A 144,179-nucleotide genomic window follows, 5' to 3' on the forward strand; every position below is an offset into this window, starting at 1 on the left:
CCCCATTTTGTTCAATGGGGCTTACTCACAGGAATGTAGGTTGGCTGGCATGGAAGCTGGTATCGTTGGGCCCCTGCTGAGGCCCCAGGCCTGGGCAGGGCCCTCCACTACTGGCCCCTGCTCTAGAGTAGAAGGAGCAACAGGCACCAGCTCGGCTTGCCCTATAGCAACAGAGAGCAAGGACTGAGCTGCAAATAAAACATTTTAAGCGTGTTGTTGTAAAGTGCATTATACAAAGGTGACACCAGATGGTGATGGTGAGCTATGACAAATTCAATATATTTTTCAAAACATTAAAAAAAGCACTTTCACTTTTTTTAAAATAAGTGTCTAGATTCTGCCCAAGTGGTGGGGAAGGCAGCGAGGAGAAGGAGGAGTTAGGACATATTGCCCAAGGATTCTCAAAACACCACACAACTTAGACTGAGTTTCAGCACACATGAAAAACCTAAAACAAATCCTCATTTGCTGATGAATAGCCTTTGGACTATCATGGAACTTAAACAGAAAACTATCTTCAGAAAGATTTTTTCCTCCAAAAGCGTTTTATTTTAAAAATCCAATTTAAATAAAAAAGTTGATTCAAATTTTAAAAATCTGATTTAAAGAAATACAAATCCAAATCCATTTTTTAAATTTTTTATTAAAAAAACCATTGATTTTTATCCACCCTGAAAGCAACCCTGTTGCCTCCTTCTGCTAAGTGGGGTTGTGTGTCCTGGAGTCCTGCTGAGATGGGTACCCTCTATTCTCCCTCTCGCCCTCCCTTGACTTGCCCTTTAACTCTAAATTGCAAACTTCTGCCCTGTCTTCCTTCTTCAGCTCCAAACCCGTTTCATGTTTGATTATATATCGACCAGACGCTGATGCGGTGATCTTTGGAGCCAGCTGCCATCAGTATCTCCTGGGGCTGGCTGTGGTCCGAAAAGGCTACGCAGTGGACTGCTGCCGTGTGGTAGTCCAGGACGGCCAAAGGCTTCATCTTCTTCCAGCCGAAGAGGCGGATGCGGTGATCCCAGCCGGCAGTTGCCAGGATTTTATTGTCTTGGCGGAGGGTCACCTCGGCGATTCCAGGATTGGTGAGTTCATACGTTTGTCGGAGCTGAGAAAAGAAGGGGGAAATAATAATAATAATAATAATAATAATAATAATAATAATAATAATAATAATAATAATTTTTATTTATACCCTCCCCAGCCAAGACCCGGCTCAGGGCGGCTAACACCAAATATAAAAACAATTGATTGAAATACAGCTTCAAAAACAAGATTAAAATACAACGTTAAAACATTAAAAAGCAACCTCATTTCAGTGGAAACTCAATCAAAAACTTTTTTGGGATAAAAACGTCAAGTCTTCACCAAGGCTAACTACCCAGTCTGGCCCTACATGGGCCAGAAAAAAGCCAGGGAAGTCCCCAAATAGGAGTTCCAACACAGAAGGAGAAAGGAAAAAAGAAAGAGGGGGGAGGGAATCAAACTGATTCGAAGCCAAAGCTGAGGATCCTGGAGAATGATTTGTTACTGCACTCAAAGTACCATAGAACTGTAGGGTTGAATGGGACCCTAAGGGTCTTCTCCTCCAACCCCCTACTATGCAGAAATGCCAGATGAAGAATCCCAGACAAATGGCCACCCAGCCTATTTAAAAGCCTCCAAGGAAGGAGAGTCTACCACCTTCCAGGGGGGTCTATTCCACTGTCAAACAGCTCTTACTGCCAGGAAATTCTTCCTACTTCCTCGTAACTCGAAGCCATTGGTTCAGGTCCTACCCTCCGGCGCAGCAGAAAACCAGCTTGCTCCCTCTTCCAAGGGACAGCCCTTGAGATATTTGAAGATCGTATCACCTTGCCGACAAAGGTCCATATAGTTAAAGCTATGGTTTTCCCAGTAGTGATGTATGGAAGTGAGAGCTGGACCATAAAGAAGGCTGATCGCCAAAGAATTGATGCTTTTGAATTATGGTGCTGGAGGAGACTCTTGAGAGTCCCATGGACTGCAAGAAGATCAAACGCATCCATTCTTAAGGAAATTAGCCCTGAGTGCTCACTGGAAGGACAGATCCTGAAGCTGAGGCTCCAATACTTTGGCCACCTCATGAGAAGAGAAGACTCCCTGGAAAAGACCCTGATGTTGGGAAAGATGGAGGGCACAAGGAGAAGGGGATGACAGAGGAAGAGATGGTTGGACAGTGTTGTCGAAGCTACCAGCATGAGTTTGACCAAACTGGGGAGGCAGTGGAAGACAGGAGTGCCTGGTGTGCTCTGGTCCAGGGGGTCACAAAGAGTTGGACATGACTAAACAACAACAAATTGTATCTCCTCCCAGTCTCCTGTTTACCAAGCGAAACATATCCAACTCCTTTGACCGTTCCTGATATGGCTCGGTTTCCCAGACCCTTGATCATCTGGGCAGCCCTTCTCTGCAACAAATATAGAAGCAGCCCTGGAAAATCTGACACCATTTGGCTCCAGCGAAGGAAACCAAATGTGAGAAAGCTGCACAAGAGGTGTCTCCCACGACCATTCTCGTAAGAATATAAGAAGAGCCTGCAGGATCAGGCCAATGGTCCATCTAGTTGGTAGTCATCTGCCTCTTGTGGGTAGTTTAACTATATGATTCTTGGCTTCAATACTTTCGTTTATCTGTCCTTAACTGTCCAGCGTTCAGCTTCCTTGGATGCCTACGAATTCTAGTGTTATGAGAGGAGAAGAACTTTCCCCCCATCCACTTTCTGCATGCTTCTATACCGTCACCTTTCTCCTCCCAGTCTGCCCATGCTTTTCCTCCTTTCACAGAGCATCCCTTTCCTGATGTGGAGTAAAGAGGGTCTTCGTATCATGGGAAGAAAACGAATTCGAGCTAGGCAAGGGGTAGGAGAGAGGAGTTGCTTTGAAACTGGTTGGAGAAGGTTTTAAAATTGGATTGTTAGGTATATAAGGTTTTATGGACATGCATAAACTAGTATATTATAATGGAACCAAGAGGGGGAGGGGAGGGAAGTCAACCAAAAATTTAGGTTTAATTTGGTTATGAAATTTTTCTCTTTTTTCTGTTTTGTTTTGTTATTCTTGGAAAATCAATAAATTGCTATCAAAAAGAAAAGAAAGAAATTGGTTGTCTTCTTGTGCAAAGCTGAAATAAAAACAAATGGGGTCTGAAACAAGACATTGCAGTATGCCATGCTCTTGTTTAGGGTGCAGCCAGCCAGCCAGCCATGCCCTCCTCTGGAAAACTCCATTTCCCATCACCCTTCTGTGACCACTGAGAACGCTCAGTCTTCACTGGGCTATTTTTTTAAGGTTGTGTGGCCTCTTAAGGATCCACCCCCCTTAAAGATTTTTTGAATTTCTACAAACCTTGGGGGGTAGGCCCCGCAAGCTTACACACAAGGTTTTTCCCCCAGCTCATGCTTTCCATAAACTGGAATTTGGAGAATTTAGTTCTGCTGCCTGTAACTTTCAATTTTTTCCCGCTCCATTTTGTTGTGTCCTGCTGTTTACTGACTGACTATTTTTTTAGTGTGGCTTGACAATCGTCTTACTGCTGTAACTTAATACTTCATCATAAATTCTTTGCGAATTTAAAAAGGTGGGGTGAAAACGCTTACATAAATAAAAAACGGAACATAATTGCTATTTTGGAGGCTATTCCCCAGCTACCCGAAATCGGGAGCCAGTGAGGGTTGAGAACTTAGTGTGGCGTTCTTCTTTTAAAATACATAAAACAGTATCATTAAAACACCGTAAGGAAAACTAAATGAAATCAGTACACCAGGCTTCAGAAATTCTGGACATATAAATGGCAAGAGGATTCCACGTTATCTACCCTTTCCTCTGCCTTTGCCTCTGGGCTTCCGATAAGCTGATAACTTTGTCATAGTTAAACTAAGGTTACCAGATATTTTTCAATGAATCCCGGGACACACTTCAACTTCAATTGATTTTGTATGCGGACTTATTTGTAAATCTAGGGACTGTCCCTGGAAAACGGGGATGTCTGGTAACCTTAAATTATGCAGCTCCCAAATGTTACTCATCAGCTTCCAGGCACCACGGGCGATTAACAATTCTCTGTATGTACCAGGTGTAGGAGACCTTTGGCACCTCCAGGTGTTGCTGAACTACAACTCCCATCAGCCCCGGCAAGCATGGCCAATGACCAAGGAGAGCCAAAGGTTCGCCACACCTGTATGGCTAACATTGGATTTATCCTGTTAGGTGTATTTTTGTTGTTGTTTAGTTGTTTAGTCATTTAGTCGTGTCCGACTCTTCGTGACCCCATGGACCAGAGCACGCCAGGCGCTTCTGTCTTCCACTGCCTCCCGCAGTTTGGTCAAACTCATGCTGGTAGCTTTGAGAACACTATCCAACCATCTTGTCCTCTGTCTTCCCCTTCTCCTTGTGCCCTCCATCTTTCCCAGCATCAGGGTCTTTTCCAGGGAGTCTTCTCTTCTCATGAGGTGGCCAAAGTATTGGAGTCTCAGCTTCAGGATCTGTCCTTCCAGTGAGCACTCAGGGCTAATTTCCTTAAGAATGGAGAGGTTTGATCTTCTTGCAGTCCATGGGACTCTCAAGAGTTTCCTCCAGCACCATAATTCAAAAGCATCAATTCTTCGGTGATCAGCCTTCTTTATGGTCCACCTCTCACTTTCATACATCACTACCTGGAAAACCATAGCTTTAACTATACGGACCTTTGTTGGCAAGGTGATGTCTCTACTTTTTAAGATGCTATCTAGGTTTGTCATTGCTTTTCTCCCAAGGTGTATTTTTAGCATAGTTGAAAAGGCTAAGGAGTAAACCCTCCACAAATCCATAATGGAGTCCCTAAGACGGTTGGATGGCAGCTTGTACGCCTCCTTCCGGCAACTCCTGCTGGTGCCAAATGTATTGCTCTGCTTTCCTTTGGACCACATCAGCGAGCTGAGCAGTGGAGTCTTGTTGTCTGGGCAGCCCAGGACCTCCACACCCACTGGCTAGGTTTGCGTCCCAGGGAAGTCACTTCAGTGCCGCTAACGCAAACCTGTTGATGGCATTTTACCATTGTACTGTTGAGAGTGTATTAACTTATGGTCTGTGTGTGTGGTTTGGGAGCTGCAGGGTGAGGGAAAAAACAATGCTGTCCAAGGTTGTAAAGAGTGTGGAGAGAATAATTGGGTGCACTCTTCCCACCTTGGATCAAATCTACGCTTCCAGGTGCCATAAGAAAGCTGCAGAGATCGTGCAGGATAGTGCGCACCGTGGAAATGATCTCTTTCAGCTTCTGCCTTCTGGAAGAAGGTACAGGGTTATAAAGACTAGGACTAGCCACCTGAGAAACAGTTTCTATCCAAATGCGATTTTGGTTTTAAACGCAGTGTAAGGTAGTCTCTGGGGACGCGGTTGGCGCTGTGGGTTAAACCACAGAGCCTAGGACTTGCCGATCAGAAGATCGGCGGTTCAAATCCCCGCGACGGGGTGAGCTCCCGTTCCTCGGTCGCTGCTCCTGCCAACCTAGCAGTTTGAAAGCACGTCAAAGTGCAAGTAGATAAATAGGTACCGCTCTGGCGAGAAGGTAAACGGCGTTTCCGTGCGCTGCTCTAGTTCGCCAGAAGCGGATTAGTCATGCTGGCCACATGACCCAGAAGCTGTATGCCGGCTCCCTCGGCCAATAAAGCGAGATGAGCGCCCAACCCCAGAGTCGGTCACAACTGGACCTAATGATCAGGGGTCCCTTTACATTTACCTTTAAGGTAGTCTCTATGTGAGCATACTGTATTCAATTATGGGGTATCAGAGTTTTTAGGGGCTAAACAGGTTGGGATAGTTGGGATAGCAGGCTTGTTGGTTTTTTAATGTCTGATGTAGATTTTTCAATTTCGTTGTTCTGTATGGGACAATGACAATAAAGATTATCGTATTGTTATCGTTTGACTTCACCCCCCAAGAGGGGCACTCCATTGCCTCTCGAGACAGACAGATACCGAGAAAAAGCTGAAAAGGAGCAGGGCGATAGTGTTGCTGCCACGGTCCAGATGTGAGTCCTGACCAGCCAGTTGAAGACCACTGACCTATTGGACCCCCCCTAGAGAAGGAAGAGAGAAACACCCTTTTCGCTTCCATTTCTGCACAGATGGGAAAGTAATTCGAACTCCCCAAACCACGGCAGTCACGTCCGGCCTGACAGGTTGAAGTGTCACAAAAACAATGGGAGATGATTTGGCCTACGAGGGGATGAGCTGGAAGGCTTAACATGTGCAGAGATTATTTGAAAAAAGAAAGTCGCAGCAGCTCAGCTCTACCTGCTCCTCAGAGAGCATTCGCCCTGATTTACTTGTGCAAAGCTTATGCAGAGGTTGGACCAGGCGTAAGGTTGGGCCAAACATTTGGATTTGTTTGCAGGGTGGTTATGTGACAATGTGCGGTCATCTTGATTTGCTTGCAGGGTGCCTTCTATGTCTTCCCGTTAATCATTTGATCCTGCCATACTTTTCAGTGCGTTTCCTCATCAGTCTCCTAACCACAAAGCCCCCATTTTGCAAAGTGAGTTTGTGGTGCTTTAATCTGCTTCGGTTGCACAAATCTACTTTTTTTTTTTTTGAAAGGCACTTGAATCCCTTGTGCAAAACTGTTAGGAGCCTGTAGGTACCCTTGAGGTGTTTGTTTGTTTGTTCGTTCAATCAATCTTTGTTACGGTCCAAAGACCCAACAAATTGTTACAAAGCAATGCAATGCAATACAATGTTTGTTTGTTTATACAGTGGTGCCCCGCAAGACGAATGCCTCGCAAGACAGAAAACCCGCTAGACGAAAGGGTTTTCCGTTTTGGAGGTGCTTCGCAAAACGAATTTCCTATGGGCTTGCTTCGCAAGACGAAAATGTCTTGCGAGTTCCTGCAGGGTTTTTTTCCTTTTCCTCCCCTTTTTCCCAAGCCACTAAGCCGCTTATCAGCTGATCCGCTAAGCCGCTAAGCCGCTTATCAGCTGATCCGCTAAGCCCGCTAAGCCGCTAATAGCGCTAATCCGCTAAGCCGCTAATGGGCTTGCTTCGCAAGACGAAAAAACCGCAAGACGAAGAGACTCGCGGAACGGACTCTTTTCGTCTTGCGAGGCACCACTGTAGTAGCTACTTGCCCCGAACCTTTTCACGACACTTTAACAAATAAAAAGAACAGGATGATTTTGGTCAATGACTGGCTACTCCAAAATATCACCATGAACTGGAATTCTAATTAAGATCCTATACAGGTACTTTATTACCAGCAGATATGTTAAATCAGAATTAAGTCTCACTACATTCATAGAAGTTACAGATAGGTAGCCGTGTTGGTCTGCCATAGTCAAAACAAAAAAATTTTTTTCCTTCCAGTAGCACCTTAAAGACCAACTAAGTTAGTTCTTGGTATGAGCTTTCATGTGCATGCACACGTCTTCAGATACCTGAAGAAGTGTGCATGCACACGAAAGCTCATACCAAGAACTAACTTAGTTGGTCTTTAAGGTGCTACTGGAAGGAAAAAATTTTTTTTGTTTTGACTACATTCATAGAAGGTACGGCTAGCTGGCGGGAACCTTGAAGAGGAACATGCTGCAATGTTTTGTTACAGGTTCCACACACTTATAGGGACGCGGGTGGCGCTGTGGGTTAAACCACAGAGCCTAGGGCTTGCCGATCAGAAGGTCGGTGGTTTGAATCCCCGTGATGGGGTGAACTCCCGTTGCTCGGTCCCTGCTCCTGCCAACCTAGCAGTTCGAAAGCACAAAGTGCAAGTAGATAAATAGGTACTGCTCTGGCGGGAAGGTAAACGGCGTTTCCCTGCACGGCTCTGGTTCACCAGAAGCGGCTTAGTCATGCTGGCCACATGACCCGGAAGCTGTACGCCGGCTCCCTTGGCCAATAAAGCAAGATGAGTGCCGCAACCCCAGAGTTGTCCGTGACTGGACCTAATGGCCAGGGGTCCCTTTACCTTTACCACACACTTATTTCTTGATACAACATCCACTCCATTTTCTTGGGGTGGGAGGCAGGATATGTCTCTCCTCCTCCCTCAGAAAATTTGGGATAATTTCATTCAATCAAAAGTTAATGATTATAAGCTGAGGAAGGACATAAGGTAAGTTCATAGGTCCACGTGGTGCTATTGTTAATGCATTTTTGGTGCCAGGCAAAAACCTCTCTCTTTCCCTCCCCAGGCATTGGACAGATTATGATGATATGTTTTGCTGCTAAGGTTTTTTCTTTGTTTTTGGCTGATGTTTTACTGGAGCTGTTTGGTATAGATTTTTGTATAGTTTTTATTGCAATGCACTGTTCCCTCAATTTTATGTTATGTCTTAAAGTTTTTAAAAATGCTGTAAGTTGCTTAGAGACTCTTTACATAGCAAGAGACTAATGAATTGAATATGAAAAAGTTAGATATTTAAAGCATTATTTAAATGCCCTATTATTAGGGGTGTTGGTTTTACTTGGCATTTAATTTAATGTCTATTATTTATCTGGTGGATAAGGCAATTCTGATCTTTCATAGGTTTGGTTATGTAAATAGAGTTTTAGTACTTTTAAAAAGAGGTCTAAATATGTTTATATACATACAGCATATGTATAGTGTCAATGCATAATAATATAAAGTCTAAAATAACCAGACATACATGCAGTAAAAAAGCAAATAAATAACAGAAACAGATGTACTGTTTTAAAATGCGAAATTTCAGGGTATTAGGTCATATGCACTACCTTCCGTGCCCCTAGTTTATTATGAGCTATGATGTTTGCCTAGGGATAGATGGACCTTTCAGTTTTTCGATTTTTCCACTCTTAAATTCAGCTCTCCACATTTCCACATCAGTTTGCAATTTTTCTACAAGTAACAATGCCATCGTGAAAACTTGTCAGCGTATCAGAGCGAATCTGTCCTAGCAGACACATGTTTGCAAAGCGATTTTCTCTAATATAATGTGCTTTCATGCACGTTTTAACTGAGCATATGCAAAGTTTCCTACACGTAACTTGGCTGGAGATCTGCTTTGCACAATTTGGAGAAGCGCAAATTTCAAAGGAGGGCTGAGGTTTGGGATTGCGCATTATTTCGGAAGCTGCAGATCGGAGGCGAGGTTCGCCTTCAAATGTGAAATGAATCGGTTTTCTTCTCCAGGTCTATGCCTGGCCTTTTGAGGAAGCCTCTGAGATTCCTCCCCGCAAGAAAAGAACAGCCTCAAACCCATTATCCCTTCATTACACTATCCTGGCCTAACCACTTTCCTTTGTGGCCTCCCCACCATGGTGCCCGGCACAGATTTTGGACAGCCTCCTGGAGACAAGAGAACCTCGTTTCACCAACTCTTCACCGGCACACTGGACCGGTGCCATCCCAAACGGGGCCGCTCTTGCGTCACGTCTTTGGACAGCCGGTTACCGAGCGAGGAGTCGCCAAAATGCGTCGGGAGTAAAAATAGCGTGCCACTGAGTGGCTTTCCAATCACCACCATTACCTCAGGGATGTGGAATGTCGAGGGGGAAAAAACCCATCTGGTTTGTATTATTAATCCAATAGGAAAGAGAGAGAGAGAGGGGAGGGGATAGGTGGAAATAACCTGATGTGAGGCTCTTAATGCTTTCGTTGGAGAGACAGCAAGTAAAGATGGGGGGACGGCCTTGAATCAATGAATTGTAGAATTGTAGAGGTGGAAGGGACATCGAGGGTCATCCAGCCCAACCCCCTGCCATGGCAGGAATCTTTTGCCCAACGTGGCACTTGAACCCACAACCCTAGGATTAAGAGTCAGATGCTCTACTGACTCAGCTGTCCCTCAGTCTAAGTGGGGAATGTTTCAGAACCAGCCTTGGCAAAAATGCCCAGAGTTCGCTCCAAGTAACAATAACTAATTCTATTATAATACTGATGACAACAAGCCCATTCTATAGTTGCTGATGCCATGTGACTGTCTACGCTGACTGCGTCTTCAGCTGTTGTTGGACTACAACTCCCATCATCCCTAGCTAGCAGGACCAGTGGTTGGGGTGATGGGAGTTGTAGTCCAACAACAGCTGGAGGCCCAATCTTGAGAAACAATGGACTGCCCCATCAGAGAATGGCTGTGTATGTGTACATGCATGGGAGGAGAACCGCATACCCAAATGTTAACTCTGCATCGAAAAAGCTTTGCATGTGCGAAGCGAGCACATTATTATTATTATTATTATTATTATTATTATTATTATTTATATACCGCCCTATACCCAGAGGTCCAGGGTGGTTCACAGAACAAAACCAAAATATAAAACCACAAAATATATAATCAAAATACCCAACAGTTTAATTTCACTGTAAACAAGTTGTACAGTGACATTAAAGTATTTCTATTCTATTCTATTTCAATAACCCCCCCCCAAAATGCACATTTTAAATGGGCAAAGGATCAGGCTTTCTGTATGCTATCTTTCCACTTGCAGGGAGGTATCACATGGCAGGCACAATCCCCTCCCCCATCTGCATTTTTTTTAAGGGTTAAATGAGGTCTGAGGCCACTGAACATCAGTGGAAATTGATCCCTTAATGTGCAGGATTAGAACTTAATTTGGATTAAAACCAACAACAGAGATAACTCCGAGGACTCTGCCTACTATGCAAATGACTCATCCCAGCTTTTCACACGTTCTACTTCTAAGCATCTGGGCGCCTCGTCTTTGGCCAACAGGAGGCTTGAAAGTCCTGCCCCTAATTAAGTACGACTTAACCTCTTGGCATTGACCGGCTCTTTTGTCAATGTACAGATTACTCTGTGGCCATTACCATTTGCTGTCATTAGGCGACCTTGGCTACTCCGGGAGATGTCTTTAATGAAGGCAGCTGCTTCGTTGGAGTGGAACACTGTACACCCTGCCCTTCTGTAATAATAAACTCCCTTTCCCATTATAGACTGGAATGTCCAAAGAACAGAGACTTAATTTAAGAATGCTACAATCAAAATCCTATTAGACCTTCATAGCAAATCTTCAATCATCCACTTGCTAGGGGCTGCACTATCAGTCATAGCACAAGGGCAGAAGGACCCCTGCAAGCTCTGTTTATTGCAACTTCCGACAAACCCATCAAATTTGCAGATGGCACCAAACTGGGAGGGTCAGCCAATGCCGCAGAAGACAGAATTAGGATTCAAGATGACCTTAACAGGTTGGAGAACTGGGCCAAAACTAACAAGATGAGTTTTCATGGGGACAAAAGTAAGGTTCTGCACTTAGACAGAAAGAACCAGCTGCACAAATATAAGATGGGGAAAACATCTGGATTGCCAGCAATGCATGTGAGAAGGATCTAGGAGTCTTAGTAGACCACAAGCCTAACACGACTCAACTGGGCGATGCAGCAACAAAAAAGGCTCATGCTATTCTAGGCTGCATCGACAGAAGTACAGTGGTACCTCGGGTTACATACACTTCAGGTTACGTACGCTTCAGGTTACAGACTCTGCTAACCCAGAAATAGTACCTCGGGTTAAGAACTTTGCTTCAGGATGAGAACAGAAATCGTGCTCCGGTGGCGTGGCGGCAGCAGGAGGCCCCATTAGCTAAAGTGGTGCTTCAGGTTAAGAACAATTTCAGGTTAAGAACGGACCTCTGGAATGAATTAAGTACTTAACCCGAGGTACCACTGTATAGTGTCCAAATCAAGGGAAGTAATAGTATGACTCCATTCTGCCTTGGCCAGATCACACCTGGAATACTGTGTCCGATTCTGGGCACCACAATTTAAGAAGGATGTTGACCAGCTGCAGGGTGACCCAGATGATCAAGGGTCTGGAAAGCAAGTCTTATGAGACATGGTTGAGGGAACTGGGTATGTTTTACTTTCTTGGGCTCCACGATCACTACAGATGGTGACAGCAGTCACGAAATTAAAAGATCCCTGCTTCTTGGGAGAAAAGCAATGACAAACTAGACAGCATCTTAAAAAGCAGAGACATCACCTTGCCGACAAAGGTCCGTATAGTTAAAGCTATGGTTTTCCCAGTAGTGATGTATGGAAGTGAGAGCTGGACCATAAAGAAGGCTGATCGCCGAAGAATTGATGCTTTTGAATTATGGTGCTGGAGGAGACTCTTGAGAGTCCCATGGACTGCAAGAAGATCAAACCTTTCCATTCTGAAGGAAATCAGCCCTGAGTGCTCACTGGAAGGACAGATCGTGAAGCTGAGGCTCCAATACTTTGGCCACCTCATGAGAAGAGAAGACTTCCTGGAAAAGACCCTGATGTTGGAAAAGATTGCAGGCACAAGGAGAAGGGGACGACAGAGGTTGAGATGGTTTGACAGTGTTCTCGAAGCTACTAACATGAGCTTGACCAAACTGCGGGAGGCAGTGGAAGACAGGAGTGCCTGGCGTGCTCTGGTCCATGGGGTCACGAAGAGTCGGACACGACTAAATGACTAAAAACAACAACAGCCTGGTAAACAGGAGACTAAAAGGAGATATGATAGCCATCTTCAAATATCTAAAGGGAGAACAAGGTGGGTTAGGATGAATGCTCAATTGCTGTCAGTAAGTTTACGATGCAATGTAATATCACAGTTGTGGACCTTTTTCTTTCTTTCTTTCTTTCTTTCTTTCTTTCTTTCTTTCTTTCTTTCTTTCTTTGTTAAGGTGATTGCAGGTATATTGTCCAAAGTGGAACACTAATGTTCCGTCAATGAGAGACCAGTGGCCTCTTGATACCTGTGGCAGATTTCTGGGATGTGGGACCCAGGGACAGAGAGAAACAGAGAACGAGAGAGCTTGGGGAAGATATTCAATGCCCATTCCATCCTATAAAGCGCAGAAGGAAATTCTACCTTGAAAAACAAACAGATTACTCATGTGCATAAATGTAGCATTGCGCATATGTTCTGTATTTTATTTATAACTCTTTTTAGTTGCCATTCTAGCCAGAGGCAACTCACAAGTAATAAAAACCCAAGAAAAGTAATAATGAATACTTTAAAAAAAATGCAATCAACCTTATACTTTAAAGAATAGAAAGCTATAAATGAGCAACACATCAGCACCTTGAGCAACATCTCGCTCACCCCAAGTACCATATTTTTTGCTCTATAAGACGCACTTTTCCCCTCCTAAAAAGTAAGGGGAAATGTGTGTGCGTCTTATGGAGCAAATGCAGGCTATGCGGCTAAGCCTCTGCAGGGCAGCGGGGAGCCTTCATCCCACTGCCCTGTGGAGGCTTTGTGCGGCTACCCCTGGCTTTTCTGGGAGGTGGGGGAAGGGACAGAGCATGTGGCTCTGTCTCTTCCCCCACCTCCCAGAAAAGCCCCCAAGAGCCGCGCTCCCTTTAAAGAGTGTGCAGCTCTTGGCTGGCTTTTGTGGGAGGTGGGGGAAGGGACAGAGGGCAGCTTAGCCGCGCGCAGCCTCTTTCGGGCAGGGGGAGCCTTCATCCCGATGCCCGGGAGAGGCTGCGCACAGCTATCCCAGAAGCCAGGACAGCAAGTGGGATCGATGCACAGCGATCCCTCTTGCTGTTCTGCCTTCTGAGATTCAGAATATTTTTTTTCTTGTTTTCCTCCTCCAAAAACTAGGTGCGTCTTATGGTCTGGTGCGTCTTATAGAGCGAAAAATACGGTAAATGCTCCCCGGCCCAAATCAGCCTCAGCTGGTGGCAGAAAGCATATAAGGTCCTGTCTGGACTGCACCTTGGAAGTATTATACCACTCTAAAAAGTCATGGCTTCTCCCCAAGAACCCTGGGAAGTGGAGTCTGTTAAGGGTGCTGAGATTTGTTTGGAGGCCTCTCTTCCCTGATTCCCAGAACTACAATCCCCAGAATTCCCTGCGAGGTTGTGAAATCAGCCTGAGAAGACCAAGGGTGAGGAACTTCAGTTCTGTGGGCAGAATGTGGCCTTCAGAACCCCTTTCAGGCCACACCCACTTTCCCATGGCCACTCCCCTCACTACCTACCTGCTTCACATCTAGAGTGTTTTATGCTGTAATGCGTCCTCTGACAATGCCTCTTCCTTGGTCCAGGCCAGCGTTTCCCAAACTCAGCCCTCCAGCTGTTTGCGGACCACAACTCCCACCATCCCTAGCTAACAGGACCAGTGGTCAAGGATTATGGGAATGACCTGCTGTCCAAAAACAGCTGGAGACACAAGTTTGGGAAGCGCTGGTCTAGGTGGTGGATAGAGAAGGGGACGTGTGCAATGAAGCCATCTTACTTCACCAGAGTAAATATGATTATTATTAATTTATTATTATTTCTACCCCGCCCATCTGGCTGGGTTTCCCCAGCCACTCTGGGCGGCTTCCAACAGAAGGTTAAAAATACATTAAAACATCAGTCATTAAAAACTTCCCTAAACAGGGCTGCCGTCAGATGTCTTCTAAATGTCATACAGTTGTTTATTTATTTGACATCTGATGGGAAGGCGTTCCACAGGGCGGGCGCCACCACCGAGAAGGCCCTCTGCCTGGTTCCCTGTAACTTCGCTTCTCGCAATGAGGGAACCGCCAGAAGGCCCTTGGAGGAGGACCTCAGTGTCCGGGTTGAACGATGGGGGTGGAGACGCTCCTTCTGGTATACAGGACTGAGGCTGTTTAGGGCTTTAAAGATCCGCACCAACACTTGGAATTGTGCTATTACATTAATAGCTTCAACTGCTTTGCCCCTGGCTCCGCCCACCATCGACACGTGGCCCCCAAAATGCTGTCCAGAAAGGAATGTGGCCCCTGAGCTAAAACAGCTCCCCCATACTTTTGTTAAGACCTTAGTGGGGCCTGCATAAAAATGAAAAGGACAGAGAAGAACCAACGAATTAGCGGAAGTTGAAGAAGCGTCTCCATCTTCACCCAGCTTTCCCCCCTGGATCATAACCAGCCTGTGATTAATTAGCTAGGGATTGGCAACAGCCCCACTTCATGACTAAATATTTTTTCAGTCTATCAAGCCGTTAGCGAAAAAACAGAACAAATGGCGCAGAGGGGGCAAAGGCACTGACCTCTAGGCTCTGCTGCTCATTGCAGCTCCAGCAGCAAAGCATCTTCTCAGACGAGGCCGAGACCCCCTTGGCCTTCTCAGAGTCAAAGTCAAGGCCCATGATTGGCTCCTGATGACATGCGAGTCGGCTCTGCATTCTCCCCATTGACAAATTCCACAGAACCACTGATCCATCCTCATAGCCGACCAGAAGGGAAGGATGCGAACTGACCTTGGGCTGATAGGAAACACAGAACAGATGAGTGAAGTGGCCTGGCCAACTCCCCACCAGTTATTAGACCCAAACCCGACGAGTACCGTATTTTTTGCTCTATAAGACTCACTTTGTCCCTCCTAAAAAGTAAGGGGAAATGTGTGTGTGTGTGTTATGGAGCGAATGCAGGCTGCGCAGCTATCCCAGAAGCCAGAACAGCAAGAGGGATTGCTGCTTTCGCTGCTCAGCGATCCCTCTTGTTGTTCTGGCTTCTGAGATTCAGAATATTTTTTTTTCTTGTTTTCCTCCTCCAAAAACTAGGTACGTCTTATGGTCTGGTGCGTCTTATAGAGCGAAAAATACGGTAAATGCAAGCAGGGCAGAGAACTCCAAAAGGCACTGCTAAAACAAGCTACAATACCCTAAACCTTGAATACCCACTGAGACTATCATAACTTGGCATGTGTAGGCAACTGATTTTTTTAAATAGGGGAAGGGCAATTGGAACACAGTTATCCCTACCCTTAATTAAAATCTCATAACGCCGATTATTTCAAAAGCTTAATATGATGATTTAGTTTAATCTTGGGTTGGGCCCTAATAAAAAAAGCCTGGTTGGAATGCAAATTGGCAGAGCCAAATTCCTCTCTCCTCTTGCCCGAAGTGTGATGTCAAACATCCTCTCAACACTTCATCGTCCCAAAATGCTTCTAGCGACACCTGCGTTCCGTACGGACCCCAATTATTTCCCACTCAATTCACAGCAAGTTCTGTTGGTGGTCCATCCCTCCATCAAAAATCTCCTTATAATTTGAATTTTATTGGTCGTATATGGAAAGAATTGGATCTGACTCAGATAAAGCATTTATGACATTATTCATCGATGGCAACCGCGGCGTTAGTACAAAACAACAGAAAAGCAGGCAAAGTAGCAGGAATGATGGGCAGGGAACTCAAACGCTGGGCCTTTAATTTAAAGCTGTTAAAACTATAATGTTGGAAGAAGAATAAGAGAGAGAGAAGAGAACGGCATTAAAATGTCAAAACATATTTTCCCTTGGAATCCTAGGAAGGATTCTGTTTTAGGGTTGGGTTAATTTAAGGAACAATTAAAGAATGTGTTTTGAGCTAATCCGAGGTTCTTTAAAGGTAAAGGTACCCCTGACCGTTAAGTCCAGTAGCAGACGACTCTGGGGTTGCGGCGCTCATCTCGCTCTATAGGCCGAGGAAGCTGGTGTTTGTCTGCAGACAGTTTTCCCGGGTCATGTGGCCAGCATGACTAAGCCGCTTCTGGCGAACCAGAGCAGTGCATAGAAACGCCGTTTACCTTCTCGCCGGAGCGGTACCTATTTATCTACTTGCACTTTGACGTGCTTTCGAACTGCTAGGTGGGCAGGAGCTGGGACTGAGCAACGGGAGCTCACCCTGTTGCGGGGATTCGAACCACTGACCTTCTTATCAGCAAGCCCTAGGCTCAGTGGTTTAGACCACAGCGCCACCTGCATTCTTTAGTTACCATGTTTTTCAATGTATAAGACGCCCCCTATTTTTGAAGACCCCAAATTAAGAAAATGGGGGGAGATTGCCTAGAGTCGCTGAGCTTTTTTGGGGGGGGGGAAGAGTTGTTGAGCATTTTTAAGGGGGATTGCCAAAAATCGCTCACCTGCCTGGCCTACGCTGCCACCTATTGTCTGTCCCCTTGCCGGCAGAAACAGCCAATCGCCCACCCACTTGCCGCAGCGACAGCCAATCAACACCAGCTCTTGCCACAACCACCAATAGCACACCCAATAGCCCAGGACAATCTCCGGCTTGCAGCAGCAACCAATTCCATGTCCCCCCTATGCACTATCAGTGTATAAGACGACCCCCAATTTTTAAGATAATTTCTTAAGGAAAAAATACCTCGTCTTATACACAGAAAAGTACGGTATGTATTCATGATGATAGCCAACCCAGCTTGCTGTCCTCTTCTTCTACCTGCAGCCCTCACCCCATGTACCTCAAAAGTTTTATCTGGAAGGCCCTGAGCAGATTTTGAGGGTGTGTTAGGGAGAAGGAGAGGGGGGAGTCCGATTGCCCAAGTGGAAGTCTGTTTCGCTCTTGCAACAAAACATTTAAACTATAGTGTTTGCATTGTGATGTAACCCAATTTACACACCGCCTGATATATTTCTGAAAAATCATTCTAAGGTGTTTACACAAAATAACGTGAAATATTCACACTGGTAACACCAACAGACTTTAAAAACAAGTAGACATTTCAGACCACTGTGTAATGGATGGCGGGTGTTTATATCCTTCCAACCTTGAACCTATAAGTCTCTTGGCCCCCCACAAGGGCTCTTCAAGATCCACTGCCCTTTCAACCTTTGAACATATAGATTATATAGGTAGGACAATCTCATTTGGATATCTATTTGGACATATGAATGGTTTCATAATAATAGATACGTTTGAGGATTGACGGATTGTTCAGACTGCTGATATGAGCTGGCATCCTTTTTTCCCCTGTTATATTTTAAACATATTAAAACAAGCAAGCAAGCAGATGTAATAAAATCTTCAATATATATGAAATCAACAGTTTTGTAAAAAATAAATAAACACCAGAGTTTTGAGCAGGCCTTGGAAAAAGAGCAAAGAACGTGGCTGCTTAATATTAAATTTGTTCATATTTTCATATATGAGTTTGTATAAGTGAGGAATAAAGAATATATATGTGTGTGGTTTTTTAAAAGCTCAAGTAAAGTGCTGTCCATGGATATTATCTCCAATATCAAGGGAAACTATTTTCTTTCACTCCCCCTCCCCCAAAGGGAAAAAACAAAAAAATCTCCTGAACCCAAAGAGTTAACAGGTCTGAATCCCGCTGTAACCAATTGAGAGATATTTTGATTAATGATGTCACAGGCCAAAGGGCATGGCACCCTGGCCAGCCACCCAATTTATTTAAGTCTCTGAAATAACTCAAAGAAAGGAACGTTACTGGATTACATGTCACACTTAAGGAAAATATTCATCATTGCACTGGCCGGTTGACGGATGGCCCCTGCAAATCGGAAGACTCACCATGTGAGCAAAAGGTTCAAAAGTCGTAATCAAAGCAAATTTTAAAAAAACAATTGCCTGTTAACGCCAGCTATAGATTTTAAAGGAGAAAACACACACGCACAAAGGCCAAAATACTTTTCAACAGAACGCAAAGATGCCCCACTTTCAGATCTGACCTCTTGCCAGATCTTTATGTTAATTAATTAATTAATTAGAAGTAGCTTTTGAAGAATTAAATGCTCAAGACAAGCGTGCATTGACCCTCCCCCTCCCCCATTACTCCTTCAGACCAGTATCAAGACCCATGTTATAATACTAAAATTGTTTTAAGAATCCGTAGGCTAGCTAGGAAGTGAAAGCTGGACCATGAAGAAGGCTGATCGCCAAAGAATTGATGCTTATGAATTATGGTGTTGGAGGAGAGTCTTGAGAGTCCCATGGACTGCAAGAAGATCAAACCTCTCCATTCTGAAGGAAATCAGCCCTGAGTGCTCACTGGAAGGACAGATCCTGAAGGTGAGGCTCCAATACTTTGGCCACCTCATGAGAAGAGAAGACTCCCTGGAAAAGACCCTGATGTTGGGAAAGATGGAGGGCACAAGGAGAAGGGGATGACAGAGGACGATATGGTTGGATAGTATTCTCAAAGCTACCAGCTTGAGTCTGACCAAACTGCGGGAAGCAGTGGAAGACAGGAGTGCCTGGCGTGCTCTGGTCCATGGGGTCACGAAGAGTTGGACACGACTAAACGACTAAACAACAACAGGCTAGCTACAATGGATGACCCTGCTGGTGAAAATAGCCTCGCAGCAGTCCTTCCTGTTAAAGTCTGCTTTGTGATCTATCCCTCTCCACTCTTCATCAGAAGGGGAAGATTTTTAAGAATCCGGGTTGGATGATAACGGCGAAGGTTATAAGGTACATTTGTCCGTCGCTTTGTACAGAGGAAAAAAGTTCCGCAGCGACTTGACAAGGTTAAAATGCAATGAACGAAAGCAATTCAGAGCCAGAAAAAAAATTAAAGGAAGGGGCAAAACAAAATAGATAAAAGGTATGGCTAAGGACAGGTCCTAACCTGCCCCAAGAAATGATGAGCTCCACTGATGGAGGCAACTTCCTTATCAAAGGCCTGAGTAAAGGAAAAGGTCTTAGCCTGGTGTGTAAAGACTGAGCGGGCCAGTGAGCCATGCGATGGTCACCTCCAGGCTTGACTACTGTAATTCGCTCTATGCGGGGCTGCCCTTGAAATTCTCCCACAAACTCCAGCGGGTACAGAATGCTGCAGCGAGGCTCCTCACAGGGTCCCTGCCATGGGACCATATTCACCCAGTGCTTTACCAGTTGCATGGGCTCCCGGTGGAGTATAGGGTCAGGTTCAAGGTGCTGGTTTTGACCTTTAAAGCCCTTTGTGGCTTACGGCCCTTGTATCTATGGGACCACCTCTCCTGGTATGCCCCACAGAGGACCTTAAAGTCCATGAATAACCATAGTTTAGAGGTCCCAGGCCCTAAGGAAGTCAGACTATCCTCCACCAGGGCCAGGGCCTTTTCAGTGATGGCTCCGACCTGGTGGAATGCTCTGTCCCACGAGACTAGGGCCCTGCAGGATTTAACCTCCTTTCATCGCTCCTGTAAGACAGAGCTATTCCACCTGGCCTTTAATTTGAATTCAGCCTGATCTTTTATTTCCCTTCTCTTCCCTCCCCCTCCCCTTTTATGAAGATCACCCGCTCTGAGACCCCACAGCTAATTCTCCTCTGGCCTCCTCGCTGGCCCAAGTAGGACCAATTCAGCCAGCTAGCCCTGGGGATTATTTAATTGATTTTTTATTTTTATTGTTATTCATGTTTTTATACTGTGTTTTATGCTGCTTTTATAATTAAGTGTTTTAAAGTGTTTTAAATTTGTTGTTAGCCGCCCTGAGCCCAGTTTTTGAACCAGGAAGGGCAGGGTATAAATAAAATATTATTATTATTATTATTATTATTATTATTATTATTATTATTATCCCTGGAGAGAGCATTCCATAGATGGGGAGCCACCACTGAAAAGGCCTGTTCTTATGTGGCCACCCTCTGCATCTCCCTTGGCTGGGCCTCTGTATTCCAACCAGATACCTGTGGGAATATCACATGACGGCAACAGTTCTCTCCTGCTGTTCCCCAGTGATGGGTATTCATAAGTATACTGGTTAGCTTGTTTCGGAAGGCATTCCTTGGCCTATTTTAATTTATGTGCCATTATCGGATTGTTGGTTTTTTGACTGCTATTTAGCAGTCTGTTTTGCTGTCTTTTCATGATGGTTGATGAACTGTACAGCAACTTGGGTGCCATATTTTTTTTTAAACAGAGAATGTAAGCCGTATGTTTTATAAATTAAAAGCGCTGCTATCTTTGGAAGAGTAGAAAGGAAGGTCCAAACAGCAGCTTGAGGTCGGATGGAACATTCCTCCCTCCTTTGAAGGAATATGTCTTATAATCCAATGCATATCCACTGGGCTCCTGCAAATCATAGCCAACTGGAAAGGGTTGAATCTGCAAACACAAGGATTGTCTTCCCTTAATTTTCCCAGCAGGAAAGGTGCTATGTTGTGCAATGGTGAGCATTTAAAAAAAAAAAAAAACTAACAAGAATGCATGTAGAAACTGGAAATGCAGTAAGTACTTTATTATATAAACTCCATTAATGCATATTCCTGACACGTTGACAGTGATTCTCCTTTGCTTGCTTACTTCCTTCCTTCCTGGACAGGCTTCCAAATGAAATAGCAATAAACCTCTGTCTGTCTGTCTCTGCAGTTAAGTGTAACACTTCTGAATATTCTAATGTTCTATAACTACCACGTTGACTACAGCACCTTTTGATTCACATCCGAGCAGTCGATGAAGGCAGAAGCTGAAATGCTTTGCTATCAAAAAACAATCTGTTTTGTTACTCACTGTAATTCATTTATGATTTTTGTGATTAACTGTATTCTACCAGGATCTAGGACAAGGCTGTATGAAGTGCTATACAAAAGCTCTGACAACTTTTCTGTTGTGTGAACGTTTCTGTCTCTCTAGAAGACTAAATGTTATAGGCTTCCCTACCACTCTTCTCTGGAGAACTAGGGGAAGTAAGTAAAACATGGACAGGGAATCTGTGGTCTTCCAGATGTTTTTGGACTGCAACTTCTATCATCCTTGACGAAAGGTCATGCTAACTGGAGCTGCTGGGAGTTGGGAGTCTAGCAAAATCTTATTATTCCTGCATTGCAGGGGGTTGGACTAGATGAAAGGGGTCCCTTCCAACTTTACAATTCTTTGATTCTATGAAAACCTTGAAGGCCCACTCCCACTTCCATTTTTGACCAAACTGTGGTCAGAGGAAACATTCCGCCCCCCCCCTAAAGCTGGTTGGTTAAAGCAGGGTCCATCTGTATATTGATATTCTGGTTTATTAAATATGAGAGCGATAGAAGGAACCACAGTTCCTCAAGTTTGTAAACCACCAGGGCAATATGGTTGAGGCAAACGGAAAGCATGAAGGTTTCACTCTCTTCCTCTTGTGTGCAAAGGAGGAGAGAAAGCCCTCTGCAACTAATTCCCATTCATCTAAACCAGCCTTTCTCAACCTGTGGGTCCCCAGATGTTGTTGAACTACAACTCCTATCACCCCTAGCTAGAAAGGCCAGAGCTCAGGGGTGATGGGAGTTGTAGTTTAACAACATCTGGGGACCCACAGGTTGAGAACCACTGATCTAAACTATTAGTTTAGACAACCATCAGCTGAGCCACCCAAGTAAATCCTCCGTTAAATATAGGTGCTGTGCTAAAAGTATGAACTGGCCCCTCATGTCTTCTGTTGATATGACAAAGCATGAGAGCCTTAAAGGTAAAGGGACCCCTGACCGTTAAGTCCAGTCATGGATGACTCTGGGGTTGCGGCGCTCATCTCGCTTTATTGGCTGAGGGAACCTTAAGACTTCTCTAAATAAGGCCCAGAGGTATAATTATATTTGAACCCTCAGAATCATAGTGTTGATGGGTGCCTAGTCCAACCCCACTTGCTTAGTGCAGGGGCTAAAGAGCGCCCAACACAGATGGCTATCCAGGCTCCAGTCTTTCTTTAATTCCAAAGACGAAAGTCCATTCCAAACATATATTAACATATATTTCGGAAAGTTATTTGCTATGCATTTCGACACCTCTTGACATATTGCAACTACATTTTGCATGATGTTTCCCAAGACCAATGAACATGTTTCCTTCCATGTGTGGATCCATTTTGTCTAGGTTTCGGATGCCGGATGCCTCTTTGAGTCAAGATGGTGCGTGGAACCTTTCAAAACGTCACGATTTCAGCCAATTTTGGCGTGAGGGACCCCAAGATCCGAGAGCATTTTTTCGTCTTGCGTTTGGATACTGGACACCATTTTGAATCAATATGGTTCAAAACCGATTTGAACTACCGATTTGAAAACCACACCGATTTTGTTGTTGTTGTTTCTCAGAAACCCCAAGCAATGCTGAGTATGAGGCTGCTAGTATGTGATAATGTAAGCATTATACATAAATAAATATGTTTAACCTCTCCAAATCTGAAGAGGCAAGGTAGGTAGTAATGTGGTTGGTTCACACCAGACTAGAGACAAGCAAATCAAAATACAGTCATGTTGATTAAAGCTCAAGTGTTTTATTAATGCCAGGCTACCAAATGCCTTGCCAAATCCAAGTTCCATGATGGTTATTTTCCCCCCTGGATACTTCAAAAAACCAAACTACCCCGGCTAAACTTTGCAGGGAGTATTTACAAAACTCGCTGCCCACACCATCTGGTGAAGTGTGGAAAGCTCCAGCGGTTACGTGAAGGATGTTCCTGTTTCCCTCCCACCCTTAATAGCATAATTAGTTGATTGCTTTTGACAATCAATCAAAAATAAATAAATATAAAAACCTCAGAGTGAAGAATGATTCATGGGCTCCGTATATAGAGAAATGAATCACAGCGAGGGAAGCGTTTTGTAATTAGCAAGCTCCCGTTGGCTTACCTGCCACATCTTCAGACACATGGGCATGCCCAACTTGGCACCGGCCTCTGGCTTCAAGGTACAGACTGAAATCTTGGATGGCAGCTCCAAAACCCGAACCTGACATCAGGAAAACAAGTTTAGTTGGCCTGGCGCCAGGCACAAGGATGAGTCTCTTAAGGTGATTTGCAAAAAAAAAAAAAAAAAAGGCGGTGCAAGCTCTTTTGTTGCTCGGGGATGGTGGGAGAAAACAAATCAACCCGGAGGAAGCCCCAGAAATCATAACTGCTAAGAAAGGCCAAAGGAAGCTACCTTATACTGAGTCAGAATATTGGTCCATCTAGTTCAGTACAGTGGTACCTCGGGTTACATAAGCTTCAGGTTACATATGCTTCAGGTTACAGACTCCGCTAACCCAGAAATAGTACCTTGGGTTAACAACTTTGCTTCAGGATGAGAACAAAAATCGTGCTCCGGTGGCGTGGCAGCAGTGGGAGGCCCCATTAGCCAAAGTGGTGCTTCAGGTTAAGAACAGTTCCAGGTTAAGAACGGACCTCCGGAACGAATTAAGCACCGTATTCTTTGCTCCATAAGACGCACCTTTTCCCTCTTAAAATCTAAGGGAAAATGTCTGTGCATCTTATGGAGCGAATGTGTGGTCTCTGGGGCTGGGGGGGGACCCCGGGCTTCCCGCTGCTCCCCGGGGCTGGTGGGAAGTTAGTGGAGCTGGCGGTGGGGGGAAGCCAGGCTTTCCCCCCACCGCCAGCCCCACAAGCTTCTGAGCAGCTCTGGGGTAGCCCGCGAAGCCTCCACAGGGCAGCAGGGAGCCTTCATCCCGTTGCCCTGGGGAGGCTTCGTGCGGCTATCCCTGGCTTTTGTGGGAGGTGGGGGAAGGGACAGAGCGAGGCTCTCTTACTTCCCCCACCTCCCGCAAAAGCCCCCAAGAGCTGCATTTTTTTTTTCTTGAATTCCCCCCCCCAAAAGTAGGTGACCTTATGGTCAGGTGCGCCTTATGGAGCGAAAAATACGGTACTTAACCCGAGGTACCACTGTACTGTCTACACAGGCTGATAGCAGCGGCGTAGCTAGCCGCTCGGGTGCCCAGTGCAGGGGCGTGTCCTGCAGCCAGGGGTGGGGCGATCCGTGCCTGTGGGGGCGGGCCGAACCTCTCTGAAGCTTACAGCCTCTCCATCGACACCCTCTCAACTGTGGGACGGCTGAGGGAGAGGCGGTAGGCAGACGCAAGTTCCACGCTGCCATTTCAGGCTGCACAGAATCTGCAGGCGCCTAAGCCACCACATCACCCCTAAAATGTTTTGTGACACCATTTTTATTTTTTTTTTAAACTCATTTTGTCACCCCACCCCCCTCATTTGATGCACCCCCGATTCCTCCACCACTTGCTGGCAGTAGTTCTCCAGGGTTCCAGGAGACATGGGGGGTGTCCAACCTGGGTCCTTTTACATTCAGAGCACATACACAAGATAAGCTGTTTAGGTTTAAAACAAACTCAAAAACAGGGCGTCGGGAGTGATTCAGCCTTGTTTTTGAGTTTCTGTCCTGTTTTTGTTTGAAACCTAAACAGCTTATCTTGTATTCCTTTGTAGGTTTTTCTTAAAACCTTTTTGTAAAGGCAATACTAGAGTTTTTACAACTGAGTCCTCAATTTCTTATTACTACTGCTTGGTTCTCTTAAATAGGGCTATGTTTAAAACTTGTCATTGAGGTTTTTATACCTTTTTTGTAAACTCAAGGAAGCGTTTCAGCCCTGCTCTTGAGTTTGCTGGAAATTATTTAAAATCATTTAAGGTTTATAATATTCTCTTAAATAGGGCTATGTTTAAAACTTGTCATTGAGGTTTTTATACCTTTTTTGTAAACTCAAGGAAGCGTTTCAGTCCTGCTCTTGAGTTTGTTTGATAGCACTTAAAATCATTTAAGGTTTATAAATTTATTTATTTCCTTCTGAGGAAACTGATTAATTCAGTGAAACGAGTTTTGTAGCCGGCATCTTGTTAAGTCTTTGTTTAATTCTAGGTTAATTTTCCCTTAATTTTTGTTATTTAATTCAATTCTATAGTCGATTACTTCTCGTTTCAGGGATTTTCACGGCAATTCTTTTGTTTTGTGTAATTTCTTGGTTCCGTGACTGTCTTTTTTTCACTGGTTTGAAAAGTTATTGGCTGTCAGGTACTTGGATAAAAAGTTTTCTCTGAACCTCAGGGAAAGGTACCTGAGTTTCATTGCTGAATCATAGAATCGCAGAATTGCAGAGTTAGAAGGGACCCTGAGGATTATCTCGTCCAACCCCCCTGCAATTCAGGAATATGCAGCCGTCCCACTGTTAGTCCACAGATGGAAGAAAGATAAAGTACCCACAAGAGAAGAATGGCTGATAAAGATGATGGGCTATGCCGAAATGATGAAAACGACCAGGAAGATGAGAGATCAAGAAGATAACAAATTTAATAAAGAATTGAGAAAATTTATAAGTTACTTAAAAGAACACTGTAAACAAGTAAAAACATCGGCATGATTTTTTAAATAAAAAACACACACTTGCAATGTAACGAGAACTATGGTGAGAACTGAGTGTTAAGAAAATATGGAGAATGTTATATGATGCAGTTGGAAAAGAATAATTATGGAAACCATGGAGGGCTGGAGGGAAGTCCAGGGATTCAGAGAATCCTATGTGTATGACTTATTTGTGAAGCTAACTGTTAAAATTAAGAGTGAATAACAATAAAAAAAATAAAAAAGGACTATGCAGCCGTCCCATACGGGAATCGAACCTGCAACCTTGGCATTATCAGCACCACGCTCTAGCCAACTGAACTGCTGCCCTATGTCAATTTAGATCTGTACAGTTTTGCACCTGCTTGCATTCCCCTTTTGCAGTAATAGCTGTGTCAAAATTAAGAGCGGAGCAGCCTGGTCCCATGGGTGTGCAGTGCAGAAACAGTTCTCGTTCTGTTCGGTGGGGACGACTCCCAAAGGCAGGGCATGGGATTGTAAAGGTAAAAGTAAAGGGACCCCCGACCATTAGGTCCAGTCGTGACTGACTCTGGGGTTGTGGCGCTCATCTCGCTTTATTGGCCGAGGGAGCCGGCGTACAGCTTCCAGGTCATGTGGCCAGCATGACTAAGCCGCTTCTGGTGAACCAGAGCAGCGCACGGAAATGCCGTTTACCAGAGCGGTACCTATTCATCTACTTGCACTTTGACGTGCTTTCGAACTGCTAGGTTGGCAGGAGCTGGAACCAAGCAAGGGGAGCTCACCCCGTCATGGGCATTTGAACCGCTGACCTTCTGATTGGCAAGTCCTAGGCTCTGCGGTTTAACCCACAGCGCCACCCACATCCCACATGGGATTGTAGCCTCCACCACAATCCAGCAATAGAGCCCACGCTAGTCGGATTTCCCCAATGGCAAAAGAGAAGAGATCGAAGCTCAGTAGTGGAACACAGGAATTGCATGCAGAAAGCCCCAGCTTTCCAGCTAAGACTGGGGAAAGGTCACTGTCCTGATATCCCAGTGACCTACTGTCCGATGTAGAACAAAAACAGTCAATGCAGTGCCCTCTAGATGTTTCTGGATTACAAATCCCTTCATCCTTGACTGCTGGCCATGTCGGCTTGGGCCGATGCAGCCCAACCAGATACAGAGGACTCCATTGTAGACTATCCCTGGTGTGGGCAGCACCGAGTTAGATGGAGCAATGGTATAAGGCAGCTTTCTCTGTAGCATCCTGGGCCAATAGCAGGAGCCCCAAGAGCATGCAGTGCTCCACGGAGCCAACTTCTTTAGATGTTCCTCCTACCCCTTCTCTCCCCTTGATCTTCTTCCCTCTTCCTGTATGAATCATTTCCATGGCAAACCATTTGCATGAAACTCACTCAGGGCACATTAAGTCTCTCGGCATTCAGAAGGGCCAGAAGGTAGCCTTACCAGCACGACGAGTTGTATTCAGTACACAACACTTACAATTTACTGGCACTCTCGTGCTGAAGACCTGGGAGGAAAAATCAAAGGGGGCCAAGCTGCTTTGAGAGCACATGCTCTGCTTTGAGCAGTCTGTGGTTTAAATCGCAAGAGCCCAAGAGGTGGAAGGCACAACGACGTCAATGATTTACTGCTGAACGAGAAAGAGAGAGCTACCAGGGTCTTTTGCCCCAGGTGAAACCTCCAGAGGGGCGCCACTGAGGCTCCCAGACTGTACACAAATGCGCGTTGGGGTGTGTGCCAAACTAGGCCTGACCCAGGTGAAACGAAGCCTAGTTTCGCCCCTGCGAACCAGTAGGAAGCTCAGTTCGCCATGTTCCACTGAAATGAACAGGGCTTGCTCAAAGCTCTTGCTAGAGCACCCACAATTTCAATAGTGTTCCCAACGAAGTGTGCCTCCAATTTATTAAACCATCTCAGGAGCAGACATAGCGCTGAGAAAATCAGGGCATTTGCGGAGGGAGGAGAAGGTACTGCTAGTGCTCTAACTAGGGGAAGGCAGCTGTCTAACTTGCTGTCCAGTCCTATTCACATTGACTTGGAAGTCAATCCCACAAAGAAATGTAGGAAGGTGCCTCTTACTCGGTCCATTGAGCTCAGCATCGTCCTCAAAAGGGGTGGGGAACCTGTGGTCCTCCATATGTTGGCTTTGGCCATGCTGGACAGCTTTTGCGTGCAAAACACATGCTTTACAGCTGAGCTTTGGTTCCTTCATCGCACACAAAGCAGCCTTATACTGAGTCACTGGTCTCTATAAAGGTAAAGGTAAAGGGACCCCTGACCATTAGGTCCAGTCGTGACCGACTCCGGGGTTGCGGCGCTCATCTCGATTTACTGGCCGAGGGAGCCAGCGTACAGCGTACATGTGGCCAGCATGACTAAGCCGCTTCTGGCGAACCAGAGCAGTGCACGGAAACACCGTTTACCTTCCCGCCAGACCGGTACCTATTTATCTACTTGCACTTTGACGTGCTTTCGAACTGCTAGGTTGGTAGGAGCAGGGACCGAGCAACGGGAGCTCACCCCGTCACGGGGATTCGAACTGCCAACCTTCTGATCGGCAAGCCCTAGGCTCTGTGGTTTAACCCACAGCGCAGGCCAGCACTATGTCTTTATTTAGTTATTCATTTTATATTCCACCTTTCTCCCAGTGAAAAACTCAATGCATCTCACAACACAAACCAGCGCAACGAAAAATTCACTCTCTGCCCCTGTTAAATAAGTAACCTTGTTTAAAATAGCACTGAAATCACTTTAAACCATCGTAACAGCCAGTGACTGTAGGAACAAAAAAATCTCTTTGCCTGCTAGCAAAAGGAAAGCAGAGTGGGGGACCAGGCGAGCCTTGAGTGGGAATATATACCATTATCTTGGAGCAGCCACCAAGAAGGCCCTGTCTTGTGTCTCACCAAATACCTAGGAGGCCACAAGTTTGCTATTTGCTCTTATCGCCTGCCATGGTAGTTTCCCAGGAAAGTGTGCAGAGGAAAGCAGCCTGAGCCTCCTTTCTCATTTTAAAGGACAGTAGAGAGCTAGGAGCGCTTGCGTTCCTAAGGATTCTTTGCATTTCTCAGCATAGAGCAGAACCATGCACATTTACTCAGGAGGAAGTCCCTCTGAGTTCCATAGGCCTTGCTCGCAAGCGTGTTCAGGTTTGCCGTGCCAGTGCCAAGCTTAAACAAGTTGTGAAAGAGCCACCGTCAGGTTTCCCAACTTCCTTCAGTTGAAAACAGCTACAGACATGTGTGTGTATCTGAGATAATTTGGATTGGGGCAATGGCCCTTTATTCCCACCCCCGACTCAAAAGCACATGCTTCCAAAAGTGCAACTTGCCCAGTATGGTACCTGCAGGTTTCCTCCCCATGAGGCATGGAGCAGATTCAGGAGGGCAATTTAAATGGTGTGTTAACCTCCCCTCAATTCACACTTTTCCCACTTCAACTCCATCACTGCCTTTTTTAAAAAAAGAGGAAACCTGTGATCAGATCACCCTCATCAGGTCTACTTTGTCGCTAAATCTGCAAAGAAGTGGAAAAGCCTAGAACATGGGTAGGCAAACTAAGGCCTGGGGGCCGGATCTGGCCCAATCGCCTTCTAAATCCGGCCTACGGACGGTCCGGGAATCAGCGTGTTTTTACATGAGTAGAATGTGTACTTTTATTTAAAATGCATCTCTGGGTTATTTGTGGGGCCTGCCTAGTGTTTTTACATGAGTAGAATATGTGCTTTTATTTAATATGCATCTCTGGGGCATAGGAATTCGTTCATTCCTCCCAAAAAAATATAGTCCGGCCCCCCACAAGGTCTGAGGGACAGTGGACCGGCCCCCTGCTGAAAAAGTTTGCTGGCCCCTGGCCTAGATCATGGATGGTGAATCTTCCAGATCCTGTTGAGCTCCAACTCCCTTCACCTCTGCCCATTGTCCATGGTGGTTGGAGCTGAAGGGGCTGAGAGCCCAGCAACATATGGTTGGCCACATGCTTCCCCATCCACGATCTAGGCAGGGAAGGAAATATCTCTGCAGCTTAGTATCTGTTGCATTCATCGCGGCTCAGGAAAGAGAAGGCAAGACCTGAGGGTTGTTGGCTGCTATTGCTGAAGACCAAAAGGCAGTGGGTTTGGGGCACTCCCTGCAGCATGCAAAAGGGTTAAGTCTGCTAGAATGGAAGACCCAAGAAGAAGCCTGAATGGTTGCCACCGAGCCTCAGAAACAAATCCCGGGTCTCATGTATTTTGTCGACTGTAGCTGAAACCAGAAGACGTTCCGTGCTGCTCTTCTCTTCTTCGTTTTTGTGCTTACTAGGAGAGTTTTGTCTTTGCCTGAGGCTAATAGTGTTCCTGGGTGGCTATAGGTGGCCACAAGAAAACACACCCTTCTCCTTTTGCACATTTATAATGCTTTTTAGCATGTTTCTGGCAAATTGGCAAGAGAAGTGCATGTAACTCATAATTGGTGATTTAAATGCAATCAGGAACAAATAAATGTCTGTTCAGGTCTTATTATTCATAGACGGAATCTGCTTCAAGACAAAATTACCCCCTTTGGGTCCCGGCCAAGCATAAACACATATTAAGTCTTCATGTTAATCATAAGCCTCAAAAGTACTTTGGCTCATGGTGTTACCTGTTTGAGGATAGAATATATATATATATATTAAAAAGGAGCTTACACATGAATTTTGTGGAATTTTTGACTTGGGCACTTAAAAAAATAATCTGGCAAGACCGTGACTGCAAACAGCAAAGCCAAGCCCACCCTCTGGGGGAAGGGATTATAGCTCAAAGCAGAACAACTGCTTTGAATGTAGAAGGTGGCCTTGGCATTTCCACATGGAAGGAATCTGCCTGAGAACGAGGGGAATTTACTGCCAGTCAGGATCACCAGCCCAGATCCCACAGAGCACATATAAAGAAGGTCATCAGCCGCCCATTTTCAAGCATCAGCTAAAGCCAGGCTTGGCAGCCATTGTGTTCTTAGCAGACACATTAGCCACATTAGCAGAATCTCATTAGCCAACACAAAGAATTCATTGCGCCTCCTTCTGAGAAAAGTTATTTTACATAGATAATGAACATTTCCACATTTTGGATCATCCAACTCTATAAATATCCCCAATAGTCAGAAGTGTTGGGAACAGTTCAGGGTGACTTTGCTCCAACCTCTGCCTAGTTGTCACTGCTGGAAATGGCAAAAAGCAAAATGACGTCAACATGTTACCAACCAGTGAAGTCAGCCGGCTGCCAGAAAGGATCCCAGTACAAAGTATTTTGTGGACTGGTACCTTCTGTTAACATTTTATAGGCCGCCGTATTTTTTCACTTGCTTCTGCAGGTGATTTTGTCGAAGGACACAAAACGCCACCTGTCCTCATCAGTTCAGTTTGGAAAAATTCCCAAAGCTCCCTTTCCTGACTGAAACTTTGACTTAAGGGAGTATATCCCCACCCCCACCCCCTTTGCTGCTTCTCTCCTAACCCCCCCACCCCCACCCCCCATTTTCCAAAATTTTGTTGCCACCCTAAATTTGGTATCTGAGCTCATATCTTAATCTGCTGCTCCTCCCAGAGAGACCCTCCCCCCTGATGACTTGCAATTTATTCCTGATTGGAGGGAAAAGACTTGGGGAAACCCAAAAAGATCATCCAACTCATGAAAAACTAGAGCATGCCAAATATTGTTCATGCTCCACCTAGCATCTCAAAGACCACCTCCTTCCCTACAGCCTATTGGGTGTTAAGATAGACTAAGGAAGCACTCTCGATTGTTCTGCTGGCCTTGGACATTTTAGTGGGAGATGGTCTGGGCGGTCTCTACGATGCGGAAGTCCCTCCCCAGAGAGATGCAACTGGCTCCTTCACTCTATGGACGTTGCCATTGGCCTTTCCCAGCCAGGATGTATATTTTTTAGGGCCTATTCTGAAGTCTTTTAATGGATTTTAATGTTGTTTTATATTATGGTAATCTGTTCCAGAACCTTATGATGGAGGGTAGCAAAAATACATTACCTACCTCTTCCAGGCCTTTCCATGGCATGGCTAGTAGCCACCGTCTCTCTTCAACCTCCAAGAGGGAGCATTTGCAGAACCCAATATTCTCCGTGGAAACAGAGTCTGTGACAACGCTCCTTCCTTCGGCCAAGTCCCACAGGCAGATGTTTTGGTCACGGCCCTGGCTTTTACAATCAGAAACATTCTTTGTCATACGGCAGAATTTGCAGATTCTGAGCGTCTCTTTGCCAAGCAGCTTCCACATGGATCCTCAACAGAGCTCCATGCCAATACGTATCTAACACTCCTGTATACCCAGCCCTCACATAAGCCACCCTGAGCTGTCAACTTCCTGGCTACCGAGAGGAGGGAAGCAGGTCTCTGTTTCCTTTACAGTGGTACCTCGGGTTAAGAACTTAATTCGTTCTGGAGGTCCGTTCTTAACCTGAAACTGTTCTTAACCTGAGGTACCACTTTAGCTAATGAGGCCTCCCGCTGAGGCCAGAGCACGAATTCTGTTCTCATCCTGAAGCAAAGTTCTTAACCTGAGGTACTATTTCTGGGTTAGCAGAGTCTGTAACCTGAAGCATCTGTAACACAAGGTACCACTGTATTTGCCAGTCAAATTAAAGAAAACAACACACGTCACATTAATATCATTGTTGAATGATTGTGAAGCTGAGGCTCCAATACTTTGGCCACCTCATGAGAAGAGAAGACTCCCTGGAAAAGACCCTGATGTTGGGAAAGATGGAGGGCACAAGGAGAAGGGGACGACAGAGGACGAGATGGTTCGACAGTGTTCTTGAAGCTACCAGCATGAGTTTGACCAAACTGAGGGAGGCAGTGGAAGACAGGAGTGCCTGGCGTGCTCTGGTCCATGGGGTCACGAAGAGTCGGACACGACTAAACGACTAAACAACAAGAACAAATCTTGCGTGTTTTGAGCTCAAGCCTCCAGGCTCAGGAGCCATGGATGTATGAAGCTGTTGTATCCTGAATTGGGCTATTGGTCTAACTAGTCTAATGTTAAAGGAAAGGCTGAAGCAGTTGGGTATGTTCGGTCTGGAGAAGGGGAGACCTGGCTGGGATGGCGATGAACGTGATAGCACTCATCAAATATCTAATCTGCAGTACAGGCCCTTCAGATATAGAAGGCACCAAACATCCTTGGGTTTAACTCTATGGTGCCATGAGTCCCATGAAGAAATCATGGTGGGAATTGCCAGAGCGCAAAGCGGAATGGAGTGAGAGTGGGGAACTGGAAGAACTAGATTCTGGGAAGGGGCCCAGTGGGGTGAGAGGTACGGAACCAGATCCTCCAGCATCACCTGTGTGCCTAGTTTTTGTTGTTGTTATTTATTGCAGACTAATGTTGGAAGGGGATGAACTGCCAACACATGGTGACATGGAAATCAGTACAATCATACCTCGGATTACAGACGCTTCGGGCTGAGCACTGCACCGAACCCAGAAGTACTGAAACGGGTTACTTTCGGGTTTCGGCGCTTGCGCATGCACAGAAGTGCTAAATCGCGACCCGTGCTTGGGTTGCGGATGCTGCGGATTGCAAACGTGCTTCCTGCATGGATCACGTTCACAACCCAAGCGTCCACTGTAGTTAAAATCAGTGCAGCTTTCAAAAAGTCAGCCTGCCATCTCGATTCAACATGGCACCCAGCTGTATCCAAACATAGATGGGAACCTGCTCCTTGTTTCCCAGAACAAATTGATTACGACACCTCAAGATGCATACGGAACAAGCAACTTTCCGAAACAGGTAAGAGCTTTTGTTCTATTACATATATATCCCGCCTTTCTTCCATTATGGAACACAATGTGGTGCACATGTGGCTCCAAGCACTTACCACACCTAGACTTGCTTAGCTTCAACAAGGCGGCTGCTAAATTTACCTCAGGCCCAGCCCAGCCCATCCACAATGAAGGAGCCGAAGCATCGGTGCCCATTTCCAGTGAGATTCGCTGAAATCTCGTGAGATATCGTAGAGTACACAAAATCTCATGAGATTTTGGTGAGATCTTGCCAGAAATTGGCACAAATGCCAGCAGCCGCGGGGTGGGAAGTGCAGCAGCGGGAGAGAGGGTGGCAATTTCCATTTCGCCTCAAGCTTTGAAACGGGACGAGCCACCCCTGCTTCAGGCCACAGGGGAAACAAATTTGCAAGAAGTCTGGATGGCTTTCCCCTGTTCCAGCCAAAAGAACATTGCCGCCTGTCAGTTTTGGATGAAAGGTGGAAGTACATAAAATGCACCAGCTCCCCCCACTCACAAAAATCTAATATATACATTTTGGAAAGTTATTTGCTGTGCATTGGGGCACCTCTTAAGATACTGTAACTAGGTTTTGCACGATGATATCTGAGATCAACAAGCATGTTTTTGACCATGTCTGGATACAAGTGGACACTGTTTTGCATCAAGATGGCGGACTAAACCTTTCACAATAGCACTGATTTTTTTGTTTCTTGGAATCCCAGAGCCACGTCAGGTATGAAGCTGCTAGTAAACGACAACAATGACACACCACAGACAAAGATAGTATTAATAACTGCAACAAACAAAACATTTGCATTGTGCTTCTACGATGTAATTTGAAAATAAACAACTATATTGATCTGCAGTACAATTAGCATTACAGAAGACAGATGAGATACTTAAAATTATGAGAACCAAACCTCATATGAAGTACAGTAATAGACACTTTGAAATGTGGGTGTAAAGATGGACTCAGAAGTCCATCAAACACAAGTGAGGTTTCTCAGGTATCCTGACCGAATTGCTTCTTCAACCAACCCCAGCTAGGTGCAGAGTCCAACCTATACAGACATTCTCTTATGGAGATCGAGAATTAAGGAACACTACCCAGAAATAGCTGTAGTCCTGAAAGATTTCTGTGTCGATGCTTCTGAGCACAGAGTGCAGGCGAAATGAAAACCATGTAATTATGTTAACAACTCAGATTTAATTCTGGGTTGTTAATTGTGGTTATGCAGACGACAACAAATATAAATGCTAATAAGGTCTGCTACGGAAGATGTCTTTTCTTGATAAACATGTCAAAACATCTCCAAATTACCCTGACGCTTTGGCAATCCGCTCCAGAAGAAGGTGGAGCGTTCTGTCAGTCAAAACAACCGAAGGCCTTGTGGCACCTAGCAGATTTATTGTGGCAGAAGCTTGTGTGGACGACAGCCTGTTCATCCAGACGCAGGAAAAGTTCTCTTCAGCTGATTCTGCGTGTGCATTAAATGGCCTGTATCCAACGTTAATCATACTAAGGCCCCATCCGCACTATACATTTAAACCAGTATCATACTGCTTTAAAAAGGCATGGCTTCCTCCCACCCAAAAAAGGAATATTGGGAACCGTAGTTTGTTAAGAATAGTGCGAGTTGTTAGGAGACCCCCTATTCCCTTCACAGGGCTTCAGTTCCCAGAATTCCCCAGCAGAAGGATTGATTGTTAAAGAACTCTGGGAATTGTAGTTCTGTGAAGGGAACAGCGGTCTTGTAACAATCCTTCACAATCCTATGTGGTATGCCCCACGGAGGACCTTAAGGTCCATAAATAGCAACACTCTTGAGGTCCTGGGCCCTAAGGAAGTTACATCAGCCTCAACCAGAGCCAGAGCCTTTTCAACACTGGCTCCGGCCTGGTGGAACGCTCTGACTCATGAGACCAGGGCCCTGCGCTCCCTCTTCGCTCAGGAGGCTTCTTATTTCTTGTTTTCCTCCCCTAAAAACTAGGTGCGTCTTAAGGTCGGGTGCATCTTATAGAGCGAAAAATGCGGTAGTTTTTGGCGGCGCCTCCAGGTTGCAGCTGGGAAAGACTCCTGTCTCAAACCCTGCAGAGCTGCTCCCAGTCAATGAAATCCAGAGATGTGGAGCCTGTGTCCCCCTCCAGATGTTGCAGAGACTTGCCTACCATAGAAAGGTTTTATGCAATCTATTACTCCGCCCATTTTGACCTCTGGCCCCGCCCACCGCTACCATGTTTCCTCCAAAGGGTTGCCCAGAAGGGAATGTGGGCTCCTGGGCTGTAAAAGAATTCCCTCTCCACTGCTCCAGCTTTTCAATCTGATGCCCTTTTCTAGAGACATCGTTAATTCCGCAATCTTCTAAGCGTGCTCCTTCTGAATTGCATCACTCACCTAAGAAGTGCATTTCTTCTGTTGCGTAAAGCTTTCACCCAGTGCACTGATTTCCCGCCATGCCCATCCAGTGTCCTATCCACCCTGTGTGTTTTCAGATTCCAGATATGGACCAGCCCATTAGAAGATCTAAACAAGAAAAGAAAAAAGGGTGGGAGGAAGACAATTGCTAATTTCATCAGCAACCATTTCAAAGCATGAGCAATCTGGTGGTACTTCCAAACTTATCTAAGTTGCCTACAGACTTTCTACACTGCAGAGACTGGTTGTTGTTGTTTTTTTAAAAAAAAATCACTACCGGCTTGCTGATTTGATCATTACTTTCCCTTTAGGGGGGAAACAAATCAGTAAAATGTTAGGATGTTCCTTGAAAGTTAAATTTTATGGCAGAGATGCCTAAGCTGTCACACTCCAAAAAAACTTCTGCATACAAATAGAATCTGAATATGCTTGCTTTGCTTGTCTTACGCAGTCACACACCTTTTGGTTTTCTTTTTAGATGTTATTAAAGTTAGAAAAAGAATACAGGTTTCAAAGGAGGAGGAATGGCAGCTGAAAATAATGGAATAGGTAGATCTATCACGTCTAGCCAGCATGGTAAGAGAACAAGAAGACTGGGTATATAAAGAGGAACGGAAAATATTTGTGGAGTAACTGGAAGACAATTGCAAGCAAATGAAAACGCTAGCAGGATTATTGTAAATTCAACAGTATTAATTAATTAATAATAATAATAATACCCCGCCCATCTGGCTAAGTTTCCACAGCCACTCTGGGCAGCTTCCAACATAATTAATGATAATAATAGTAATAAAAATGATAAAACATCAGACATTAAAAACTTCCCTAAACAGGGCTGCCTTCAGATGTCTTCTAAAAGTCAGATAGTTGTTTTATTTCTTTGACATCTAGTGGGAGGGCGTTCCACAGGGCGGCCGCCACTACCAAGAAGGCCCTCTGCCTGATTAAGATATAATGGAAATGAGGAAACTAGATGGCGGGAATAAAATATGCAGCTAATTTTGGAAGTACAAGGAACCATGAAATGAGAAGAAGGAAAGTCGTTGTAAGTACTGTTGTATATTAAATGGTGGAAAACGTATATCTGAAATTTTAACCCAATTTTTTTTTAAAAAAAGTTTGAAAAAGAATACATAGGTTAATACCAAACATCCAATTTCAATTCAATTCTTCATTGCGGTCCAAAGACCCAACAGACAGAGTTCAATGCATACATTCCTGGCACATAAAATACCGTATTTTTCCATGTATAAGATGCCCCCATGTAGAAGACTATTTTTAGGGACTACAATTTAAGAAAGTAGGGGGGAGATTGCCCCGTGTATAAAACAACCCAGAGTTTTCCACATAATTTTAAAGTAAAAAAACTAGCCTTATATACGGAAAAGTACGGTACATTAAAAGGAAACAAACTGCTGAGCAGATCGTAAGACTATGCTTGTTTAAGACTTTTTTCTAATGTAATTTGATCTCTCATCCTGACACCCCCCATACTCACCCAGAGAAAAGAATGGGAAATTCCGGTTCTGGATCTGAACAATGAAAGCACAGAGCATTGACTGCATCAGTTGTTCCCCGCAGAACATACTGGGGATCCGGGGAAGGCGGAGCCATTACTGCAATAATGTATTAGAAGCTCCTGTAAGAGGGGAAAAAATGTCAATGGGAAGCACAAAGCACACACCCACCCAGTTACTGAATGGAGAAACAACCAGCTATTGACATACATCATTGTACATATGTCATTGATCAGGGGTGTGGAACCTTTTTTGGCTCCACGGGTCAGATCCTTAGAAGATCCTAGCCTCGCGGGCAAAATCTGACGGGTGGGTGGGGCCAGCCACCTTGTCAATTGCCTGGCATCATAATGATGCTGTGTGTTTTCATGTTCTCAAGTCCCAAAGCTGGGAATTCAAAGAGCCTCCTAATGGGTTTCCAAACAGCCCTGCTCAATGCTTTAAAGCAGCGGTTCTCAACCTGTGGGTCCCCAGATGTTGTTGGACTACAACTCCCATCATTCCTGAAGCTCTGGCCTTGCTAGCTAGGGATGATGGGAGTTGTAGTCCAATAACATCTGGGGACCTGCAGGTTGAGAACCGCTGCTTTAAAGCATCTCTGGTGCCCTTCAGCTGAGAGCCAAACCCTGCTTTCCCATGCAAATCAGGAGCACCCTGTATTTGCACATGGGTCTCCAGCTGCCCCAGATGTCCGGATGTGGGGCAGGTGGACGTGGCTGGTGGGAAACGGCCTCACAGACCAAATTTGAACCCCTGGGCCATCTTGACCATGTGCCAGAGGTCCCCTACCCCTGCCATAGATGGAAAACTCAGATACTCATATACAGCCCATACTTTGATTACTTCCCCAAAGCTTTGGTGAATTCAAACACCTTGATTTAACAGAAGTAATAAACCGAGACTGATATTTGGACTCAGGGATAGGAGAATGAACACTCCTAGTCCAGTGGACCATAAAGAAGGCTGATCACCGAAGAATTGATGCTTTTGAATTATGGTGCTGGAGGAGATTCTTGAGAGTCCCATGGACTGCAAGGAGATCAAACCTATCCTTTCTGAAGGAAATCAGCCCTGAGTGCTCACTGGAAGGACAGATCGTGAAGCTGAGGCTCCAATACTTTGGCCACCTCATGAGAAGAGAAGACTCCCTGGAAAAGACCCTGATGTTGGGAAAGATGGAGGGCACAAGGAGAAGGGGACGACAGAGGACGAGATGGTTGGATAGTGTTCTCGAAGCTACCAGCATGAGTTTGACCAAACTGCGGGAAGCAGTGGAAGACAGGAGCGCCTGGCATGCTCTGGTCCATGGGGTCACGAAGAGTCGGACACGACTAAACGACTAAACAACAAAGCCAAGTGGTGTCCAAACTTTTTTCAAAGAGGGTCAAATTTGATGAAGTGAAGGGCTATGGGGGCTGACCAAAGGGCCAACCAAAGTTGTTGAGCTTCTTTTAGGATTCAAGTTGTTAGGATTTTACCCCAGGAAATAAACTAATAAACTGCTACAGGGGATAGATTAAACTGGCTGGCCGGATTAGGCCCCAAAACGGACTTTGGACTTGCCTGTCCTAGCCAAATTGTGCCCCAACACCTATTGCTAAATGTCAAAACCCTCCCCCCCCCCCCCCGCTTCCAGGGCTCACTGTTGGTATAGCACCATTTCAAGAGAAAACTGTCAAACCGTGGCACACAAACCGCTGTATATTTAAAACACAGGCCAACTAGATATTTGCAAGAATAATTAAGGGTACAATCGTATGGCATCCCAGAGGTCACAGGGTGTTTTCGATCTCCTTCACGGAGGGCAGAGAGACAGGTCTGACCTTGGAGGGGGAGATCTTGTTGGGATGTGAATAAATGCTAGGAGAGGATATATTTATTAGACATTATGCTTCCTTCCTCACGTTTGTGAGTTCAGCAGAGTGCCACCCCTTTGCAGCTTAAAGAGAAGCTTATATAGGCTAGTTTTAGGCTTATCTGACTGCATTTTATATATTCCAGAGATCTGACCTCAGAATGCTTCTTGCAGAACCCTCCACTGGCCTTAGTTTACTGACATTGGAGCTCCAATATTATCAGAGGCAAAAAAAAAGGGATTTGCCTGGGGCTGACTGGGTGTGAGCTTTGAACCAAAGGGCCCAACATCTTTCCACTGCCAAAGCCTTTCTGTTCTTAATAAGGGAGGGACAATGGGAAGGAAATATGAAGTTTAAAAAGTGCCGTCTCAAGGGACTGGGGAAAGGCCACTCCCTTCTTTTTCGCCATGATTGCCTAGAAGACTTTTCAAAATTTCGGATCATAGAAGCCAACTCCAAGGGAATGAGGTCCCTTTGCCCCCCACCCAAAAAAATATTTGAAGAGGCTAGGCCCCCCAAAGATGCTGGGCATTGCCATTCAAACGGTAAGTGTGCAACACATCATGTGATCAATTATATGTGGCGGAGGTCACCTGCCCCCCCATATTTTATTAAAATTGGCACCCCTGTTTTGGATCCCCACAACCCACCAGTAGGAGTCCTCTGCCCTCAAGCCTCAGTGGGCCTGACTTTCGAGAAGACATGTCTAAGGTTTTGCTGCGGAGTACGTTTCATTTAAAATCAATATATAAATCAATATATCCTTAAAAGGAAACCCTTTCGCAGATGTCCAGATACAGACATGATTTGATCTGGGATGGTTTTTTCCTGGGTATTTCAAAATTATATTTTCTGAGCATTCTCAAGGGTTTGGGTTTTTTTTAACAGATACTGCTTTTCGTAGGAAAACAAACAAACCCCATAGCATCACGTGTTTTATTTCCTGTATACTGCTTTCCTTAAAAAAAAAAAAAAGGTAGGAGATATCATCATGATGGATGTCAACTACTACGAATCTGTCAAAAGAGTTTGTTTTTAATGTTTCCTGAGATGGAGACCTCATTAAAAAAAGAAGAAAGCGGCAAAGGGATCCTTTTCTCTCTCTGCCAGTTGCAATCAAGTATCCCCAAAAAGAACCATATCGCACCGACGAAACTTTCAACCCAACAGAAACATGTCAACCGAGAGGCAAGTCTCACTGATTGCGGCAGGATTTATTTGAAGATAAGCACGCTTAGGATCACGACTTTAGTGTGTCATGGGAAATTAAGGTGATTTTCATCCCAAATCCTTGTTTAGAGTTTGGATTTTTCTCTCTCTTTCTTTCGTCTTTTCATTGCTGCATTGAGTTACATTTGAAGGGAAAGATCGATTTCTGTCAGGGGTTTTTATGCGGCATAAAACCTGGCAGCTTGATGCTATATCTTGATGCGTTTCGTGTAAGATTTCATAGAATCACAGAATCATTTGCTTTTGTGGTTTCTTACTTATTTTACTTCGGTACATTGCTCTGAGATATTTATTGTTGCTCCATTATGTCACTTAAAATATGGAATTATTATTGTTGCTGTTTTTAGTAGTAGCAGTTTAGTTTTGGATGTGGAATCTGTACAGTGGTACCTTGGTTTTCGAACAGCTTAATTGACGAACAACTTAGAACCTGAACACTGCAAAACTGGAAGTAGGTGTTCTGGTTTTCGAACTTTTTTCGGAAGCCGAACATGCTCCGTTTTGTGTTTCCTGTTGCGTTGTTAATTTGTGCACCCCATTGTAATTCAAATCTTCCGTTTCCGATTGCAGTGTTCTGAGGTGATATTTGGAGTTTATATTTGGTGCTTTTGTTTTTGCTATTTGTTTTGCTATTTATTGTTTTGAGGCTTTTTTGGTTAATTTGTTTTTGTGACTGTGTGGATCCCAGTTCAACTACTGATTGATTGATTGATTGATTGATTGTGTGACTGCAGAAATCGATGAAAGCCCCCAACCAAACAATGACTATCATCGGTACTGGTAAGAAAAAAAATTAATTTTTTTTTTATCATCTACAATACTGCTTTATTTATTTTATAGTACAGTACATTGTTTATTGCTTTCATTTTATGGATCAATAGTAAAATTCATGTTAAACTGCTGTTTTAGGGGTTGTTTTTAAAAGTCTGGAATGGATTAATCCGCTTTGCATTACTTTCTATGGGAAAGCATGCTTTGGTTTTGGAACAGACTTCCGGAACGGATTAAGTTACAGGTAGGGTAGCCGTGTTGGTCTGCCGTTGTCAAAACAAACAACAAAAATTCCTTCCAGTAGCACCTTAGAGACCAACTAAATTTGTTATTGGTATGAGCTTCGAAGAAGTGTGCACGCACACAAAAGCTCATACCAATAACAAACTTAGTTGGTCTCTAAGGTGCTACTGGAAGGAACGGATTAAGTTTGAGAACCAAGGTACTGTATTGCATTATTTTTATATACAGGCGGCGACCATTCTGTGCGGAGGTTTCGCTCCTGGCCCCCACGTGCGTCGGTGAAGTGACCATTACTCCCTCTTCCCACTGGAGAGCCAGTGTGGTGTAGTGGTTAAGAGTGATAGACTCGTAATCTGGGGAACCGGGTTCGCATCTCCGCTCCTCCACATGCAGCTGCTGGGTGACCTTGGGCTGGTCACACTTCTCTGAAGTCTCTCAGCCCCACACACCTAACAGAGTGTTTGTTGTGGGGGAGGAAGGGAAAGGAGAATGTTAGCCACTTTGAGACTCCTTTGGGTAGTGATAAAGCGGGATATAAAATCCAAACTCTTCTTCTTCCAGGTCCAAAACGACCTGCACAAAACGACACCGTTTGAACAAGGTTGCTTCCCTCAATGCCTATAGCAAACTTTCTCTTTATTATGATGCCTTTGCAAAAAGAACCATGTTGTGATTTAAAGTCCTTTTATCTTCCACAGTCGCGTCAATACCCTCGTGAACACCTTCAAAACAGGGGCACGTGCATGCAGCGCTCTGTTGACTCGAAAGACGGCAACTTTGCAAAAACACACCCAAAAGGGTGTTGTCCTTGAAGCCAAAAACGCACAGCTCTGAAGTTTTACAGGAGGAAGACGGAGGCAGAATGGAGAAGAGAGTCACCCCAGAGGCTATCTGGAATTACGAGGAAGGATTTAATACCAGGTTTTTCTTTTTCTTTTTCACACTTCTAATTACCGACACACAAGTGTTTTGCTGACAGAAGGAAGGTTTGTGTGTGTGAATCTGGGGAGGGTTATTAAGCTGGCATGAAGTTGGAGCTCCAATTGCATGTCCCTACACGGAGAGCATCATGGAAGATTCTTAGACACACAGCACCAGGGAAGGGAGGGAGAGGGGAGTTAATCTCAAACATACGCCGAATCCATTCATAAATAAAGCTGAATTTCCTTTTTCTCGCCCGAGAGCTCTTACTGATGCAATGAGCTAAGGTGTGTTGTGAAAGCCTTGTTTTCCATCATCCATTTTATTTGCAGCCTTCCCATTGTTGCTCAGAAGCCAGACTCTGCCCCTACGCGAAACAGGGCACACGCCATATACGCACCAGGAAATGGTGTATATTTCAAGCCTTGGCAGGATTAGGCTCTGGGCAACTGAATTTCTGGGCGCCATGTGCTTTAAATCACAGATGACAGCCTTTTGCTGGAAGAAGCCCTCTACGTGATGTGCTGTCTCGCCAAGTTTGGTTTAAAGATAAAGGTAAGCCGAGAAAAGCAGCAGAAGCCTCAAAGTTTCCCATCAACAGGTCAACTGGCCACAGACATCCTCACTGTGGTGAGATGGACTGAATTTCTATTTACCGTATTTTTTGCTCTGTAAGACTCACTTTTTCCCTCCTAAAAAGTAAGGGGAAATGTGTGTGCGTCTTATGGAGCGAATGCAGGCTGTGCAGCTATCCCAGAAGCCAGAACAGCAAGAGGGGTTGCTGCTTTCACTGCGCAGCGATCCCTGTTGCTGTTCTGGCTTCTGAGATTCAGAATATTTTTCTTCTTGTTTTCCTCCTCCAAAAACTAGGTGCGTCTTGTGGTCTGGTGCATCTTATAGAGCGAAAAATATGGTATTTATTTTCTGTGGTAGTCCCATAGCTGTTGAACTCCCTCTCTGCCACTGGCACCAACTCTATCGGGTTGAGGACAGCTCAGCCCCCACAGCGTATGTGGGGATGCGGCTGAGCCCCTGTAATCTTGAGGGGCCAGGCTCTGTCAAGACTACCCAGCCAGCAGAGGTCATCACTGGGGCTCCCCACAGCAGCAGTGGGCCTCCCTGGGCCTCGTGGCCTCCTCCCAACACACGTATGCGACAAGCCTCCCCCCCCAATGTTGCATGCAACTTGGAGCCTCTGCTCCCCGCATACAGTGGTACCTCGGGTTACATACGTTTCAGGTTACATACGCTTCAGGTTACAGACTCCGCTAACCCAGAAATAGTACCTCGGGTTAAGAACTTTGCTTCAGGATGAGTACACAAATTGTTCTCCGGCGGCGCGGTCGCAGCAGGAGGCCCCATTAGCTAAAGTGGTGCTTCACGTCAAGAACAGTTTCAGGTTAAGAACGGACCTCCGGAACTAATTAAGTACGTAACCCGAGATACCACTGTATTTGTATCTGGCACCTTCAGTATACAGCAGGCATGTATACTCCCAGTATAAAAAAACTAGCATTGATCTACCCATTGTCATTGGAAGGAGGAGGAGCGTGTGTGGGGTGGGTGGGTGCATTGCCCAGAGTTGTTGAGCTTTTTAAAGGAGGTTTGCACAGATTTTTAGCTTTCCCCCCTGTAAATTTTTGTACACGATAAGGATCCCGTGATCTACCAGGATCAGCCGGAGATCTACTGGTTGGACATCCCTTATACAGTGGTACCTCGGGTTATATACACTTCAGGTTAGAGACGCTTCAGGTTACAGACTCCGCTAACCCAGAAATAGTACCTCAGGTTAAGAACTTTGCTTCAGGATAAGAACAGAAATCGCGCAGTGGTGGCAGTGGGAGGCCCCATTAGCTAAAGTGGTGCTTCAGGTTAAGAACATTTTCAGGTTAAGAACAGACCTCTGGAACGAATTAAATTCTTAACCCAAGGTACCACTGTATACAGCTTCTGATGAATGCTGAAGGTGTACCTCTGTAGCCTGGCTTTTAACACTTGAGGTGTATATTTTCAGGATGCAGCTTGTTTTTATGATTGTAGTTGCATCCTTCAGGAAATGCAACAAGGGTGGCCCCAGGCCAGTGCAAGGACACCTCCCTGTTCTAATGCAGAATGTTCCCACTAAATATAGGAAAGTCCTACTGCAAGAAACCTATCTTCCCACAATCCTCCTGTCTTTTAAACAAGACCCAGCCAGTAAATGGCCCTCCATCTTCTTTAAAGAGTCATGCAAGTCCTGGATATACAAAACCGGCAAAGCACTACATACTGAGTAGCTTCTTAAGCCTCTGATAGTGTAGGAACACGTCATTTTTCTGGTGGCACTGAACCTCTCCATCAGGCAGAGTTGAAAGTAAGCTAAAACCTTCCCCCCTTTTTTTAAGATAATGGGCTAACTAAACACCCAACATTTGCACAGAAAAGGATTATTGCAAAATCAAGAACCTCAAATGTCACACTGGTGCTGTTTAATGACTGTTCTCCTTAATGCTCAACATCTGTGCCTTGAAACGACCCATTCTTCATTCCCATTCTGCTAGAAATGGTTTGCTTAACTTGAAAAATGGCAAAAAAGCAGGGGAGTTGGGTGAGGTGGGGGGAAATAGGTGCTTTAGGCTACAAACCTACACACACACATACTTAGGAGTACAGTGGTACCTCGGGTTAAGTACTTAATTCGTTCCAGAGGTCCGTACTTAACCTGAAACTGTTCTTAACCTGAAGCACCACTTTAGCTAATGGGACCTCCTGCTGCTGCCGCACCGCCGGAGCACGATTTCTGTTCTCATCCTGGAGCAAAGTTCTTAACCTGAAGCACTATTTCTGGGTTAGCAGAGTCTGTAACCTGAAGCGTATGTAACCCGAGGTACCAGTGTACGTGGATCAGAATGGCAATCAAACCATGCCAATGTCTAAAATACATAGGGATGGGGATATTTACTTTAAAAAGCTCTTGCAAGATCAATGGAAAGGGAAAGGAGAGTCTAAGCAAAGAGTCTTCAGAAATGGTCTGCATACCAGTGGAACCAATTTCAGGAGGAAGAGAAATTCAAAGATAAGTACCGTTCAGAGAATGCAAAGACCCGAACAGAAGTGAGGTTAGGTTTAATAAGACTTGTTCCAGAAGGCTGGAGAGATCTGGAGCTGTCGTTCTCCTCCCTTCTCCACCCACTTTTGTGGATTGCTTGAGACAATCCGTTCCATATCTGTCGAGAAACAACCATGTTTACACACAATCCTGTGTCCACTTAACTCGGCAGTAAGCCCTATTGAACTCAATAGGTCTTACTTTTGAGTAGATGGGTATAGGATTGCACTATAAAAGAGAGGGAAGCAAAGGGATTGTGTGTGTGTGTGTTGTGCCAGCACTTTGAAGATCAGCCTGCTAATTCTTTAATCTTGCTTTCCTTTGTAAGGAGGGGCACCTGGTGGGCTTGGAATTTCCAGAGAATAACAGGGATTTCATATATTTGATCAGTAGCACACCTGGATGTTTCAAATACTTTTGCGGCCATAATTATGGCTGCACACCTGCTGGTTTGAGTCCTCCCAATTGGTTTGCCAGATGTACCTTGGAGAGATTTATTTCTGGTATACCTGACAATCGGTTTGTTTGTTTTTCCTTGGGCACCATCTCATGACTATTCTAAAAGTGATTAGAAAAATCATACTTTTGGGTCTTGGCTCTAGATGTCGGGATTACTGGGCTGGAAGCAGCCAAGACGGAGGGGATCGCATGATATTTTACCAGCAATTTTGTTTTTGCTTGAATGTGCGATGGAAATGCAAGTGACAGGAGTGGGAGCAGGAGAGTTGCTGAATTCTGCTGGAATTTTTCCTGTGGGAAACAGTTAATGTGGTGGGGTTTTTCTAAGTTGTTCTTTTTTCTGGTCTGACCCCCACCCACCCAAAGATAATCTTTCTAACATTTGCATATATATATATATATATATATATATATACACACACACATACACACACACACACACACACATATATATATATATATATATATATATATATATATATATATATATATAAACGAATTAGGAAACTTCTTTTGTGATTACATGGCGAAATGACAGCTTTGGAATTCCATAAATACAATAACAAATGGTAGTTTCTGGGTTGGTCTGGAATTCGAAGAACAGCAACCAAGGTACAGCAATTAGATTTTTTTCCTTCCCTGCTCCAACTTGTGTTTCTGGATGTAAAAATGTGCCTGCTTTCAAAATTCCAGAGGGACATTTATTTATCGATTACATTTGTATCTCGCCTTTCCCCCAAGGAGCTCAAGGTGAGATGCATGTCTTCCTTCCTTCCCACCTTATCCTTACAATGACCCTGTAAGATAGGGGCCTCAGAGGCTGAGAGTGGCCCAAGGCCACCCAGTGAACTCCATGGCACACCCGATTTTAACCAGGTGGAATCCATTTTCCTCTTAGCCATCTAATGGGCGGGGGGGGGGGGGAGCTCCTTGCCACAGTCTGAAGGCATATGGTACAGCAGCTCTGCTGAATAGTCAGCAGGTCCAGATCCGGCCAGTGGCTGGATGGGTGCCTGAGAACCCTAAACCTGGTATCCCATGATGGAAGGTGGGCTACAAATGAATCATAGGAGTGTCTCCAATGGCTCTACAGTGGTACCTTGGTTCTCAAACGCCGAAAACCCAGAAGTGTGTGTTCTGGTTTTCGAATATTTTTTGGAAGCCGAACATCAGATGCGGCTGTCGGCTATTGTTTCTGGGGCACCTGCACCAATCAGAAGCCGTGCCTTGGTTTTTGAACATTTCGGAAGTCAAATGGACTTCCAGAACAGATTAAGTTTGGTGCTTTTGTTTTTGCTATTTATTTTGCATTTTTGTTTTTGAGGCTTTTTAGTTTAATTTGTTTTTGTGACTGTGTGGAACACAGTTCAGCTACTGATTGATTGATTGACTGAGTGTGACTGTGGAAATCCAAACAATGACAATCATTGGTGCAGGTAAGAATTTTATTTTTTTTAAAAATTTTTATCATCTACAAAACTGTCTTATTTATTTTATAGTATAGTACATTGATTATTGCTTTCATTTTATGGATCAATGGCCTCGTTAGATAGTAAAATTCATGTTAAATTGCTGTTTTAGGGGTTGTTTTTAAAAGTCTGGAATGGATTAATGCATAAGTTTCTATGGGAAAGCGCACCTTGGTTTTGGAACACTTTGGTTTTGGAACAGAGTTCCGGAATGGATTAAGTTTGAGAACCAAGGTACCACTGTGCTTAGACCCACTGGTTAATGACCATGACTAGATTAGGTTCCTTAATTTCAGTGGGTCCACTCTAAGTAGGATGTAACTGTACACAACCCATTCAATCTGAGTTGGACAGAATCCTGGAGGTCATCTACAACCCAGTGCTCAATGCAGGATTTAGGATCCACAGCATCCCCAAGCAGGTGGCCATTCACAATGAGTTTAAAGATCTCCAGCGTGGGAAAGCCTTTCAAGGCAGCGTATTCCATTGTCAAAACAGCTCTTCCCATAAGGAAGTTCCTTGTAATCTTTTGCTGAAATCTAAAGATTAGGAAACTGAAATTTCCACCCACTGGCTCTAGTGCAGCAACCCAGGTGAAGTCTGCTCCACCTTCTGCACTACAGGCATCCAGATATTCAAAGGCTTCTACCCATCTCCCCGTGAAAGTCCCTTCTCTAGGCTAAACATGGCCAACCCTTTCAAATAAATGCAGAAACCACCAAGTCCAGCAACCTTCATTCAAGAGTAGCCAGAAAGTGTTAAAGTTATGGCCTCCATCTTTTTGCATGTACCCGTAACCTAGTATTCAGTATTTTGGTAAATTGAGAGGCAGGATAAACATGATTAATCCCATGTTTTAAAATTGCTGAACTGTTTTGGTTTTTTTTAAGAATGAAGCCTCATCATTTTAATCTGCCACATCATTCATAAAATGCATTGCATTTTAAAAATGTCTACAAACTAAATTTTTCTGAAGGTATTTTAAAATAAGGTAAAGGACCCCTGGATAGTTAAGTCCAGCTGAATTCAATATGGGGTGCAGTGCTCATCTCTGTTTTCAGGCCGAGAGAGGCCTAGTTTGCCCACAGACAGCTTTTCAGTGATCAGTACAGAAATCCCACCATACACCTACTGTAGACATTTCTGCTTTGAATTCTGCTGAACAAGCTTCTTTTAATTCAAATTCTAACTTGTATTCTCCCCCCCCCAACACACACACACACTCCAGAAACATGTCAAAACTGTTTGCGAATTGCATTTGGCATAAGCGAAGGACGTTGGCCACATTAGTCTCGCTGCGGAAATGATATTCTTAACTTAAGCCTGATGAACACACACACAGTTCTGATGGCACAGTACAGTGGGAATGATTCAGCTCCTAAGAAGACACGCATACACATTCCAAAAAACGATGTGTATTCTTAAAAAGCATTATTTACAGCAGTGGAACTTGTTTGAGAGCTTCTGTGCATTACAATTATGCCTTACCTTTCCGGCACACATGAATGTTTCAAGGAGGTCTCCCCTGCCAGGCACAGACACAACTCAGATCTCCTGAGCTCCAGAAAGTTTGAAGCATCAAACATATTGTCTATGTTTTAGCCCAGGGCTGGGAAACCTGTGGCCCTCTGGATGTTGTTGGACTCCACTTCCCATCACCCTTGACTGTTGCCCCATGCTGACAGGGGCTGATGGGAGTTGGAGTCCAATAACTTGCAGAGGGTCACAGATGTTCACCCACCCTTGTTCTAACCCAACACCTGCCTCCTTTGCAGGTAATGATGCCTACTAGGCAACAACCGAGACTCGGTGAAGTTACCTTAGCCCATTAAAAAATTAAAAGGTCTGTAATTGGAAAACGTGCTGCGATAAGGATTACTTTGTTTTATAAACACTACTAGTCTTGGTTCAAGAGTCATATGAAATGACATGACACTGTTGCCTTTGGAAGTTTTAAGTAGACATTAAGAATGTCATCAAGAGATTGCCGATTTTTATCATCCGTCTGTACGATAATAGCTGCTACTCTGTACTTGTCATCACCTCTGCCTTGATTGACCAAATGTATTTTTTTAAACAGCCTGGAAACAATAAATGCTGCCAGCACCCTGCATTTTAAAACAAGACACTAGACAGGCTGTAATGACCATATCTTCTGTTCATTTAAACATCCATCAGCAGCTCCACCCTATATGGAAGACCAGGGGCAGGAAGCAATTAAACACATTTATGCAAACCAGAGTAAAAGTTACAGCCACACTCCACTTAACCAGGGCCAGTCTGGAGAAACCATGGTTAGCACTAACTGGCATTCCTTCCTAACCATGCTGAGTGTTAACCATTGTTTGCCTAATTAGTATGCCACAGCAAACTGTGGTTAAAGGAAACAAGAAATCGACATGCTAGAGGATGTATATGAACCTATATCACATGCCTGATCCTACTTCACTTGGTGCTTTGCATATGTTTCCATCAGCCCCAGTCAGCATGGATAACAGTCAGGCATGATGGGAGCTGTAATCCAAAACATCTGAAGGACGCCTCCTAACCATGGTTTAGAGCACGGGTGTCAAACACAAGGCCCACGGGCTGAATCCGACCCGCCAGACCTCGTCATGTGGCCCGTGTAGCCGGCGGCGGCCACCAGCCTTCACCTTTTATTCTCGTTTTTTTTTTTTATACAAGAAAGCCGCCTCTTCAGCGCATGCGCGGCAGCCTACAAGCCAGAGAACGTCTGCCCTCTAGCGGCGCCGGCCGTTCTACACAGGAAACCTCCACTTGTTTTTATATTGAGCGCATGCCATCCTGTGATGTGACAGATCCAAGCTCAGATCACGCATCACTGATGATAACCTCCATGCTGTTTTGCGGATTGCTACAGCACAAGACCTAACGCCAGACATCGATGGACTGACCTTAGGAAAACGATGTCAGCCATCTAGTCAGAAAAGTTAAAAAAAGTTAATGCCTTGTGTTTGCCATATGTGTAATAAACAGTGTATGGCAATATTTGTATGTTTAAAAAAAAATTTACTGTCTGTTACCAAAAATCATTTTTCAATAAATTATACAATAATTGTACATTTGAATATCTACTTGCCATTATTCTGACTATGTTTCTGCTTTCAGAGCTAGTTATTACTTACATTATTACAAAAAACAGTAATAATTGAATGCAGTGACAATAATTTATGATAATAAAGAGTGGACACATAGTCCTACAGATACAACCGGCCCTTTGAGGGTGACCAAACTGCTGATGCGGCCCCCGGTGAATTTGAGTTTGACACCCCTGGTTTAGAGGTTTGTCTGTGATAATCTAAGACATCTGATTGAATCAAATAAACTGTGAGTTTAAAACAGCAAGATATGAGACCAAGTTACTTTTTTTCAGTCACCTCTCTCACTGACCACAAACAGGCAAATAAAAAAATAAAATAAAAAATAGAGTATTTTACTTTGGGTAACTAATGTCCTACAAGGAAAATCACGCTGTATCAAATGTGACTTTCAGAAAAATTGGAATCTGAGCTGGTGCCTTGAGGATCACTTTCAAATGCTTCCATCTGTGTGTTGTGAAATTCAACTATAACTATTTTCCATATGAAAACACGTATTCAGCATGGGAGCAAAACTAAGAGTGATGGTAATTATTTTTAGGACACCGAGTTAGCATATGGATCTCATTGCCATTTATATATTTTAGTCAGTGAAACAAAAAAGTGCTATTAATCAATATGTACACCCCATATATTAACATAAACATTCATCATTCTAATACTCCCGGTGTGTCACAGTGATAATTTTTTTTCAGTCTTTCATTCTGACACATTTGCCTTCAGCTATCAGCTGGTTGACCTTTCCGAACACAGTAAAACATTTTGGGCACTGAAAGCAAAGTCTTCTAAGACAGCCAAATACCACGGCAAGATGTAAATGTCCCCCCAAAAAACTGTGGCGGGGGGTGGGAGTGGGGAGAAGGGAGAGATTGAAACATAGCTGAGTTTCACATTTGGCGTATGCTTTGAAATATGTAACATTAAAATGCAGCATGAAAAACAGCTGAAGTTAAGGAGACTTTATTTTTCCTACACAGGTTCAACTTTGTAGATTAGCTTATTTTTTGGAGGGGGGGAGCGAGGGAAGGAGAGAGAGAGAGAAATGCAGCTGTTCTGTTTTACGAAGCCATAAATTCCCTGATAAAATGCAAGGATGAAATTGAAGAAAGACTAAAACAAACCCCACAATAATTTAATTCCGAAAGGCACAGGGCTTGCTTTTGCACCACTTTCTTCCCAAGGATGGATCTCTATTTAATGTGAATGTTAATGCATGTAAAGGCATGGCTTCGCAAGCCGCAGCTGGGAAATGGTCCAGCAGACAGGAGTCAAACACAGGCAAGGCAGAAAAACAATGCATTAGCCGCTGGGTCCTGAGCTTGCAATTGGATGGTTTCCCCTCTCTAAGAAGTTGGGGTTCTCCATGAAACTGACTGGTGGGAGGTTCAAAGCAGGTGGAGGGGAAATGTACTGTATTTTCTGGCATATAAGACTACTTTTTAACCCAGGAAAATCTTCTCAAAAGTTGGGGGTCGTCTTATACGCCGGCTACAGCAGCAGCTCCTGCAGCAACTCCCCACCAAAGGATAAAATGACAGCAAATTAAATCAGAGGACACCAAGCTCTCTAGATGAAGCAGAAATACACTGGAAAATTGGCCCCAGAAGCCCCCGGCCACTGGAAAGTGGAGCGGATTTCCGAGCCGGACTGGAGACTGGTTTTTTAATTTTTATTTGGTGTGTGTTGGAAGAGGGGTAGTCTTATACGATGAGTATATCTCAAACTCTATATTTTAACTGGAAAATTTGGGGGATCGTCTTATACGCCCAGTTGTCTTATACGCCGGAAAATACGGTACTTTTTCACAAAGTGCCTGTAAAGAAGAGGGACCGGCCACTAGCTTGTATGGCTCAAAGCAAACTAGACAAAATTCATGGAGAAGTCTACATCACGTTCATTATGGAACCACCATGATGAGGTAGAACCTCTGGACCTCCAGATGTTGCTCGACTCCCGACTCCCATCAGCTTCTGGCAGCATCGCCGATGGCCTGGGATGATGGCAGTCGCAGTCCAGGAACATTTTTAAGGCTACAGGCTCCCCTCACTCCTGACTCTTAACCTAAAGCATGGAACTCCACCTGGAACCTTCAGTCTTTTTTCAGGCACTTGGCAAAATCTGTCCCAGTTCCATGAGTCCTTAAGGACATTTGATTGCTTTTTGTGGGTATTTTTAAAAAATACTTTCCCCGTTGAAATTAGCTTCTATCTTCTCAGCTGATTTCATGCTTGGTGCCTCTAAGCTCTAGCATGGGATATAAAACCAGGCAAGTAAACCCCATAGACAAAAGGGTGCCCTCTGCACTGTACTACTGCATTATGCACTGTTCTTCTGGAGCCTGAGAGTGGGGCAATTTAACTGCTTATTAAGGACACTCAAGCACCTTAATGCCGGAAGGAGAGGTCTGCCCCACTCCTCCCCACCCAATGCACAGTGGACAGAAGACAAAACTTAGCTGGCAGCTTATGAGATGGTGGATGTTCTTAAACACAAGGAAGATGGGAAATTCTCAGATATGCGGACTCCGTATTTGCCTGAATGCTTGAGTGCTGGTCTGGTCTTGACCTCCAGTTGTTTCCTCCCCTTAAATGTATGCACAGAATGTATTGTTTTGGCTATATTTTAGTTTCCTTGTATTTTTATACAGGCGACGCCTCAATTACATGGGTTTTATGTTCCAGGCCCCCGCGCGCATGAGTGAAATGCACTTACATAGGGAGCCCGCCGCTTCCCACCCAACAGCTGTTGAGTGGGGTAGCGTGGCAGCAATGAAAGCTCCTGTGCGCCATTTTGGAGCCCTTGGGAGTCTATACATAGTTTCCCACAAGTGGGGCAACCCGTCAGATAGGCAGGATACAAATAATAAATAATGACAATAACAATTTTTGGGTTTGCTTCTTTTTGGAAAATTCATTTTTTTAAAAAAGCTATTAATAATAATAATAATAATAATAATAATAATAATAATAATAATAGAAGAGGATGCCTCCCCCACAACTCCCACTCATTCACAGAACCAACCTAGTCATTGGTGCTTGTGGGGATCAGATCATCCCAAAACAAGCATATCTAATTCCTTAAATGAGAACCGTGTGGATGGGAGTTAAAAGAAGTTCACAGGAAAATGGCTCATCTCATTGGAAAATTAAAAGAATGCAAAAATGTGCAATGTTAAGTGGGGGGGGGGAGTTGAGGGTGGATCTGTCCCTTGGCGTTCACAGCTTAGAAGTGCATTCGGGCCCTGCACACTTGATAAACCATGGCAATCTAGCAGAAAATTGATAAGCCAAGGACCACTGCAAAGGTTATTTTGGAGAGGCTTTCCCGTTCAGCCACGCAGAGTCATCTGTCAGCTAGAGATCAGTCGGCCCAGCCCCCTTAATTAGGGGTGCAGCAGCAGCAAGCACAAAGCCTCATGTATCCAACAGCAAGATCTAGCTAAGAACGTCCTTAGACAGCGCAGGTTTAATTAAACACCTTCCAGTCATTTTAGCAGACGTTTCCTGAAATAATCTCATTTGAGAGAGCAGGCTTTTTTAAAAAAAAAACACACACACACAATGAAAAACAATAAAAAGAGGGGGAAATGACAGCAAGAGTAGTATATCATGTTGTTACAATATCTGAAATTAATCGAGCCCGCACTGCAATTAAGGACGCTATAATTTTCAGCAATTTGAAGCTACACTTCGTTTGCAACCTAATTAATCCTAGACAAATATTTTTCCCATGACAAACTTTTTTTTACGAGCGCCCGATTTATTCCCTTCTAATTACCTTTTAATTAATCCAGCCTTGGTATAACATTATCGTAACTTTTGGCACTTCACCAGTGGAAGACGTTAAGCTGATTGCAATGTGGTTGCGCAACCCCCCTCGACTCACAGAGCGCCACTTTCAACACCCCATTTATTTATTTGTCTGTTCTGTTACTTTGCTTTCCCACCCACGGGGCATAAGAACATGAGACATGATAGACAACCTCGCATCGCTCTCTTCCTCTCCAAACGGCAAAGCACGTCCTTAAAGAAAGAAAACACATTTCTAACCTGAAGGAGAACAATGGGCCCCGTACCAAAATCCTAACTCCTTTAAGAATGCACACCACTTACCCAAGCTGCCTCTTTGCAACCCAGGCAGGGGGAAAAACAACAAATCCTTTTGATAGGTGCTTAATGGGTCTTACTAGCTCCAGCAAGGAAAGGTTTTGGAATCCCTAAAGGTCCAAAAAGTAAGGAGGAATTGCTTTCTGCTTAGCATGAGGTTATTGTTTACGTCAGGCAAAGGCAATCTCCGGCCCTCCAGATGTTTGGGACTACAATTCCCACCATCCCTAGCTAACAGGACCAGTGGTCAGGGATGATGGGTATTGTAGTCCCAAACATCTGGAGGGCCAGAGTTTGCCTATGCCTGGTTTACATGAATAATGCTGAACATAACCAATCTCTCTCCCCAAATACCCAGCCTATAAATGGCTGTGGTTCACAGGTACCAAACTCTGTTGGGGTGCTGGCCCCTTTGGCCTCCCCAATAAAGTATTTAGGACGGCCACTCCCCCTAAACATTTTCTGCAAGTTGGCGCCTCCCTCTCTCCCTTGGGCAGCCGTCTCCCCTCCAGCCGGGTGCCACCCAGTGGTGTGCGGTCAGTGGACTGGGCTAGTCCCCTAAATGTTCCTGGTAATTTAGAGTATTAAAGCATGGTGGCCTGGGAAGCCTCTGTCCAGCTTAGGGAGGGAGGTGCGATGTTCATGAAAGAGACATCAGGACGTCCCCCCCGGAATTGCCCTCGCAAGCTGGTGCCTCGGACCCTAAATGTTCCCTTATGAAAAACTGCACCACACACCACTGGTTCCGCCCTCTTTTCCCACCTTGGCTCCTGGTTTTCAGCGACATTTCTGAGCACGTCTGAGCCATGGCAGCTGGGGAGAGGCGGGAAGGCCAGTAGGAGAGGCGAGCAGGTGGGGTGGGGTGGGGTGGGGGGATGATTTTGCACTTAAGATAAATAAAGGAAAGGTTTCGAACACTTCTCATTTATTCCCAAAGACACACAGTGCTGTACATTTTACTGTGACTGACCTAGTCCTGTCCTCTTCCACTTTTTATGAGACAGGAGGTTCAGACATGAAGACCTTGTACTACTGTAATTGTGTCTTGGCCAAAAAGACCACACAAAACCTTCCTTAGGAATGTAAGGATTGAAAACGTACATGGGAACTTTGCCTCACACAAAGGCAGACCACTGGATCCATCTCGCTTAGTATTATCTGTACTCCACCAAAGAGGGGATAGTCCCTAGATACATGGGATCTTCTGAATACAAGATAAAATTGAGATGCGACTGAGCTATGGCCATTCTTTGTTGCTGTTGTTGTTTAGTCGTGTCCAACTCTTCGTGACCCCAAGGACCAGAGCACACCAGACTCCTGTCTTCCACTGCCTCCCAAAGTTTGGTCAAACTCATGTTAGTAGCTTCGAGAACACTGTCCAGCCATCTCGTCCTCTGTCATCCCCTTCTCCTTGTGCCCTCCATCTTTCCCAACATCAGGGTCTTTTCCAGGGAGTCTTCTCTTCTCATGAGGTGGCCAAAGTATTGGAGCCTCAGCTTCACGATCTGTCCTTCCAGTGAGCACTCAGGGCTGATTTCCTTCAGAAAGGATAGGTTTGATCTCCTTGCAGTCCATGGGACTCTCAAGAATCTCCTCCAGCACCATAATTCAAAAGCATCAATTCTTCGGCGATCAGCCTTCTTTATGGTCCAGCTCTCACTTCCATACATCACTACTGGGAAAACCATGGCTTTAACTATACGGACCTTTGTTGGCAAGGTGACGTCTCTGCTTTTTAAGATGCTATCTAGGTTTACCGTCGCCTTTCTCCCAAGGAGCAGGCGTCTTTTAATTTCGTGACCGCTGTTATCATCTGCAGTGATCATGGAGCCCAAAAAAGTAAAATCTCTCACTGCCTCCATTTCTTCCCCTTCTATTTGCCAGGACGTGATGGGACCAGTGGCCATGATCTTAGTTTTTTTGATATTGAGCTTCAGACGATATTTTGCACTCTCCTCTTTCACCCTCATGAAGAGGTTCTTTAATTCCTCCTCACCTTCTGCCATCAAAGTTGTGTCATCTACAAATCTTTGAATACATAGGTTCAACCCCTTGGCATCTGCATATAGGGCAAGGGAAAAGCTCCTGCCAGGAATCTTGGACTGCAGCTACCAGTCAGAGTGGGCAATACTGTTGGATGGACCCGTGTTCTGATTTTGTACAAGGACGCTTCCTGCAGTTTGCTGAGATATTCATAGGTTACACACATTTCACTTTTTCTGTCTTTCCTTTAAGGAATTATTCTGTGTGTGTGTAAACACCAACACCAATACACATACGCACACAATTTTTTAAAAAGTGCCTTGAGATCTGTCAAAGGTATTAGCTCAGAAATTTAATGAACATCGCCCCCATCCACAAAAAAAGGATTGCTATTTTTAAAAAACACCTCCTGTCTTGGTATGTTTACTAAACGCATCTTGCTTCCATTGCACACTATTGCAACAGAGAGGGGTATCTACCTTCAACTGATGGTATATAGAAGGATGAAGATATGACAAAACCAAGGCAAAACAAAATTACAAGGAAGAGCTGTTTTTCATCAGTGGGTTATGACCCTGGTTTCAAGTGAACCATGTTTAGCATTAGAATAATAGAACCATAGAGTTAGATGGGAATACAAGGGTCTTCTAGTCCAACCCCCTGCAATGCAGGAATCTTTTGCTCAACATGGGGCTCAAACCCGCAACCCTAAGGGTCTCCTGCTCTATTGACTGAGACACCAGGGCAGAGAGTAATCGCTGCACCATGGTTGAGTTTGAAAGGGGTGGAAACTGTTATGTACTGAAGTTCTCACCCTGGGCCAGCAGGGGGATACTGTAGATAGTTTTCACTCAGGTTCACATATGCAAATAAGGGATTGAAAGTAACGTTCAGTGATTGGATAGTTACAGAAAGTGGTTACAGTTGCGTTGTACTGGAGCTCTATATAAGCAGGCTGGCTGAACCCTTCAGTTCAGTTCTGTTCTGGCCTGGGAATAAACAAGAGCTGTTTGAAGAATCACTGTGTCGTCTGATATGTTCACCCAAAACTTAACAGAAACGTTTGCATTGGAAAGGATGGGAGGAGAGGGAGGAAGCCTGTAAGTTCCAGAGTTCTCCAAATCATCGTTAAGAGACTGGGAAATGTTATTTCTACACCAGGTACAAAAAGTCACTGTGAAATTAGAAGTGTTTGCATTGCCTGAATTTCAAATCCTCCTCCGGTACCTGAACTTGAACCAACAGCCTCCAAATGCAATCTGAATAGCCCCCTTATTGTGCTGCACTGTCAAGCTGGCAGGAACTGCACTGTCAATCTTTCATCAGATAATCAGATCATGTTGTGTTCCAACCAAATTTATTAAGGACTTTTACCAGCGCTATTAGCTCAAACCAGAACATCTAGATCAAAGTATGACCAAGTTTACCGCACAATGAAACCGTTATAAATGTTTAAAATGCTAGTTTAAATGCCTCCATTGTTGCAAGGTATTAATAATTGAAATCTACGTCTCTAATATCCAACATGATGGGATTTATCTGCAGCTAACAGGGTCAAGATTGGTTAGCGGCTGGAAAACGGCATCTGTTAAGAGGGTCATCACTTGAAATCCTGGAGAGCTGCTTAATTTATACATGACTTTTGAGTTCTAAGGGGCTTACTCTTAGGTAAGTGGGCATAGAATGGTAGCCCAAGACATTTGTCTGAAATAAGACAGGGAAAAGTTTGCGTTCCTTCTGCCACCTGGTAACCTGTAGGTATCTTACTGAACTATTTTCTATACGATTAAGAGAATTATTGTTATATGGACAAATATTGAGAAGGTAGGACAAAAGCAGTGTGACTAGAGTGGTCCAGAAGCAACCCAAGTAAACACATAATGCGGCCCTTGTGGCCCTCCAGGTGCTGTTGGACTCCAACTCCCATCAGCCCCAGCCAGCATGGAGAACAGTCAGGAATGATGGGAGTTGTAGTCCAGCAACTATGACAAATTATGCAGTCGAGTTTCCTGCATTTGGGGAAATCACAAGGGTCGGCACACCTGGAATACAATGGATGACTCTCACCCTGGGAAAACCACTGTAATGGGAATTGGGGTTGCTTGTGCGTAGATTCCAAACTGCTCCCAGCTGTTGGGGTAGCTAAACCTTTCCCTGATTTGACAGCCCTTACAAGGCGACTGTCTCAGTCACTGGCAGAATCCGTCAGTGGGCGTTCCCTAAACTTCTTCCAACATAAAAGCTGTTTGACGCCAAGTCTCCTCCTAGCCTCTCTGCACGGAAGTCTCCTGCGCAGAGTGGGCATGGCCAGCGGAGGTCCTGGGCTCTCCCCGCTGGACCCTGTGGAAGGGTCTTGGAGCCCTCTCTCCGAAGACCCTCCTTCCTCCCCTTCTTTCCTGGTGTCACGCCTATTTCCTTCCCCAATGGAAGTATTCTCCCTCTCCCTGCTGGTCCCTTCTCCTGCATCATCGGAGAGCCCTACCTCCGCTCTGAGCTCCGATGTCAGTTCCCTGACAACCACTTTTTGTGATCATGGTATCTCCAGGTCAGAGTTTCCCCAGCTTGACATACAGGATTGTAAAACAAACCATAGATTTGAAAGACTAGTGCCCAGTTTGTCTAATGTTTTTAAATGTTTGGTGGCAACGTTTTTATTTTATGTTTATCAGATGTCAAGGAGCTAAGTAACTATGCAACCTTTAAAAGACATCTGAAGGCAGTCCTGTTTAGGTAAGCTGATTATTATTATTATTATTATATTATTATTATTATAATACCCCACCCATCTAGCTGGGTTGCCCCAGCCACTCTGGGCGGCTTCCAACACATATAAAACGTAATAAAATGTCAAACATTCCTGATACAGGGCTGCCTTCAGATGTCTTCTAAAAGTTGTGTAGCTCTTTATTATGTCCCTGACATCAGATGGGAGGGCGCTTGTTGTTTTATTATGTTTCTGTATATGCTGGAAGCAGCCCAGAGTGGCTGGGGCAACCCAATCAGATGAGCGGGGTGTAATAATTAATAATAATAATAATAATAATAATAATAATAATAATAATAATAATAATATCGGCTTACTACTTTGTTGTTGCTATTTATTAAATAGAAATTATTGCTAAATTTTATTCTCTCTGCCCTGGGATCACATTTCCCCCCTTCTTTCTAAATTGTTTATTTTGGTGTGTGCCTCTTTTGGACAGTTTCCTTATTTCTTTGCCAATTACCACTGTCAGCACCCAAATCGTTACTTGCCAAAATGCCAAAGAAGAGCTGAAAATTCTAAAGGTAGCTTTGATTTTTCAGAGGGGACAGTGAGCAGGACTTGGGGGAAAAGAGGGGAGAGAAAATTGCTATTGTCACCATAACAGGAAAGAGAGAGGGGGGAGCCTCTGCTTAATCCACAAACTGCCACAGTCGCTACCAAGACAAGCCATTGATACTTGGTTGACTTCATTCCAAGTACTCCGAATCAGATTCTCCATCTGTAATTCAAACTTGAAAAAACAAACAAACCCCACGACAATTTACGGAAAGGGGATTAATTTAGCCATTTCTGAATCAAAGACTTATTTCATAGCTTCGCCCCAAATCCTGTATATTGTTAGGATCCCTTTTGCCTCCCTCTGAAGACTTAGTGAATGATTGAAGCGTCTACTTTCTGAGAAACAGATAACACAAGCCTAGTAATCCGACTCTAAGCTACTGGATAAAGGCAGTTTGTTTCCTCTTAGCCCATCTGTCAACACCTCTTCAGTAATTAGTCCTAATTATTACAAAGGGCTAGCCTCTCGTCCGCATTATTAAATCAGAAATAGTATCATAGCCAGGTATCTTTCAACACTGCCCAGACCAGCGGCTTTCGATTTCATTGAATCTTCTATCAGTATCCGCCTTTGGAAGAAGCGAGGCCGTAATTTTAGCAGATGGCAGATCCCACGGTGGAATTCCAGGGATGCATTCATGTACACACAAACTTCATGCGAAAAGGAGAGGCAAGAACCATCACAAACTGACCTTTGCATTGTGCTCAGCCCAGAAACACACAACCCACACCCTTCATTTTGTGCAAGAGGCGTATTTCCCCCCGTGGGAGTTCAAATATTGCCATCAGAATAACCATCAGCAGGGAAGCTATGGCAGAAAACAATGGAAGGCCAGAAATTTAATCTTTCTCTTTTTTTATGATGTTGCATTTATAATACAACCAGAGTCCTGTTTCCTCTCTCCTCCAACCTCCCCCCACCCCCATACACAGCCCTCTTCCTTTCTTAAGAAGGGGCCTGGATGTGTCTACTTAGAATGCATAAAGGTGGCTTTGTAGCTCTTAGAACTTTTGTCTTTCATATTTCACCATCTCATGTAAATTAGACATTCATGTGCAGGAAGAGATGATCAGACAACTGATTAGAAGCTGGCAAAGAGGCTTTTCTTTTTTTAAAAGAACAACTGAGAAGAATTTTTGCTGTGGTTATTGTATGAGACACACTTAATCAAAATACAGTCATACCTTGGGTTACAGACGCTCCAGCTTGCGTGTTTTCGGGTTGCGGACCACACCGAACCCGGAAGTACCGGAACGGGTAACTTTTGGGTTTCGGTGCTCGCGCATGCGCAGAAGCGCCGAATCGCAACCCGCGCATGCACAGACGTGGCGCTGTGGGTTGCGAACGCTGTGGGTTGCGAACGTGCCTCCCGCACGGATCACATTCACAACCCACGCAGACGAAAACTTTAAGGCAGTGTGAGAACCACAATTCAGCAAGAAGTTAGGTGTTCTTCAGCCTATTTAAATCAATAAGCTAAAGCGTGCTTAACTGCGCGCTGGATCGTAGCCAATATTTTAACTACAAAATTGAAGTAAATTGCAACTCCATCACAGCCAGTGTGGCGCAGGGGCTAAAGTCTTGGACTAGGGCCTGGGAGATCAGGGTTCGAATCCCTACTCGGCTATGCAGCTCAGCCTTACTTACCTCACAGGGCTGTTGTGGGGATTAAATGAGGAGCAGGGAGAACTATATTGAGCTCCTTGGATAAAAGACAGGATCTAAAGGCAATTAAATAAATAAGCAAACTCCACGTCAACTGCTGGCAAATCAAACCAGTAAGCAAAAAGCAAATGTGTCCTTCAAAAGGCAATTAAGTAGCATGATTACTGGGAATGGGCTCGTCTGTCAAGTTTCTCCCAGTTTCTCAATCTGCAAATCTTAAATTCAGTTCTATGCATTTCGATGCCTCTTTGCTTTTTTTTTTTTTTAAGCCCTCATTTCAGTGTGCATTTCTCCTGATATATACATTTGGTACTGAAATTTGCCTAACGTGCCTGCTTTTGCAGAACAATTTTTCATAACACATTTTAATGTTGTCTTCGTTAATAAGGCCAAATCGCAGCAGGACAGATGTGAACCATTGCCTTCTTTTACCCGCCTAAAGCCAGGTGTGGAGCCATGGAAGATACAGTGGTACCTTGGGTTAAGAACTTAATTCGTTCTGGAGGTCCGTTCTTAACCTGAAACTGTTCTTAACCTGAGGTACCACTTTAGCTACTGGGGCCTCCCACTGCCACCATGCCACCGCCGCGCGATTTCTGTTCTCATCCTGAAGCAATGTTCTTATCCCAAGGTACTATTTCTGGGTTAGCGGAGTCTGTAACCTGAAGCGTATGTAACCTGAAGCGTATGTAACCCGAGGTACCACTGTATGAGAAAACCTTCTTCTGATGTGTCCCTTCTCCAGTGATATTACTGTCCTCTCCCTTCCCCCTGCCTATCTTTCTGTCCTTCCGACGAGGTCCATTACAAAAAAGTTTGGAGAACTCCCCTAGAGTCGGCAAGACTGGAACTTCCTTGAAAGACACCAGGTAGGGACATCGCTCTGCTCTAGATGAGAGAAACCAGCTGGATGAGCAAAGGAGCCTTTCGACAGCAAGAGGCATAACGAATCATGTGCAGAATCCGACCCCTACAGTACAGTTGCCTTACAAAAGTTAGATAATTTGTCCACCAACCCAGTATTGTCCAATCTGACTGGCAGTGGAGAGCCAGGTTCTTAGGCAGGAGATTTGGGTTGCCCAAACTGAGCTGTAGGCATCAGTCAAGGGTGTCAAAATCCAGAAGCTATTCCAGGGGGTGGGGGAAGGTCCAATCCAAGAAGCGAAGCCAGGAGCCAGAGCTGATGCACACAGTGAAACATACCAGAGCCATGAGTACCACCCTGCGATGGGACATTTGCCCGAGAAACAAACAGGAAACTCTTTATGGCTCTTCCTGTCTAGGAGGAAGTGTTTTCTGGGTTTGTTTTCCTTCTGCCCCACGCCCATGGGTTAGTCCACCACTGGCTGCATTCAAACATAAGAATAAAATATCATTAAATGAATGAGCCTCTAATTCACAAACTCCCTCCTCCATACGAGTGTGGAGGGGATTGGAGGTTTTCACTGATTAACCATAGTTTACTGTTATGCTCACACCCTAAATTATGATTGAACTCAACTACAGTCGTACCTCGGAAGTCGAACGGAATCCGTTCCGGAAGTCCGTTCGACTTCCAAAACGTTCGGAAACCAAAGCGCAGCTTCTGATTGGCTGCAGGAATAGTGGCGTAGCGTGGGGGGTGCAGGGGGGGCCGGCCGCACCGGGTGCAACATCTGGGGTTAGGGCAAATCCATGGGTTAGGGGGCGCAAATCCACGGGTTAGGGGGCGCAAATTACTTGCCTTGCCCCGGGTGCTGACAACCCACGCTACACCACTGTGCAGGAAGCTCCTGCAGCTAGTCGGAAGCCCCATCAGATGTTCAGCTTCCAAAAATAGTTTGCAAACCGGAACAGTCACTTCCAGTTTGCAGCGTTCGGGAGCCAAAACGTTCAAGAACTAAGCTGTTTGAAAACCAAGGTACGGCTGTATAGTTTTACTGAAACAAGCCAGCCTAACTAACTCAGGTCTGAAGTTGGTTTGTTACAGTAAATCTTAACAAAGACTGACCCGCGGCTTGTCTGGGTTCAGACATCACACCAAACTACAGTTGGTTTAAAACAGAAGCAAAAGCCTCCAATCTCCTCCGCGAAGCTGCAACAGAGGAAGAGAGGGGAGGGCAGAGGCGATGAGCTCAAAGCTCGTTCACAGAACAAGACCACCCTTCTTACATTATGACCTGTGTATTTTTCTATATAACGGCTATTTCCTCGCAGGTAAAAGTGCATAAATGAACTCCTGCTACTGCAGAACTATGTGTGATTAATCACACACAGGAACTATGTGTGATTAAGTTATTCATGTGCTTTGCAGGAAAGGCCCTTTTAAAAAATGCTTATTGTTTAGTGCTCTCAAATATTAAAAAAGTCTTGAGACAAATAATTATATACTGAATAACTGGAGCTCTATTGCAAAATGTAAATTCTTCATGTACAGGGTTTATGGTTGTACTTTGTGCCAAACACATTAGTTCTTGTAATACATTCTTTCTGAGTGAGGTTAGGGAAGTTTTCTCCCCACATCAAGGTATGGAGTTTATGCTTGCAGACTGCTCCCCCCCCCCATGAATGGACTGAACTCAGTCTAAGTTACTTGCCATTTCAAATCAGTGCAAAAAAACTAAGCCTCACTGATTTTTCAATGAGATCTGAGGCTGCAATCGTATGATCATTTACCTGGTCTTGCTCCAAAACTATACGTTCCCATTAAATGACACGAGACATAATTTAATATTGTGTTCTTAGGTTGTAACCTACCCTGTGATCTTAGGATGAAGGGAGGATGAATAATAATAATTCTGAAACAAAAACACATTTAACAATGACAGAGATTCCACCCCCCCCCAAAAAATAATACTCAATAATTATACCAACAAAATGCACAGGTTAATCAATATATGCAGATAATCCCCTAAAACTAATAATTGTGCAAATATTTGCTTTTAACCTGACCAGACTAATGAATGAAACAGAAAACCTGACAGTGCAGGCTATATTTATTTATAGGTAATTTATGGACGCGAGTGGTGCTGTGGTCTAAACCACTGAGCCTCTTGGGCTTGCTGATTAGAAGGTTCAAATCCCCACGACAGGATGAGCTCCCATTGCTCTGTCCCAGCTCCTGCTAACCTAGCAGTTTGAAAGCACACCAGTGCAAGTAGATAAACAGGTACCGTTGTGGCGGGAAGGTAAACGGCGTTTCCGTGCGCTCTGGTTTCCGCCACCGTGTTCCATTGCACCAGAAGCGGTTTAGTCCTGCTGACCACACGACCAGGAAAAGCTGTCTGTGGACAAACGATGGTTCCCTCAGCCTGAAAGCAAGATGAGCACCACAACCCCATAGTCGCCTTTAACCGTCCAGGGTTCCTTTACCTTTACTTATTTTTACCTATATTTATTTATTGTCTGCCTTTACAGTCGTACCTTGGTATTCAAACAGCTTGGTTCTCAAACGTTTTGGCTCCTGATTGCCACAAACCCAGAAGTTTGCAAACTATTTTTGGAAGCCGAACATCCAATGGGGCTTCTGCAGCTTCCGATTGGCTGCAGGAGTTTCCTGCAGCCAATCAGAAGCCGCACTTTGGTTTCTGAACATTTTGGAAGTCGAACAGATTTCGTTCGACTTCCGAGGTACGACTGTATATCCTAAGCTTCCTTCACGAATCTTGTATCAGTGTATATATACCACCCTATTTTATTCTCACAACAACCCTGTGAGGCAGGTTAGGCTGTATGTGTGTGTGTATATGATTGGCCCAAGGCAACTTTCGTTGCATTTCATGGTTGAGTGCAGAACCCAAGCCTGCCATGCCCTAGTCCAAAGTGCTCTTCTACATCAGTCTTTCCCCATTTTGGTACCCTGTTTGGTACCAAACTCCTACCAGTCCCAGACAGCATGGCCAATGATCAGGGATCAACAACCTCTAGAGGGCACCACATTGAGGAAGGCTGCTGTAGGGCATGTTGGCGCTCACAATCACCAGTCTGAATATTCTCCCGCAAAACATCTGGAGGGTCACAGGTTCCCTCACTCCTGCCCTATAGCTTTCTTCTATAGACCTCTCTGTCTTATAGGGTTTGGGGGGATGATTAGAGATAAAGCAAACCTTGGCTCTGTTTGCTTATTGGTCTGCATTTATGATTTGGCAACACGACTCCTTTTTAAAAGTAAATTGGATATTTTGGGCATTAGCTATAAACTATGCATTTAATTGCCTTTGTAGAATCCACCATTACACACACACACACACACACACATTTATATAATCTTTATGGAACTTGGCTGGTTTATGGGGGCTGAACTTTTTAGGTATTTTGCTAGTTCTGCTACATTTGCAATTCCCTGGAGGGTCTTGGTATGGAATGTGTCTATGTGATCTTATTACACCTACTCAAACACCCCAAAGTTTGCAGCTAGTGCTCCTAGATCCATTTGGGGCTTTTGGATTTGTTATGCTTTTTTGGCACAATAAAAGAAAAATGAAACATTCCCCGTAGTTCATTAAGCTGCAGTGGTACCAAAAACATTTTAGCGACAGGCAAACCAACTTCAAGCTCATTAACTGCAACTTCCTTTGCATACAAAGAAGCAACAATCATGCCACCCTCTGTTTGTGAGAACACCGTTTCTTGAAACTGCTACAAGAGGCAATGGGCCGAGCAACTGGATATAACAATAATAATAATAATAATAATAAAAAACAACTATACCCTTCCCATGTGGCTGCGTTTCCCCAGCCATTCTGAGCAGCTTCCAGTATGTATAAAAACATAATAAAATGTCAAGCATTAAAAACTTCCATATACAGGTCTGCCTTCAGATGTCTTCTAGAAGTTTGTAGTTCTTTTATCTCCTTGATATCTGATGGGAGGGCGCCACTGCCGAGAAGGTCCTTCTAAATGCCGTATTAAACTTCATTAAAAAGTAAGGATTGTCAGCAAACAAGATTTTCTCTGAAATATTCATGATTGGCCGCCCTAGATCAAGACTTTAAGGAGTAGAGGGGAAATGTGGCAGCATGCAGCTGCACAGAGCTCTGAAAAAAGGTCCAAATGCGGAAGCCACAAAACGTGCCTTGTTCGTGCCTTGATTAGTCAATCCATAAAGAAAACTCTAGCAATCAATTGTTTTGCTGTTACTCTGGGAGGGGGAAAAGGAATGGCTGTGCAGACCAGGGCCAGATTTAGGTTTGATGAGGCCCTAAGCTACTAAGGGTAATGGGGCCCTTTATATGTCCAGCTGTCCTTTGTCAGCAACAAATGGTCGCTGCTTTTTGTGTTGTATATATGCTATATGGTATGGACCTAATAGGTATCTAAAGGGATGCGGGTGGCACTGTGGGTTAAACCACTGTGCTGCTTGGGCTTGCCGATAGAAAGGTTGGCGGTTCAAATTCCCGTGACGGGTGAGCTCCCGTTGTTCGGTCCTTGCTCCTGCCGACCTAGCAGTTCGAAAGCATGCAGTGCAAGTAGATAAATAGGTACCACTGCAGTGGGAAGGTAAACGGTGTTTCCATGCGCTGCTCTGGTTTCACCAGAAGCGGCTTAGTCATGCTGGCCACATGACCCGGAAAAACTGTCTGCGGAGGCAGACAAAGCCTGGCTGCCTCAGCCTTTAAAGCAAGATGAGTGCCACACCCCAGAGTCGTTTGCGACTGGACTTAATTGTCAGGGGTCCCTTTACCTTTACCTTTAGGTATCTAAAGCCATTTGCACATGCAGAATGTCCCTATCTATAGAAATGAGCAAACCAGTGATATTTTAGGGAGCAGGCTTGCAGGCGGTGCCCATTCCTTACATCACAGGAGCCAACACAACACAAAACACTGTTGCTGAATGTAGGCTTTATTTTATTTGTTTTTTATCTTATATTTTGGAATTGTACATCCAGTTTGGTTTTTTCCTTGAAATTTTTTTGGGGGCCCCAAGAGCGTGGAGCCCTAAGCTATAGCTTGTCTACCTTATACGTAAATCCGGCACTGGTGCAGACCCAACACAGAGGACATAGCAGGATCGGAGACAGTGACATGGTCGAAGCAGAATTTCAGTCATTAGTAGAGACCAGAAGGGCAGAGAGGGGTGGTGGGGTGTTGTGTAGCTGGTTTTCCAATATGGAGGTTCCTGCTGGTAACCAAGAGAGGGGGGCCGAGGCAGTGGCGAGGCTAGAATGGCACTGGTGCAGTGGCAAAGCCAATCTGACACTCTCGCCCAGCCTGCCCTTCTCGGTTACTTGCAGAAATGTCCGGGTTGGGAAGCCAGGCAAGAAATGAAGAGTTGTCTCCTCCGGCGTAAAGATGAAGAACTCTACGAAGTGAGAGCAGGGGTCTTTATCAAACCCCCCCTTCTTTCTTCACCTTCTTTCAAAAGCACTTTTTACGTGCTGTATTTAAATTTAATAAATAAAGTTTTTCATCAACAGTGAGCAACAGACTAAGCAAGCATGTGGCTCACCCAGTCACTGTCTTTTCCCATTATGGTGAGATTTCTTTAACTTCTCAGCTTCTTAGTTTGCACCTGCATGTACAAATTTGCATATGCAAATCTGCACCCACTTTTCCCCTTTTTTCGGGGGCGATGCATTTAGTGGCCACCCTAGTGCAAAGGCAGGCTGGCAACTGGTGATCAGGCAAACAAGGGGAGGCGAGTCAAGAGAGATGAGCCGCAGTACCACTTCTGGCCACCCTGGGAGGGGGCGCTGCAGCACAGATTAGACGGCTAGCTCCCTCTGCCAGAAATCCTGCCAACACCCCTCTATGGAGAAACACAGAATTTCAACCTAGGCTGTGTTCAAGGTTCCACACCCATCACATAACTACGCCAGAGCTACAAACAACTGGTGAACCAAACTGAAACGTTACTTAATAGAAAGTGACACTTAAGAAACATGCTGCAATAACTCGCCATGCAGCTGGCTGACAGATGAAGATGTAAACATTTGATCTCCTGGATCTGGAGCATGAGGAAGAGTGATTAAACGCTTAATGATAGATTCAAAGTTTCCACCGCAGTTTTGCTACTTGCAATTAAGGACGCTACCTAAATAACCTTCCCAACAGCGGTTTTATGGAGCCTCAGCAGAAAACATCTCCATTATGCAAGTGGAAAAATGCTTTGCTCTTATTTATCAGGGATCGGGCAGGGACATCAGGGATCAGGAAGTCCTCAAGGTCTCTCATTTGCCATGGTGCAATGCATGCCACTCCTCATTCTGCTACATGCATAGAGCCAGGCCCTGACTTCTCACTCACACCCTTATGGCACAGATGGGAACCTGTGGCCCTCTAGATCAGGGTTTCCCAAACTGGGGTCTCCAGCTGTTTTCGGACTACAATTCCCATCATCCCTGACCACTGGACCTGCTAGCTCAGGATGATGGGCGCTGCAGTCCAAAAACCAGCTGGAGACCCTGTTCAAATGTTCCTGAACTACAGCACCCATCATCCCTGACCGTTGGCAATGTTGGCTGAGGCTGATGGGAACTGGAGTCCAACAACATCTGGAGGGTCTAGTTTGCCTATGCCTGCCTTGTGGCATCTGGCACTTCCCTGGTTCACAGATGGGAGAAGAGCCTACAAATTATGTGATTTAAGTGCTGCCTTTTAACTGAACTCGCTCATGGGTGTCAAGGCAATGTGCCTAGCTGTTCATCCCTACAGGGAGAATCCTAATTAACCTATCAACTAATTTTAATAATTACTAATTACAGTAAATTTAATGGGGTTATGTAAGACAAATACTTTTTTTTTTTGGAAAGGCAAACCAATTAATTTTCACCCCCACCCACCCCGCTAATAAATCTTGGATATTCAGAAGATCAACTGAGCATGGGTTTGTACAAGTCTACCCATTCCAATCTGTAAACTCATTAAACCTCTGCATTGAAAAATAAATCAGATACAGGGAAATAAGCAACAAGTAACACACCAGAAGATAAGTCTCCAAGCTGGAAAGGGAGTCATTTTTATGAGCAGACCCAACATTTAGGAATGCGAGAGAAAGTTTCCGATCGTTTTGTTTGGGGAGGATGGAGGTCTCGCAAGGAAGTGCAATCGCAAATGGAAAAACTTGCTATAAAAAGCTTTTCTTCCATGAATGGAAGAGGAAACAACTGAGTCCTTTAATTGTTAAATTGAGAAAAGAGGCTTCTCCAATGTCAACTTTATAAAAAACGAAAACAGAGAGCAGAACACGTAGAAAAGGAAAACACAAATCGGTCCGAGGTAGGCCACTTTTTCCACAATGCCCCAGACATTTTGAGGTTTTAGAGTCCAAATCCATGAACTCACTGCCAAGCGCAAGAGCGAAGAAGGTGTCATATGCCAAGGAGGAAGACAATTAGAAGGATGAATGAAAGCTTTCTGAGATAACAACTCCAGCCGTTTCCTTTTAATCTCGGATGAACAGTCAACCTGGATGTTCCATATGCATGCCAATTCCTGGATTCCCTCTCTCCCTCTCTCTTTCAAAAAAGGATTATTTTGCTCACTTAAAACAAAATGATTTGTTATCCTGAGAAGCTTGTCATACGGCCATGAGAAAATAAAATGTGTCTAAGGGATTCGCTTGGATTTGCAGAGAATGCTTTCATCCTATCCAACACTTCTTAAATGAAAACAAAAAGGAGAAGATTGCTAGGAGCCAACAGATCTTGGCTCTATGTGGCGAGAAGCAGGAAGAAAGTCCCAGGTTCATCACAGTCTTCTACAGCTGAAAAAAATAAAAAGGAGGACCCAGTAGCAGGAAATGGGAAAGGCTTCTGCCAGAAACCCTGGCATCCAGGGTCAACTCTGCTGGGCTAGATGGCCCATCTGACCTGGGAAATGTTAATGTCCTATGTTCCTGTGCCATCAAGGGTTGAGGGCCAGGATGGAACAAAGATGGATTTGAATACTAAACTAGGACACATTAGACCCTGGATGTGATGGCCTGGGAATCCGATTCAGACGCTGAACCGGAGGAACCCCAGGCTGCACAGGAGTCCCTGCCTCCAGGGCCGGCTGAACTGGGGCAGGGCCTTGGATCTGAAGCACCTGCACCTGTGCCGGATCCTCAGGAGCAGGCACCAGGTGAATCCTCTCTGGCTCCGGAGGTGATTGAAGACACAGTGCCTACAGGTGCGCCTCTCCCAGCCCTGTCAGGGGAAGGTGAGTCTCCCCCTGGGTCCATTAACCCTCCAGCAGAGGCTCAGGGCAGAGAGGCGGAGGGAACTGGTTTCTCCCAGGAGGAGTGCTCGCCTTAAGGCCAGGAGAGGCGGATCTCCTGGGGGCCGGGACCGCCCCTGGCCTCAGAGAAGATAAAGGCGAGTCAGCCCGGTCCCAGGTTGCGGGAGCAACGTCGTTGAAGAGCTGTTTCGGCCAGCACCCTGTCCTGTTCCTCGAGAGTTCCTGTCCTTGCCCTGCTCCTCGCCCTGGACCCCGCTTCGCCCGTGGAGAACCATCTGCTGACCCTCGACTCAAGTCCAGGACCTCGCCCCACGGTAACCTCCCCCTGGGACCAGCACCCTGGACTTAGCTCCACCGGAGGCAGCAGAGCAGGGCCAAATCCAACTAGTCCAGATTGACTGCTTTGTGGCACAGGCCTTGCATATGTGACAGTCTCACCCATTCTTAGGAACAAACTCGGAAGCTTATCTTCAATCTTCAGAGAGGTTAGCCGCGGGTTAAGCATGGCAGGGTGTGCATAAGAAGCCAAGCCCTATCACCCCACTGCAATTAAAGAACAATTAATTCCGCCTCCACCCGCTATGGAACAGCACCAAAAACTAGTTGGGAGAAACAAGATTTCAAATGCTCGTGTATGTCCACAGTGTCAGCATTTGCATTCTGCCCCAGTTTTCCATTCTTCCTCGCTTCATTCAGTTCCGCAGGCAGGACGGATGCTTGGGTGTTGATTGATGATTTATCGATCCGTTACATGCTTTACCTTGCTGGCAGGAGATGTTTCTCCACCCTGACATCTACCTCTGTTTTCTAGCAGTATATATAATAACTATATTCAAAGACTCATGTAACTGAAGGGTTGGAAGTCTAGTCCAACCACCTGGTATGCAGGAATCACAGCTTAAGAATCCCTGGCAGATGGCCTTCCAACCTCTGTTTAAAAACCTCCAGGAAGGTTAAGTCCACCACCTTCCAAGGTAAACCATTCCACTGTCAAACAGCTCTCACTGTCAGTATTGTCTTCCTAATGTTAAGTCGGAATCTCCTTTCTTGTACAGTGGTACCTCAGGTTACATACGCTTCAGGTTACATATGCTTCAGGTTACAGACTCCACTAACCCAGAAATAGTGCTTCAGGCTAAGAACTTTGCTTCAGGATGAGAACAGAAATCGTGCTCCGGCGGCGTGGCGGGAGCAGGAGGCCCCATTAGCTAAAGTGGTGCTTCAGGTTAAGAACAGTTTCAGGTTAAGTACGGACCTCCGGAATGAATTAAGTACTTAACCTGAGGTACCACTGTAATAAGAATCCATTGTTATAGTTCCTATCCTCTGAAGCATGGGTAGGCACAAACTAAGGCCTGGGGGCCGGATCCAGCCCAATCGCCTTCTAAATCCGGCCAGTGGATGGTGCGGGAATCAGTGTGTTTTTACATGAGTAGAATGTGTCCTTTTATTTAAAATGCATCTCTGGGTTATTTGTGGGGCCTGCCTGGTGCTTTTACATGAGTAGAATGTGTGCTTTTATTTAAAATGCATCTCTGGGTTATTTGTGGGGCAATTTGTTCTCCCCCCCCCCGCTCCAAAATATAGTCCAGCCCCCCACAAGGTCTGAGGGACAGTGGACTGGCCCCCTGCTGAAAAATTTTGCTGACCCCTGCTCTGAAGCAACAAAAATACCCAAGTTTTTCCCATCTTCCATGTGACGGACCTTCAGATATTTGGAGATGGCAAACATATCACCACCTTACAACCCTGTTTTGTTATTGGTCCATTGCTTTCGATTTCCATTAACTGTACTACTTGACGGGTATCATATACATTTTTTTAAAAAAACAAAAGGGATTCTGAAATGCATCCATCTGAAGTTGTTCGGAAGGCATTCAAGATGTTGGAAGGTTTGTCCTATGCAGAGACCGGATCCCTCATCATCACATCTCTTGACTCATAAAAATAAATTGCTTCAAGTATCTGAAAGGATGATCTCAGGAAATATGCATGTAATAAGCCTTTGGTTTAAGCTCTTCAGGCGGAACGGCTTGCATTCCCAAACCTGCACTTGCCAAGGGAGCGCCCACGTGGGGGCGGGGCATTTGTCAGTGAGAACTGGCGGGTGGGCGGAGCTTAACCCTCCCCCGCACCACCACATCAACCTCATCTGCACATATGCTCCAGCCTCAAACACACTTTCCCCTCAGCTGGGCTTACTTCTGATCGCCAAGCTGCCACAGGAAGAATGGGCTAAAATGAGCAGGGGTGGGAGAGCAAATCTGTAGGGGAGACCTGGTGGCTAGGGGTGGGGGGAGAAGACTAAATATCCTCTTCCTCCCTACCAATTATCTCTTTCAAATGCCTTGGCGTGAGCCGGCCCAACTATTAGACAGAGTCAGGAGGCCGCCTTGGGCAACTGGTTTTTGGCATTATGAAAGGGCAAATTTATTACCACTATATTTTTACTTCTAAGGGTAGGGGTAGGTGGCCTCAGGTGCCAAAACCTGGGGACTTACTTTGTACTTTTGTGGGGAGTTGTGACATTTGTTCTTCTGCCTCAGGCAGCAAAATCTCTTGGCTCAGCCTTCCCAGGCCCTTACATAAGGAACCCTGTGTTTGCCTCGTAACATGTGCTTTATTCATTTGTTTAAGCCAGCCTGCCACCAATGTGCTCAAGGTGAAACTACTCAGTTACTTCAGAGTACAGTGGTACCTCGGGTTACATACGCTTCAGGTTACAGACGCTTCAAGTTACAGACTCTGCTAACCCAGAAATAGTACCTTGGGTTAAGAACCTTGCTTCAGGCTGAGAACAGAAATCGGGCTCCGGCGGCGCAGCAGCAGCAGGAGGCCCCATTAGCTAAAGTGGTGCTTCAGGTTAAGAACAGTTTCAGGTTAAGTACGGACCTCCGGAACGAATTAAGTACTTAACCCGAGGTACCACTGTAGTTACAAAAGTTGTTCCAATCACCGGTCATATCAGAAGTCTTTTTAGGCCTCGTCGCCTATGCTCAGGCAACTTATGCTGGCAGTGTCAATTCTATGCTTGGGTTTCTGATTTCTGAACGTCTGATAAAGCAAACAGAGACACCTGAGAAAGAGCTATGAGCCTGGCTTCTCAAAGGTTGTCCCCAAAAAAGTTCCCGAAGTGAAAAGGGTAAGGGGAGAAACACACTCCTGAGCATGGGTAGGCAAACTAAGGCCCGGGGGCCAGATCTGGCCCAATTGCCTTCTAAATCCGGCCCACAGACAGTGTGTTTTTACATGAATAGAATGTGTCCTTTTATTTAAAATGCATCTCTGGGTTATTTGTGGGCCATAGGAAATCGTTCACCCCCCCAAAAAAATAGTCCGGCCCCCCACAAGGTCTAAGGGACAGTGGATCGACCCCCAGCTGAAAAAGTTTGCTGACCCCTCCTCCTGAGCTTCTCCAAGGATAATTAACAGCATGACAAGGATGAACCGCTCAGCTGGCAACACCTGCGCCCAGGTGTGAAAACTGGAAGTCGCTTGGGCCCAAAGTATAACGAAACACCTATAATATTAAGAAGTAGGCGAATTATCCCAAGACAATCCATCACAACACACAGCGTCAGGATGATTCCTTAGGACAAGGAAACACTTGTACAGTGGTGCCTCTGGTTAAGAACTTAATTCGTTCTGGAGGTCTGTTCTTAACCTGAAACTGTTCTTAACCTGAAGGACCACTTTAGCTAATGGGGCCTCCTGCTGCTGCCGCGCTGCCGGAGCACGATTTCTTGTCTCATCCTTGAAGCAAAGTTCTTAACCTGAGGTACTATTTCTGGGTTAGCGGAGTCTGTAACCTGAAGCGTATGTAACCTGAAGCATATGTAACCTGAGGTACCACTGTATTAATGAATGCCCGCATTCAAAGATTGATTAGGAAAGGCCTCCTGTTTCCATCCAGCGGCTACTTCAGACTCTGAAAGCAACAAGTTCGGATGAATAGCTTTTGACTTTCTAAGACCAGGGGTCCATCTTCATCATGGGACCCCCTTTTAAGCATTTTTGTGCAGACATCCCATCTCTCCCTGTCTCCTCCTCCTCACCAAAAATTATTTAAGAAAGAAAATATCTAAGGTTACATAATGTAAGAATACCCCGCTTGGTCAGACCAATGGCCCATATAGTCCAGCATCCTGTTTTCACAGAGGCCAACCAGATACCTAGGAAAACCCCACAAGCAGGGCCTGGGCACAAGATCACCCTCCCTGTCTGCGGTTTCCAGCAACTGGTATTCAGAAAAGATGTTGCCTCCATCATGGCTAGTAGCCATTGAAAGCCTTTTCCTCCATGAATTCGTCTAATCCTCTTTTAAAGCCACCTAGGCTGGTGGGCATTACTGTTTCCTTTGGGAGTGAGTTCCACTGGTCAGTCACCTTAAATCAGCATGCAACCCCAGTGTAGCTTGTGACCCACTAGCTGAGAATCAATGGAAGACCAAGGATGGGGAACATCTCCAGATGTTGCGGGACTGAAACTCCCCACATCCCCAACCAAGATGACCAGAACAGATTAAGTCCAACTGCATATGGAGGCCCACGGCTGATGGGAGATGGAGGCCGACAACATCTGGAAGGCTTATGGGTCCCCCAACTGTGATACAGAAAAACATGGAGCAAGCTCAAGCTTTGTCAGCCAGTGGCTAAATGAAGTGAAATATTGTTGGGCTAAGGAAAATAATGAAAAGCCTAATCTGGCTGCGCATTTTTGGATGAGCATTCCAACTCATGTGCCTTTCAGTTTCTGGGAAGATTACATTAAAAAGGAGTTTCTCCACCCTCTCTCATGCGAACCATAAAATAGATTTATGGCCCAGGTTGGGGGAAAGAATATTTAGGAAAATAATGCATCAAACTCATTTATTTTTACAACCAGGATTTTCTTTCTAATCAACACAGAGCCAAAGTTTAGCCTTCCATTTAATACTCTGGTTACTCTTTCTACCATCAGCCTTGCAGAACAGACAGCTTCCCTGGGGAAACTGCTGCAGCTGTGTGGGTTTGGAAAGTCTTGCCTAATTTTTAAAGGCAGTATCTTTCTCTTGAAGTACCGAACAAGATGCAACAGGGAGGGTGCTCAATCCTTGCAGAAAGCATTTGGCCTGGGACAGTAAACCTGAGACTCGTGGTTGTTGGCGTTCATTGGGACTGGTTGGGTATAAGGCCAACATCAGGGGCAGCCATAACAAATGACAGGCAGAGTCAATTCTAGTTCTGTAGCCATTTTCCTCCCTGCTGAGTTATTTAACACTGAGACTAAGCAGCAGTAAGTTGATAGCCAAATGCCACCTTCTAGACTAGTTCTAAGAAAGAAGGCAGTCAGGTTGGGGCTGCCTGACTTTGGTGGGGCCGTGTGTCTGGAAAGGTGCCAGCAGAGGCTGGGTAATTCACCCTTCTGGAGGAGACAGGGAATGACTGACAGCTCATAAACACCACCCATTCAAACATCATCATGTGATTCATCCAGAGATCTTTATGCCCAGTCCCTGGTCCACCAGTAGTCCTAGGTCCACCAGTAGTCAGGATTCCTCAATCTCGTCCCTCCAGATGTTTTGAGACTACAATTCCCATCATCCCTGACCACTGGTCCTGCTAGCTAGGGATCATGGGAGTTGTAGGCCAAAAACATCTGGAGGGCCGAGGTTAAGGAAGCTTGCCTTAAGTGCTTTTGCCAGGCTTGAGCGTGTCCTTGAACTGTGATAACATCTCTTGCTTGCCTGGATGAGAATGGAGAGATGGAGGAGACAATGTCATATAAACATCTGGCAATTTTTTTGTATCTGAAATACAGCTGCTAAGAATTGCACATGTTGCTCCATCCACTTTTGCCTCTGGTCCCACTATCTGTGCTCTCCAACTGAGCTGGGTGCTTCCCTCTAACACCTATGGGGGAGCTATGCGTGCACCAACCCTTCTGCCCCCAAAGAACATTCCCCAACTACCTCCGCAACATCAATACTAACAGAGCCAGCGTAAGACCCATCAAAATGCAGCCACTGTGTATGGCCAAACTAAAGCCCTCAGAACCCACTTTTGTCCAGGTTGAAACAAAGTTCCTGGGAGAAAAATTTGTCCTCAAGTCTCAGGAAGATCGAGAGCTAAAAAGTGTTTTCATAGGTTCATTTTATTCTCATTTTTAGGGGGATCACTTTAACTGCTCCAGAGAGGCTCATAATTTTGAAACAGCTCAGGAGTTTAAACAACGGATGTTGAGCCTGTGTTAATTCGAAACCCTCGACTCATCCTGCCAACCTCATTTTTTTTCATACGTCAACGTTTTAATATTAAAGAAGCAGTAAATCCATCCATCTGGGTGTGTTGGATCAAAGTAATATTCCTTCCTTTTCAGATCCTATACACACACAGACACACACCAAAAAAACACAAAAAACACTTGGGTTAGATTGGACATTTATGCAAATTTCCACTTGATGGTGACTTTTTTATATATACAAGCAAAAAAGAGAGAAAGGGGGAAAGTTTGAGTGTTGACTTTTTCACCGCTCAGAACTTACTCCTCCTCCAATAGGGGCAGAGCACATTCATCTAGCTTGGAAAAGGGAATCCTGAGAATTAGTTGTTTTTTCTTGACAAAAGCCAACTCGTTACAGCTGACTGGTTCACAGTTTTTAGGCTGCCAGTGAAACAGATCTATGTGTGTTTTTTATGGATAAGCTTATGGAAAATCTTCACCCTGAGGGACAAAAAAGAAATTCTATAAAAAGACACGAGAATACGCAATACAATAGTGTCTGCAATTCATGGTTTATACAGAAAGAACAGGAAAACGTCTGGCTAGGAACCTTAACAACATGTGAGGGACAATGATTTAAGGTTATGAAGAAAATATTACAGTGACTGAATAATGCTGTTACATTTAAATAAATGAAGAAGCTGTGTTCAGACAAATGCCCTCATATGCTAAGCACGAGTGTGTGGAGTACAATAACTTTATAGACTTTGTAGGGAAGGGGGCAAAGTTTGGTGGGAGAGCCTCTGCCTCGCATGCGAAAGATCCCAGGTTCAGTCCCTGGCATCTTCAGGTAAAGCTGGAAGCAGCCCCTGCCGAAAATCCTAGTTAATTTAGGTAGGCAATACTGAGCAAGACGAAGCAGCAATCTGATTCAGTATATACCATACTTTTCCATCTATAAGACGCCTCCATGTATAGGACACCCCCTATTTTGGGGGGACTCAAATTTAAGAAAATGGGGGGAGATGGCACAGAGTTGTTGAGCTTTCTTCAGGGGGGATTGCCGAAAATCGCTTGCCCACACACGTCACAAAATCCACCTCCCATCTGTCCCATCGCCAGCAGAAGCTGCCAATCGCCCGCCCAACTGCCAGAGCGTCAGCCAGTCAACACCACCCATTGACGCAGCAACCAAAAACACGCACAATAGCCGATGACAGCCGTGGCAGCAACCAATCAAGACGACCCCCACTTTTTAGCATGATTTTTAAAGAAAAAAACATAGTCTTATACATGGAAAAGTACGGCATGTTCCTAGATAATAAACAGAGTCTTTCTGTATGATCAGCACCCCATTCAACTACTGTTTTCATTGCTTAATCCCAAATATTAAAAGATACAAAAAAGAGAGAGAGATTATCCAAAGCTAATAAGTAATTGGTAAGGTTTGTGAGCTATGGCCAGCCTACAAAATTTTGGGCACCAAATCACAAAGGCAGGCTGCAGTGTTTACAGCACTATCCTAGACAAGTCTACTCAGAATTAGATCCCACAATCTGGTGCCTTTCAGATGTTTTGGCCTATAGTTCTCAGCAGCTCAAACCAGCAGCAGCTGGTCTCTTGTCAATGGGGAAGAATGTTCCACCTAGACTGTCAGAGGCAGAACGCCTCTGAATGTCAGTTCCCGGGAATCACAGGTGGGCAGAGTGCTGCTGCATGCATGTCCAGCTTGCAGGCTTCCCAAGGGCATCTGGGAACAGGATCTTAGACTACATCAGGGGTCGGCAAGGATTACTGGGCATGGGCCGGATCACTCCCATGGAGATCCTCTGTGGGCCGGACCAGGGCAGTGTGATGCCGGAAATCGTATCTGGTCATGTCTGCGGCGCTGGAAATCGCTTCTGTGCATGCCCAGACGCTGAAAATCACACCTGCGCAGAAGTGATTTCCAGCACCGCAGACATGCGCAGACGCGATTTCCGGCATCTGGGCATGCGCAGAAGCAATTTCTGGAGCCCCGGAAGAGAGTCCCCATGCCGCGCTGTGCCAGTTTAGCACAGCACATGGGGACTCGCCAAGCGGGCGGCTAGGTTCAGGGGCGGCTCATACACCGGTTAAGAAACCCTCATGGGCCGCTTCCGGCCCATGGGCCTTAGCCTGCCGACCTCTGGACTACATGGACCATTGGTCTGATCCAGCAGGCTCTTCTTAGGTTCAAAAACATAATCTGAAGTTTGTTCTCTAAATCACCAATAAATTAATTGCTTACTACAGCAGCAATACTCTACTTCTCATCTCCTCCTAAACTACAATACTCTCTAAGCAGTGATTTGACCATTTCACCATGAAAACACATACTGAGGACCAAGCCTTTCAAGTTCCACCAATCTCAAACGGAGCAATCTAAGCCCATATTTAATCCTCCCATTGAGATCAATGGAATTTAGAAGGGTTTTTCTTGCCTGGATGGTAATACTGCTCTTTAACTCCACCCTTTGCAGCAAGGTCTTGAACCACAGGGTTGGCAGTTAGCATTCAAGAGTCATAAAAGAGAGAGAGAGACCATCAAATTCAAATTGCACAAAATTATAAGGTGTGGGTCACTTGTTTGGGCATTTACAGGTCACTGAGATTAAATATCTGGGAGGTGGTTTGATATGATCTCATGGTACAAAGATCCCAAGCACCAGCTGCTAGCGGAGCATGTTGCCCTCTGGAGCCCTAATGATGCCAGTTCAAGACGTCTACAAAAATTGCATTTGTAATAGTCCAAACCAGCTGTTTTAATCAGGAATAAAATTGGTTTGCATATCCATCAGCATTTCATAGGCTTTTGACCCTATTGATCAAAGATATTTAAACTAAAACCCAAGTACATTGACTAGGGAGTAAACTGTATTGAGCAAAACATTTAAAAACATGCATAGGATATTTGCACAGTGCAAGTGCAGTGGTACATTTTATGGAGGATGAGGCCTCATTGAACCCAGTGGGACTTACCTCCAACTAAAATGGACATACAATTGGGCTCTGCTAACCCCCCTCCCCCCCAAAAAACCCTGTACCTGCTTACACTACTACCCTCCAAAACACTGTTTTTTTCCCTTAGCACAAAATGCCTGCATCAGTGTAACCTGTTAACCACATCCGAGTGATCCTTATCTCGGCTTAATAAGCAGAAATATGAATGAGCCTTTTGCCTGCCCAAGTAAACTCTTTGTTCCTCCCTTCGCAGTGCAAGTGAACAAACCAGTCAAGATACAATTGCCCAAACTCTCCTACTGTGAAATAAATGACATTAGCAGCCGCATCCCATGCATGCTTGCATAGAAATACAGAGTTCAGAGGATCTTCCTAGCACATGTGTTTAGGACCGTAGCCTAGGGCAGGCTGGAGGATGTTTAGTTGAGATGGAGGGGTCCCTCTGCACTGTGCTGCCTCAACCAGTGAGGGAGTTGATCAATGCACCCGCCCAGAAGCCAGCTGCATTGTCGATGGCGATAGCACAAATCCCTGAAAAGGGTCTTTCAACCTGAAAGCTGGCATAGCAAAAGAGGAGGGGTTTTTTTCCTTCTTCCCCTGACCTTCTGCACAGGGGTTTGGAGTGCTCTTAAGATGATAATTCCGAACTGGGAGAAGAATGCTGCCTGAAACGAAACTCTTCATTGCACCCAGTGGAGGCTGGTCCGCCTTCTTATTTGCAAAAAGGTCTTTGGGGTGGCCCTGCCTGACAGCTTTCACCTCCTGAGTCTCAGTGTTGCCCTTCTAGAACCCAGGAGGGAAGAGGGTGGCGATGAAAGTAGAATTCGTTGGCTCTGCCTGCCATTGCCTCTGGCTCCACCTACTGTCTGGGTTCCCTGCCTGTCCACATGGGCCCCAGCCACTACTGATCACATGTGTGCACACCTATTCTGGTGTACTGCTCCTGATTTAAGTTACCTTGCTGGTCTCCAGCATGTCCAAACATCCCTTAAAAATTGTTCCTGCTTATTTGCAAAGGACCCAAAGGCACCGGAGGATGCTTTGTGCAAAATTACACATTTGGATGCGCTTATTATCTTGGCTTGCTGCCTAAAATGAGGTGCGCCGAGCAATATTATAAGGTAAACGAGGCAAAAAATCAGCAAACTGATTGACCTAAAAAGGAAATGCTCCAGGTCATGGGCAATTTGCATTCCCCCCCCCCTAAGCCTGCTACAAGAATTGATGAACAGATAAAACTACAGGAATATTATTGCATCCCTACTTGTAAGCTTGAAAACAACCACTCGCCTGGAGCAAGTAAGAAATCATCTTTACATGACCAGGCAGGGAAGTGCATGTAGCACATCAGGGAGTACATTCATTTGAACCTGCATTCATCTGAACCCCTTCTCTGCGTGTCCCCCTCTGATGTAGCTGCATATGGTTGCGACACAAGGACAGGCCTTTTTAGTGGTGGCCCCTCACTTGTGCCCAAGCAAGACTTATTTGCTCATGCACTTATTGTTGGTTATTAATACCGAGCTTAAGGTTATAATTTAAGCGGCTGCTATAGATGGAATTTGACATAATTTTTACTATTTCAATTCTGTTTCATTGGTTTTTTAAAATATTTTAATAAAAATCTAAACATATTTTTATTGATCCTTGATCATATTGATGAAGGGTGGTACAGCACCTTCTGTTTCTACACCTGCTGAAAACATTTCCATCCTGCCAGGCCTATGCAAGAAATTAAAAATACATATTCCCAGAATGGTTAATTGATGCCTGTTTTTAACTTTCTTATGTAGTTTTCATTGTATGGTCTTACGTATTTTTGCCGTACACTGCTTTCACATAGTTTATTAAACAGCAATCTATAAACAATTTTTTATAAATAAACAATATTTTGAATCAACCCATCTCTTAATGGCCTAAAACAAGACCACCAGCTTAATGACTTTAACAGAAGAATAGACAAATTCATGAGGGACAAGGCTAACATTGGCTATGCTCTGCCTCCACGGTTGGAGGCAGTACAGTGGTACCTCGGGTTAAGTACTTAATTCGTTCTGGAGGTCCGTTCTTAACCTGAAACTGTTCTTAACCTGAAGCACCCGTTTAGCTAATGGGGCCTCCCACTGCTGCTGCGCCGCGATTTCTGTTCTCATCCTGAAGCAAAGTTCTTAACCCGAGGTACTATTTCTGGGTTAGCAGAGTCTGTAACCTGATGTGTATGTAACCTGAAGCGTATGTAACCTGAGGTACTACTGTAATTGTTCTGAATACCTATTGCTGGAAACTACAGGGGGGAGAGGCTCTCGTGCCTGGGTCCAGTTGAGAATTTCCCAGAAGGATCTACTTGGCCACTGTGAGAACAGGATGGTGAACTATATGGGCCCCTGGCCTCATTCAGCAGGCATTGGCGGAGCTTCACGCTCTGGCATGGGGGGCGGCGGGGGTGGAGAGCAGGTGGGGGCGGGGCTGGCATGCATCCCGGGGGCAACGCGCTCCCCCCGCACGCCTCTTCCTCCGCCAGTGTCAACAGGCTCTTGTGTTCTTGTGGACTAGCAGATAGCTTAAAAATTGCAAAAAGGTTCATTATTATTTAAAACCCAAATACTTACAGAAGCTGTAGTTGGCAGGTACTAGTCCTTGATGAGGCAACCTCCCTTCTCTCACACACACTTGAGAAAACATGCATTGTCTAAAAGAAGGAAAGTTATCTATTAGCTATTGAACCGTTCACTATCACTCCTGATCGCCAGATTCACTTTCTGCAAGTGCTCCTGTTTCTTAACTGGCATCAAGGGACAGGCAGAAATTCACTGTATGCTAATGAAGAAGATGACACCTGTTGGATTTTTGCCCAGCGTTCAGTTGGTAAGGCAAGGGGAAAATGCTAGGGAGGAGGGACAGGTTCAGCAACAAATCCTGCCTGATACCCTATATTCACAAGGAAAGACCACACCTTTTGGATTCCTGCCTTGCTTACTCCTGTTAGAAACACAGCTTCACCTTCAAAGGGTGTATCTTTATTTGGTTATTTAAGAAAATTATTCCCCACCCACCATATAAGCTTAGTTTTTACACACACACACACACACACACGACAACAATAAAACAAATAATAGAAAAATAATAAACATGGTCAATGCAACAAATGATCTAACATTTTAAAAGCCTGGGAAAATGAAAAGGCTTTTGTCTGACACTGTGAAAGCATGAGAGTCACAAGCATCAATGTGCAGAAGGTTACCACCAGTTCACTATTGGGTTTAAGCTTCTTTATCATTGTATTAATGTTATTTTACTTAGATGAAGGAATCCTTCTCATTTTATGCTGGAAAGCCCTCACCCAGAATATCTAGAAGGGAAGGAATTCCTGTTGGGTTTTTAGCCATTAAAGCCACTGTGGTGTCCCATCTGTTGAACACCCCTCCCATTTCAGGTATGTCTGGCGCCACCATTGTTAGTTTTCCAATGCCAGGCTAAGACATATTTATCTGCGCAGGCATTTTAAGTTTTGTAAGCTGATCATTGTTCAACCCGCTCTGTTGTTTTTAGCTGTCCTGTTTGTTTGATGGTGTGTTGTGTTATGTGTTTTTGCTTATGTTATGAGTTGCTTAGCTGCTTTTATTTCCTTTTCTATTCCATTCCATTCCCTGCCCTGGTATTCACATTCTGCATCACTGGGCGGGCAGGAAGGGGGCAGCATGCAGTCGAAAGAGCGCTGTGCCATATACAGTAAAGATGCCAGCTCTACCTGTTGGATTCCTGCTCCACGGCTGCAAGAGACTTAGCTCTGCCAGCAGGAATCCAAAGAACGCCCCTTACCAAATAAAATAGCTCTTGTCCCTGCAGGCAAGGCAACACCTGTTGAATTCCCTGCATCAAGCCCCCCTTCCACCCTATAATACTGCAACCTTTCTATAGGAAGTTGCACCTGTTGAATTTCTCCCTGCATTCCAGCTGTTGAAGGCCACGCCAAAGTACCAACGGAAGAAGAGTGGCAGATGAAAATGATGGACTTTGTGGAACTGGCGAAGCTGACGGGGAAAATCCGAAACCAGCACGATCAAATATTCCAAAAAGACTGGAGTAAATTTATACAACATTTGAAAGATCGTTGTAAGCAATTAACAACACCAGGAGGGTTATCTGAAGACTTGTAATGAGAAGTTTGGTTTTTTTTACCTTTCTATATTTATTTAAATTTTGAGGTATTTAGTAATGAGTTATATTAGAATTGGAAAATATATAGAATGCTGTGATATAAAGGTTAGTTTTGAAAGCCAAGAGGTGGGAGGGAAGGAAGTCGACAGGCTCTAAAGAGCCAAAGAAGTGGATAATAACAATGTGATTATATATGTTTAAATGGAAAATTAATAAAAATTATTATTATTTTTAAAAAAGGCCACGCCAAGTGGGGGTGGATGGGCTGAGCAGAGGACCACCATGCAACCCAAAGCATGCCTCACCAGGTAAGGTTAAAGGCTTGACCTGTTGGGTTCCTGCCTGCCTCACAGCTGCTAACTTAGGCCTGCCAGAGGGGGAGGAGTATCCAAAGAGTGCTGCATTATTGGAGGCGTCAAAGCCCACCCCCCTCACCACAGGCAAGGCTAGACCTGTTGAATTTCAACCTGCTCTGCAGCTGTAAAACCATAACTACGGAGCGGGGGGGGGGGAATCCAAAGAAGGCCTTACTGGGTAGGAGAATGGCCTCCTCTCCAACAGGCCTCTCCCCCCCCATTAACTGAAGCACAAGAGCCCCCATTCGCCCCGCCCCACAAATACCCCTCTCACTGGCTAGCTACATTACATTCCTCACCCATGAGGAAGACGATCGATCGGCGATCTGCAGGAGATGACTGCCCGGCTGCGCAGGGCGCAGGGCTACGCATGGAGCACAGAGAAAGAGAGAAAGAGCGCGCCGACAACACCGTCACGTGACAGGGACTCCCGGGCGGCTCGACTGCCTCTGCGGCAAGGCTTCCCCCTGCTCCGCGGCGCATGCGCGGGCTTGATTCCTCGGCTGGGCTGCAGCCTGGCGCGGTGGAACGTTGAGGAATGTTGCAAATCTGGAGTTTGGGAGGGCGGTCAGGTGTTAATGGGGGCGCTAGCAAAGGGGGGCGTGTGGGAGAGGGGTATTTAATTGGCAGCTATGGCATTTAGCGGTAGGTGGAGGTGGCCGGTTGCAGAAGGAGAAGGGGACACACTCACTGCGCTTTTAATAGTTGCGTTCGATCAATCAATCAATCAATCAATCAATGCCCAGGTGTAGATTGGAGGACAAGCTGCCTGCACCTGTAGAATCTCCCTCTTCTCTTTACTGTTCTGCACAACTGTTAAAGGGCCAGTAGCCTTTGCATTTTTTTGCATCTGGTCACGCTAAAAAGTAGAGCTCCTACATTGCACGCAATAAGGCTCACTGTTCATTCTTCCAGTGAAACTCTTTAAGTCTCAAACCCAGAGCGTCGCTGCCCGTTTTGCAGTACATTTCCCAGCTAGATAGAGACCACTGGTCTGACTCTGTAGTAGAGAGCTTCCTATGTGAATCAGCCCTTTCGGCAAAAACGACGAGGACTGGAATCATGGGGTTGTATCCAACTAAGTCCTGCGTAGATTCATTGACATTAAGACTTAAGTCACATCCATTGACTTCAGTGGATCTAATGAATAATGTCATTAGGGGATGGACCATAAAGGGATGGACCATAGTTAAATCTGAGAAGAGCCCTGTTGGATCAGATCAAAGGCCACAGAAAAGGGTGCATGATTGATTGATTGATTCTCCATTCCACCTTTCCTCCAAGGAGCTCCGGGTGTCTGACCTGCAAGACAAAAATGTCTACAGAACCCTTGGCTACTGAAGGCCTGCCCCCTCCCCCCCCAGCTGTGGGTTCACCAGGCAGCGGCCCTTTGTGGTTAGGAGCCCATTCAATTTCCCACAATGCCCCTTAAAAAACTCTGAGAGGGGAAAAAGGGGTCTCCTAACCACTTTTAACAAACCACTTCCCAGGATTCTTTGGGGGAAGCCGTGACTGTTTAAAGTGGCACAGTACTGCTTTAAATGTATAGTGTAGGTGGGTCCTGAAGTTGTCTAAACCCCTTCAAGCCATCTTAAGTTAGCGACCATCACAACATCCTGTGGTCACAAATTTCACACTGTGAACTACGTGAAGGACTGCCCTTTTGCATTTCCTGAATGTATATTCAGCTTCACTGGATGGCCCTGAGTTCTCTTGAGCAATTTTCTCCACACTGTACATTATTTTGTATACCTCTATCATCTATCTATCCCATTCTTTCTTTTCTAAACCTAAAAAGCCCCCAAATGTTGTAACCTTTGCTCATAGGAGAGTTGCTCCAGCTCTTTTATTCTTTTGTCGACCTTTTCCAGGTGTATAATACACTTTCTGAGATGAGGTGAGCAGATCTGTTCCTAGTGCAGTGGTACCTCGGGTTACATACGCTTCAGGTTACAGACTCCGCTAACCCAGAAATAGTGCTTCAGGTTAAGAACTTTGCTTCAGGATGAGAACAGAAATCGTGCTCTGGCGGCGTGGCAGCAGCGGGAGGCCCCATTAGCTAAAGTGGTGCTTCAGGTTAAGAACAGTTTCAGGTTAAGAACGGACCTCCGGAACAAATTAAGTACTTAACCTGAAGTTCTGGAGCAGATCATTAAGCAAACAGTCTGTGAGCACCTAGAAAGGAATGCTGTGATCACCAATAGTCAGCATGGATTTCTGAAAAATAAGTCATGTCAGACTAACCTGATCTCGTTTTTTGACAGAATTACAAGCCTGGTAGATGAAGGGAACGCAGTGGATGTAGCCTACCTTGATTTCAGCAAGGCATTTGACAAAGTGCCCCATGATATTCTTGTAAAGAAGCTGGTAAAATGCGGTCTTGACTATGCTACCACTCAGTGGATTTGTAGCTGGCTGACTGACCGAACCCAAAGGGTGCTCATCAATGGTTCCTCTTCATCCTGGAGAAGAGTGACTAGTGGGGTGCCACAGGGTTCTGTCTTGGGCCCGGTCTTATTCAACATCTTTATCAACGACTTGGATGATGGACTCAAGGGCATCCTGATCAAAATTGCAGATGACACCAAACTGGGAGGGGTGGCTAACACCCCAGAGGACAGGATCGCACTTCAAAACGACCTTGACAGATTAGAGAACTGGGCCAAAACAAACAAGATGAATTTTAACAGGGAGAAATGTAAAGTATTGCACTTGGGCAAAAAAAATGAGAGGCACAAATACAAGATGGGTGACACCTGGCTTGAGAGCAGTACATGTAAAAAGGATCTAGGAGTCTTGGTTGACCACAAACTTGACATGAGCCAACAGTGTGACGCGGCAGCTAAAAAAGCCAATGCAATTCTGGGCTGCATCAATAGGACTATAGCATCTAGATCAAGGGAAGTAATAGTGCCACTGTATTCTGCTCTGGTCAGACCTCACCTGGAGTACTGTGTCCAGTTCTGGGCACCACAGTTCAAGAAGGACACTGACTAACTGGAACGTGTCCAGAGGAGGGCAACCAAAATGGTCAAAGGCCTGGAAACAATGCCTTATGAGGAATGGCTAAGGGAGCTGGGCATGTTTAGCCTGGAGAAGAGAAGGTTAAGGGGTGATATGATAGCCATGTTCAAATATATAAAAGGATGTCACATAGAGGAGGGAGAAAGGTTGTTTTCTGCTGCTCCAGAGAAGTGGACACGGAGCAATGGTTCCAAACTACAAGAAAGAAGATTCCACCTAAACATTAGGAAGAACTTCCTGACAGTAAGAGCTGTTCGACAGTGGAATTTCCTGCCCAGGAGTGTGGTGGAGTCTCCTTCTTTGGAGGTCTTTAAGCAGAGGCTTGACAACCATATGTCAGGAGTGCTCTGATGGTGTTTCCTGCTTGGCAGGGGGTTGGACTCGATGGCCCTTGTGGTCTCTTCCAACTCTATGATTCTATGATTCTACCACTGTAATCTAATTACCATTATTATTATTATTATTATTATTATTATTATTATTATCTGCTTTTTCCCCCTTAAAAATGTTTAGGGGTACTGTACTCTCATTTTCCCACTCATATTGAAATACTGTCCGTCAATGAGGCCCAACTTAGATTCACAAAATGTTTAGGGGTATGCATACCCCCACGTCCCCCCAGAAAAAAGCACTGATTATTATTAATTAACTCTGTCCCACCCTTCCTCCCAAAGGCGCCCAGGGCAGCAAACATCAAAATGGCAAAACAGTACAATTTAATATTAAACAATTTTTTTAAAAAAGCAATTCAAACATTTTTAAAGCATTGAAAAGCAATCACATAACTCACTGTTACTAATTGTTGCCATGGCTAGGGTCTTTCTTTTTTCTTTTTTAAATGATATTTATTAAGAGTTTAGAGATTACAGAAGAGAGAAAAAGAAAACAAACAACAAAAAAATTAACAACATATACATTACAATATATAAAAAATCGATAGAAAAAAGAAAAAAAGAAAAACATAGAAAGAAAAATACAGCAATAACAATAAAAAAATAAAAAATAAAACACACATCCAATATTCCATCTCTTTGTCTTTCATTTACTTGTTTCATCGACCTCCTCACTCCTCCCTTTTTGTATTCTAGTTTAATTATTTGTTTCAGCAAATTCTTTCCATCTTTCTCAATTTTTATTGGATAGTTTATCTTAACAGTCTAACCTATCAATTAATTCAGCAAATCCTTTTCATCTTTCACAATATTCTGTCATTCAATTTACCTTAATTTATTTTAACCTTATCTTACGATAAAATACCTTAAATCCTAAAACTTAATACTTATTTATACATAACTCCTAATATCATTTCTACTAAAGCCAAATGATTTCATTCCACCATTTTTCCTAATTCCCAAAATAAATTTTACCCTAATTCCCAAAATAATTTTTTTAAGCTTTCTTCCAATCTTCATCCAACGTCTCTTCTTCCTGGTCTCGGGTTATGTCAGACCTTACTGTCCATTCCATCTAGTCCATCAACCTGGTAGTCGTATGTCCGAGGCTCTTAAGTCTTTTCCATGTCCCTTCTGCGATTCTTCTTCTTGTTTATACCAGCACTTTGCCTTGTCTTTTGTTGGTCTCTTTCTTAATTTCTTTCCTTTCTCATTGAGGAGTAGGTCTCGGGAAAACTCCAACCCAAAAATATCTCCATCTCCCCTCAACAGATCAGCCCATTCCCCACAGTCCCATTCCCCGCAGTCAACCGGGTAGTCCAGAAAATATTTAAATGCATGTTTCAAAGTCCCTCCAAAATTAAGGACCCCCACAACTCCAGACCCCCCCTGGCCCACTCCAGGTTCAGTCTTCAAAAACAGCGGCTTATGCTCCTGCAGGGCCTCGGTTCTATCCATTTGTGTTGCTTGAGGTTCAGCAGCAACCTCCTCCATTGTCTTCTGCATTTGCACTTGCCCTGTCAAAGCAGGTTCCTGGGTTGGGTCCTGAGTGGTTTCTATATAAGTATTCACTGTTTGTCCAAAATTTTGAACTGCAACAGTCATCAAATTCATCTTCTCATGCATCTGCTCCAGCAAAGCGTTTGTCTTGCAAAAAAGCAAGCACCAAAACTTCTTCTATATCCATTTTTGTTCAAGGTCAGAGTCTGGTCTCACGATCCTAATCTCCACAACTGTGAAATCCCCAGATCGACTCCAGCAACAATTTAACAAGCTCCCTCTAGAGGGAACAATTTCCATTTGTATCCATCTTTTGAAGGCAGGTCCAGCAAAAGAAAGTTACTTTCATTTTTCAAATTTTTGTTTCTTTTAAATGCAAAAGGTAACTTTGGAATCAATTTGTTTCTCTTCTTTAACTATCTGTCAAAGAACATTCCATTCACAGTTGATGGGCTTCCCCAAAAGTTTCTGTCTCTGACACCCCGTTCCCAGGTTTGAGTTGGTGGAAATTTATCTTTCTTTACTCTCTCTCCGCAGGCTTAAACAATCAAAATTCCCCCTCTTTTCCCCTGCTTCCAAGAGGGGTTTTGATGGTTAAAAATGAAGGAAATTTAGGTCTTTATATACAACTTTCCAGACTTTGGCTTGCACAATTTTTGCTTCAGTCTATATACAAAAAGCGGAAGGCGGACTTCCTGTTTAGACCTTCCTGCTTCGATGCCAAATTAAAGTGTTTCTTAATCCAATTTTCCGTTCTACTCACGGGTACTTGTTTAGAGTCCAATTGTCCACAGGAAAAAGTCAGTGCTCTCCGGCAACGGCTGTGCAGCTTCACTCCATAAAAATAGCGGTCGATTCAAGACACCACACTACTCACCCCACGTCGCTTCAGATCCCTGAAAAAAGGGGTTTCCCTGCGAGTAGGGGAGGCGCTCCTGGTGTCAGCCGAATCCCACATTCCCAGGCTTCCTCCGCCTGGGATTTTTAAGGGGTCTTCGCCGCGGCGGCAAGACCCGATTTTCACGGAGCGGGTTCCTCTGAGTCAGAGGAATTCCGCCATTGCCGATGGCACTAACCCGGAAGTCCCATGGCTAGGGTCTTTCAGCCATCAAATGCCTGGGTAAATGGGAACGTTTTAAAATTTCTGCTGAAAGTCAGTCATGAGAGAGGGAAAGATGACCCTCACTAGGGAGGGAATTCCATAGATGAGGAGCCACCACCATGACGACCCTGTCATGGGCCGGTGCCAAACGGGCAACAGCCAGAGGTGGCATCAGTAATGGGGCCTCCCCTGCCAATCAGAGGGCCTGAGATGGTTAGGTACTTGGGTCCACTGAGTCTCTTGGGCTTGCCAATCAGAAGGTTGGCGGTTCGAATCCCCACGACGAGCTCCCGTTGCTCATTCCCAGCTCCTGTCAACCTAGCAGTTCGAAAGCATGGCAAAAAAAGTGCAAGTAGATAAATAGGTACCATTTCGGTGGGAAAGTAAACGGTGTTTCCGTGCGCTGCTTTGGTTTGCCAGAAGCGGCTTAGTCATGCTGGCCACATGACCCAGAAGAACTGTCTGCGGTCAAACACTGGCTCCCTCAGCCAGTAAAGTGAGATGAGCGCTGCAACCCGAGTCATCTATGACTGGACTTAACCGTCAGGGGTCACTTTACTTTTTTTTATGCTAATACTAACACCTTGAATTGGACTCGGCAGCGCACGGGCAACCCGTGCAGGGGTTTCAGGACCAGGGACACCAACCTAACGATTGCATTCACACTGCCCGACAATGTCCATCAACAATTTGCTTTCCACCATTCCACCAGAAGTTGGGATGTTTAAAAGTTAAAAGTTCCCTCTAGACGTTAAACAATATCCAATTTGTAAAAGACCTTCAGACTCCTCTTAAATTCCTTAGATTTCCACAGAGTTACTCTTTAGCAAAGATGAGTTGTCTCAGCAAAGTGCGAGATATAAAGTAACAGTTCCAAAGTAGCCTTCAAATTCCAAACCCTGGCAGCTCAGTAGCCAGGGATTCAATGTTCTACAGTCCCGAAGTTCAAAGAAATCGGCTGGAAAAAGCTGATTTTTCACCCCTCCACCCCTCAATAAAATTGAGAGGGGGTCTTCAAAGCTTGATGTGAGAGTTTGCAACTTATTTATCCCAAAGTCTGAGGCTTGGGTTTTTAAAGAGTCTTTGCTTTGTTCTTGAAACAAAACCCGGGAGACGGACTTCCTGGTTGCGTCTCCCGCTTGTGTGCCAAATTCTTAAATTTATCTTCGTAAATCAAATAAAGTCCTCCACTTACGGGTTGAAGTTTGTAGCCGAATAGTCCCAGGAAAAGGGTCAGCGCTCACCGGCAGCAGCTTAGCGGCATCACTCCGCAAAAAGAGCGATCGACTCACAACGCCGCGCCACCCCCGACACGATCCGGAGCTCCTTGCGGGGTCCCTTCACGTCGCGGAGGAGCGCTACAGGCGCCCGCCGAGTCCCACGACCACAGGCTATCCCCACCTGTGGGTTTCTAGCAGGGGTCTCCGCTTTGCCGTAGCGGACGACCCGTTTCTGCGGAGCTTCCCCTTCACGAGTGGAAGGGGACCGCCATTACCGTTCGCGCCGCAGTTTTATGAACTGCGTCATTTTTGAGCTTTCCTGACCACAGTATCCCTCTAGTGGAATAATTTGGTTTGGCAACCTACTGGGGGAATTTTCCATCTGTTGATTTGGGGATTTCCATGAGAAAGACAGACTGTGAGACCGACCTTGACGCATAGATAAGAAGGGTTATGAGCGGAAGGACAAGATCAGCTAAAGCCAAAACATTGCAAACTACTTTAACTTCTCAGCTGCGCAGATCCTCTGTCCCCACAATTCCTGTGGCACAAGTGGAAGATACAGAACAACCTAGGCCGGAAGGAATGGCCTCAGGTGGGGACTTTACTTCAGTGTTAAATAAAATATTTGAAAAGTTGGAAGGTTTAAGTAAACAAGTTTCTGATCAGTCAGATAAGATAGACCAAAACACCGCAAGCATTAATAACCTGACTCAACAAGTAAATTTAAATGCACAAACTATTGGAAAGCTGGTGGAAGACACTACTGCAAACCGTAAAATTGCTGAAGAGGCAAAGCAGAAAGTTGAAGAAGTTCAGGGAGAAATCAAACCTATGCGCAAACAGATAGGAGAACACCAGGCACTGCTGTCTATGATCGAACTGAAAAATAAGGAAAACAATTTAAGGATCAGATCTGTACCGGAAATTGATAATGGAAATATAACTGAGTACCTCACGAAGGAATTTACACAATTTTGGCCCTTGGAAGAAGAAAAGGACTTTAAAATTGTGAGCGCATTCAGATTGGGAAAGGGAGGGAGGAAGATTAAGTCGAGAGACTGTCTAATCTCCCTCAGAACGAGGGAGGAAAGAGACAAAATCCTGAGTGCGCACTTCAAGACGCCATTAGAGATCCAAGAATCAAGGTTGGAAATTTATAAGGATATTCCTAAGCATTTGTTGGAGCTCAGAGTGAATTACGGTGATCTGGTGCAACTTCTGAGAAGCAACAGGATTATCTTCAGATGGGAATTCCCCCAAGGGATTTCATTTACCTTCAGAGGGAAAAAAGTTAAAATCAAATCGGTGGAAGATAAAGACAAATTTTTGAACGACTACGGAGAAGACCTTCAGAAAGGGATTGAAGAGCCAAGCGATCCAGGATCGGGATCATCAAGTCTAATACCTGCACCTGGGGAATTGAAAGATCCTAAAGACACGCCACTTCTGGGAGCAACAGGAGGAAAATAACACCATCTCAACATGTCTCTGCAACTACTAAGCTGGAATACCAACGGTCTAAACTCCCCGGAAAAGAGGAAGAAGGTTTTTCATCTATTAAAAAAGGAACAATTGGACATAATTTGCTTGCAGGAAACACATGTGATTAGGCTGCACAGAAAGGTGTTAATTAATAAAAAATTAGGCCAAGAATTTATCTCATCAGACAAGGTTAAAAAGAGAGGTGTGGCAATTTATGCAAAAGAAAGCCTATCACCAAAGCTTCTTTTTAAAGATGAACAAGGAAGAATATTGGCAATAGAAATCCAAACACAAGGAGAGAAATTTCTGATCTTAGGAGTTTATGCACCAAATGAGGGGAAATCAGAGTTTTACAAGAAATTGCATGAGACGTTGATGGACTTTATTGACTATAATAATATTATTATGATGGGAGACATGAATGGAGTGGTGTCTACGAACATGGATAAAGCACAAAGTCAGACCATAACGAAAGAGGGCAGACTACCAAAAACTTTTTTTGAACTGACTGACAATATGGACTTAATTGATATCTGGAGGACCAAAAATCCCCTAGGTAGAGAGGGAACATTCTTTTCTGAAGCCAAAATGACATGGACAAGGATCGACCAAATTTGGACAACTAGAGGCCTGGCACCTAAAATAAAAAAGGTGGAAATCTGCCCAAAAACCTGCTCCGACCATAACGCGGTAAAGATGGAAATGAAATTAACACCTATCGGTTCCTTCAGATGGAGGATGAATGACACCTTACTAAGAAACCAAGATATCGTAAGGAAGGCCCAAAAGACTCTGAAAGACTATTTTGAAATTAATATGAGAACTACGGTTGAAAAAAGAACGGTCTGGGACGCAAGCAAAGCGGTTATGAGAGGGTTCTTGATTCAACAGAATGCAATAAAAAAGAGATCTCAAAATGAGAAGAAAACGAAAATTCTGGAAAAAATAAAACAAGGGGAGAAGAAGCTAAGGGTTAAACCAAACTCAAAAGAGATTTTAAGAGAGATTAAGTTATATCAGGTGCAATATATGAAATTGATTAATGAAGAAATAGAGTGGAAAATTAAACAAATGAGACAAAAGACTTTTGAGTCAGCTAATAAATGTGGGAAATTATTGGCGTGGCAACTGAAAAAAAGACAGAAGTTAAATACGATCACAAATCTTGAGATCAATGGAAAAAACATACAGAACCCGGAGGAGATTAGAAGGTGCTTTCAGAGATATTTTAAACAACTCTATACGCAAGGGCCGCAGAAAGAAACTGAGATAGACCAATTTTTAAGAACCAATGGATTACAAAAAATATCTTTAGAAAATAAATTAATATTGAACCAGCAAATCACAGAACAAGAAATTGAAGGTGCCATTCAGAATATGCAACTGGGCAAATCTCCAGGACCGGACGGACTAACCTCCAAATACTACAGAACTTTGAAAGATCTTTTAATTCAACCATTAAAGGAGGTGTGCAATGAGATTTTGGAAGGGAAAAAGGCGCCTGAATCGTGGAAAGAAGCATACATCACATTGATACCCAAGACAGAAGCTGAAAAGACACAACTAAAGAACTACCGTCCCATCTCCCTTTTGAATGTGGATTACAAAATCTTTGCAGACATTTTAGCTAGTAGACTTAAAAAAGTATTAATGGAAGTAATACATAAGGACCAGGCAGGCTTTCTCCCAGGCAGACACTTGTCTGACAACACAAGGAATATAATTGACATTCTGGAGCTGTTGCAAAGGAATATCAACACGAAAGCTGTTTTAGTTTTTATTGATGCGGAGAAAGCCTTTGATAACATCTCTTGGAGTTTTATGAAGAAAAATTTGAAAGGGATGGGAGTGGGTCAGGGGTTCGAAAATGGTATAGGAGCAATATACTCAGAACAAAAAGCGAAATTGATTGTAAACAATGTGGTGACTGAAGATTTTAGGATAGAAAAAGGAACACGTCAGGGCTGCCCTATCTCTCCATTATTATTTATCTCGGTCCTGGAGGTGCTGCTAAACATGATAAGGGGGGACCGATTTGTAAAAGGTATTCAGGTCGGAGCCAAACAATATAAATTGAAAGCCTTTGCAGATGATTTGGTTCTAACTTTACAGGAGCCGGAATCCAGTATGAAAAGAGCTTTGGAATTGATTAAAGAATTTGGTCATGTGGCGGGATTTAGATTAAACAGGGTAAAAACTAAAGTATTAGAGAAGAATTTAACTCCAATGGAAAAGGATAGGTTTCAGAATGAAACAGGTTTAATGGTGGTTAAGAAAGTGAAATACCTAGGGATTAATATGACGGCGAAAAATTTGAATTTATTTAAAGAGAACTATGAGAAATGTTGGGCAGAAGTTAAAAAAGATTTAGAAATCTGGTCTAACTTGAAGCTTTCCTTGTTGGGTCGAATCGCAGCTATAAAAATGAATGTATTGCCTAAAATGCTATTTTTATTTCAATCCTTGCAAATTTTGGACAAGATGGATTGTTTCAAGAAGTGGCAGAGAGACATCTCTAGATTTGTCTGGCAGGGCAAGAAACCTAGAATTAAGTTTAAAATTTTAACTGATGCAAAAGAAAGAGGTGGATTTGCCCTGCCGGATCTTAAATTGTACTATGAATCAGCAGCATTCTGCTGGCTGAAAGACTGGCTGCTTCTTGAAAATACAGACATTTTGGATTTGGAAGGTTTTAATAATGTTTTTGGGTGGCATGCATATCTTTGGTACGACAAGGTTAAAGCTCATAAGGCATTCAAAAACCATATTGTCAGGAAATCTTTGTTTAATGTCTGGATAAGATATAAAGACTTGCTGGAAAGTAAAACCCCAAGGTGGTTGTCACCTATGGAAGCTAAGGCTCAGAAAAAGCTCAATATGGAGGCTAAATGGCCAAAATATTGGGAAATTTTGGAACAAGAAGGTGACAGATTGAAACTGCAGAGTTTTGAAAAATTAAAAGACAAAGTGCGAGATTGGCTTCATTACTATCAAATAAGAGAGGCCTATAATTTGGATAGAAAAATTGGCTTCCAGGTGGATAAATCGAAATTGGAAACAGAATTGTTAGAACCAAAAACTAAGATTTTGTCAAAGATGTATAACTTGCTGTTGAAATGGAATACGCAGGATGAAACGGTCAAATCAGCAATGATCAAATGGGCGCAGGATCTAGGTCATAATATTATGTTTGCTGATTGGGAACAGTTGTGGACCACCGGTATGAAATTTACGGCATGTATTGCCTTAAAGGAGAACATTATGAAAATGATTTACAGGTGGTACATGACCCCAGTCAAGCTTGCTAAAATTTATCACCTGCCTGACAATAAATGTTGGAAATGTAAAGAAGCTGAGGGAACATTCTTTCACCTCTGGTGGACTTGCCCAAGAGTTAAGGCTTACTGGGAAATGATATATAATGAACTTAAGAAAGTATTTAAAAGCACCTTCCCTAAGAAACCAGAGGCCTTTCTCTTGGGCATAGTTGGCCAATGGGTGCCAACGAAAGATAGAACACTCTTTATGTATGCAACAACAGCAGCAAGAATACTTTTAGCTAAATATTGGAAGACACAGGATCTACCCACCGTGGAGGAATGGCAGACGCAAGTGATAGACTACATGGAGATGGCTGAAATGACTGGCAGAATCCGTGACCAGGGAGAAGAATCGATGGAACAGGACTGGAAAAAGTTTAAGGACTATTTACAAAAATACTGTAAAATCTTTGAGTGTCAATAGGATGTGGGAAGTAAAAGCAACAGGGTTTGTGTGACTTTGGTCAAAGGTGTGTGAAAAGAAGAATCTAAGAAAAAAAAGGATAAGGGGTTTTGAACAGAACAATATTATGTCATATTTTATAAGATGAGGTATGGATTTAAAAAATGGAAAATGGGGACATAATAATTAGAATATAACATTAAGTACGGCTGAAACAAGGTTTTGAATTTGCTGAATCTGATTGGAGTAAAGTGGAACACAAAAAAGGGGGATGTGAGGAGGTCAAGACAGAGGGGCATGGAACTTTATAAATTTAAGAAAGAGTGTTTTTCTTTTTTCTGTTTTTCTATTTTCCTTTTTTTCTTTTTTTTTCTGTCATATATTTTTGTTTTTCTTGAGCTTTATGTATGGAAATGATGCATTTTGAAATGATGAAATTCTTTGTTTTGTAAAATCTTAATAAATATGTATTTAAAAAAAAAACAGAAGTTGGGATGTTTAGGTACACTGGAGGTGTACGCACCCAAAAGTCAGAGGGATGATAGGAATTGAAGTCCCAACACCAGGTTACCCATCCCTGATAACGCACCTATGGAAGTAGCTTGTGTAGGGCTAGTCCGGATTGCCAGTCACCTGAGCACCAGAGGCCGAGGTCCATTCCGCATCTAACAGAAATCACTGCCCATGACAATTAAACCCTCCATGCCATTTTTCTTCTCAATAATAATAATAATAATAATAATAATTTATTATTTGTACCCCGCCCATCTGGCTGGGTTTCCCCAGCCACTCTGGGCGGCTCCCAACAAAGATTAGAAATACATTAAAATGTCATTAAAAATACATTTTAATGTCACATATTAAAAACTTGCCTGAACAGGGCTGCCTTCAGATGTCTTCTAAATGTCAGGTAGTTGTTTATCTCTTTGACATCTGATGGGAGGGCATTCCACAGGGCGGGTGCCACCACCAAGGAGGCCCTCTGCCTGGTTCCCTGTAGCTTTGCTTCTCGCAGTGAGGGAACCGCCAGAAGGTCCTCGGCGCTGGACCTCAGCATCTGGGCAGAATGATGGGGGTGGAGACGCTCCTTCAAGTATACTGGGCCGAGGCCGTTGAGGGCTTTAAAGGTCAACACCAACACTTTGAATTGTGCTCGGAAACATACTGGGTGCCAATGTAGGTCTTTCAAGACCAGTGTTATGTGGTCTCGGCAGCTGCCCCCGGTCACCAGTCTAGCTGCCGCATTCTGGATTAGCCACATTCTCCAGCCCAATAGGAGCTGTCAAATGGCGCCATAAATATTAATAGGGTCTCAATTGTCCTAGTGCAGGGGTCGGCAAGGTTTGCCTCGCCTGGGCCGGTTCTCTCCAGTGGAGATCCTTCTGTGGGCTGGATTGCGCACGTGATTTCCGGCATCTGCACAGATGCGATTTCTGGCGCCGCGGAAGTGAGTTGCCGTGCTGCGCTGGTTTAGTGCAGCGCGCAGGGACTCGCCAAATGGGCAGCTCGGTTTGGGGGCGTCTCGTGGGTCGGTTAAACAACCCCTGTGGGCCACTTGTGGCCCATGGGCCTTAGGCTGCCGATCCCTGTTGTAGTGCGACACCACAGAAAATTGGGATGGAATGGAGTGTCCCAGAAATGGGCAGGGCTGGCTGGCGGATTCTGATCAACAGTACTCCCTGCTGTCGCATTTTGCTCTTTTTTTTGTCACATCGGTCCCACTTGTGTTCTTGCAGTACAATGCAGCTGTTTGGCCAACCGGTGCGTATTCATTTGCTGCAAAGCAATCCGTGGTTTTTACCCACACGCCCTACCGAGCCTTTGTGCCGTAGATATTCAATTTACTTGCGTTTGTGTTGAGGGCGGGGGGATGGGGGAGAGTCATAAAAACGATACCCGTTCTTTAAACCACTCAGAAGCTCTTTGGGGGCAAGGAGAAGGGACCCCAGGTTTGCAAGTGATACGGCAGTACTTAGCTAACGCTCAGGTTTCGACGGCACCCTCCCACCCCCTTCCCTTCCCTTGCTCCCCCCAGTGGTTCCTTTAGTCTTTCTGGGAAGCTGCCAAACACCTGTGCAGCGAAGAGTGCAACAAATATTCTTGCTGTTTAATTTAGCTTTGCACAGAAAAGGCTGCATTAGGCCTGATGTAGGCCTAATCCCAGCCCTCTAAAGAGGTTTAAAGCGCTCTGGTTTCACCTAATCCCGAAACCTAAGCCAGCATCTTTGAAAACTTCCATGACACCACAGAATGAGCAAATAAAGGGGCAGTCGACTATTAAATTATTAGAAGGGACACAGTGTGTCTTTTGGATTTTCAGACTTAAAGCTCTCCCTAAGGAGCTTGGCCGCGGCCACAATAAGAATGTTTATTTTGCAGACAACAGGGTGGGGGTCTCGCTGACGGTTTATTATGCCGTGTCTGATTGCTTGGGTGGGTGAGTGGGGGGAGAGCGAGAGAAGAAAGAAAAAGTGGTAATATCGCTGTGTGGTGGTTGGGCATGTCGAAGAAAATGAAAGAAGGAGCATGTCTAGACATTGCAAGCTTACAAAAAAAACCCTCAAAAACAACCACCCTGAGCTGGTTTCTTATTTTATAGATCGTTCAAACTGTCCAAAATGCCACATTTGAGCCTTTAAGCCTGATTCCTCATAATGCTAAATACGAGGGCTACTAAACAAGCAGAAAGGGAGCTCCTGGCAGCTTGCCCTAAGAGCAGCAGATTGAAGCACAATTTGGCTGGTAATTGGCAATATGGACCTATTGTTTTGCAGAATAGTAAAGGAGGACCCCTGCTGACAGGCAATTTAACGTGCTTAAAAAAATAAGGTTGGGTTAGAACTTCGTAGGGAAAGGAGGCATCTGAGAGTTCTGCAGGCACCCTGATGGGTGGATTTGGGGTTTTTTGCAGGTATTCAACGCAACACTAGCACATTAAAAGGTAAAGGGACCCCTGACCATTAGGTCCAGTCGTGACCGACTCTGGGTTTGCGGAGCTCATCTCGCTTTATTGGCCAAGGGAGCTGGCGTACAGCTTCCGGGTCATGTGGCCAGCATGACTAAGCCGCTTCTGGCGAACCAGAGCAGTGCACGGAAACGCCATTTACCTTCCCGCCAGAGTGGTACCTATTTATCTACTTGCACTTTGACGTGCTAGGTTGGCAGGAGCTGGGACCGAGCAACGGGAGCTCACCCCGTCGCGGGGATTCAAACCGCCGACCTTCTGATCGGCAAGTCCTGGGCTCTGTGGTTTAACCCACAGCGCCACCCACGTCCCTAATAGCACATTAGTGGTGGGTTTATAGTGGGTTTAAGGGTGCTGAGAGTTGTTCGAACCCCCGTTCCCCTCCCAGAACTACAGTTCCCAGAGTGGTTTAACAATCAGTTCCTCTCCATAGGGTACACTGGGAATTGTAGCTCTGACTAGTGGCCTTCTAACAGCTCTTAGCACGCTCAACAAACTACAGCTCCCATAATTCTTTGGGAGGAAGCCACAACTGTTTAAAGTAGTATCATAGCACTTTAAATGCATGGTGTGAATTCAGCATTGCTCAATTTATGGTAGCCAGTCTTTACCCTAATATATGCCTTATTTGTACACGTTACCCACTGAGAGTCGCCAAGATGCAATCACAGGTGGCTGAGATCAAGACCTGTCAATCTAGTAAATTGTATGCTTCTTTTATCCCATTGTAGCTATGGTTTTCCCAGTAGTGATGTGTAGAAGTGAGAGCTGGAGCATAAAGAAGGCTGATCACCGGAGAATTGATGCTTTTGCATTATGGTGCTGCAGGAGACTCTTGAGAGTCCCATGGGCTGCAAGAAGATCAAACCTCTCCATTCTGAAGGAAATCAGCCCTGAGTGCTCAATGGAAGGCCAGATCCTGAAGCTGAGGCTCCAATACTTTGGCCACCTCAGGAGAAGAGAAGACTCCCTGGAAAAGACCCAGATGTTGGGAAAGATGGAGGGCACAAGGAGAAGGGGATGACAGAGGATGAGATGGTTGGATAGTGTTCTCGAAGCTACCAGCAGGAGTTTGGCCATACTGTGGGAGGCAGTGGAAGACAGGAGTGCCTGGCGTGCTCTGGTCCAGGGGGTCACGAAGAGTCGGACACAACTAAACGACTAAACAACAACAACAATCCATTCCCTGCCAAGATATCTGGAAGATTTACCAAATGTTAAAATGAGGATAGCCTTTGCACAGGCAAGACTAAACGTCCTTCCATCAGCAGACTGGACAAGCCGACATAAAGGAGTTCCTAAGAAGGATAGAGCTTGCAGCTGCAACTCTGTTATCAATAGAAGTCATAATTCATGTACTCCTTCAATGCCCTTTCTGTGACAATCTCAGAAACAATCACATCCACCCATTGCTAAGATCGCAGGAGGGAAGGTCGTCTCTTGCAAAGACCTGTCTTTTGCTATCCGATGTTGAGAGATATATATCCTACACTTATAGTTTTATGGTGAATTTTGGATATAATGGAGATGTAAAAGATTTGGATTTTATAAAAGATGCAGGAGGAAATGATTAATAATAGGGCCCACAAAGGGCAGGAGGAAAGTCCAGGAGATTCTTTGGAATCTTGTTTTTATGATGTATGTTGGATATATGATTGTAAAACTTTAATTTGAAAAACCAGATAAATAAATTGAGAGAGAGAGAGGCTTTAGATTTAGAAATCTAAATTTCTTGTTAAGGCTTTATAGATTCATGTAGCAAAACTTGAGGTGGGGACAGGAAATACTGTATTTTTCCATGTATAAGACTATGTTTCCCCCCCAAATTTTTTAAGTTTAAAATTGGGGGTCTTATACACGGAATGTTGCAATTATTTATTTCTTGATTTGGGGCTCAAAAAATAGGGGTCGTCTTATACATGGGGGGCATCTTATACACAAAAAAATATGGTAATTCATCCACTAGGGCTCAGCAAGTGGAAATGTAAACCATTATTAGTAGCAGTATTCCTGTTGTTGTTGTTGTTGTTGTTTGTGTAAACACAATGCTTGCTAAAAACAATAAACCAAATTGACTTTTGGAACTGACACATTCCCCAGCTGGAGGATGACATTGCAAAATTGGGAGAAGGGCAGATTTTGAATGGTGGCTGTATTCCAGTTTGCATACTGTTTCGGAAAGAGCAAATTGGGTATTTCCATCTTTAAACGTGAACGGAATCCTTAGCTACAGATCATTGTTTGTTTGGAATGAAATAAGCCATGACCCTGGGTTTGGACCTAACGCTAAGCCAGGAATCATGGCCAAGACCATCACATTCATGGTTCACTGCAGGCATGGCCAAACTTGGCCCTCCAACTGTTTTGGGACTACAATTCCCATCATCCCTGACCACTGGTCCTGTTAGCTAGGGATGATGGGAGTTGTAGTCCCGAAACATCTGGAGGGCTAAGTTTGGCCATGCCTGGTTTACTGTGATATGTAGATGAGGCCACTATGGAGTGGGGAAAAGTGGCCCTACAGATGTTGCCAAAATATGCACCTCCCATCACCCCTGACCATTGGCTGATGGGAGTCCAACATCGGGGGGGCACAGGTTCCCCTTCCCTGCATTACATGGCTGATTAATTTAATAATAGTAAAGGTAACCCTGACCATTAGGTCCAGTCGTGACCGACTCTGGGGTTGCGGCGCTCATCTCGCTTTATTGGCTGAGGGAGCCGGCGTACAGCTTCCGGATCATGTGACCAGCATGACTAAGCCGCTTCTGGCGAACCAGAGCAGCACACGGAAACGCCGTTTACCTTCCTGCCAGAGCGATACCTATTTATCTACTTGCACATGACATGCTTTCGAACTGCTAGGTTGGCAGGAGCAGGGACCCAGCAACGGGAGCTCACCCCATCACAGGGATTCGAACCGTCGACCTTCTGATCGGCAAGTCCTAGGCTCTGTGGTTTAACCCACAGCGCCACCCACGTCCTAATAATTTAATAATACAATGCTTTAAAAAAGAAGAACTGGTGGGAAATCTTGCAGGAGAGTATAGCAGTGGGGAATGGGGGGGAATCAATCACTGTTGCCAGCTGAAATGCATTAGTAGGATCTTTTTTTAAAAAACCTTAATATGTGAGCTAGGAGGATCTATTAGAAGGACACTGCAAGATATGATAACTAGAGTACAGTTGATTTATAGCATAGGAGATGCAAGTGACTTGATATTATAGTGGAACTTCTCCAAATGGTTAAAAAGAAAGGAGAGGAGGATTTTCCTACTCCCTTAGCGGGTAAAGAAAAACACAGACAATGCTATCAGCTCCCCAGTCAAGGCCATCATCATAAAAGGATGGAAATATTTGAGAGCCTAAGTGGGAGTTTTCTTTCATACATGACTGTTCTGCTTATGAAAAGAAAACAGAACAGGCACTCTGAACTGGAAATTAAATGGTGGAGCTTAAAGAGCAAATCCATCAACAGATACGCCTCCAACCTAATATGAGGCCAGCCTGCAAATGGAGTCAGTGGCTTGGTTTCCACACTCGCGGCTCAGTTTGCTAAGCTCAAGGCCAGCCAACGACTTTTTGCTGCTTATGGCGGACACTATTCTAGTTCCCTCCATTCCACATACATAATTCAGCTGGAGTGACAGTTGAAAATTATGTCAGTATATTGCCCTGTATGGCCATTAAGATCAACAAATGAGACCTGGTTAGTCTTGCCACAACCTACTGAAAATCAACTTGTGGCGATGCAGAGGTGAGTTTTTCCACTGATGACCTACATCTTGAAAGACCTACATTGGCTCCCTGTACGTTTCCAAGCACAATTCAAAGTGTTGGTGCTGACCTTTAAAGCCCTAAACGGCCAAGGTCCAGTATAGCTGAAGGAGCATCTCCACCTCCATCGTTCTGCCCAGACACTGAGGTCCAGCGCTGAGGGCCTTCTGGCGGTTCCCTCGCTGTGAGAAGCCAAGTTACAGGGAACCAGGCAGAGGGCCTTCTTGGTAGTGGCGCCCGCCCTGTGGAACGCCCTCCCACCAGATGTCAAAGAGAACAACAACTACCAGACTTTGAGAAGACATCTGAAGGCAGCCCTGTTTAAGGAAGCTTTTAATGTTTGATGCATTACAGTATTTTAATATTTTTTTGGAAGCCGCCCAGAGTGGCTGGGGAAGCCCAGCCAGATGGGCGGGGTATAAATAATAAATTATTATAAATTATTATTATGACAGTGGCATTACAAAATGGACACACTGCTGAAATATGAGAAGTCCCATCTGCACTGGCATTCTGCCGACTTTTGAGTATGCACCTGTTCTCTTAGGTGTTTCCTTGATTGCTGAACCTGAGTCTACTGTTTTAAGTGCTGTGTTGTTTTAGATGGATTGTTTCATTATGCATTTTAATGGTGAATGTTTATATTTTAATGCTCATGCAATCGGTTTTTATACCTGTAAACTGCTTAGAAGCCCATTTTGGCATGGAGTGGCGTTATAAGTTATTTAAATAATAACAGTATCCTCCATAACACTGGAGGGCAGCAGGCTAGTTATGGGGGCGCAGGACAGGCTCTGTGGCACATGGAGCTCTATCCTCAATGGAAATCTAAGGCCAGGGAACAACCTCCTTCTGCCTAACGATAGGGCCGGCCCTGGCTAGAACATAGTTTAATAATAATAATAATAATAATAATAATAATAATAATAATAATAATATCTTTATTGTCATTGCCCCCTCTCAGGGACAACGAAATTACTTGACTGCTCCATAAAAACACTAATTAAAACAATACAGTATAGTACAGCAAGGAAGATTAGATGACTTTCAAAGTCCAGGCTTCCCATTCAGGGCTGAGATCGCTCTGGAGAAGAAGCTGTTCTTAAGACGGCTCGTTCTTGTCTTCATCGTCCTGTATCTCCGTCCCGACGGCAGGAGCTCGAAGAGACAGTGACCAGGATGCGATGGATCTTTTACTATGTCCAGTGCCTTCCTATGGCACCTTGTGGCATAAATCTGCTCTAAGGTGGAAAGTGGGCAGCCAACAATGCTCTCTGCTGCCTTAACAACTCTGCACAACCCCATCCTGTCCTGGGTAGTACAGCTTCCGTACCACACACATAAGCCATAAGTGAGCACGCTCTCAATGGCACAGTGATAGAAGGCAAGCAGCAGTTTCTGCGGAAGATGGTTTTTCCTTAGAATTCTCAAAAAGTACAGTCTCTGCTGCGCCTTCTTCACAAGCCCCCTTGTGTTGACACTCCAGGACAGATCCTCTTGTAATTCAATGCCCAAAAATCTGAACGTTGTTACCCTCTCCACAGAGACCCCATCAATCAAAAGTGGCTGGATATTGCTCTTCTGTCTCCTGAAGTCCACCACAAGCTCCTTTGTCTTCCTTGTATTTATGAGCAAGTTGTTAGCTCTGCACCACTCTGTCAGCCGCTCCACCTCATCTCTATAGTCCATTTCACCCTCCCTTTCAGGGATGAGCCCAATCACGGTTGTGTCATCTGCAAATTTGACAACCCTATTACTAGGGTGAGCAGCGACACAATCGTACGTGTAGAGAATATAAAGGAGCGGACTGAGTACGCATCCCTGTGGTGTTCCTATGTTAGTCTTTAGCAGCTGGGAACAAGCAATAAATTCAGAGAAAAGGCCAGTCAGAGGTGGCATGAATGCATAATTTCATACTTCTCTATAATGCCACCTCTGACTTGCCTTTCTCTGAATTTGTTGCTTGTTCCCAGGGCTAAACTGTGTTCTAGCCAGGGCCGGCTCTACCGTTAGGCAGAAGGCAGAGAGCATGCAGAAAGCGGATAGCAAAAAATTGTTTTCCCGCTCTCGTTACTCAGAGACATCCAGGGCAGGCGAAAGAAAAGATTTATTCACACAGCAGAAGTCAAACCAGATGTCAAAGAGAACAACTGCTACCAGACTTTTAGAAGACATCTGAAGGCAGCCCTGTTTAGGGAAGCTTTTAATGTTTGATGCATTATTGTATTTTAATATTTCGTTGGAAGCCACCCAGAGTGGCTGGGGAAGCCCAGCCAGATGGGCGGGGTATAAATAATAATAATAATAATAATAATAATAATAATAATAATAACAACAACAACAACAATAATAATAATAATAATTGTGGGATTCACTCCCACAAGTGGTAGTAATGGGAGCCAACTTGGATAGTTTTAAAGCAGGTCCATCAGGTGAATCTGTAGGTGATAAGGCTATCAAAGTCCATGATGTGGGTTTTGTTTTCCCTCCACTGTTGGAGGCAGTCTGCCTCATAATACCAGTTGCTGAGAAGCACAGGCGAGGAGAGCACTGTTGCGGGCGTCCTACAGGCACCCAGCTGGCCACTGTGAGAATGGAGTGCTAGAGAAACTCCTCTGGCCTGATCCGAGAAGGTTCTCCTTATTTTCACACTCCTTCCCCTCTCCTCCCCTTGCCTCCCACCTTTGTTAGCACTTAAGGTCCCGGTTTAATGAAACCACAGTTTACGGTTACACCAAGAAGTTGAATAAAGGCAGACTTCCAATCACCCCGAAGTTAGCAAGTCCAGCAGAGTCTGCTTACTCTGGGGAATATGATTGCTATCGCCAAGGGCACTGGTGGTGGTGTAGACAAGCTTTCTAAAAAGGTAAAGGGACCCCTGACCATTAGGTCCAGTCGTGGCCAACTCTGGGGTTGCAGCGCTCATCTCGCTTTATTGGCCAAGGGAGCTGGAGTACAGCTTCCAGGTCATGTGGCCAGCATGACTAAGCCGCTTCTGGCGAACCAGAGCGACGCACGGAATTGCCGTTTACCTTCCTGCCGGAGCGGTACCTATTTATCTACAGTGGTACCTCGGGTTAAGTACTTAATTTGTTCCGGAGGTGCATTCTTAACCTGAAACTGTTCTTAACCTGAAGCACCACTTAAGTCAATGGGGCCTCCTGCTGCTGCTGCGCCACCGGAGCACGATTTCTGTTCTCATCCTGAAACAAAGTTCTTAACCCGAGGTACTATTTCTGGGTTAGCGGAGTCTGTAACCTGAAATGTATGTAACCTGAAGTGTATGTAACCCGAGGTACCACTGTACTTGCACTTTGACGTACTTTCGAACTGCTAGGTTGGCAGGAGCTGGGACCGAGCAACAGGAGTTCACCCCGTCGCGGGGATTCGAACTGCCGACCTTCTGATTGGCAAGTCCTAGGCTCTGTGGTTTAACCCACAGCGCCACCCGCGTCCCTAGACAAGCTTTCTAGAGAGCCTATAAATCAAGGATAGGGGACCTCCAGATGTTGCAGGAGTACAGCTCATATCATCCCTGCCCATTGGCCATGCTAATGGAGGTTGATGGCAGTTGGAGTCCCGTAACTTTTCGAGGACCACTCCTGCTACAGATGCTTAACCAGAATTAAGCTTCATCGTTTCTAAGGACGCTTGTTCCCCGGGATAAAAGTATATTGAATTGCAACCTCAGGTTCCAAAAAGCAGGATCTGTATCAAAGAAGCATATATTTTCTCAGCACAGGCTGTTGCAGTCGTTATATCGAAGTCTCATTTTTTTTTACTTAATGCCATTTAACGGTCTCATAAAATCTTTACACGTGACTTGAGTAAGCATCATTAAGTTCTGCAACACAACCCTCTGAGAAATTTTGTTAACGCTCCTGTACCTCTCGCCTATTTATTTGTTCCCAAAACAGTTTCCAACAGACAGACAAGAGTCCCTTTTCTTCAAGAACAACGGACGAGGCAGAGTGAGAAAGCTTCTCAAGGCTCAGAGAGTTGTTTGCGTGCCTAAAATCAAGAGAATGTACCGTATTTTTCACTCCATAAGGCGCACCTAGATTTTAGAGGGGGAAATCAAGAAAAAAAAGCCTGTCCGCTTCTCCCAGAGCTTCTCGGGGCTGCCAGGGGAAGTCTGGGTGTCCCCTCCAGCCCCAAAGAGCAAAGAAGCCAAGACAGTGAGCGGGATCCATCCTGAAGAATCAACGTCATCTGCCAATTTTCTCTGGTCGGGACTTTATCTTCTTTCCATCTTGGGGCCAATAACACCTGCGCAGCAGTGGTCGTGTACATAAATAGCCTTTTCTGCTCCCTTGGGATTTCGGCACCTAAAATTCCTAAAAGAAAGGCTTTGGAAGCTGAAGTCTTGTAGGAGTTTATGTACAATTTACTGTGCACCTTCTGTGTGACTTGAATTTTCATTCATCTTCATGTCAACCTTCTTAGATCATGTACACACTCCCATTTGAGTTCACACCCACTGCTGGCTAATCACAATTTGCTGTTGTCCGTGTTTTGATGCTGTTTCCCCCAAACCAGCTTGAATCCAAACTGAGAGGGGAGGAAAACAACTGGCAGTGTGTACGCAGCCTTAGTTCCCAAATTCTAACCCAGTGGCGTAGCGTGGGTTGTCAGCACCCGGGGCAAGGCAAGTAATTTGCGCCCCCTAACCCGTGGATTTGTGCCCCCTAACCCATGGATTTGCCCTAACCCCAGATGTTGCGGCCGGTGCGGCCGGCCCCCCCTGCACCCCCCACGCTACGCCACTGTTCTAACCATTGCAACACACTGCCTTGGATGAGGTTTCCCTAGATCTGAGCAATTGCCCCAACGCATCCAGATTTTGTGAACAACCATGAGAACTAAGAAGCCAATTTCGATAGAGAATGAAAGAACACGCTGGTGTTCTCAGGGTGACTAATTTGGCACCAGTTGCCAGATTTTGTCCTGGTGCAGGTAACACAAAGCCTTCATAATTGCAGCCTGTTAAAATCGCTGCCAACATATGATATAAGCACACAAATACTTTGGCCATTGGCCAATAAACAGTGCTATTAAAATTTAGCCAAGATCAGCAAAATCTAAGCAAAATGTTCAGCAGTGTCTCTGAACTGAACTTAAACCTAGTTTATCTCTCATCTTATTTTTAATCTTAAAATAAAGATTAACAGCACCTAGTTACGTAGATCTTTGTCGCAGAGAAAAGTAAATAATATGTGCTTCATTTCTCTGTCTAGATGTTGTTGATCACCTTCCTTGCTGCTGATGGCTGGTAATAATGATTAAAAAATGGAAAGTTGATTTTCAGTGTTAATTTTGTAGAGAGAACAAATGCTCTTAATGAAAGATACACACACACACACACACACACACACACACACACATTGCCACCAGGCAGTGCAGCAATTATTGTATTAGTCAAGTTGTTGAGAAGTTCTGTAGAACCAAGGGCTGTTTTTGCCTCCCCTTCTCTCTTAAAAAAAAAGCAACATTCTTTATTATTTGGCACGTTTTCTGATGTAACAATTAAAAACCTGCTTTGGGCTTCAAAACAGTTGCCAAAATCAGACACCCTTCCCCTGGGGGGGTGGGGGCTTTGATTGGCTAGGAAATAAAATCAAAGTGTTTACTTTCGAGTGTTCACCTATGCCTTGCTTGGGTTTCATGCAAGCTAACAGAAGAGTTCTAAAAGAGTGTGCTTCAACCTTGGGTCTCCAGGAATTGTTAGATTACAACACCCATCTCCCCCAGCTAGATAGTAGCTATGGAGATATGCATGCTCAATTTCAGTTTCTCATTTTTCCAATTTTAAGTTGAGTTCTCCGCATATCCACATCAGTTTTTAATTATTAAAAAAAAAAAGTCCTCATGAAAAACGCAGCATTTTAGCTAGTCAGTGTGTGTGTAGACCACAGTGGCACTATAACTATTTTCTCAGAGCCACTTGTTTAGAATACAGTGGTACCTTGGGTTACATATGCTTCAGGTTACATACGCTTCAGGTTACAGACTCCGCTAACCCAGAAATAGTGCTTCAGGTTAAGAACTTTGCCTCAGGATGAGAACAGAAATTGTGTTCCGGTGGCACAACGGCAGCAGGAGGCCCCATTAGCTAAAGTGGTGCTTCAGGTTAAGAACAGTTTCAGGTTAAGAACGGACCTCCGGAACGAATTAAGTACTTAACCTGAGGTACCACTGTAAGAATTTGCTCTCGCCACACTGAATTTTTTATTGATAAGAAAATGCATTGGAAAACAAAAATAAACAACGCCTTGCGGTGCTTGATTTATATAACACAGAACACAACCACTTTTTAATAGCGTCTCCACCCCCATCATTCTGCCCGGACGCTGAGGTCCAGCGCCGAGGGCCTTCTGGCGGTTCCCTCCGTGCGAGAAGTGAGGTTACAGGGAACCAGACAGAGGGCCTTCTTGGTAGTGGCACCCGCCCTGTGGAATGCCCTCCCAACAGATGTCAAGGAAATATCTTATCTTTAAAAGACATCTGTTTAGGGAAGTTTTTAATATTTAGTGCTGTATTGTTTTTAACGCTCGATTGGGAGCCACCCAGAGTGGCTGGGGAAACTCAGCCAGATGGGCGTGGTATAAATAAATTGTTGTTGTTGTTGTTCTTATCATCATCATTAGATCCCGGGACACCCGGAAAATATAAAACAATGCAGCTGCATAAGAGCAGGAATTATTCCCAAAATATAATTAATAAACGAGTCTTCCCTAGCCCTTTATCCGAACGGCGATTCTGCATCATAACTAGGATTGACCTCTGTATCATCTGATGCTCTTGCTCTCATTTTTTTGGGGGGGATCTATCCATATTCTGCAAATTAGATAGATGATAGAGATAGATAGATGATAGATAGATAGATAGATAGATAGATAGATGATAGATAGATAGATAGATAGATAGATAGATAGATAGAGATAGATAGATAGAGATAGATAGAGATAGATAGATAGATAGATAGATAGATATAGATAGATAGATAGATAGAGATAGATAGATAGATAGATAGATGATAGATAGATAGATAGATGACAGATAGATAGATAGATACTATAGTATGCTACACAACACTGAATGCTTAAATGTTTCTTTGATTGCCCATGAATCTCCTTTCCTGCCATACCAATGTGATGTGCCACACACCCTTTGAGAACCAGATGTAGACCATGGGTGTCCTACATGGTCTCTCCAGATGTTGTTGGACTACAGGGCCCATCAGCCCCATAGTCGATGGTCAGGAATGATGGGAATTGTAGTCCAACATCTGGAGGGTGCCATGTTTGCTGCCCCTGGTGGAGACAACACCATTGGTCCATCTTCTTCTTCTTTGGCGATCACTTGTAGCCGAGTAAGATTGTCTTCCACGAACACGGTTTTAACAGTGAGTCCGTAAGGGACTGTGGAGGCCAATTCTGGATCCACACGTCCTTCCACAGTGGGTATGTAGGTTTCTGGGCAGGAGTTGATCACGGTGAGGGTTTGCCAAGCATGCCTTCCTCTTTGCATGTTACTCCCTTGTGTCCTGAGCTTGAGCGTCTTTGAAGCCCACAACACCTTTGGTAAAGGCTGTTGCGTGGCGAGTTCCCGCCTCCCCCCATAGAAATAAAGACATAGGACACAAGAATTCGAGTTAATGGGTCAAATTAGGCCACAACTTTATTGATTACAGGAATTGAGTGGTATTGGCTTAGGCATTGGTCCTAATAGGAGTCCTGCTGAGGCACGTCAACTAGGACCTCCCCCGGAGTCACCGCATGGGGGCGTGCCGTGGGCCCACACCTCCATAGGCTTAGGACAAGGCCACGCCCCCCAGAATCCTTTACCGGACTACCCTTTATTTGGGATAAGGTGATGGCTCTCCCTCTCCCCCTTCATCTGCATAACAATAGACTGTATCCCCACCAATGCCTACCGCCAATACCGTGGAGTTGTGACAGTTTGCTACGAGGTAGGTGGAAACCAAATGGCTGGAGCCAATCTGCCAGTTGGAAAAATTCCTACCAGGGCCCTTGACGGCGACCAACCGAGGTTCATAGCAACGTCAGAGAACCTAGCCTGAAGGGTGGGAGGGGAGGGAAAACCAGGTCAGTTGCGGCGCAGGAAAGAGGGCGATCTTTGGCCGCGCCAGGCCTAAGTAGGCGAGGCCATGCCCCCCGCGCCCACCGATTGGCACGGGGTATGACGTGGCCGAGGATTCCCTGCTATCGCGTGGGGCTGGAGCCAGCCCCCGTGAGTGTGGGGAGGGGCGTGAAGCCCGCAACCCCACCTCCTCCCTAGCTCGGAAGTGGATTTCTCCAATTGGAGCACTTGCAGGACAGTGTTTCCCACTGTTTTGTCGACACTGGCAGAAGCTCTCCAGGGTTTCAGGCAGGGATTGTCTGCTGGAGACGCCAGGGATCAAACCTGGGCTGTACCACTGAGCCATGATCCTTCCGTGTGAGTAACAGCAGGTCTCAACAGTATATATTGCCTTCCTACATTCTGCACAGGATAGCGTTCAGAAACTCTTAGTCTAGCTCTGGAGGGAGTTTGCTTTGAGTGACCCTCTTGCCTTTTGAACAATGAAATGTCAGGGCCATGGAAATGTTTTCGCTTGTGCAGTCAGTTCCTTCATGCAAACAGCTGACAGGGGAAGAAAAGATTCCTGAGAAGTGGAAGGGAAACAAAACTTGGATACTGAAATGGAACCAAACTCTCCTTATTTTTCTTCCTGTGCTAACAAAGTGGGAGAAGGCTATCCCTGTCTGAGAGACATTTTTATTTTATTTTTTTCCATTAGAGAAGGAAGAGAATGTTTCTCACACTTTTACCCTCCTGCACTTATTATCCTTGCTCTGGAAACCGTTTAGGCCAGAGATGGGGGAAACCTTTTCAGCCCAAGGGCCACTTTCCCTGCTTGGCAAGTTTTCAGGGGCCGCATGCAAAAGCGATTGGGTCCCAGGACAAAAGGGGATGGAAGAATGAATGCAAAATTTCACCTTTGTATAATAGGCTAGTTAAAACACACACTCACATGCTCCAAGAGATATTCTCAGGCTAGGATGGCACATGTGCCTGATCACCTCATCTGTCTCCTGAGAAATCTCTATGTGGGATATGAAGCTACAGTTAGAACTGGATATGGAACAACTGATTGGTTCAAAATTGGGAAAGGAGTACGGCAAGGCTGTATATTGTCTCCCTGCTTATTTAACTTATATGCAGAATTCATCATGCGAAAGGCTGGGCTGGATGAATCCCAAGCCGGAATTAAGATCGCTGGAAGAAATATCAGCAACCTCAGATATGCAGATGACACAACTTTGATGGCAGAAAGTGAGGAGGAATTAAATAACCTTTTAATGAGGGTGAAAGAGGAGGGTAAGTGTTCTGGTTTGCGAAGGTTTTTTGGAAGCTGAACGTCCGACGCAGCTCCTGCAGCCAATCGGAAGCCATGCCTTGGTTTTCAAACGGTTTTGGGAGTTGAATGCACTTCTGGAACCGATTAAGTTTGAGAACCAAGGTACGACTGTACCTGTGTTTCCTCTCCTTTGGAATGAGGTCATCGCAGGCATTCCTGGAGAGATAACTGAAGCTCAGTCATAGAGCATCCCGCTTGACATGCAGGAGGTGTCATGTCCAAGCCCTGGCGTTTCCAGGTAGGCATGACAAAGAACTCGCTGCCAATCACTAGACAATACTGAGCTAGATGGACCAGTGTGACTCAGTAAAAGACAGTGTTGCTCACTTTGGTATTTATTTATTTATTTATAGCATTTCTATCTCAAGCATCCTCTGTTTTCCCCCATCCTGAAACGCCACGCCAAACCACTATGCCTTAACTGCATTTATGCTGCTAATCTTAGGTTGAATTTGGCCCAGTATTTCTGGAATCCCGTTAATCTTTAGCATTCTTTAAAATAAAATTTAAAAAAAATAGGGTCAGATTGCAACCAAATGGTAACTGATTCCTATAAAGAACTTGAACGCTTTATAGAATTACAACCCTCCTCCTGCCCAAACAAATTTGGGGTATTGCTTTCGGATTCAAGCTTTTTTACTGGAGGCATTAAAATACTTACGTCAGTCACCAAACCAAATAAAACAAGCATATTGAATGGGGTCTATTATACAGGTCGTGGGTTTTTGGTTTTTTTTAAAAAAAACTAGAAACAAATATCCCACGGGTCTGTTCTTTATTTATAAGGGTTATTTTTTGCATTTCTCATCTAAACTCATATTAAATGGGATTGTGGTTTCCACATCTGCGAGGCTGATGCCCGGCTTAAGCTGCAGCCCAAGATGAATTTGGGCACCCTCCAAAATGCTAAATGGGAAACACACAGCTCAACTGCGGCGATCTTAAAAGACCTAAGAAGCCAACTGGAAATCCAACCAGAGCATACAAAGGGCCGGCAACCTTTTTTTTTACATCTGGCAACACAGTTTGAATGTTGAGAAAGAGCACCAGTCACAAAATGGCTGCCACAATGGGTGTGGCCTAGCACAAAATGGCTGCCGCCTCCGGAAGAACAGAAAAAGAAACTTTTCCCACTTGGCTCGCATTGGTTCTGCCCACCGTCCGACCTAGTGAAAGGGATGCACATTGCTAGGGTCGCATCTACACAAAAGTTTGAGGAGGAGATGCTCAGGGAAATTGAAGCAATAATGATGCAAAACGTCTTCAGGTGTCCAGAGTTGGCATTCCTTGACCTTTCTTTGGGAGATAATGCAGATCTGCACTCCAATTCCTGTTTTGAACCATTATTGCTAGCAGCAAGACCAGTGATAGCTGGATACTGGACGCTATTGCAGAGTGCCACGCTGACTTCGTGGTCCAAGAAATATTGGCCACTAGCATTAACAGAAAAGCTAACCAATAAAAGAAAAATACCAAAGGAAATGGAAACAAATGACACATTTTCAGTAGACTGGTACCCCTTTATTACGTACACAGCAATAGGGGAGAATGGTCGGTCCCCCTCACATTACATAATTTTTTAGCTGGTAGGATTGTATGCTGCAGCCAATGTTTTCACATAACAGGATAATAATTAATAATAATAATAATAATAATTTATTATTTATACCCCGCCCATCTGGCTGGGCCTCCCCAGCCACTCTGGGCGGCTTCCATAAAAACCAAAAATACAATAAAATATCACACGTTAAAAACTTCCCTGAACAGGGCTGCCTTAAGATGTCTTCTGAATGTCAGGTAGTTGTTTATCGCTTTGACATCTGCTGGAAGGGCGTTCCACAGGGCGGGCGCCACTACCGAGAAGGCCCTCTGCCTGGTTCCCTGTAGCTTTGCTTCTCGCAATGAGGGAACCGCCAGAAGGCCCTCGGCGCTGGACCTCAGCGTCCGGGCAGAATGATGGGGGTGGAGACGCTCCTTCAGGTATACTGGACCGAGGCCGTTTAGGGCTTTAAAGGTCAGCACCAACACTTTGAATTGTGCTCGGAAACGTACTGGGAGCCAATGTAGGTCTTTCAAGACCGGTGTTATATGGTCTCGGCGGCCGCCCCCAGTCACCAGTCTAGCTGCCGCATTCTGGATTAGTTGTAGTTTCCGAGTCACCTTCAAAGGTAGCCCCACGTAGAGTGCATTGCAGTAGTCCAAGCGGGAGATAACCAGAGCATGCACCACTCTGGCGAGACAGTCCGCAGGCAGATAGGGTCTCAGCCTACGTACCAGATGGAGCTGGTAAACAGCTGCCCTGGACACAGATTTGACCTGTGCCTCCATGGACAGCTGTGAGTCCAAAATGACTCCCAGGCTGCGCACCTGGTCCTTCAGGGGCACAGTTACCCCATTCAGGACCAGGGAATCCTCCACACCTGCCCGCTTCCTGTCCCCCCAAAACAGTACTTCTGTCTTGTCAAGATTCAACCTCAATCTGTTAGCCGCCATCCATCCTCCAACCGCTTCCAGACACTCACACAGGACCTTCACCGCCCTCACTGGTTCTGATTTAAAAGAGAGGTAGAGCTGGGTATCATCCGCATACTGATGAACACCCAGCCCAAACCTCCTGATGATCTCTCCCAGTGGCTGCATGTAAATGTTGAAAAGCATGGGGGAGAGGACAGAACCCTGAGGCACCCCACAAGTGAGAGCCCAGGGGTCTGAACACTCATCCCCCACCACCACTTTCTGAACACGGCCCAGGAGGAAGGAGCGGAACCACTGTATGACAGTGCCTCCAGCTCCCAGCCCCTGAAGACGGTCCAGAAGGATGTTATGGTCGATGGTATCAAACGCCGCTGAGAGATCCAGCAGAACTAGGAAACAGCTCTCACCTTTGTCCCTAGCCCGCCGGAGATCATCAACCAGTGCGACCAAGGCAGTTTCAGTCCCATGATGAGGCCTGAATCCCGACTGGAAGGGATCCAAATGGTCCGCTTCTTCCAGGCGTGCCTGGAGTTGTTCGGCAACCGCTCGCTCAATCACCTTGCCCAAGAATGGAAGATTTGAGACTGGGCGATAGTTGGCCATCGTGGCTGCATCTAAAGATGGTTTTTTAAGAAGCGGTTTAATAACCGCCTCTTTCAGCGGGTCTGGGAAGGCTCCCTCACGGAGGGAAGCATTCACCACCCCACGAAGCCCATCGCCCAGTCCTTCCCGGCTAGCTTTTATAAGCCAGGATGGGCAAGGATCCAGGAGACAGGTGGTTGGTTTCACTCGTCCAAGCAGCCTGTCCACATCCTCGGAGGTAACAGATTGGAATTGATCCCACTCAACTTGACTAGACAGAACTCTAGCACTCTCCCGCCCCGGCCCTGCTCCCACGGTGGAGTCTACTTCTTCCCGAATCTGAGCGATTTTATCTGCAAAAAACTTTGCAAAATCATTGCAGGAGAACATGTGGCCCGTACTGGGCCCTGATGTTGCAGGTGGTTCCGCTAATTTGTGAACCACCTGAAAAAGTCTCCTGCTGCTGTTTTCTGCAGATGCAATAGAGGCGGCGAAGAAATTCTTCTTCGCCGTCGCTATCGCCACTTGGTAGGCTCGACGTTGAGCTCTAACCTGTGTCCGGTCAGATTCGGAATGAGTTATCCGCCACCGGCGCTCTAGCCGTCTCAACGATTGTTTCATTGCCCTCAGATCCGTGGAAAACCACGGGGCTGTCCGGGCTCCATGCAATCGGAGAGGGCGCTTCGGAGCCAAACAGTCAATAGCCCTGGTTAGCTCCACATTCCAGCGGGCCACCAGGGAATCAGCTGAAAGGCCATCAACATGGGATAAAGCATCCCCTACCACTCTCTGGAAACCATTTGGATCCATTAAGTGGCGGGGGCGGACCATCCGAATTGGTCCCACCTCCCTGCAGAGGGGATGGGTCGCAGAGAAGTCCAGTTGCACCAGGAAGTGATCTGACCATGGCACTTCTTTCGTTTCACTTTTACTTAGTGTCAGATCACCAACATCCATAGAGGTAAACACCAGGTCCAAGGCATGTCCACGGCTATGGGTTGGGCCAGACTTATTCAGGGACAGCCCCATGGAGGCCATGCTTTCCACGAAGTCCCGAGCGGCCCCTTGTAAGGTCGTGTCGGCATGGATGTTAAAATCCCCTAGGACGACCAAGCTAGGTGTCTCCAGGAGAACATCCGCCACGACCTGAAGCAGCTCAGGCAGGGAATCCTTGGTGCAGCGGGGAGGTCGGTACACCAAAAGGAATCCTGTACTGCCCCTATTGCCCAACTTCCAGAACATGCACTCGGAAAACTGGGTCTTCCCAATAGGACGCCTGGTGCAAACTAATGACTTCCTAAAAATCACTGCAACCCCCCCTCCCCGCCCACATGACCTGGGTTGCTGTGCGTAAGAGAAACCTGGTGGACAAGCAGCGGCAAGGACAGGCCCATCTGCTTCATCCAACCAAGTCTCTGTTACACATGCCAGGTCAATTCCTCCATCCATGATCAAGTCATGGATGGCAGTGGTCTTATGAATCATTGACCTGGCATTGCACAGCAGCACCTTCAGGTCATGTGGGTATCCCTTGCTGATTCTAGTATCCATCCGGTCAAGACCAGACCCGGAGGCAGGAATAGCCCTCAGACAACGACTAAACCTGCCCCCTCTGTAATGACATGGTCTAGTCTTAGCGTAACTCCTCCTCCTACCCGTGATCACTGAGATCGGTTGTCCTGTGGAACCTGCCCCAGCCATTTTGTGGGCTGGGGCCCACTCCCCGGCAGCCCTGACCCCTCCCCCTAACAACAAAATAACACCTTAAACAAACAAAGAAACCCAATAAAACAATACAAACAAAAAAAGTAAAAATTACAAAAACATCAAAATAAAAAATAATTCCCCAAGCCCAACCAAACATCCATCCCACCCCCACCCCCCACATACAAAAAATCCAAAAGAATTTTTGTTAAAAACATTTAAAAAACACTCTGTGCCCCTCCGGCAGTAACAACTGTCCTAGTGAGGCCTGTCAGGCCCCGCCCTAGGCCAGGTGGTAAGTGGCAAGAGCAGGGCCCTCAGGCACTCACTCAGGGGAGTCCTCCTGGGCAGCGGCAGCAAGCAGCAAGCAGTCCTTGTGAGGCTTCAGGCCCCGCCCCAGGCCAGATGGTAAGTGGCAAGAGCAGGGCCCTCAGGCACTCACTCAGGGGAGTCCTCCTGGGCAGCGGCAGCAAGCAGCAAGCAGTCCTTGTGAGGCTTCAGGCCCCGCCCCAGGCCAGATGGTAAGTGGCAAGAGCAGGGCCCTCAGGCACTCACTCAGGGGAGTCCTCCTGGGCAGCGGCAGCAAGCAGCAAGCAGTCCTTGTGAGGCTTCAGGCCCCGCCCCAGGCCAGATGGTAAGTGGCAAGAGCAGGGCCCTCAGGCACTCACTCAGGGGAGTCCTCCTGGGCAGCCAAGGAAGCATGTTGTGAGATTTATCTCCTGAGAGTAATCCAGATTCATGTCTCCTGTGGTGGGGTAGGATGATTTAAAATAAAAAATAAAAATACATACTATATGTGTCTCTGTGTGTGTCTGTCATTAATCGTTGTAAGAAGCTGTGCCTTTCCCCCCTTTTCTACTGAATTTCATTGCTGAGTGACAGTCGTAAACAATTCCTTCCACAAATGAATAAAGGTAGGTGGACACAAACAGGTCTGAAAATGCTTCCGAGTCGATATTCAGCAACTCCTCTCAGACTGGATCCCAACCCAAAGAGTTGAAGATGTGACGGGAAGATTTTTCACCTTTGTTCTTGTCTCTTGGCAATTGCCAAGGAGTAAGTTATGCCTCTGAGAGGCCTGGCTGTGAGCTACATTCAGTGCCAGATTCACGTATAAGCTAAACAAGCTATAGCTTAGGGCCCCACTCTCTTGGGGCCCCCCAAAAAAATTAAAGGAAAAAACACCTGAATGTACATTTCCAAAATATAAGATAAAAAACAAATAAAATAAAACCTACATACAGCAACAGTGTTTTGTGATGTGCAGGCTCCTATGATGGAAGTAATGGGCCCCGCCTGCTAGCCTGCTCCCTAAAATATCACTGGTTTGCTCATTTCTATATATAGGGTGCCTACATTCTGCATGGACTGGTTGCAGGGCAACATGTGCAAATGGCTTTAGATACCCATTAGGTCCATAAATTACCATATCGCATATATTCAACACACAAAAACAGCAACAATTTGGTGTTGACAAAGGACAGCTGGATATATATAGGACCCCATTACCTTCAGTACATGGATAGACAAACTAAGGCCTGGGGGCTGGATCCGGCCCAATTGCCTTCTAAATCCGGCCCGCAGACGGTCTGGAAATCAGTGTGTTTTTATGTGAGTAGAATGTGTCTTTTTATTTAAAATGCATCTCTGGGTTATATGTGGGGCATAGGAATTCGTTCATTCCCCCCCACCCAAATATAGTCCGGCCCCCCACAAGGTCCGAGGGACAGTGGACCGGCCCCCTGCTGAAAAAGTTTGCTGACCCTTGCCTCAGTAGCTTAGGGCCTCATCAAACCTAAATCTGGCCCTGGCTACATTGGTTCCAATCCCCAACCTCAGTGCAGGAGTCTGTAGCCAGAAAGATTGGCTCCTGAAATATACTTGGAGTCGAGTGTGGATTTCATGCTCTTTACTCAGCTCATAGTAGTGAGGAATGGAAGTTCCCCCAGAATGTCTGCTTTATATACATTATTTACACAATGGTCCCCACGTGATTGGCTAATTCCGGGATTCTCCTGTAGGCCAATCAGGTTGGGGATTCACTTCCACCTGGAGCTGGATTGGGTGGCTCCTGTGGACCAATCAGACTGCTGCATTCTGGATCCTACTGTTCTAGAACCAATCAGACTGCTGCATTTTGGATCCTATTCAACTCAGTACATAACAGCTCCCTTCATTGTACAGATCTGGCTGTGCTTTTCATGTGCTGAGCTATAACACACCACCAGCCTCTGGTCTACCTAGAGCCCAGCATGCAAAGTCCTTTCTTCATCAAATTAACCTAGATACAAGCAAGATGCATTAAAGGAAATGACAATTCATGTCGCAGCAGAGATCTCCTGCTCCTCCCCACCCAAGTCCAAACAATGATCTCTAAAGCCTAACTCAACCCTTTTCTACTCTGCCCCCACCCCACAAAACAGTAATTATGATGTCTTCCTCTAGAGCAGGTTTGATCCTGACACACGAATGACGCACCGTTGTGCCATTAAAAACATGTTCTTTCAGATTACAGTGGCATCGTTTGAAAAGGGATGATTCAGGCGGTGTTAGAAAATCGCTCACGCACCGATGTGCAACACGGCCGATGCTGTGATGACAAGTAATTCTCTGGTCCTTTCAGTCTCATTTGGCACTGCGGGAAGTTCAGAAGAACCTGAGGAGAGACAGTTTTGGAAGCTGCAGCGTCCTGCTGCAGAGCTGTGGGGCAGGGGCCGGGGGGGGGGGGGCCCTGAGAACCGGGTTCCCTTGGGGCCACATACAAGTGGCCAGGGCCGTCTTAAGCATATCCGGCGCTGTGGTACAAAGATCCCTCCAGCGTCCCACTCCCCGTTTCCCAGAGTAATAATAATAATAATAATAATAATAACAATAATAATAATAATTTGTTATTTATACCCCACCCATCTGGCTGGATTTCCTCAGCCACTCTGGGCAGCTTCCAACAAAGTATTAAAATACAGTGGTCTGTTAAACATTAAAAGCTTCCCTAAAGAGGGCAGCCTTCAGATGTCTTCTAAAAGTCTGGTAGTTGTTGTTCTCTTTGACATCTGGTGGGAGGGCGTTCCACAGGGCGGGTGCCACTACCGAGAAGGCCCTCTGCCTGGTTCCCTGTAACTTGGCTTCTCACAGTGAGGGAACTGCCAGAAGGCCCTTGGTGCTGGACCTCAGTGTCTGGGCAGAATGATGGGGGTGGAGAAGCTCCTTCAGGTATACTGGGCCGAAGCCATTTAGGGCTTTAAAGGTCAGCACCAACACTTTGAATTGTGCCACTCCCAGTCACCAGTCAACCTTTTACCAAGCCTCTGCAGGGATCGCTGTCCTCCCGCCGGGGCTTGGGAGGCAAGCTGAACGCCCGCCAGCCATATGGTTGACGGGGTGCAGCTGATTGGTGTGCAGGAGAGAAAAGGGAGGCCACTGGCAAAGCGGCACAGCTCCCCCACTCGCTGGGGTGCCCCTGAGAGGCTATCGCCCTGGCGCAACACACAAGTAAACCCAATGGGAAAGACAGCTCTACAAGTAGCAGTGGGCTCAGATACAAAAAATGGGTGGGGCAGCTCATGCAAATTTTATTTTTGCACAGTAGGCTGTTTTCTACACACAACTCATTCATTCCCTCTGTAGGCAAGAATAGCACGGTTCAGATATTCCAACAATTGAGGAACGGCAGCAGAAAGTATTGGAGTATGTGGAAATAGCAAGGCTAACTGGAAGAATTCGACAGCAGGACAATGAGAAATTCCAAAAAGAATCATCCAAATTTATGGTATACTTGGAGAAAACTGTATATAAATAAAGACACTCACGGGACTAAAATAAAACTCATACCCTCTGAAGGTGGTAAAAGTAAAGGTAAAGGGACCCCTGACCATTAGGTCCAGTCGCAGACGACTCTGGGGTTGCGGTGCTCATCTCGCTTTATTGGCCAAGGGAGCCGGCGTACAGCTTCCGGGTCATGTGGCCAACATGACTAAGCCGCTTCTGGCGAACCAGAGCAGCGCACGGAAACGCCGTTTACCTTCCCGCCGGAGTGGTACCTATTTATCTACTTGCACTTTGACGTGCTTTCGAACTGCTAGGTTGGCAGGAGCAGGGACCAAGCAACGGGAGCTCACCCCGTCGCGGGGATTTGAACCGCCAACCTTCTGATCGGCAAGTCCTAGGCTCTGTGGTTTAACCCACAGCGCCACCCGCATCCCCAGAAAGTGGTAGACTCTGCTTCATTTGGAGGTCTTAAAGCAGAGGTAGGATGGCCATCTGTCATGGGTGCTTTAGCTGAGATTCCTGCATTGCAGGGGGTTGGACTAGATGACCCTCAGGGTCCCTTCCAACCAAATAATTCTGTTATTCTATAACCCTCTCCTAATATTTCTTTCCTACTGCAATTTCCACCCATTGCTGTTAGTTCTACCCCACGCATTTCCTTTGACCATGGTAACTTGCTTCAAAAGACCACTAAAGGCTTCATTATTATTTTTGAAGTTTGTCCTTGCAAGAATTTATTGCTGCCGCGACACTTACATTGCCTCTGACATTGCCTCTGCTGATCTGGGGCACCTTGTCCTCAGTTCACAATTTTTATTTTTAAAAAGGAGGGCTTGTTGTCAGTACGGCAAGATAGCGGCAAATGTTTTCACAGGCACGGTGACGGGGGCTTTTTCTTTATCACAAAAGGGAGACTTGCCATCCACTCTGCGGCGGAGGAGACCCAGAGGAGGAGTGGGACGAGAGAAACTTTCAGATTTCAAGGCTACTTAAAAAGCATTATTCAGAATAGCAGCTTGCAAGGCCCGCCAAAGGAGACAAGCCAATAAAATTCAAAATAGTAAGCGTGAATTGCACATTCATTCAAAATCCAGTTAAAACAATTGAGTCTAATGAATTAAACAAAACTATTTATAAAAATCGCCTGTAATTGGGGTCTTTATCTTGAAGTGGAAGACAGGAGTGCCTGGCGTGCTCTGGTCCATGGGATCACGAAGAGTCGGACACGACTAAACAACAACAAATTTATAAAAACTGATACCAGTTTTTCTAACGGAGAGCCATTGACACCTCCAGCACCCCCCTTGCCTCAGTGCCCCCCCAAGGTAATTCTACCCACCCCAAGGGGGGCTACTGGGAACCATTGTCCTAACCACTACACCACACTGTTGTGTCAATGTGGTTCAGGAAGGCTGGTGTTGATTCTTTAACTGTTGGCAACCGCATGTTAATCTTTTTTTGTAAACTGAATATTTGTTTGTGACGTTATGTTTCAGGATGCTTGTGCAGAAACAGCCTGAGATGACTATCAAGTCATTCTTATCAAACCTAAATTGCCTCTAGCGCTCTGGCAGGAAAACAACAATGTACATTGGTTGTAAATAATGAGAAAAACAATTGTTCGACAACACGAGAGTCTGGCCCCTCCCCATTACAGTGACTTTGATGGTTCAGATCTCATCTGCACTGTGCATTTAAAGCAGAGAATTCTGGGAACTGTAGTTTATTAAGGGTGCTGAGACTCGTAAGGAGACCCCCCCTTCCCCTCGCAAAGTTACAATTCCCAGGCATTTTGGCGATCCCGAGACATTTGGGTGGCTGAGGCAGACCACAAAATGGCACCCCCACTGTTAAGTTGTGGGTGAACATATCAGACGACACAGCGATTCTTCAGACAGCGCTTGTTTATTCACAGGCCAGAACAGAACAGAACTGAAGGGTTCAGCCAACCTGCTTATATAGAGCTCAACTACAAAGCAACAGTAACAACCTTCTGTGACTATTCAATCATGAACGTCACTTTCAGTTCCTTATTTGCATATGTGGACCTGAGTGAAAACTATCTACAGTATCCCCCTGCTGGCCCAGGGTGAGAACTTCAGTACATAACACCCACCACCACCAGGGAAGGGGTGAAGGAAGATCTACATTGGAAACTGGGGGTGGGAATCAAAGGCCGTGGCGGAGGGGAAAGGGGTGCACTCTGAATCTCACTGGGCACATGCAGACCCCAGGAGACCCCAGAGGGAACACCTACCATTTCCTCCCTTCCTAGGGTGAGAGATGACTGTAGAGGCATGGGGGGTGGGTGCTGCTGCTGAGGAGATGGCAGATTTGGACTCCAAAGTTTTTGCCAGAGCCATCGCTGCTACCACAGCAGCAGCAGCTGGCGATGCATTCCTTCTGTTGCCCGTGTGGATCCTGCCACCCGAGGCGGTCGCTTCACCATGCCTCCTGGGTGGGTCGGCCCTCATCCCAGTGTTATAAGAAAAAACTGCTCCTTTTCCCTTATAGGGTGTCCAAGAGCACGTGTAGAGTCCTTAAGTAGGTCACCTATCAGGAGGAGAAAATAACAGAGGCCAACCAGAGAATACAGTGGACGCTTGGGTTGCGAACGTGATCCGTGCAGGATGCACGTTCGCAACCCACAGCATTCGCAACCTGCGTCTGCGCATGCGTAGGTTGTGATTCGGCGCTTCTGCGCATGCGCAACCACCAAAACCTGGAAATAACCCGTTCCGGTACTTCCGTGTTTCGGTCCAGTCGTGGCCAACTCTGGCGTTGAAGCGCTCATCTCGCTTTATTGGCCGAGGGAGCCGGCGTACAGCTTCCGGGTCATGTGGCCGGCATGACTAAGTCACTTCTGGCGAACCAGAGCAGCACACGGAAACGCCATTTACCTTCCCGCTGGAGCGGCACCTATTTATCTACTTGCACTTTGACGTCCTTTTAAACTGCTAGGTTGGCAGGAGCAGGGACCGAACAATGGGAGCTCACCCTGTCGCGGGGATTTGAACCGCCAACCTTCTGATCGGCAACCCCTAGGCTCTGTGGTTTAACCCACAGGGCCACCTGCGTCCCTCACCTATCTACGTAGCTGTCAACTTTTCCCTTTTCTTGTGAGGAATCCTATTCGGAATAAGGGAATTTCCCTTTAAAAAAGGGGAAAGTTGACAGCTATGCCTCTCTATCTGTCTATCATCTATCTATCTATCTATCTATCCCACCATGAATGTAAAACAGCAGCCTCCCCAACACAATGGGGGTGGGGAGTCCAAACAGGTGTCACTGGTGTTGTCAGAAAATGAGAGATGGCCTTTGGTTGCCCCATTTGCTCAATGAATGGTTTCCTGCTCTTTTCTCAGTCAATTCCACCTCCCTGCCTGAAAAACACAACAGTGATAGAAAGAATGAAGTAAGTCTGGTGAGATTCCCAAAACCGCTGCATTTAAGAGCAATGCCTTCCGGATTATCTCGAAAGCTCCTCTGCCAACAGCATACGGGAATTATTACCAACCTCTCTAAGGAAAAGGCCTGGGTTTCCTGACATTCTCAGCTGTGGTTACGCAGTTTCCCTTAGCGTGAGGTTGGAAGGGGAAAAAGATACACTTCCTTTCTCTCTTTGGAGCAAATACATTAACAAGAGTCATTAGGAAGAGCTGCTTTCAAGGCTGAGGCTGGACTGCTTTACCCCTGTTGGCAACACCTATTTTTCTTATTATATATATATTTTAAATATATCACTTAACAAGACCAATTCAAAAGTTAACAGAAAGCCAACTGAGGTTTCATCAGAAGCAACACTCTCTTGGATGTTTGTGCAAGTGGAACATCAACAGGCGCTTCGTGAACCCCCTGAGGCGCTGGGGCAAAGTTCTGCCAGAGTAGATGTGCCCCTGGAACTCCTTGCCACTGGGGCCTGATCCATAGCTGTCAACTTTTCCCTTTTTTTAAGGGAAATTCCCTTATTCCGAATAGGATTCCTCGCAATAAAAGGGAAAAGTTGACAGCTATGGATCAGGCCACGATCTCACCGAAGCCACCTGACACGAGAAGGAGTAGCCAGGAATTCCCCCGGCCTGTTGCCTCTGCTCTGTATAGCCTGAGGGCCAAATTCTCATATGGCCAGCCTTCTGAGGGCCATGTGCCATTGGAGGACGGGGCCAGAGGCGAAAATGAGAAGAAGAGCAAGTGTCAGTTTTATAGAGGGGGTGTGGGAGAAGTCCCAAGGGCCACATAGAGAGGTCTAGAGGACCACATTTGGCCCTCACGTCTGAGGTTCCTCACGCCTGCTTTGACGGAAGAGCTTTTCTGGCAGATCCAAGCACATTGGGCTTGCCGAGAGACCTTTCATTGAAACAGGCGTTTTCCTCCTGGATGCTGGTTTTGGCAAGCTGCAATCTACCTGTATCTACCCAGTGAACAATGCAGAGCGCCCTGTTTGAACAAGACCAGTCTCCCTTTCCACTCCTCCCCGAGGGAAGATCTCCCCCACCCTCTCTCAATTCCGACTGATGCAATCAAATTCTGCAAAATTGCCTCCTGCAACCTCCGTCCCAGCCAGCCCTCTCGGGAATGAGGTTTAATTTTCCACACGGAGGCCGACAGATGCTGGCATGTGCTGGATCTTGTCTGTCGGAAGCAGGCCTGGCAGCGCCTGTGGGATTCCGACGGCCCACTTTGCATGCGCAAAACAACAACATCCCCACAGCGAGGATCCTGATTGACAACGAAGGCAGGGAAAGGAAGGAGGGAACCTGGCCAACCATTCTAGTTCGGGCCAATAAAATGTTTCATTCCTCAACCAAGGATCTTGAAACCATGGATAGGGAATACAGTCGTACCTCGGGTTACATACGCTTCAGGTTACAGACTCCACTAACCCAGAAATAGTACCTCGGGTTAAGAACTTTGCTTCAGGATGAGAACAGAAATCGTGCTCCGGTGGCGCAGCAGCAGCAGGAGGCCCCATTAGCTAAAGTGGTGCTTCAGGTTAAGAACAGTTTCAGGTTAAGAACGGACCTCCGGAACGAATTAAGTACTTAACCCGAGGTACCACTGTACGTTTGTTTGAGACAGGGCTGGGCTGCTGCTTTTGAATTATGGTGCTGGAGGAGACTCTTGAGAGTCCCATGGACTGCAAGAAGAACAAACCTATCCATCCTTAAGGAAATCAGCCCTGAGTGCTCACTGGAAGGACAGATCCTGAAGCTGAGGCTCCAATACTTTGGCCACCTCATGAGAAGAGAAGACTCCCTGGAAAAGACCCTGATGTTGGGAAAGATGGAGGGCACAAGGAGAAGGGAACGACAGAGGACGAGGTGGTTGGACAGTGTTCTTGAAGCTACCAGCATGAGTTTGACCAAACTGCGGGAGGCAGTGGAAGACAGGAGTCCCTGGTGTGCTCTGGTCCATGGGGTCACAAAGAGTCGGACACGACTAAACGACTAAACAACAACAACAACCACTGTACGTTTGTTTGGGACAGGGCTGGGGAAGCCCTGGCTCTTTCGCTGCTGGTAGGCTCCAGTTTCCATCATCCCTGGCCATTCACCACGCCGGCTGGGGATGAGGGGAGCTGTAGTTCAACAGTGTCTGGAGAGCCAAGGATTCTCCATTTGTGGTCTGGAGCTTGTGATGTACCGTATTTTTCGCTCCATAAGACACACTTTTTTCCTCCTAAAAAGTAAGGGGAAATGTCTGTGCGTCTTATGGAGCAAATGTGTGGTCAGTCACTGGCTCCCTTTCCAGCTCAGGCCTCCATTGTTGAATGTTCTGCAGACGGAGGCTGTTTGTTTCCCCAGCGATATGTGACTGGATGATTAGATTATCTGTCTGGAAACTGTAGAAATGGCTCCCGTTCCTTTCCTAAAGAAGCTGCAGAACTGTGAGTTGAACCCCATAAAAACAGGATTTTTCCCTTTGCAAAGTAAGCTCAACAACTCTGAGCTGATCCTCAAAAAAAGGGGCTTTTCACCTTTGCAAAAGAAGCTGCCAAACTTTGAGCGGATCGCAAAAAACCGAGGCTTTCCCCCTTTTCTCCTCTAAAAACTAGGTGCGTCTTATGGAGCGAAAAATACAGTAATATTGCCAAATACTCAAATGGGCAGTGAAGCGTTTACCCAGGGATGGAGAGCCTCAGGCCAAATGTGGCCTTGTCAGGGACTGGGCAGAGGAGGAATGCATGGAGACCCCCTCCGCAGCCTGACCCGTCGAGAGAAGGAGGAGGAGACAGTTCAGAAATACAACAGGGGCTTGAGGGAGGTCACAGCTCAAAGGCAGATGAGGGGGAAAGCTGGGAAATAATGGGAGAGGAGGAAGAAACAGTACCAGAGCAGGGACAGCTGACGGACACAGTGTCTTTAGAAAGCATTCCAGACCCTTGGACTCCAGGGCTGCAGCACTGCTGTGAGGGACAAGCCCCTCTTGAAATAGCCATGCTGTAAGAACTGACTCCCTCCATGCAGACTGAAGGTGTTGTGGTTGTTTAGTCGTTTAGTCGTGTCTGACTCTTCGTGACCCCATGGAGCAGAGCACGCCAGGCACTCCTGCCTTCCACTGCCTCCCGCAGTTTGGTCAAACTCATATTGGTTGAAGAAGAAGAGAAGAAGAGTTTGGATTTGATATCCCGCCTTTCACTCCCCTTCAGGAGTCTCAAAGCGGCTAACATTCTCCTTTCCCTTCCTCCCCCACAACAAACACTCTGTGAGGTGAGTGGGGCTGAGATACTTCAAAGAAGTGTGACTGGCCCAAGGGCAGCACAGGAAATGTTGGGGGAAGGAAAGCACATGGGAAGAGATAGGCATGCAAGAGTGATCGCAAACACCTCTCAGTTCCGAACCATGTTCTATATACGGAGGGTTGCATCCAATCTTCTCTGTCTGCTAGCACGAGGGTGAGATTTAATATTGCATTGCAGAGGAATCCAAATGCAACAGTTGCCCTAGCAGAAATTGTGCTATCTGTCATGCAACAAAGGGCAACCTTCTACATGCTTTGACGCTGAACTGCAGCCCTTCCTCTACTAAGAAGCTGCCTTATTTTGAGTTAGACGATTGGACCACTCAATTGTTAACCTCAACCAGCAGGAGCTCTCTGAGATTTCAGGCAAGGAGCCATTCCCAAGTCTTCCCTGGCGATTCCAGAGACTGAAGCTGGGATTGTTCGCCTGCAGAATGCATTCTCTACCACTGAGATATGTGACTCTTTTTTCTATCTACTGTTGTTTAGTTGTTTAGTCGTGTCCGACTCTTCGTAACCCCCTGGACCAGAGCACGCCAGGCACTCCTGTCTTCCACTGCCTCCTGCAGTTTAGTCAAACTCATGTTAGTAGCATCGAGAACACTGTCCAACCATCTCGTCCTCTGTCGTCCCCTTCTCCTTGTGCCCTCTATCTTTCCCAACATCAGGGTCTTTTCCAGGGAGTCTTCTCTTCTCATGAGGTGGCCAAAGTATTGGAGCTTCCTGCAGCCAATCAGAAGCCGCGCCTTGGTTTCTGAACGTTCTGGAAGTCGAACGGACTTCTGGAATGGATTCCGTTTGACTTCTGAGATGCCACTGTAATAATAATAACAATAAATTTATGCATTGTTTTTGGAAAGGGTGAACCGAATTGATTTCCTTCCCCATCGCAGGGTATGGAAGAGCCCTTACAGCCACCTGCTGGAAAACCTGGTGACCGGAGGGAGCCGAACGATATGCATTTATGCCAGCTCCCCATTGCTGAGTGTGTGTGTGTGTGTGTGTGTACCATAACTGCCTCATTCCTAATGTAGCTCTGTGCTGCCGTCTCTCTGACATGTCTTAAGGGTTCCCTGTCAGACTCATCAGAGAGCAGCTCATGTTCTTTTGTTCCCCAACATGCAGGGTCCCATCCGCGTCTAGCAGAGCACCGGTAGGCTGAGCCGATGTTTTCTTAAGGTGTACACGAGATTAAAAGCTGTTCAGTTGGATGCCTAATACCACAACATGGCCCGGCCCTTTGTAGTTTGCGTGTTCTCCACGGCAAAACGGAGCGACACGAGTTTCGAGAAAGGCGCTGAAGGGGATGTCTCGCGCGCCCCATCAAACCTCGATGTTAGGGGATTAGACCTAAGAATAGCTGACAATATTGACTCAGAGTGGCACAATGGAGACATAATTAGCAGCTTGACGTTTGGCGGACAGAAAGACTCAAAGTTTCTATGGCTGCTCAAGTAATTACATCAACATCTTCCCTGGCTGGCTCCCCACCCCCACCCCACTTCTAATTGTCGATATCTCAAGACGAACAGGTTGGATCCTGCTGAGTTCAGAGTAGGCCCATTGGGATTTAGTGGATCCCAGTTAGGCATGTCTATTTATGGTCAATAGGTCTACTCTGAGTAGGACCAGCATTGGCTACAAGCTCCTTCCCTCCATTTCCTTGAGTTCTTAAAAAAAAAAATTTGCAAATCTAACTTTAAAAAGACAATAAAAATAGTGTATCCATAAGACTAACAGTAGCCACCACCCTGCAATCATCAGAACACAATCTGAAGGTAGGAGTCACCAGTACATACATTTTAACTTAAATGTGTAAGTTTTGTATTTATTTCAAACATTTTATACTTTGATTGTTAAAAATAAAACCTCAAAGTGGTTTACCAAAAGAATAAAACAATGGAATTATCGATAAGCGTTAATGTATCATTTGTGGGCTACAACAACAGCCAATATTTGTCCATTTGTTTTATAAAATTTATACACCGCTTGCTTGTAGAAAAACCTCAATGTGGTTTACAAAAATGGTAAAAACCATGAAATAATCGCTAAAAGATTTACAACCGTTAATTTGAAAACATACGGAAGGTTAAAATGCAGTAAAATAGACTAAAACAAATTAAAACTCCTACAAACTTTCTAAACATCTGGGTAAAAGGTAAAGGTAAAGGAACCCCTGACCATTAGGTCCAGTCGTGAACAACTCTGGGGTTGCGACGCTCATCTCGCTTTATTGGCCGAGGGAGCCAGTCATGTGGCCAGCATGACTAAGCCGCTTCTGGCGAACCAGAGCAGCGCACGGAAATGCCGTTTACCTTCCCACCGGAGCGGTACCTATTTATCTACTTGCACTTTGACATGCTTTCGAACTGCTAGGTGGGCAGGAGAAGAGACCGAGCAACGGGAGCTTACCCCGTCACGGGGATTTGAACCGCCGACCTTCTGATTGGCAAGTCCTAGGCTCTGTGGTTTAACCCACAGCGCCACTTGTCTAAATAAGAATGTGTTTCACAGGCACCGAAAGGAATAGTGAAGGAGCCTGGCTGATATCAATAAGCAGGGAGTTCCATAGTGCCAGTGCTGCCACATTAAATGATAGAGTTCTTACAGATGCGATTGTGGGTATTATTATGTGGCACTTGTAAAACTGATTGTATTAGCTGGATTGGTTTCCATTCTAGGCATGAGGTGAATCAGCAATTTTTACTTCTCCAACATCTTTACTGCTGACTGCCACCCTCAAGAATCTGCCGCCTGAGGCAGGTGCCTTATAGTAGAGCCAGCCTTGCTGAAAAAGGGTTTTTTTCCGGCTTTGTTTCTAGGCTAAAAAGCTGTACTCGGTCAAGAGAAACCCTGGATACAATAAAAATCATTTAAAAAAAAAAAAAAGAGAGAAACCCTGGATAATTTGACTGATGTGGTCTCACTCCTGGGTTTTTATTTTTTTAAAAAAGAGCTTTATATTTGATAGGATTCGAGACGTTCTCCATTGCGCAGACTTTCTCCCGCCTCCGCTTTTTCACGCTTGAGGAGAAACCAGGCCCAGCCTTGACAGGTGGCAAGTCTGCCTGCGAAGCAGAGAGCCCGGCTTGTATGCTTTTCCGTGGCAGGGTTTTGAAAGGAAGATCAAAGCCAGGGAAAGTGTTTCTGTACAAATAACGCGGATAACTGTAAAGTAAGCACTGGAGAGAAAGCATCACATTTCAAATGCGGCAACTGCCTCAATTAAGCTGAGGTGGGTGGATCTGGTTGCCGGCCTCTCGCTGTCTCCGCTCCTTTCCCCGCATTTTTGGATGACGGTACAAGTCTCCGTTCAGCAGAGCATGAACCTCCATCCATCTCTGTTCGTCAAATGTGGGGTTTAGCCCCACGGAGGTATGCAAGTCATGCCAAGGGCAGGGAGACTTCCAGAAGTTTTCACCTCTCTGGATTTCACCCTGGATTCGGAGTTCCAAATTATCAGGCCTTGTTTTTTGAGGATCGCAGAGCTGCAGAGTTGCAAGGGGCTTGGGAGACAAAAATAAAACCTTCTTCTCAATGTAGAAGCTTTCAACCACGAGGGCTAGGTGACCCTGGCAATTTTGGCTTCTCTCAGTTTCTCATTTCCCCAGTCTTAAATCCTCACATTTCCACATCAGTCTGCAGATTATTCCTTTCTTTTGAACACCCTCATAAAATTCACCACCATTTTAGTGTGCGTTTCTCGGAAAGTACACCTTTTCTTGCTGTGCAATCTTTGTAAATGACTACCACGATAGAGAGGGACGCGGGTGGCGCTGTGGGTTAAACCACAGAGCCTAGGACTTGCCAATCAAAAGGTCAGCGGTTTGAATCCCCGCAACGGGGTGAGCTCCCGTTGCTCTGTCCCTGCTCCTGCCAACCTAGCAGTTTGAAAGCACGTCAAAGTGCAAGTAGATAAATAGGTACCGCTCCAGCGGGAAGGTAAACGGCGTTTCCGTGCGCTGCTCTGGTTCGCCAGAAGCAGCTTAGTCATGCTGGCCACATGACCCAGAAGCTGTACGCTGGCTCCCTTGGCCAGTAAAGCGAGATGAGCGCCGCAACCCCAGAGTTGGCCATGACTGGACCTAATGGTCAGGGCTCCCTTTACCTTTAGGGTAAAGTGTGACTTAAAAATGTGTATGTTACTGAATATAACACGCATTACATTAAGCAAACCTGTTTTGCCCAGAGGTATATTAGGCCAAAGATGTACAGAAACATGTATATTTTCTTTGTGCATATCCTTTCAAGTTTGCAGTATTGCAATGCATCCATCCAACCAAAACCTATGTGCAAAAATGTGTTAGGGGAAAGTATGCAGTAAAAAAACAAAAAACGCCACCTACATTAGTGAAGGCAGCGTACAAAAAATGTGTTCTATCGTGGTAAAGGTAAAGGGACCCCTGACCATTAGGTCCACTTGTGGCTGACTCTGGGGTTGCGGTGCTCATCTCGCTTTATTGGCTGAGGGAGCCGGCATACAGCTTCCGGGTCATGTGGCCAAGTTACAGGGAACCAGGCAGAGGGCCTTCTTGGTAGTGGCGCCTGCCCTGTGGAACACCCTTCCACCAGATGTCAAAGAGCAAAATAACTACCAAACTTTTAGAAGACATCTGAAGGCAGCCCTGTTTAGGGAAGCTTTTAATGTTTAATAGGTTATTGCATTTTAGTGTTTTATTAATATTAATATTAATATTAATATTACCAGGCTGCAGAACTGCATTGCAAAATTTGAAGCAGCATGAATCTCAAAGGAGGGATCCTTTTTGGGTTGTGTGTTGTTTTTCGAATTAGGTAGGTTCCCCTTTAAACGCAGACCGGATCCCATTTCTGTCTCAGTCATACCTGATACTCATCCGGTAGCTGGATTTTTGTTTGGCAGGGGGAGGAGCCAAGCGCTATCTCGGTAATCAGTTTCATTTCTGCGTTGCAGCCTGGCACTGGAAACAAACGTTCTCCTGTTAATCCTCCTCGGCTGCCACTGTGTTTTTTTAAGGGAGTTCCCTCCCTGGCATGTCTCTTCCAGGAAGCATTGCCAACGTGCATTTATCATAAGTGGATCTGATAGTCCTCATTAGTTGGGATAAACAGGCAAGTGTTTGAATCATTGCCTAAGCTAAAGGGCCCGAGGGGGTTCTGCTTTGCTTAACACGTACAAATTCACACTATCGTCTTGTAGCGCAGGGGTGGGGCATCTCAGGCCTGGGAGTCAAATGTGGCCCTCCGGGCCTTTCCTTTCGGCCCCCAGAACGCTCTGAAGGCCACGCCCCCTTCTCCTAAGGCCACCTCTCCCTTCACCGGCTATCACACCCTCCTTGAGGGCCTTTGCCCAGCTGAAATGTGTCTGTGAACTCTGATCCTGTCTCTCACTTGTCTAAAGGAAGGATGAAGAAGTATTTGTGCATGTATACACAGAAACTAATTTTGGTTACCACTTTGGCCATTTTCACCACTGGCCAGAGGCAAAGAATTTAGCCTTTGAGCAGAAGAGAGTCCCCCACCCTCAGTGTAGTTAATTTAAAGGTAAAGGGACCCCTGGCCATTAGGTCCAGTCATGACCGACTCTGGGGTTGTGGCGCTCATCTCACTTTATTGGCCGAGGGAGCCGGCGTACAGCTTCCGGGTCATGTGGCCAGCATGACTAAGCCGCTTCTGGTGAACCAGAGCAGCGCATGGAAACGCCGTTTACCTTCCCGCTGGAGCAGTACCTATTTATCTACTTGCACTTTGATGTGCTTTCGAACTGCTAGGTTGGCAGGAGCAGGGACCGAGCAACTGGAGCTCACCCCGTCGCGGGGATTCGAACCGCTGACCTTCTGATCGGCAAGTCCTAGGCTCTGTGGTTTAACCCACAGCGCCACCCTTTGTAGTTAATTTGGGTGTCCCTTAATGCAGGGGTGGAGCAGCTTTGGTTGAAAGGTGGCCTTCTCCTTAACTTCATGTGGTTCGCAGAGATGGGTTGCACAGGGGGAAAGCAGGAAAGGTGTAGGAGAGGAAGATGGGATGGAGCAAAGAATTACGTTCCGATTTTCATTGGTTATAATTTTGTATGCTTGGGATTTCATGTGCCGTTTAGACATCTCCTGAATAAAACATTTGAAACGACAGGAGTTCTACATTCTTGCAGTGCTGTGGTAGAGCATCTGTTTTGCATGCAGAAGGTCCCAGGTCACGGCAGCCAAGTGGTTAAAACGTATGGACATTAAACCCAATAGGGTGGAATTTTTCAGACCTGACAGGGGGCAGCTGACCACTTCAGGGAATGAACACTGGTTGGACGATGTCAGGCGTCGCCTGGAGGAATGGTTGGTGAGTTGCTGGTGGTGTAGGTATGTGGAGGTGATGCTCCGCTTGTGCTGAGGCAAACCCCGCACCAGGCATGCAACAGTGTGCCAAGGAACGTTGTGCCAACGCTCTCTGACCTTTTGCTTTCTTGGCTAGTGAACAGGGTTTTCCCCCTGACCGTCGTTTGTCCTCTCACAGATTGGGTTACTAGACATAATGCTTGGCTGGAGCATCACCGGGGACACAGATGCAATCAAGTATCGGAGAAAACATTTTAGGGAAACACCAGCTGACATGTGTATTTGCTAATGCTGGAAATGTGCTTAGATGGAAATACGTCCTGTTCAGAATGGTTTCACTACTGTTTCCAATTGTTGGCTTCTGCTAATAAAAGGAACCTTTGCAGAGCTAGTCGGCAGCTTGTTTTGGAGAATGCTTGCCATTCAACCTCCCGTCGTCTTCGTTACAGTGGTACCTCGGGTTACATACGCTTCAGGTTACAGACTCCGCTTACCCAGAAATAGTGCTTCAGGTTAAGAACTTTGCTTCAGGATGAGAACAGAAATCGTGCTCCGGCGGCGCAGCGGCAGCAGGAGGCCCCATTAGCTAAAGTGGCTTCAGGTTAAGAACAGTTTCAGGTTAAGAACAGACCTCCGGAACGAATTACCGGTAAGTACTTAACCTGAGGTACCACTGTATTCCTACATAGGTAGCCTTGGTGGCGAGACCGCGATTTCGTGGTCTCAGGTGGCGGTTTCAGGCCTTGGGCAGAATCCTTTAGCTCTGTCTTGCTGGCCCTGTGGAAAGATGTCAAATCCTGCAGGGCCCATTCAAATAAGGGGGGCGTGAAGTGGTGACTCACACCCCCCCCCCCCCGGCGACAGTGTTTTCAGGGTTCCCTGTTAAAGGGAGTTGTGTGAGGGGAGTCACTGGCGAAACGCTGAAAGGCACTTGGTGAACTCCCCTAAGTTGCGCGAAGGGGGGCTGGCTGGCTGTGTAAACACATGTTTTGCAGTGCCCCCTCTGATCCGATTAACCCTGCTGTGCCTCAGTGCCCCGGCTGGGGGACTGAGAGGGATACACACCCAATGCCTAAGCCAAGGTTGCCTACATCTGAAATGGTTAATAAAGCTGTGGCCATTTTAAATCTCAAAGTACATTGTCGTGTGCAATTCATTGCTCTTGGACTGTCTCCTGGAGGGGCAGGGATCTGCGCCTGGGCACGCAAACATCTGTAACAATGGGAATTCTACATTCTTGCAGTGCTGTGGCAGAGCACCTGCTTGGCTTGCAGAAGGTCCTAGGTTCAATCCCCGGCATCTCCAGGTAGGGTTGAGAGGGACTCCTGCCTGGAGTCCCAGAGAGCAGCTGCCAGTCAGCGTAGACAACACCAAGCTAGATGGACCAATGGTCCAACACAGCATCTTCCAGTAATAATAATAATACAGTCATACCTCGGGTTACAGACGCTTTAGGTTGTGTTTTTTTTGGGTTACGGACCCACCGAAACCTGGAAGTACTGGAACGGGTTACGCATGCACAGAGGACTAAATCGCGCTGTGCATAAGACCAAATCACAACCCGCGCGTGCACAGATGCATTGCTGCGGGTTGCGAACATGCATCCCGCACAGATCACGTTTGCATCCTGAGCATCCACTGTAATAATTTTTATTTGTACCCCTCCCTCCCCAGCCGAAGCCAGGCTCAGAGCGGTTAACATCATACAAATAACACAGTACACATAAAAACAGGCATCAATTAATTAAAATACATCTTAAAATTAATTCAGACAAATTAAAATCTGGACAAATGGCAGTTATCAGGTTAAGACTGAGAGCGGTTAATACTTGCCAGGACCAACTGTTTTCACTGATCATATAAGGACCTGTGAACAGGCTCGGAGGCCTCCTTCATGCTTGTTTTTATACAAAGGAAAATAGGTCAGACTGCGCCCTGGCCAAAGGCCTGGCGGAACAGCTCTGTCTTGCTGGCCCTGTGGAAAGATGTCAAATCCTGCAGGGCCCTAGTTTCTTGTGGGAGAGCGTTCCACCAGGCCGGGGCCACGGCCGAAACGGCCCTGGCTCTGGTTGAGGCCAGTCTAATTTCCCTGGGGCCTGGGATCTTCAGAGTGTTGTTGTTTGAGAATGTATTCTTAAGGCTGCAAACTCCTTTTGTTTCTGCCTACTCGTCACCTGCAGTTCTGGATTGACTTTTCCCGTGGGGCAAAGGCCTCTCATTGGAAAAGTAGTAGCTGTTGTTGTTCCTCCTCCCTTCCCCATCTTAAATCAGGCGTGGGGAAACGTTGGCCCTCCAGATGTGGCAGGACTTCAAGTCCCATCACCCCTAGCCACTGGCCATGCTGGCTGATGGGACTTGCTTTGCAGCAACATCTGCAGGGCCACAGCTTTTGCAGACCTGTCTTAAAGGTTTTCAAGGCACAAGCCCATCACTGACCTCTTCTGAATGCAGGACACAAATTTTGACTTTCCATTTCTGGGATCAGCCAGCAGAAAAATCATTCCCAATATGACGGATTAAGTCCAACCGTTTCAAGAGCGTAGGAAGAAGGGCAGATTTGAAGGCAAGAGTTGAATCAGGATAGAACCTTTTGTGTCCTTGAAAGACTTGGGCTGCATTTAGGCAGCACTTCATTCCATTTTCCTGATTCCAGCTTCCTTACCTGGCAATTTCCACGTGTGATTTCATGCGGCAAAATCTGGGGAGGAATTCTGGCGTGGAGTTCTTTCCCGCCATTTGAAACGTAGTGTGACAAAGTGGTAAATTGACCAGAAGGCCATGGTTCTGTAACACAACAGTAATGAATGATCTTGGAGTTGAGGGGATGCTCATCCAATTTGCAGGTGACCCCAAACCCCGCTAATCACGCAGAAGACAGAACTGGGGTTCAGCACTGGAGAACTGGGCCTAAACTAACAAAATGAATTTCAGGAGGGACTAAGGTAAGGTTCTGCACTTGGGCAGGAATAACCAGCTGCACAAATATAAGATGGAACACATGAAAAGGATCAAGGGGTCTTGGACAGAGATGCTGTTGTGGCTAGCAGTCTCTGATAGCCTGATCTTCCATGGAGTTGCCTAATTTTCTTCTAAAGCCACCCAACGTCTTTCTGCCCATTTCTTCAACTTTGGGGTCAAATGCCAGGCCACACCCTTCGTTTTACCACCCCTCTGAAAAAAAACTAAGGCAGAATGATGGAAGCAACATCTACTTAGAGCAGGCACCCCCAAACTCGGCCCTCCAGATGTTTTGGGACTACAATTCCCATCATCCCAGACCACTGGTCCTGTTAGCTAGGGATGATGGGAGTTGTAGTCCCAAAACAGCTGGAGGGCCGAGTTTGGGGATGCCTGACTTAGAGGAAAAACCAGATTACATCCAAGATAGTAGAGTAGAAAATGGCACTACAGATATTAACCACATTTGCTTGGCGGGTAAGGGAGTATGTTTATTTTTCCATAAGGATATGTACCATAAATATAACAGGATCTGTTGTGTTGAGGAGGGTCCCAGCAGATCATCAAGACTTGTGCAGTCCAATGTGTGGTTTAATACACAAGCTGTCATTAGCTGGTATCCGGGAAAAGGGGTGGGGGGCAGCTGGCCAGACTGCATTTATTTGTTTGGTGAACTCACACACACATTTTTCAGCTCCGCACACACACACAGGAAATAATCCGAATCATCCATCAGGCCATTCAAGTCAACATTAGCCTGGCCGATATTGTTACAACGAGGCCATCCCTGGAGAGCACGAGGCAGAATCCATCAGGAAAGGAGCAAATCCCTTTTCGTTTCCATCCGTCCTGCTTTGCCGTCAGTTCCATCCCGTCAGCATAAATCCAGATTGACGTCTATGGAAAGGAAAGAAAAAAGAAGGGGGGAAATAGCTGACGGAGAACAACAACATCGGAGATTCGAGTTCGGTTTCTGAGAAGCCCTCTAGGAGGCCGCAGTATCACGATGCTAAAACAACAGAAATAAAAGACTTGCAACATAAAGGGATCAATTAAAGGAAGGAGCTTTGGACAGAGATGGTGAGGATTAGCTTTGTACCCTGCGTGTAACTGTGTATGGTTCCCCCCGCCCCCCCGTCCGCTGCAGCAAAGCGTCCTCGGGTTCCTTTGGTGGTCTCACGACAGGAGAGGGAAATCGATTTATCTCCAAGGCCCACAAGTATACAAACAATGGGATAGGGCTGGCCCACCCATGAGGCAAGGTGAGGTGACCGCCTCAGGCGTCACGATCCACAGGGGCAGCCAATCCCAGTGTACAGTAGATCTTTATTCCCCCTTGTTTCTGACACAGATCTTCACTCGCCCTTTATCTCCTAGCGGGGAAGGGGGAAGCCATTTTGTGATGCGCCTCCGGTGCCAAAATGTCTTGGAACAGGGTGGAATCTTTAGCTAAAATAATGCAAAAGGTCTCTTCATCGCAGGCTGAAATACAGGGCAGGGCAGGAGGAACCAGGAGTGCTGAGGCCACGCTGCGGCAACGAGGCGTTCTGTGCCATCCTCCCAAAAGCAAACCAAACCAAACCAGAAGAGGCGAAGCTTCAGACTGGTGCTACTGGGAAACAGATGCCCGACTTATCATTTTAATATCGCATTTAGGAGCTTCCAGACTACCTGTTTATTGAGCGTTTGTCCTGATGTGCTTGCCAGGAAATTAAGATGTTGCGTCAAAGCAAGTCTCACCCCACTCTTTTCCAGGGCATCTTTTCCCTTATGGCAAGAAAGTCTCATCTTTTTTTTTTATGGGAAGCAGGCTGGTTGCGCAAGGCTGTAACTGCACATGACCTGAGTTTGCTGGGATGTGACTGAACCCCATCTGAATACAGGGGTGCCTGGGAGAAGCCTCTTTTTCCACGGACAAAACCCACCAGGCAATGGAGGTTTTGTACTCCAGTGGAGTACAAATGAATTTGCACTGTACTGAGTCAGACCATTGGTGCATCTAGGTCAGTATTGCTGACACTGACTGGCAGCAGCCCTCCAGGGTCTTTCCCCTGCCTGGGACTTTCTGCAAGCAAAGCAGGGGCTACAGCCCTCGTGGGAGAATCCTGTGTTCCTGTGTAATTGGGAGTAAGTCCCATTGAGTTCAATAGGATTGACTTCCGAGTAGACAGGGTTAGGGCTCCCGCTGGAAGTTGGCAGCCGGATCTTCAGATCAAATCGCTGGCAAGGGTTGCCTTTGCAGAAAGGCAAGCAAGAGCAGCTTTTTTAAAAATTTAGGTTTGGATTTTGCCATCACGGCCCAGTTAATTATTTTCTGCTAAGCAGACAAACCGACCAACTAAGCATCTGCCTTGATTCACGTTAGGGAGCATCTCCCCCTCCTGGCCAAGACGGAAATATGAAAGGAATTAGGAAAGGAATGAGGCAAAAACTTAGAAGGGCCGTTTTGCTTAAGGGATAAGTAGGAGCTGCAACCGTTGTTGTTGTTCCGCCCGTCTGACTGGTCTGCCCCAGCCACTCTGGGCAGCTTCCAACAAATTAAAACATTAAGCACAGTAAAACACCAAAGATTAAAAACTTCCTGATACAGGACTGCCTTCAGATGCCTTGTAAAAGTCAGATACAGTCATACCTCATGTTACGTTTGCTTCATGTTACGTTCTTTCAGGTTACGTCCCACAGCGACCTGGAAGTACCGGAAAGGGTTACTTCCTGGTTTTGCCACATGTGCAGAAGCGCTAAATCGCGCTTCATGAACGTGCACAAGCGCCAAATCGCGCCATGCACCAGATAAGGTGCTTCAGGGTTGCGCTCTTTTCATGTTGCAAACGGGCCTCTGGAACGGATCCCATTCGCAACCAGAGGTACCACTGTAGTTTTTATTTCCTTGGCATCTGAAGGGATGGTGTTCCTCAGGGAGGGCGCCACCACCGAGAAGGCCCTCTGCCTGGTTCCCTGGAGTTTCACTTCTCGCAGTGAGGGAACTAGCAGAAGGCCCTTGGAGGAGGACCTCAGTGTCTGGCTGAACAATGAGGGTGGAGACGCTCCTTCAGGTATACTGGAGAACAGGATGTTGGACAGCTGTGAGCAGGATTCCCTCACTGCAAGCGACTGGAAATGATGAGCCTCAGAGTCCTTTCCAACTCTACAATTCTAGGGTCAGGGATAGGCCTCTGGCCTGATCCAATAGGCCTCTTCATAACTAGTTTCTTCTCCTTAATCTCCTTTTCCCTGAAGAGTCTTTCGGGACATTTGCATGAGAACGTAAGAATAACCTGCTGCGTCAGGCCAGGAGCCACCCAGTCTAGCATCCTGGTCTCACAGTGGTTGCCCAGATGTGTGGGAAATCTGTCCACAGGACCTGAGCACAACAGCACTCTCCTCCTGTGCTTTTGGGCAACTGATGTTCAGAGGCATCATTGCCTCTGACCAGGGAGGCAGAGCATAACCATCATGGCTAGTAGCCACTGATAGCCTTTTCCTTCATGGATTTGTCTAATCTTCTCTTAAAATCCATCTAAATTGGTGGCCATCCCTGTCTCCAGTGGCAGTGAGTTCCACAGTCGACCTACGCACTGCATGAAGAAGTACTTTCTGTTATCTAGCTTGGATCTTCCAACATTCGCCTTTGCTGGATGTTCACGAACTCCAGTGAGAAGGAGAGAAACCATTCTCTAGCCACTTGCTTCCACAACATGCACAATTGTATAAATGCCTATCCCCCACTTCCGACTCGCAGAATTAAAAAGTCCCGAATGTGGGGATTGCTCCATCTGCTAACTTTGTGGCTCCCCCTAGCCTGGAGATACCTCCCTGTTTGTGCACGGATGGTGTTGTTCTGGATCCAAATTAGAGAATGCAATTGCTCTCAGCACACAGGATGCGATATTCGGCTTGATGAGACGCAGCCCCCATGCAGAAACCAGGATGCAGCGAGCAAAAGAGCCATGGAGCCGGCCAAAGTTTCATTTCCTGATTCTACGGCTTGCCTCTTCCGCAGCGGAGCAAAATCAGGATGTTTACTTTACCCTATCTGCTCTTTAGATCCCAGCCACGAAGCCTTGATTTTAGCAGAATGCTGCTCCGCCCTCCCTTTCACAACCCCTCTGAGAGAACAAAGGCTTCCTTATCAATGGAATTAAAATTATGCCACGCTAAAAAAAATGAAAATGAAAAAGGGTCGCGTTTCATAAAAGGCAGCCGGGCTCCAGCAGCAGTAACCTTGAGCTGCCGAGTTCATTTCAGATTTTTCAGGCCTAGAAATAGGGACGTAGAAGCTGTCTGGCACAGAATCAGGCCACTGAGCCATCTACTGTAAGCTCAGTAATATTTACAACAGGAACGGGGAAGATGTAACCCTCCAGATGTTCTCGGATTCCAACTGCAAGCATGACCAAAAATTGTTGGCATCCGAGTGCGCCTTCGGGGTTGAAGTCAAACCACTGGAGAGTTTGCTGCAGCTGTAGAGTCCGATATGGGAGAGACATGTTTTGCTGCAACTGGGGCAGATGATGGCGTCTGGCTGAGCTGCTGCAGATGCTCAATGGCTTTTCTTGAAAGACCTACATTGGCTCCCAGTACGTTTCCGAGCACAATTCAAAGTGTTGGTGCTGACCTTTAAAACCCTAAACAGCCTCGGTCCAGTATACCTGAAGGAGCGTCTCCTCCCCCATCGTTCTGCCCGGACACTGAGGTCCAGCGCCGAGAGCCTTCTGGCAGTTCCCTCACTGTGAGAAGCAAAGCTACAGGGAACCAGGCAGAGGGCCTTTTCGGTAGTGGCGCCCGCCCTATGGAACACCCTCCCACCAGATGTCAAAGAGAAAAACAACTACCAGGCTTTTAGAAGACATCTGAAGGCAGCCCTGTTTAGGGAAGCTTTTAATGTTTGATGCATTACTGTATTTTAATATTCTGTTGGAAGCTGCCCAGAGTGGCTGGGGAAGCCCAGCCAGATGGGCGGGATATAAATAATAAAATTATTATCATTATTATCATCATCATCATCATCATCATTATTATTATTATTATTATTATTATTATTATTATTATTATTATTATTTCTTGTCTCTGCGCTCCTCCCAGCAGCCATCCCTGCTCTGGACACAACCTGACTGTCTGCGGTCATCTGCAAGGGATTCCCACATGGCGGCAGTGACGTCACCAGCCGACATGAATGTCTGTTTGCAGACATTTTTGTAACACAGAGCCGGTCTGCCAACAGGCCTGGTGCCAGGAGCCAGCTCCCCGTAGCGCACGTCCTTGCGGATCCTGCCACCTTCCATTCTGTGGGCATGACCAGGCCAGCGTAGACGTCGCTGAGACAGGGGTGTAAACGTGCTGGGGTGTTAGAATTCCTGCTCTATGATTGCAGTCACGGGATTGTTGTCTTTCACATGACGGTGCATATTTTGACGCCACAGAGTGGGAAGTGACGGAGACAATATGTTTGTGGTACTGTGTTCCGTGAAGTGGGACTATTGTCCTTTGTTCTTCTTCTCTTTGCTGTCTGATGCTAGAGAGAGAGGGAGCCATGTTGAAGTGTTCTGTGTATAAAGGTAAAGGTAAAGGGACCCCTGACCATTAGGTCCAGTCGTGGCCGACTCTGGGGTTGCGGTGCTCATCTCACTTTATTGGCTGAGGGAGCCAGCGTACAGCTTCTGGGTCATGTGGCCAGCATGACTAAGCCACTTCTGGCGAACCAGAGCAGTGCACGGAATTGCCGTTTACCTTCCTGCCGGAGCGGTACCTATTTATCTACTTGCACTTTGACAGGTTTTTGAACTGCTAGGTTGGCAGGAGCAGGGACCGAGCAACGGGAGCTCACCCCATCGCGGGGATTCGAACAGCCGACCTTCTGATCAGCAAGTCCTAGGCTCTGTGGTTTAACCCACAGCGCTACCCGCGTCCCTGCTCCATGTATGTTTATATATAAATAAAGTAATTAGCCAAAATGCTGAGTTGCTGTGGTCTGTTACACATGATGCGCAGACTCTGTGGATCCCTAAGTGTGCCAGTGTCTTTGGGCATCGGTCACTGTGATGTTTGGGCTGAAGAAAGCTTTTGAAGCTCCCAAACGAAAGACCAGGAGGGGGAGAACATGCCAGTCGGGCATGTGTCTCTGCCAGGGTCCTACTCGAGTGTAGGCAGAGCTCCTTACAACAGGGGTCGCTGAGACAGGGGTGTAAACATGCTGGGGATGTGGGGAATTAGGGGAGCACGTCTTTTTTTGAGGCTCTGCCCTGCCATGAGATAGGAGTGACAAACTCCTTCCCCCTGGTCTCCCAGAATCAGGAGAGGCATGCAGAGGGCGGAGGAGAGGTTAGCTTCATGCTGGCGCAGCCTCAGATTGCTTAGGGGAAACCCTGGAGAGGAGAGGATTTAGGCAGCTGTGGGGAGGCTGGGACTCTTGATCTCAGCAACTGTGTCACAGAGGCAAGACCTGCCAGAGATGGGTGCTGCGCTCATTAGGCCTGACACTGCAGATCCTGTTTTTGCTAATAAAGAGTTAACTCCATCTTGCCCAGTGTGGTTTACTGCTGGCTCGAGC

The 144,179-nt window shown here is 45.6% G+C and overlaps 2 protein-coding genes and 1 long non-coding RNA gene across 7 annotated transcripts in view; 1 reads left to right on the forward strand and 2 right to left on the reverse strand.

Moving 5' to 3' along the window:
- Positions 1-526: 526 nt before the first annotated feature.
- GNB1L (G protein subunit beta 1 like) lies at positions 527-84,902 on the reverse strand. 5 transcript variants are annotated; one of them, XM_083590528.1, is made up of 8 exons: positions 84,790-84,902; positions 82,586-82,665; positions 37,396-37,536; positions 35,877-36,005; positions 31,728-31,890; positions 23,235-23,333; positions 14,960-15,175; positions 527-1,102 (listed from the first exon to the last, which is right to left on the reverse strand). In XM_083590528.1, the coding sequence occupies exons 3-8, from the start codon at positions 37,509-37,511 to the stop codon at positions 836-838; spliced, it is 990 nt and encodes a 329-aa protein (XP_083446654.1). In that variant the 5' UTR covers positions 37,512-37,536; positions 82,586-82,665; positions 84,790-84,902; the 3' UTR covers positions 527-835. The 5 variants fall into 5 exon arrangements, with proteins under 5 accessions (XP_083446654.1, XP_083446655.1, XP_083446658.1 ...); XM_083590529.1 differs by lacking the exon at positions 84,790-84,902 and adding an exon at positions 83,905-84,054; XM_083590532.1 differs by lacking the exon at positions 14,960-15,175 and having other exon boundaries at positions 84,790-84,892.
- Positions 40,258-53,442, forward strand: LOC310751475. The gene is made up of 3 exons (XR_014542538.1): positions 40,258-40,541; positions 42,213-42,990; positions 52,022-53,442. It is a non-coding gene; the product is annotated as an uncharacterized lncRNA (long non-coding RNA).
- Positions 84,903-138,097: 53,195 nt separating the features above from the next.
- TXNRD2 (thioredoxin reductase 2) overlaps positions 138,098-144,179 on the reverse strand; it is a 71,302-nt gene continuing 65,220 nt past the window's right edge. The window contains exon 18 of the mRNA XM_083590775.1: positions 138,098-138,529. The gene's annotated coding sequence lies outside the window, so the exon portion shown is untranslated. The remainder of the gene's footprint in view (positions 138,530-144,179) is intronic.

This window comes from Podarcis filfolensis, assembly GCF_964270895.1.
Source record: "Podarcis filfolensis genome assembly, chromosome: 16".
Classification (NCBI taxonomy): domain Eukaryota; kingdom Metazoa; phylum Chordata; class Lepidosauria; order Squamata; family Lacertidae; genus Podarcis; species Podarcis filfolensis.

Bases quoted from the DNA above. Each gene is read 5' to 3' on its own strand.
- GNB1L (XM_083590528.1), bottom strand. From the start codon at position 37,511: ATGGCTCCGCCTTCCCCGGATCCCCAGTATGTTCTGCGGGGAACAACT. The intron at 36,006-37,395 runs GTGAGTATGGGG...TTTCTTGTTTAG, and splicing joins TTTCCCATTCTTTTCTCTGG to ATCTTCTAATGGGCTGGTCC. The intron at 31,891-35,876 runs GTGAGTGATGCA...TGATTGTAAAAG, and splicing joins AGAAGAAATGCACTTCTTAG to CCAGGGCCGTGACCAAAACA.